Source organism: Miniopterus natalensis, chromosome 19, assembly GCF_054644295.1.
Source record: "Miniopterus natalensis isolate mMinNat1 chromosome 19, mMinNat1.hap1, whole genome shotgun sequence".
In the NCBI taxonomy this organism is placed as follows: Eukaryota; Metazoa; Chordata; class Mammalia; order Chiroptera; family Miniopteridae; genus Miniopterus; species Miniopterus natalensis.
Genome location: NC_142099.1, coordinates 37,064,800 through 37,205,489, shown reverse-complemented (window position 1 = coordinate 37,205,489; position 140,690 = coordinate 37,064,800). Strand labels below are relative to the sequence as shown.

Sequence of the window (140,690 nt, the reverse complement as noted above, 5' to 3'; positions counted from 1 at the left end):
ATTCTTCCCTCAGCGCAGAAATGCAGGCTGCAGGCAGAGCCTTTCCGGAGATTAGCAGTCCCGAGCTCACTCCGTCAGACTTGGAAAAGAATCCTGCTTCGGCTGAGGAGACGGGGCGAGAAGCTGCAGGTGTGGGGATGTTCTCACACGCAGACATTTCCATGATGTTTCCCACACGAGTCAGATGGGCCCTGAGGTTTGGAATGCGCCTCGCTCAGGCTGCCCCCATCCCTTGCCAAAGCAAAGATCAGCAAACCTTCCAAGGTGGTGGCCGGAGAAGGTCCTGGGCCTACTGGCTCCTGGATTTGTCTTGTCCCCATCGTCCACTTCAGATTTCTCGCCGTCCAGAGAGATGTCCCCAACAAACATCAAACCACCAGGGACATCCTGGTTGGAAAGTCATTCTGGAGAAGGGCAGAGAGAACCCAACGTGAGACCACACACTGGACAGACCCCGCCCGCACCCCAGCACAACAGGTACCCGGGTCTGTGGGCAGAGTCCACAGCCTGGCCCTCGCTCCCTGAAGCCGCCCGCCGCCAGCTGCTCTGCACCCCTCCTCCGGCTCACCGGCTTCTTGGGGGGCTCCTTCTTCCGCCGCTTCTCCGGGGCGCCCGGGGCGGACAGGTCGCGGCCGCGGAGGGACGGCGCCCGGCCCAGCTCGCGCTCGCTGTAGGGCGGCAGCGCGTCGTCGGGCGCGTCCCCCTCGCCGCCCGGGGCCGCGCGCGCCCGGCAGGCGGCCTGCGGCGACCAGGCGTAGTAGGCGGCCCCGCGGCGCGCCGGCGTCTCCAGGCTGCCCCCGCGGCCCGGGCGCTCGCAGGCGGCCGGCAGGCTCACCAGCCGGGGCAGCGGGCTGTCCTCGGGCGCCCAGGCGCGCTCGGCGTCGGGCGGCTCGCGCCCGCGGCTCCTGGCCGCGAAGAGCCGCTCGGGCGAGTAGCCCTCGGGGGGGCCGTCCCCGAAGAGGCCCCCGCGCGCCCGCGGCTCCGCGCGCTCGAAGCGGCCCCCGGCCCGCGCGTCCAGGCTGCCGTCGGGCCGGCGGGAGCGCGCGCCGTAGGAGTCGGCGAAGGCGGCCAGCTCGTCCATGGACACGGCCGGCACCCCGGGGGCGAAGCTCTTCCGCGACAGCATCTCGGACTTGGAGCGCTGCTGGCTGCGGGACCGGGGACAGGGTCAGGTGCCGGGAATGTGAAGGGCCAGGTCGGCTGGGTCTGCAGACCTGGTCCGTGGCCTGCGCCTCGCCTCCCCGGCGGGCCTCCCACGGGGAAGGGGAGGCTCCCGCGCCTGTCTCGGGTCAGCGCGAAGCCTCACGGTGGCGAGGAGTTGATGAAAACGCTGTGATCCACAGGGCGGGGCCTCATTATTACCTGACAGCCACCTGTCTGTGCTCACCCCCTCAAGCCCCCGTGGGCGCTGTGGATCCTTGGTGATAGACAGGCCCTGTCCTGCCTCAAACTGACCACCAAGTTACCTCTTGGGCACAGGCCAGAGGGACCCCTGCACCGGCGTGGGAGAGAAAGGCACCCTCTGCTGTCCTTCAAGGCAGAGGAGGCGGGTGAGGAAGGTGCTCTTCAGCGGGAAGCAGCCACACAACACTGGCCACAATCTCGGCCTCCCACGCGCGGCTGTGTGGCCCTGGGTGAGTCCCCCAGCCTCCCTGGAGCTTTCAGTGTCCCCAAGTTAAAATGGGGACATTAACAGTACCTGCCTTGTAGAGTGAGACAATCAAATGCAGCCAAATCACGTGTAGCGTGTCTGGCATTTCACCTTTCACGTAACAAATGATCAAAGAAGATGGGGCTGGTCAGTGGGGTTTTCTAGAGGCCGTAGGGTCAAGTGGAGAAGGGCAGGGAAGTGTGGACAGATGGGGGTCTAGAGTACCACCTGAGGCCCGCAGTGACTTCTACAGTGTCCTCGCTTAGCAAGTGTGGGAAGGGGTTTCTCACTGAAAGAGAACGTGGCAGGGTAACCTAGGACGGCGGACAGCGGTGCGACCTGGTAAAACAGCCTGGGACCCACCCCGCCTGCTGCGCCTGCCCCGAGCCCGGCCCTGCCCGTTCACCTGAGCCTGAAGCTGTCGCGGTCCTCCCTGTTGTACTCCACGGCGGAGGGCCCCCGGCTTGCCCCGCTGCCGCCTCCCATGACACCTGACCAGTAGTCGGCATTGCTCTCCAAGTCCCGGGACACAGGGAACTGCTTGCTTCGCATCTGATGGTAAGACTGGCGGAAACTGCCATCGTCCTCGTGTAGGGAGCTGAGTTCTGAGATGGTGTTGTTATCTGCAGGGACAAAACGAGGCACGACAGAGCTTTCTACCTGCTGGACAGGACGCGAACTCTGGTAAGAGCGAGACCAGGAGCCTCTGGGAACTCCCACCCCAGGGCCTCAGCCCCGTTCTGTCCAGGGTGGGTGGAGACCTGAACTAGCGGTGTCTGTGCTCTCAGCTCAGCAGGCGCGGGCTCCAGCTCGAAGCTCACTTGCCTACAGAGTGGGAGGCTCCCTCCGTGCTCTGTTCTTGGCCTCGGAAAACAATCATTATTGCTCCACCTAAGGCAGGCTTCCCAGAGCTTGGGCTCTCGCGGCTGTCTCCTCCTAGGACGGCATCATCTTGTTCAGATGTTTGTCGTCTTGCATGATTCTGTGATGATCCAGGCACATCAAGCCAAAAGGGGGAAAGTAAAAGCCCCAGATCACAGTATCTTCCCTGCTGTTGGCTGAGTCCCGAGATGGGGCCTTCAGGGCCAGTGCCACCCCAGGCTGCAGAAGCACCCATGCCAGCCACCTGCAGCTGGGCCCATCCACAGAGCTAGGCATCCACAGGGCCAAGGGGACATGCACATCTTGTGTCTGACCATCTACTCCCTGCTGGAAGCTCATCCAGGAACCTGGAGTATCCTCTCCAAATGGCTCCAAGTCCATTTCCAGGGCTGAGGTAGACCTCTTCCCCCTCAACCTTACCCCGCCCCCCCCAAAGAGTGTTCCTGGTGTATGTGGCCATGGTGGCCTGGACAGCTGTTTGGAGGTGTGGGAAGGAAGGGGACTGGCTGCACTATGGCCTGGGGCCTCAACTTGTGTCTAGCCCCAGCCCCACATTGTGAAAAGGGGGAGGGGACTGGTCACAGCTTTCCCATTTCCTAAGGTGCCTAGGGAGCTATTTGCAACAGCACTTGTGAAAAGTACCAGAATTGCAGTCTGGAAAGAAAAAAACAAAAAACACACCTATTTATTTATAGAACTTTGAAATGGATTGAATTTCATTTTACTTTAAAAAAAAAAAAAAGTCTAGTGAATCTATTTGTAATGTAATTTAAGCCATTTGTTTTCTAAAATTCTTTGGTTAGAACTTCAAAAATATTATCAAAATCAACATTTACAACATGTAAGATCACTGCTGAGCACAAGGTAAACCAAGACAGGATGTGGAGGCACAAGGTGGGCCTGGGGGTCCCTCTGCGTCTTTTCCTCTGTGTCCCCAACAGTCCTCACAGGAGCTGAGAACTGCTGCTGGCTCCCACTCAGGCAGGGGAAGGAGGTCCTCCCCCAGGGCACGAACATGCCTCTTCTCCATCTCTCCAGGACACAGGGCCGTCCAGGAACGCCATGCAGTTTGGTCATCAGTTGGTTCTGGTCATCAGCTGGTTTTGAATCATAACCTAATTTTAAACCTTTCTTCTAAGGAGAGTGGAGTAGTTAATGTGTATTTTCAAGGAAAATAACCCAGATACTCTTGATGAATAAAATCCAGAACCTTTCCTTTCTCGTGAGCCCAGTGAAGTCATCTCCCGGGAAGCATACAGAAGAGAACCTTAAAATGCACCAAGTGTGAGGACTGTCAGTAGTTACGTGTGACTATTAAAAAATCACATTGTTGGCTCAGAGCTGTCCTCAGACTTCAGGGAACAATGGAGGTTTCTTGTATCTTCAGGTAGTGAGGCTATTTCCCCAGTTACCTGGTGGGTTGTCCAGGTTGCATGTTCTAATTTCTGTCCCACTGAACAGTGACCCTCCTCCGCTGGGCAGGTACCTAATACTGTAACTCGAGGACAGGACAGGCAAACGCTTTCTGTAAAGGGCCACACAGTAAATACTTTAGGATTTGCAAGCCATATTGTCACAACTATTCAGCTCTGCCACTGCAGCATGAACGGAGTCCTAGACAATATACGTGAATTGGCGTGGCTGTGCTCTAATAAAATTTACTTACCAAAACAGGAGGCGGGACATGGGTGCCCTGGGAGCTGTAGTTTGCTGACCCCTGCACTGGGATTTCAGACTAAAAGCATCCCAAGGGCAACTCCCCATTATAAGGGGCAAGGTCAGCAAGGGTCATATGGCTGGTGGACCCTGAACACCCAATGCTTGTGTAATGGATCCCTCCCTGTTGCAACCTGGAACCATGAGGTCCACTCTGTGAGATCTTCAAGACGGTGCCACTTCCCTGATCCACCCCAGGGTTACTTTGCTCTCAGGAATAGAGCCACTCCAAGCCCGGGGAACTATATTCCTGCCTCATCTCTCTGTGCCTTTATTGTAACGTCAACTGGCAGGTTCCAGGGGATTGGGTTCCGGCCCTGGCATCGGCGCCAAGTCCCAGCACTGGTGACTTCCTTCCACCTCCCTTCCCTCCTCTGTAAAACGAGGGAGGGAGATTTAGCAACCTCAGTCTCTTCCAGCCCCAACACCCTGAAGTCCTACGAGCTAGAAGGCTGTGCTCTCTGAGCAGCACATGCCATGGCAGCCACAGAGCCACCCAGTCTGCTCACAAGTTCTCCTCCCACAGGATGGGAGTCAGGAGTGCTGGGTTCTAGTCTGATTCTGTCACTTCAACCCTCGGGCTTCTGTGTCCGTATCTTTACACTGCAAGGTGGATCCAGGCCATCTCCAGGGTCCCCTTGGGCACTAATATTCCATGACCTTGTGAGCTGCCAGACCCTGGGGACCATTTTCATCCAGGTAGCCAGGAGACACCACCTAAACCAGTTTAACTTTTCTCCGAGCTGTGAGATTCACAGGGCTCCCCCGTAGGCCCCTTCTCCTTGATCATGAACAGTCTTCCTGTCCCCTTCCAGGGATCCATGACAACACGGTTACAACTAGCTCGTCAAGTGCGGTGACATCTGCATCCCTGACATTCCAATCTGGAGCCGGTCTGTTTATAGCCCAGGCGGTGGGAGGACCCGCGACAACTGCAGCTCAGATGGGATGAATTTAGCACCTCGGGCCGGGAGGAACCTGTCGTCCTTCGACTGCACAAAGCTCCCGTGGGCTGCATTCAGGGTGGCCCCAACAGTCCCATCACGCCCCTCGCTGGTTCCAGGATGAGGGGGGTTCAAGGACAGGAGCGTGGTGCCCTCGCTGGCCCGCCTGCCGGCGCCGCCTCTCCCCACGGCTGCTCGTTTGAAGCCCACCCCAGAGAGTCGGCTGTGTCAGTGGCAAAGTCTCCAAGGGCCAGGGGTGAGTGAAGTCGAGGGCCCTGCCCCCTACAGACTCAGTAATTAAAAAGTTCCTTGACAAGCCGGGCAGCCTCCGGGCTTGCCTATCAGTCTCTGCTGCGGGCATCTCAGAGGAACGGAGGCCTCTTTTTTACCAAATGCAGTTGGCACAGTTCCTTTGCACTCACAGGGCCCCCACACAGCCAGTGCCCAGCTGGACCTATCATGTTGGAATAACTGCAACCTAAGCTTCCACATGTGAGTCATCCAGAATATACTTTAAAGGAGGCACTGGGGAAAGGCTGTTTTAGTAAGACATTTCCAACCCCAGGAATGCTGGCCCCAGCAACACTGACTGCCCCACGGACACACCCAACACAAACCCCACAGGACCCGTGTGCTCTGTTCACGCCAGGAGCCCGTGTCCCTCCCTCCTGCATACTTGAAACTGCTTGCTTCAGGGTGGTGTTACCAGCACCCCTGCTAGTGCTGACCCTGAAGGTCAAAAGCTGCCAAGTTCAGTGACCACCCCAGGGCCCCTTTAGCTGTGAATTCCTGCACAAGGCACAGATCACACAAAACACGGGCTCACAGCGGCCTCTCAGCCTTCGGGCTGGATCGAACTGGGCCAGCTCCTTCTCGACGTAGTACAGGACCTTCATGGAGTCCCGCTCCTTGTCCGCTTGGATCCGGTAACCTTTCCGAACTGTTGAGAAAAAGACAAGGTGAGCTGAAAACCAGGAGGCCAGGCCGCCGTGTCTTACCAGCAGCTCTCTCTGAACCCGCCGGACCAGACATCTGTATGTAAACGCCTGAGGTCCTTTCTCACAAGGTGCCCCGGGGCGGGGAAGCAGCAGGTCAATGACAGAACCCTATTACGGGGCATTTCCAGTCACTGTTACCCTTCCTGTCTCCCCACCTCCGATAGCTCCCCTTGGGGCTCATCTTCTCAAAGCTCAGGACTCTGTTACTTAAATACTCACCCTAGGAACAGACCACTTTCTAGATTGAGGACACAGACCGCTCTAAGTCTGAGGCTCACACCTTCCCTTGGTGGGGGTACCTGTGACTTTAAAACGGACACCTCAACATGAGGGACCTTGACAAGGGGGCCTGGCTGCCTCAGGTTGCCTGGGGGACGGTGCAAATCCCATAGCTGGGTGGTGCGTCGAGCTGATACGAGATTACAGGCTACATGCACATCAGTCCGACAGAGGATGCACAGGACATGGTGACCATTGTCATGTTTCCTTTATGGACAGGGAACACTGTAGACATGAGCAATCCAACCTGCTGCTGGCTGTGTGGTTACAAGCAGGTATTAGTTTCAGGGCTTAATGACAGAATTAAAGCAGCAGACACTCCTGTCCCTCACATTCCTATCACTCGTATTGTCAGGGCCAAAGGCTGCTGGCGGCCCGCATCCCTTCAGCATCAGTCTAGCCCAGGGCCAGCCCCGGGGAGGTCTAATCGGCACAGAGGACAGAGCAAGGGCAAAAGAAAGGAGCAAACAAAGGGGGAACAGCACTCATGGCAACAGACACGACGGGCAGAGCATGCGCCGGGCGCTCGCCAAGCCCCTGGCATGGCCATTGCTCCTCACGGCAGCCGAAGGAGGTGGTTCTCAGCCACAGCGGATGGTGGAGAAAACTGGCTCAGAGGGCTTCCCAGCTCGCTCGGATCCCCGGCAGCGCCAGGGCAGGGACCGTGCCGTGTGACTGGTCCACCCCGACTGGCCATCTTGCCTGTCCTGGCGTCTAGGATCACAGCAGGAAGGAGACGGGACAGGAAAGAGCCCAGAGTAGGCAGTGCCCGCGGGTGGCGAGGGCACTGTGCTCTGGGGCACGGTCCTGTCTTCCAGCCCCTCAGGACTAGACCATGAGACGGAAGCAGGTGGCCCACCTCCAGCATCCCGGTCCCGCAGCGAGGCGGGCGCATAAAGCAGCCGCGCCAGCACGTGCCTCTGGCTCTCTGGCCGTGTTCCCTGGCCGTGCGCGTGGGAGGCTAAAGTGTACTATTCCGCAGCCCCAGGCACAGCCCTGGCCCTGCGGAGGCCACACGCCCCTGGCAGGGGGGCTGGCGCCATGTGAGAGCGTGCTGGGCAGTCCTCCCTCACCTCCAATGTGGCGTTAAAAAAGCAACGAATCCCAGCACAGGCTACTTAGCGGCTCCTTCTCCTGGAGGTTAGATCCATAATCTTTTCGCAGAAGCAATTATTAGCAGAAAGATTTTACGTATCAGGCTGCACAGGCTCCCGTCTCTGCAGAGGCGTTTGCAGAGTAGTACAGACAGTTCAATTAAAACGCAATTATCCCACCAGCCTGCTCTGTCTGTTCTGAGGCAGTTACATCTGATGGGGAGACACAGGGCCGGGAGGTGGGGAGCTGGGCCCTGTGGACATCCACTGGTTTATCGAGGGACCTCAAATAAACGGTGACCTCTCTGGGACTCAGTTTCCATGTCTGCAGAAGGCAACTAATACTTCCCACCCTTTAAATAATTTCTTAAAGAAGAGAAGATATAGCCTGGCCGGGTGTGGCTCAGCGGTTGAGCGTTGACCTAGGATTCAGGCGATCGGGGTTCGATTCCCAGTCAGGGCACATGCCCAGTTGTGGGCTTGATCAGTGACTCTCTCATCATTGATGTTTCTGTCTCTCTCTTTCCCTCTTCTTTCCTCTCTCTGAAATCAATAAAGATATATTTAAAAAAAAAAAAAAAAAGATATAAAAGACCAAAATCTGAGGAACCGGGCAAGTTCTCTAGTTATTAGGGGCAGCTCAAATGTCATCACCTCTAAAAGACTCTGATTCTCGTTGCTAGAGAAGTTCTAGCTCTTCTCTGTCGCACTCCTAACTTACAAATGATTGTCTGAACTTTCATCACAGCCCTTCATATATTCTAGTGTGTTTCAAGTTATTTGTAGAAGTGGGTAATCTTCCCAAAGATTCTGGAGGGACAGGAATCCTTATCACTCTGCGTAAAAAACACACAACCCTAACACATAGTAGGCACTTAATAAGTGTTTGTTGAGCTCAATAGCTGCCAGCCTGGGATGGAGTGGGGTTCATGGTTTCTTTAGAAGTATTTTCAGTAGAATTTCCCTCTCTAGACTGTCAATCTCCTGAGGACAGGACCAGTTCTCTGTTTATCTCTCATCCCCAGCACCTAGCACAGTGCCTGGCACACTGCAGACATTCAGAACATGTGTGTTTGAGTGAATGAGTGAATGAATGAATGAATGAATGAATGGGAAGGAAATCAGGAACAGAAGCTATATTACAAGGGATTACAGATTAAGGCAGGAAAGGCCATGCAGGTGGTTTGCTGGAGAATTTTGACCAGGAAGGAGAAGGCTTGAATGGTAGCTTGAGGGAGCAGCAAGGTTTAGGTAAGTTTTTATTATTATTGATGATTTCCTAAGTAAAGAAAATAAGAATGTTTGTAGGCACTAGGGAAGGGAACTACTCTACCTGTGGCTGTGGCTTTATCTGGGTGTTCTTAATTCGCGAAGCACCGTTATGGTCAACCTTCAGTAACAAATCCTGAGATGGGGGTGTTGTTCTGTGGAACAATGTCTATGTGCTGCCCCTGGCACGAGAGACGGCTACCACCCAGAGAAACAGCTGGAAGCCTCTCCCTTAGCTGCAGCTTGGGCTGGAGCTTAGACTGTTTTGTGTCATTATGACGCAGATTTGATACGTATGCCAGGTTCTCAGGTCCCTGAAACGTTACACTAGCCATTCCCAGCTCCAATGAAGCCGCAGTTTTGCCTTTCGATCCTGGCTGTGTAAAGACTCCCTGCACTGGATACTTTCAGCTTTGACCTCCCAGTCCCACAGGCCCAGGACTTCAGAAATCTAAATCCCTCTCATTTGTCAAAAAGGACAGAGGCAAAGTATTGATCTTGAGACTTTAGAGGCATCATGCATTTGGTCCCAGTAGCTGAAAAGCTAGGCAATTCTCCCTCGAGAGGTGCTGGGTTTTTTCATCGCATGCTCTCAATTCCATCACATGGGCACTGTAACCGATTCTCTCATGCTGGTCGGAGCTGGCCGGTCCCCAACATGCTCAGGAGAATAAAGCACCGCAAGGCCTTTCCTGACCCTCTAAGCGGGTGGGACCTTTCTCTGAGGCGGCACGAGAGAACAGCCTATCCAATGCTGCAGTAGTTCCATTTATTAGGCCCCCAGCCACTCTGCCAGACCACACGTTTCTTGAGGGGAAATTTATAAGCATGTATGAAAATTTTCTTTTAATCTGAAAAATAAATAGAATGGTATCTGGTTGATTTTTGTCTGTACTTTGTCTGAAGATCAGAGAACTCTGATAGGTGGTGATATTTTAATAAGAAAGGTCCTAGACCAAAGTCCAGCATTTTTTTGGAAAATGACTTTTTTTCCCCATGATGTTTCAGTTTAGGGTGGATGGATGATTTTTCTCTTTTCAAGTTCAGACCGCTCCACGTCCTTTGGTTGGTGTGGCTTCCTACGTCAGCTTCTCTAATTTATTAGCCTTGCCGACTTTGCTTTCACCAGAGAGGAAATATTAGGATGTTCATTTTCATGCCACACTCTAATTTTTAAAAATTCTTATTTGAGCTAATACTTTTGACTCCATTAAGGCTCAACTATTTTTCAGTTAATTTCCCCATTGCAGCCAAATGAAACTTATCGAACCTGCACATGACGTCCCTAAGGCAGGTACCCATGGCTATAGCCTTCTCTGAGTCCTGGCACAGCAAGCTAAGCGAGGCTGTTTGTGGGTGACGGAACAGCTGCCAGGTTCCACCCCCGGGGGACAGCAGCGCAGCTGTGGGGGAAGTGATGCTGGAATTTGCATGCTCCCTGTATGCATACAGTAGGCATATATATAGACACATCCTTATTAGTTTTCAAAATGACATTTCCAAACCCTACCTGCCTACTCAGTTCTTTTGTGAGAAGGCTGAGTGAGGGCCAGGGGGATGTGATGAATGGGTCAGAGCCAGGAAGAGTGGATGCGGAAAGAGCCGGAGATTATTCCATTCATCCAGGCGGGAGGTGGCGGCACTGGAGGCGGGGAGTGAGGGAGGGACGAGAGGAGGGTGAGGTCCCCGCTTCTGGTTGGGGCTAGTGGGTGGGCAGTGGTGCCAGCCACTGAAATAAGAAGCGGCGAGTTGAAGCTGACAAACAGCAGATTAATTCCGCTTTCGGGGGGGGGGGGGGGGGCTCAGTTTGAAATGCAGGGTAGAGACTGCGAGGCGGGTGGACGTGGGGGACCGAGGGTCAGAGGAGAGGGCAGAGTCGTCGGCATACACAATGGCCAGAGCCTGGGAGCAGGTACGACTTCCCAGGGAGGGGACACGGTCAAAACAGGGGCACCAACCTCTGGGCGCGCAGAGGAGCAGGTGGCGCAAGAGGCAGGAGATACCAGAGCGCAGCGCAGCGCGGGGAGGCAGGGCAAAGGGCCGCGGCGGGTGGGGGACTCGAGGGGCAGGCTGAGGGTCCGTGGGCGCAGCAAGGAGGCGAGCCCGGCAGGCGCCCGTCTGCAGCCACGGCGGGAGCAGACGCGGTCTGGGGAGCTGACGCGAGCCCACGTGAACCGTGCAACAGTCTTGCAGGGCTTTTGGCGGTGGAGAGGGAAGGGAGGTGGGGACGTACCCGCAGCGGCCTAGAGGGTTTTGCAGATTGTTGTGTTCTGAAGGCTGATAGGAAAGAGTCCCTAAAGGAAGGCTGGAGATATGGGGTGGGAACGGGGTACAGTGGGGATATCCAAGAAAGAGAGCTCAGGGGGTGGATCCGGAGCCTGGGAAGAGGTGGGCGTCTTCCAGTGTGAGAGGTCCCAGCCAGCCTCAACGACGAACGGGAGCGGGAACCGCTGCCTCTCAGCCCCCCACTCGGTAACCCACTGGCTGTACTATGCACAGCTCGTCCAAGATGCCTTTCCAGCCACCCAGGGTTCCAAAGAGAGTTGTGTACAAATGGAATCTGAAAAATTACTGTTGCTAGGTGACTACCCCAAAATTGAGGTAGCATATAAATATAGGCTAAATGTGCATCTTTATAAACCAGCATTTCTTCACGTTTCTAACATGCTTTAGAGAATAATCCACATGGAACGTTGGCGCCATCAGTCATTCTGGCCATGGGACCATGAGGACAGAGGTGTGCTCGGCGGGATGAGCACACAGGCTGGCTGGGGTTGACACTGGTTGTGTGACGGCCCCTTTTCCTTGCTAACTAAGAGCCCTGATTTTGTTCATTTCCAGGGTCAATAGGTGTTTTGGCCTAAAGATGAGTCTCGACTAGTCCACGCCAATCTGGTTTAGGAAGGGACATGGGGCACAATTCTCGAGAATAAGACTGTGAGACGTCTGCGAGAAGGAGGGGGGCTTCTGGCCAAGTCCCCTCACTCCTGAGAAAAGCAGCATATGGAAGAAGCGTATGTTTCCTGCCTCTGGATGCATGCAGTCCCTGAACTGTGGCAGGCGCTGCGGGAGAACCAGGGAGTGCTCGGGAGGAGCGCGCAAGAATGGGGTCCTTTAGTGATGTCCCCCGAACTGCTCCATTAGCCAACCCCAGGGCCACCTCACCCTGGGTTTCTTGCTGTGTGAAATAATACATTTTCCTACTTCCAGGCCTCTTCTAGTTACATTGGTTAGTAAGGCAGGATGGGCCAAAATGACAGAAGTGCAACAAAGAGGAGCTGAGAAAACACTGGAAACAGGAGAGAGGAAGGACCTGCCATTCTAGAAATATGAATAATTTCATCCTGAGGCTCCTGAACTGCAGTGTGGGGGGAGAGGGAGGGTTCTGGTGGGAAGGCGGGAGAGAGACTGGAGAAAAGCTCCATGAATGGCTAACCCTGGTCCTGGCCCTGGCCCTGGCCCATTCCATCCCCGGGACCCAGCTGCACTCTCTCCCCCATTCCCTGTGTGTCCTTGATCGTTGACTTCTACTTCTCAGTCTGTGACTCATTTCCGGTCTCAGCAGGATTCTATGGATAATTCCAGGGAAAGGAAAAGCAGATACGATGACTCACTGGGGACCCGCTCCCTCCATGGTCAGTCAGCACTGATGGCTCACTAAGTGGGCGAGGTCCTCAGCCCACTCCCCCCTGAAGGCGGCCAGATGCTTCCAGGGCAGAAGTGTCTGCTCTCCCCTCCCTAGTGGCTCATCCACGTCTCGTCTTGGGATTTATAAATCACCCCCCAAGTCTCTTGCACACACAGCTCCAACCCTACCGCTCCGTAACCCTGGTCTGACGCCTCCAGGAAAGCACCACCTCAACACCCCCTGCCTTCCACCCGGCCCAGCCTGTACCGCAGTTCATCACCTAAGTGCAGCCGATCTCCTCTAGGTAGGTCTCCTCGCCAAGAGTCCACTTCTGTCCGTGGTATGCACCACTGGACACCGAGGTGCCTCTTGAATGTTCCCTCGTTCCCTCAAGTCTGATCATTTCCTCTCTCCAAGCATCTAACTGCCCACTCTTTTCAGCTCCCATCGTCTCCATCCAGATGCTCCATGTCCCCCCCGAACAACTTCAGTCACATCTCAGCCCCGGGGGTCTGACTCCACTCTCCCACACCTACCATTTTCCCTGAGAGCATGTCACCTCTCCGCTCAGGAGTCTGCCTGTCTTGACTCTCATCAAGCCCCAGCTCTCCTGGGGGGAGGGGTTCAAGGCTCCACAATATTAGGGAGTCAGACCAGTAAGCTGGACACCATCAAACACACACAGCATGTTCTCCCAGCTCTGGCTTCCACCCTCCTGCCTCCTGAGGGTGCACAGTGACACCCCCCCCTCCCCGCTCTGCTCTCCCAATCCTCTTATTCCTCCAGGCCCAGCTCAGGGCTCACCTCTTCTGAAGACTTGGCAGCCACTCCAGCTCTCTCTGCTTTACTCTCCCAGTCCCACACTCTTTAGCATCTAATTGCCTTCATAAAGGTCCATCCTTCTGCCCCGGCTGGACCACACTGCCTGGGCACACCCATGTCCTACACTTCTCGGTGCTCCTCACAGTACCAGCTAGCCCTGAGCACTAGGTAGGGATGAGAAAACTATTTCCTGACCTCTGGAGTGGAGATAACCATCTTCCAAAGAAGCATCCCCGAGCTAGTAGCCAGTGTGGAAGCCGGGGGGGGGGGGGGGCGTGGGGCAGGGCAGTCTGGAACCACATTTACCACTGCGGCTTCCTCCAGTGGAGTCGCTTGGAGCCAGGGGAGGTGGGTGCGGCTTGTCCATCAGCATGCCCGATGAGGGGGCGCCTCTCAGGGGGACAGAGGGGATGGAGTAGGGGCCAGGGACACAGGACACAGAGGGAGGGTACCCGGCCTTGGCTGCTTTCCCTGCTTCATACACTGTGGAGGGAGAGGAAGAGTGAGAGATTATATGGCCCCACCCTCCACAGCCCTCGCGCCACATGTCCCCAAGGATGCGCTTCAGGGAGCTCCTGGGTGTGTGCCTGTGCACGCGCGTGTGCCTCTGTGTGTGCCCATGTGCGCCCGTACGTGTGCTTATCACATGTATGCATGCTGTGTGTGCCTGTGCATGTGTGCTCATGTGTGCACCTATGTGTGTGCACCCATGTGTGCCTGTGTGTGCACCTGAGTGTGTGCCCGTGTGCCTGTGCATGTGCTTATCGTGTGCATGCATGCCGTGTGCCCATGTGTTCCTGTGTGTGTGCACCTATGTGTGTGTGCTCATGTGTGCCTGTGTGTGCACCTATGCATGTGCGCCCATGTGTGCCTGTGCATGCGCTTATCGTGTGCATGCATGCTGTGTGTGCATGTGTGCTCATGTGTGCCTGTGCATGTGCTTATCGTGTGCATGCATGCTGTGTGTGTGCATGTGTGCTCATGTGTGCCTGTGCATGTGCTTATCGTGTGCATGCATGCTGTGTGTGTGCATGTGTGCTCATGTGTGCCTGTGTGTGTGGTTATGTGTGTGTGTGCCCATGTGTGCCTGTGCATGCGCTTATCGTGTGCATGCATGCTGTGCGTGTGCATGTGTGCCCATGTGGGCATGTGTGTGTGGTTATGTGCGTGTGTGCCCATGTGTGCTTGTGCATGTGCTTATTGTGTGCATGCATGCTGTGTGTGTGCATGTGTGCTCATGTGTGCCTGTGTGTGTGGTTATGTGTGTGTGTGCCCATGTGTGCCTGTGCATGTGCTTATCGTGTGCATGCATGCTGTGCGTGTGCATGTGTGCCCATGTGCGCATGTGTGTGTGGTTATGTGTGTGTGTACACACAGCTTGCGCACCTGTGTTCTCCTACGCCTAAATTACTTCACCGGAACCACTCTCCCCACTCCCTTAGACTCCTCCAGCTCCGTCAGAGGACGACATCAAGAATTACAGTGTTTAGTACCTGGCAGCTGAGTAATTAAGTGGCACTGGAGCCGTCACAGCAGCCTATCCAGTGACAGCAGCAGCCCACCCTTAACAACACTGTCTGTAGGCGGCCCAGCCACAGGGCTGCCCAGGGCTGCTTCCAGGGGCGCCTGGGATGCTTCTAGAGGCAAAGCAAGCAATGGGCTTGCACATGGCCCTGCGCGTGAGCCCAAAAGCAGGGCAGGTAACCTGCTCTCCGGGAAAGTGCTTTATTCCTGAGGGTCCTAAACATACTCGCTGTGTCTCTCTCCTTCGAGATGTGGTTTATGGAGGGGCTCCAAACTTAATGCCTACCTGGGCTTGGCCAGGAAGGCGAACCTGTCAGTCCTCACGGGAGAACTAGTTCCTCTAGAGCCTTTTGTGGCGGGAGTCAGTAAGCCCACAGTGGCTGGGTGCTGCCCAGGCTGTGGTCCGCACACTCCGCTACCAAGAGGAGCCCTCCGGCTGTGAGAGGCGCGGCCAGAGGCCTGCCCGGGTCTGAATGCCCGGGAGAGGACAGGAGCCTGGCCCACGCCCTCACCGTCCTGAACCGGCCCTTCCTGCCATCAGAGCGCCGACGAGGACTCCAAATGCCGGGACAGGTGTGGACAAGCAGCATGGAGGGCGGATGGAGGCGAGATGGCAAACAAGGAGGGTGAGCTCTGGAAGCAGGGCTCGGGGGTCTGCCATGAGCGACATCTGGGCGGAAGGAAAGGAGGCAGAGAAGGACGCTGGGGCACAGGCCGTCCGCGGGGTCACAGGCAACTCTCCAGCTGCCCACTGGGCCCTTTACTCACAGGCCTGAGGGCAGCAGCAGGAGTCCGGGCAGCAGGGGCAGCGGACGTAGCAGCAGCAGCTGTGTGGGCAGCACTGGCACCAGCAGATGCCCACCAGGACGAAGAACAGGAAGGCTCCCAGGATCACCAGGCCGACAAACACCCACTCTGGAAGACGCGCAGAGAAGCCTGCGTCAGGGCCCTCCTCCGTGTCCCCCGGCGGGGAGCGGGAGCAGGAGGGACCCGGCGCCTTGCAACCGAGCCCAGGCCCCCAAACTCGGCAGGAGCTGGGACAGTGAGAAGAGCAGGCTCCCCCGGGGCTGGGGCGCTGAGGACAGGGCGGTCACCAGGGTCCCACCGAGGGCCAGAAGGACCAGCACAAGCGCGGGGCGGAGTTTCAGGCCGCCCTGGGGAACAGGCTTCCCGTGTTGGTTGTGGTGTCAGGACAAGCGTGGGGCAAGAGCAGAAAGACTCACGCCTGGGGCAGGGGATTTGGTTTGCTGAGCTATCAAGGGGTGGGTTCTGTGATTACGTATCTTGGGGAGTCAAGTTAGTCTTGCTGCTAAAAGTGTAAGTCCTGAGAAAAACTTCTCCATGTCCGCCTGGTCTGAATCAGAACATGTTATATGGTCCGGGTCCGCAGGTATTAATCCATTTCCCTGCCCATCGCCCCGGAACACCTTTCCTGAACCCAGCACAGGGCTTCTACCTGTCCAACAAACCATGACTAGAGAGGAGACAGAGCCTGGGATACAGCAGACACTGTCCCCCCTCTCACTTCTGAGACTTGCTATAGGGCCCAGCTTCCCACTGGAGGCCTGGGAGACAGGGGGGAAGCTGTGATTTCCCTTAAAAGCTAAAAGATTAAAGTAATTCATTTTGATTGAAGGTCATCTACCAAAAACCCCTTTACAGTGAACTTTAAGTATGTTTTTCCCCTTAAATTTTGGTTATTAAATATTCCTTCGGTTAAATGGACATTCAGGTAGAGCTTGAAAATATGGCATGTTCATCATGTAAAAGCCTTTGTGATGATGGTAAAGGTATTTGACCTTTGCTTAGAACATAACTTCCTCAGAGAGACAACCTGCTTCCTGAACGGCCCTCCTCGCTCATCCACCGGAAATACGTTCAAATGAACCATTTCGGAGAAGAGATGAGAAGCGCTGTGGCCAGTGTGGTCTGGAGGGCATCCCTGCTGAGGACGGGAGACGGCCGAGGGCTTTGGCCTGGGCTCTAGGAATAACATCACATCACGTGCCGAGACAGCCATGACCCTGGGGACTCGGTGAGGTGCGTGGCGTGACGGTGGCTACAGTGTGGGTCAGGCGGTGCAGGAGAAAAGGCTGCCGGGTGACCTTGCAGAACAATGTTATCCGTGAAAGGATTCTTTGCAGTCAAAGGGAGGGAAAGTCAGGCATCCAGGGCGAGATATGAAAAATACAGTAACTCTTTCTTGGAAGCGGGGCACATAACATCTAATTTGGGGAAGGGATGCAATGGAACATTGTTTCTTTTGTGTACAAGCTGACGCAATTCTGGATAAGGGGGATCACAAAGCACAGCTCTGTCCTTGGCATCATCATCAGTGAGAAGAATGTCTACTTTTGGGTTTGGTCAGCTGATGGGAAAAGACCAGGGGAATTCACGGGTGAACAGTGAGTGAAGTTCAACTGGGGAGACTCTGGATGTTTCTTAAACCTTGACCCAAGTCAAAACCAGTGGCCAGAAATATTTAGTATCTCTCTGTTGCTCTTAACTATTAGGCAGCTCTTCAGCCTTGGGCAGAAACCCTCCAAAGCAAGACGGAAGCCTTTCCTATGTCCGAGTCTGGACACTCCCTCCCGTGGCCCGTTCCTGTCTCCGCCCAAGCCTTCCTCCTTTATGGGCCACAGGGCCGCACCAAACTGATGCTGCCTCGTCTGGGCTGCTGCAGTCAACTTAAGCTACATAAGAGGACAGGTGTGCATTTAGGACCGCTGTCCTTGACGTACGGTCCAGAACCCCAGGACTTAGGGGCCTCAGAAGGCCCTGGAGTTGAGTACATAGCAGAGCAGGTGCACAGAAGTGTGCTCTTCAAGGGAGAAGGGGTGCTAGCATTCATTACGTTTGAAAAGAGTTTTGATACAGTTATAAAAGGCCAGGGTGACATGGCTGCACACTCATGAATGGGTAAACATATAACAGGGCAAAAGGAACGCAGAAAAGTCATGATCTGTCAAGGACACTTATAGCTATTTGGGTGCGGCTAGGACACGGACAAGATGGGCATGGAGATAGCCAAAGAGCCCACAAGCCTGGCACGGAAGGACTGGGTCTCCATCTCAGCCCATTTTTACTAATCATTTTTCTTTTAGCATCTAATAATAGAAGAAATACAACTTAAAGGCTCTCCCAGTGGGCTTATTAGTTCATCCCAGAAAAGACCACAGACATGTACAGACAAATATTCTAATAAATTAAAGGAGCAATTAGTGACACATGCAGAAGCCAGACAGATGGAGTGACAGCAAATTAAGCAAATAAAGAGTTAAATGACTGAGTACCTGGCATAATCTCCACAGCAAAACTGGGCAAGAGATCAGCAAGCAGCCCTGTCCTGCCTAGAAGAGGTAGAAAGGAAAGAAGGAAAGCGGTTACTCCAAAGGAACACAGCCTGGCGCCTGGCTGTGGTCAGCACCATCCCCGCACAGGGCGCTGGCCACGCTCTTTGGGGGGGGGCCTCGGTCAAGACAGTGACCTTCCCTGTCACCCTGCGGCAGCCTCTACGTGAACGCCACACCTGCATCAGGTGGGGGCAGAAACAGAACTGTCTCCACGTATTTACAGGAGGAAAGGTCTGCTTCAACTGCGAGAGCCCCATGGAGCAGAACGCCGCACACCTCACAGCCTCCTCAGCACATTTTACTGGAAAGTCTGGCCCGTCTGTATCCGATGTTCAACCTACATTTCCACACACATCCCCGTGTCCATATAAAAACAAAAGTACATACGTGGTTTTAATTCAGAATAATCTCACTACATGATTCTGTTTATAGCCCCGAGATAGTTCAGTGGTTGCAGTTTTCATAGGCAGGGGAGAGAGGCGCTGGGCTGGCTACGAACCCCTCCTCGCTCCGGCCGGCTTCGGAAATGGCCTGCACGCCGCACGCGGTCTGGCTTCCCCATATGGCACCCACAGCTGGCGCTGCGTGCGGCAGGTGCCTCTGCGTGGTGCGGCAGAGCAGCCTGGGGCTGGAGTGGGAACAGGTGCCCCTCGAGGCCCCGGGGCCCACGGAGCTGCGGGGGGGGGGGGGGCGCGTGACCGGAGGGCGAGCGCGAGGTCAGTCCTTGGTGACTGGCCTCACGTGCAGGAAGCAGCACCCAGAGCTCGCACCATGTTCCCGCATCAGAGTCACTGCCAAGGCCCCGCTGGGACTTCTGCCCCGCACCCGACATCCCGACCACATGGGGTCTGCGGACCGAGGGGCACCAGCCAACAGCTCGCCAGCTGCCTCCATTCAGACGTGGGTGCGGGGGGTCACTGGTACCCGAGTGCTACTTCACTATGCGCGACATCGCGTCCGAACAGCTCTGTCCGGGAGACACAGTGTGAGCAATGGGCCGCTTTAGCTTTTCTAGTATCACATTAAAAGAGCTAAAAAGAGGCTCTTGTCAGGTAGCTCAGTTGGTTAAAGCGTCATCCTGACACACCAAGGTTGCGGGTTCGACCTCCAGTCAGGGCACATACAAGCAGCAGCCAATGATGCATAAATAAGTGGAAGAGCACACATGTTTTTCTCTCTCTCAAAAAGTAATGAAAAATTTAAAAAGAATGAAATTAATGATTTTTTCACTTATACCAGTATAGGCAAAATGTGAACACTTCAGAGGCTCAGCAGATCCCCTCAACACTACAGGGGTGTTTCAGGGACGTGAATTTGGTTCATTTGGAAAACAACCCTCCCTGCTGAAGTCTGTAGAGGTGGGGTAGAGGAAAATCACCCACGCGTGTGGTTTATATTTTGACTCAAAAAGTCACAGCTGTCCTCCTCTCTCGGGCTCCCCACAGAACAGCAGCTCTGAGGGAGCGCGTCCAGGCAGCCGGGGAGGGTGCCACACCGATCACACTGTCAGGGAGGCGGGGAAGAGGGATCTTGGCTCACTTTGCTTCTCCTTGGACTTCCTCAACTCTGCAAGGCCAGTGTGGTAACAGTGTCCTGGTCATGTCTCCTGCGTAATGGTCCCACATCTGAAAAGTTCACCGGGACCAGAGTACATTTCAAGGGATAGGAAGCATGGAGTGGGTGCCCTAGTCCAGCTCTGGTTTGCTTTTGGGCAAAAAGAGCTTCCTTCTATCTGTATTTCATCTTGTGCAGCTGATGTGTTCGGAATGGCCTGCTGCTTGCAAGGCCTCTCGGAGGGACATGTGAGAGCCACACAAGGTACTGGAAAGGCATCCTCAGGGAGAGTCCTCAGGCCAGTCTTCAGCCTAAGCCTTCATGAGAGAGTAGGAGGTGCCTCTATGGCTCCCATGTGCTCCAGTCCAGTTTTCTAGGACGGGAGGCCAGGCTGGGGCTTGGGACCATGGTCTGAGCATGTGGTTAAGAGCATGCACTGTTCTCATCTGGAGTAGCCTCTGCACAAATATCTCTTGGAAACTCAACAAGGCAATAGACAGCTGGCTAAGGATTTGGGAACTCGGGATCTTGGACATCTCTTAAAGACATAATTAATATTAATTACTAGCCAGTAGCCAATGATCAAGAAATCAGTATACAGTGTTGTCAGCAAGCCAGTTACCTGAGACTTACTTTTTTAAAAAATTGGAACAATCATCACTTCTAAATATATCTTCTTGTATCTAGTAAAATGAGAAGCTTTTCTTGCATTTACTCTCTTTCTCAAGACTACCACTGTTTTAAACATCTCTAGACATGTCATTAATTGCATTCATAATGGAAATACTATTGGTGATATAAGCTGCAAGTGTGTATGCTCTCACGGGAATCGGCTACGTGATAACTATGAACTGTAAAAAGCCCAGACATTCATGGTGCACACGCGTCATACAGAGCCTGCCCTATGGAGAAGCAGTGGACGGGGAGCCGGTGCCCCGGCAGCTCTGCCACGGGCTCCTTGGCGATGGCTACGGGCAAATCACTTCCTCCTCCTCGGTCTCAGTTTTCTCATTAGTCAGGGAAGTGGTCTGTAAGTAGAAGACCATGGCTGGTTTGTCTGGGACAGTCCCGGTTTACGCCTACTGTCCTGGGGCACCCCTTTTTACTCTCAAAGTGCCCCGGTCCGGACAGTTCACTGGAGGTCGCCCTGTCTATACCATTCCTAGTTCTCAAATCTGATACTCAGTGAACGGAGCTGTAAAAGCAACTATTTGCCTATAGGGACCAGCAGGGAATGCAAGTTTAAGTGAAGCTGGGCGAATTTGGGGGTGTAGCAAACAGCATATTATGTGTCCAGTGGGGCTGCTACTGTTATCCCATTGTTATCCCAGAAAAATGTGCCTTTGTGTTTGCAGGTCTTCCTGTTTCTCAAGATTAGCCAGACCTCAGATTTTTTATGTGAAATATCCTGATGTTTGAATGTTGGCAGCTGACTCATAGAATGTTAAAGACCAGATGAGCCACACAGAGTATGGCTGGCCGTCTACAGCCCAGAGATCACACGCACAACCACCACGGGTATGTGCACACAGATATACTTATGGGCACATGAAACACAAAAGCCGAGCTCTCCATAGGCTCTTGGGTGACCTTGGTGTGGTCTGATCTTGCTTTTCTACACAGAACATTAGTGAATGTAAGCTCTGGGCACCTAGGTTCAAATCTGAAAGCATCACACACCAAACTGTTAGCTCTTCCTACTTCTGGGGAGCTGGGGGCGGGGGGCACTGGGGAAGAACACTGAAGGGCCTTTCATTTTTTAGATTTTTTTACATTTATAATTGAGAAAACTAAAGTAAGGACAGATGCTGTCAGAAACACAGACGGAGCTCCACAGAGCCTGTTGCTCCAACAGGAAGACGGAGGTCAGCCTCTCGTTCCCCTCAAGGCCACAGCCGACAGCTGGGGCTTCCGAGGAGGGGACAGCTTCCCACAGTGCACGCCATGGCCTAGGTGATAACCTCTCGCATCCAGAGGGCAGCGTGAAAGGTCTTTCGAGTTCAGGAGAGTCAGAGTTGGGGATGGTGGACAGAACCACGCCATCATGTCAACAGTTGAGAGCGCTAGGCCCTGGCTTATATTCTATTGGATTAAGGGAATTTTGAAAAGTAGGTTTATGCTGGGATCCTATATTCCTGAAAAGCACCCTGCTCCCATCTTCCTGCCTAGCGATTCCTGGGAAAAGCCGCTGCCAGTTGGAAATGCTCTTTCCTCCCTAGTCTAAGCGTCACGTCCAACGATCCCGCAGATCCACACTGCGGCAGCCAACGCGCCCCTGCTTCCCGCAGCACTGTCCCAGCACGCCAGTCCCGGGCCTCCTCCCAGGTTCCTCTCAGCGGCAGTTACGCGTCACCGCATGTCTGGGAAAATGATGAAGAGATGACACTGCAAATAGAAGGCCCTGCGTTCTCTTTCCAAGCACAGTTCAACCATTAGTAGAAAAGTGTCCATGGAAGCACTCAGTTTTCCCCAAACTCTGCAGAATCCGTTACCTTAAAGAAGTGTCCACAGGAATCAGCCAAAGACCTCGGGCACACGGACTGTCTGCACCAGCACATGCAGGAGCGCCGGTTTCAGGCCAGAGCGTCACCAACCCCAGCTCCAACACTCACCCACCTGGGCTGAGTGATAAGGGCAGACACGTGCCCTGTGGGTAAAACAACTTGCATCCTGTCCCTACGTGGTTCCCTATGGCAGCCGGGGTCTGCCACAGACCCCGAATCGTCCCCCACTGAACTCTTCACCCGTGTTCCTCAGACCCAATACTTTTGGAGTGACTCCAATTCATTCATTCACCCCTCATTCATTCACTCGATCAACAAAGAAATGTCCATTGTGCCAGGTGGAGACGCAGAGGGGAACAGGACATGGTCCCTGCACTTGCGAGGCTCACAGTCTAGCCGCGCAGCTCGTCGGACGGCAGGAGTGTGAGAAAGCGCGGGCCATCCGCTTCTGCGCCGCAGGACTAAAGGTGGCCAAGGACGTCCCTGCTGCCACGTGCAAAGGTTTCATCAGCCTCTCCTTCATTTTTGACGCCGGGATCCGCCTAGTCTGAGGGCCTCTCCCCAGAGGCGTGGCGTTACTGCTGCACACGTCACAACCAACCCTGCCCTGGTGACATTTCCCTGAGATTCAAACGCTCCTTCCATGGTAGGCCAGGCGTCTCGGGGCAGGACTCACGTCCCTTCTTCCTTAAGGTAACAGCTCGCCACTCCACACTGCCCTGCTCTGCTCCCACCCTCACCCTCACCCACAGCCTCCCGGCCCTGATGTGGGCCCCGAGAGCCCCGTAAGGACGCTGCGCTGGGAGGTGTGTCCACGGGCTCGAGGACCACCGGGCACACCCACATCCAGGCACTCGTCTCACGGCTGCCAGGAGTCCTGCACACGAGGCAGAAACCCAGGGCAGGGTCTGCGGTCTGTGCTTGGCGTCCCCAGCAGCCCTGCAAGAAGAGACGCCTCACCCCCAGGGCCCTGAAGTGTTTCCAGCAGCAAATTCCCACTGTGCCGTGTGCTGGCTTCTGCTTCGATCCTCGTGACGGTGCCCCTTCCCATCCCAGGTGGAAGAGGGCTCCTCATAAGCACAGGAAGGGACCATCATTCATCCGGCACTCCACGTGCTGGGGAGGGGTGAGCACCCCTGGCTCGGCGCTCGCTGCCAAGAGCACCCTCAAGGCACTGAAACATCCCAAAATGCCATCTTACCATCTAGGGGGACTGAAGTGCCACCCCACCCCACAAGTTGTAAGCGGCCAGGCAGGGGTATTTTTAAGGCAGCCTTGATAGAGAAACAATGTGCTTACAAACTTTAGCCAAAAAGATTATTTTTTGTCTCTACTCTCAAAACTTAAACCCAAGCCCTGATTATTAGTCCAAGCCTTCAGAATGAAAGGGTAACCATGTGTCCTCTGTCCTCACAAGGTCGCCACTGCTGACAGCGTGGTTATGTCCATTCACCTCGTTGAGTTAACCTGGAGTCCTCCTGGGCTTTGCCGATACACTATTCAGATAACCGCTGGTTCAGGATGACCTGGGATGCTTTTCTTCCCCTGCCCCTTGAGGTTCCCTCTTCTCCTGTGTGCCCTCCCCCCACTGCCAGGCTTTCTTAAGACACCCGAGATCTATTTTCAGGGATGCACTGGGCCCACCCCATTCTCTCAGCTCCTAACCCTCTAAATGTTCCTTTTCTAAGTCCTTGAGGAGAATGGATGCCCTTCTCTGGTCCTTTTAAGTGTGAACTTGTTTCTATGGCTATTTGGAATCCCAAATAGACGGGAAATTTCCCAAGGACACACACATCCCTGCTGTTATTCTGTATTCCCACGGCAACCGGGCATTCAACAGGAGTTCACGATTGCCCCCCATGAAAGTGGAACTAGCCTCCCTCTTTTACATATATTTATAAACTACGTGTGCAAGCCTTTCATATGTGTGCTCTTTCTTCTGGTGTCTTTTCCATTTTAGTTCACTTTAAATCATATTGAGTAATCCTGACACTGAATTCTCTCCATCAAATGACTAGTATCAGACCATCTGCAATTAGCTGTTCATAAATGCTGTGGGCGTTCTGGCAGATTATAAGGTTGGTCCAAATCACTGACTTCTCACACAGAATTCCAGAATCAGACTGGATAGCTAGAAAAGATCTCCGAGGTCATCCAATCTGTAACCCACCCATGTTTTTAGGAACCGGAGGCTCAGAGAGGTTACAAATTTTACCAAAGTCACACAGCTGACGAACCATCAAACCAAGAGTAGAACCTAGGTCTACTCACCCCATTCTGGTATTTTGTTTATTTTCTTGCCAAATCCTCACTCCTCCTCAAGATTTTCTTGTCCTCAACTTAACTGCTTCCATGTCTCCTAGTATTTGCAGTGAGCGACCCTCAGATGTGTCTGTGGCATCATCACCCTTACAGAATCAAAGTGTAATTTTTGGCTGTAGGAAATGTTAGCCATGGTTAAAAATGTCAGCACCTTTTAAAACTGCAACCAGAAAATGATTACTGAGGGCGTCATGACACAGTGTGATGTAAGGAAACGGTGTTCAGCGTGCTGCTACACACCAATAAAAATGATAAGCTGACGGCGACGTACTCGGCCTTCGCACAGCGCTACAGTGATCCAAGCCCCTGCCCACAGAGAGAACTGGTGTAAATATTATCGGTAAATGCCATGCTCGAGTTGGCCTGTGGAGAGGTGCAGAGGACAGCCACATCTGCCTCCAAAATGAGACGAGGAGGGCAGGGTTAATGGACGAAGGAAACCGAGTTTCTTGGTGTGATTCCAGGTGATTTCCTGAGATGCTGGGCTCCATGCGTCAGGCTGGCACAGGCACCTTAGCTACAAAGATATCAAGAATGGCTACTTTCCTTAACCAAAGCACCAGGGGTGGGGGCAGGCAGGGAGGCACGCCCATTGCAGCCTTGGCTGGTCCAGAGTCCCGCCCTCTCCTCGGGGCCAGCCCCCTCCCCGTGTGAACGCAAACCTGCACACTTGAATAGCGGCAGCTGGCTTTGGAGAAAAATGGAATGACTGTCTCCCGACCGGCTTCCAAGGGCTACCATTCTTTCTGTGCAGGGCTGAGCCGATTTCCCGGTGACACCCCCTCTCCTGCTCACAGGCCTCACACTACAGCAGCCCAATCCACCGACAACAATGAGGCTAGGCTGACCCAGCTGCACCCCCCTCCCCAGCCCGTCACCACAGCAACCCGGGCTGCAGGAATGCGCACTAATTGAAGGCCAGTTTCCTCCCACCCAGATGAGCAACAAGTGAGGTGGGAGGAGGCAGGGGAGCAGGGGAGGCAGGGAGCAGGGGAGGCAGGGGGAGCACTACCCTCGGCCTGGAGGCTGGGAATCAGGGCGGGGTGAACCGGGCCTCTAAGACTCTGTTCTTTTAACAACCCAGGGCTGGGAAAGCCTAAATGGACATCCTGTACCCTGCAGAAATCTTAGCACCATTTTTCAGTAAGCAGATATTATGCAAACCACCATCTGTTGGCTGGGCCCTGTACTTGGAGATATGCACATAGTAGGTCCTCATGAATAAAACGCCAGCTACAGCAAGGGCTCTACAGGTGCAGCTGAGCTGACACCAAGTTGCCCCCAGCTCCTCTGGAACTTCAAAAGTTCTTGTCAGTAAAGAGGAGGACCTTCAAGGTGGTCATCCCTAAAGTTGGGATGATTACCGTAACACTTTGCGTAGACATTTCCAGTTTATGTCCATTGTCCTGACATAAATTATTATTTCCATTGCTTTTCAGAGAGAGTGGGAGAGACAGACAGCGAGAAACAGCACTATGAGAGAGACACATCGATTGGTTGCCTCCCGCATGCGCCCTGACCAAGGCCGGGGATCGAGCCTGCAACCGAGGTGCGCACCCTTGGCTGGAATCCAACCTGGGGCCCTTCAGTCCATAGGCTCATGCTCTAACCACTGAGCCAAACTGGCCAGGGCTGACATAAATTATTTACAGTCTCTCCCTCTCACTCTCACAAGTCTCCTAGTTTTGACCATAAATTATAAAGTCGCCCTAGCTAGTTTTTCTGGACCATGCAGATCCTAATCTTTGGGTGCTCCCCAAAGCCCTCCAGACTTCAAGTGGCCTATGGGCTCTAATGCCTGCCTTTAGGTAGGTTCGGTAGTAAACACCCTGTAATTAGCTAAGGGCTGTCCACTGAGCCATCAACTGAGAATTGGGGGCAACCAAAACAGAGCAACCAAAAGACAGCATGCTGGGACAGAATGTCCTGAAATCCACTAGCGGGAAGGTTCCTACAGGATGAGGGTCACCACTGGCAAGGTGCTGCACAGATGTCACCGAGAAAACATGACTCTTAATAATAGGATTGCCAAGCCACAGGTGGCTCAAGGCCTCTGTTTGTGGAACAAGCTAAAGGAAAATCAGCTCCCTAGCAGGAGTCCCGGAGTGCAGAACTCCCTACAGAGGCTCCTGTAGACTAGAGATCACATGCGGGCACAGAGATGTGGGGATGGGAAGGGTGGGAGAAGGGAACTCATACTACTGAGTTCTGATCATGTGCCATTTAATCCTCACAATAGGTCTTCCACAGAACTCACATTACTCCTCCCTCATTTTCACAGATAAGGAAACCAGGCTCATCAACACTAGCCTATCCGAGTTATGTTGGTCCACGGAGCCCAGGAGTATCTGACCCCAAAGCCATGCTCTTCACAGTGGACCTTATCCAGTACCCAGACTGACCTTTGGTCAGGAGCAGGATTTTGCAACCTGGCACTACTGACATTTTGGGCCAGATACTTTTTTGGGTGTAGGAGGCTGTCTGTCCAACAGCCTCCTTGGACTCTAGCACCCCACACCTGTGCCAACCCACAATGTTTCCAGACACTGCCAATGTCTCCTGGGGCAAAACAGCCCCCTCCTGAGAACCAACAGCCTGGATACCTAATATCAAATATAGTTTTAATCTTTTCGTGTGTTGTTCTTTAATTGCTTCAAAAATAAGATTTTTATCTCTACCAAAAGACAGTGATTTTTATAGGGACAAAACAGTGTCATTTATTGATTTTGAATCCTCGCCATGCTAAGCACATAGTATGTGAAAGTAGTGGTTACATTTAAATCATAATTTTGATATAAACCACACTGGAAGCAAAGCTGACTGCACTCCATGGCACCTGTCAAAGAGCAGGGTGGCAGGTATGCTGTGGAGAGATCTGCAGCCCCAGGGGCCTCCTGCGAAGAGTAAGGCCTGGTCCCAGGCTTGGGAGGCACCCCAGCCCCGCCGCGCTCCGGTGATGATGGAGGCTTGTTACTGAGCCACTAGCCCGAGTCAGGCCTTGGTGATGCCTGGCTTTCTCAGCTCTTCCTTCTCCTCCATCCCTTCAACACATTTTTCTGGTTCTTCTCAAAACCAAGACCAACAGAGGCATCTAGGTAAGCTCCGGACAGAGAAGGCCGGGACGAGGACAGGGGACTGGGAGAAAAGCATGGGACTGAGGCCTAAGCGGTCTCTCCTCCTTAGTCTCCTCTCTCTCTCGTCCCGGGAGCCAGAAGGGTTATCTCAGCTCTCCTAGAAACCTGAAAGCGCAGGTGTCTACTGAGGACAGAAAGTATCAACTCCGCTTTCAGTCTTTCATGTGGGGCTGCTGCTGAAGGATAGTGGAGTCTACAAATGAAAATGGGGGTTCAGCCCAAATCCAAAGGTGTTCTGCAGGCGTCACCCCCAGATTTGCAGCTAGAGTGTGGCTCTGTAATTAATGCCTTCTCTCCCTTCTGCCAGGAGTGAACTTCTTCTTTCTTCCCTCCAATTCTCTTTAACCCTCTGCCTCTGTTTGTAAATCTTCCAGAGCAGCAGCAGCAGCCACTCTGAGAGATCAAAGTTTGAGCAGGCAACAAAGACCTCCAAGGAGGCTGTTGCCATGGGAACTCTGGGAGCTGCATCCCTTTTAATTGGCAAATCTCCTTGGTTAGCAAGCGCTGGGCTTGGCTGGCAGAGAGGACAAGAAGGGGGAGGGGAGCCCTGGCAACAAGGAGCCTTCTAAACAGCCAGAACTAATGTCCTGGGGCAGGGGGCAGTGGGACTCAAGTGGAGGCGCTGACACCCAGGGTGAGTGCAGGAGCCCTTCTGCACAGCCCGAGAAACCCTTCCAGTCAAAAATCTCTCAAGCAGATGTGGTCGATAATATTGTAATAATTTAATAATGACATATGGAGTCAGATGAGTACTAGACTCATCGGGGTGATCACTTCGTAAGTTACAGAAATGCTTAATCACTATGTTGTACACCTGAAACTAATTTTGTATGTTAGTGATCACTGAAAAACAAAAACAAAATAAATTTTAATCCCTAAAACCAGTTCTGAGATGTCCCCTCCAAGAATTCCCTGATTTCTTATGTTTTTAAATGGCTCTTAATACTAATGGGCAGAAAGGTTTATTTTAAACTGGAATAACAATTCCAGGCACAGTAACTTGAATAGCTTGACAAAAAAATTCATGCACACCTGTTCCTAGGTACCATATGCTGTGCTCCTGGGAAAGTCACGGAGAAGGAAGGAAAGGGAAGCAGGACGGAAACCTGGCAACTCTGGGACAGGACCTTCCCGGGGAAGAACCAAGCCCAACTGAGCGCCTCCCTCCTCACGGGGACCTCGGGAGCAGGCCTCGTCCTGGCCTCCTGGGCAGCACTGCATTTGGCCAGTAAAGAAGCAAAAATCGATGAATCCACAAAACTTTGACCATGTTTGCTTTTGCCGGCCTGGCCTTCTTTTCTTCCGTTGGAAACAGTGACCCTCTGCCCACCCACAACAACAGGACTTTTGCCGAAACTGTGGAGAAAGGCTCTTTACCCGCCCAGGTGGAAGGTGTTGAAGACCCTGGCTGCCTGGGCTGCTGGAGAGCCTGCATGGGAGTGCAGCCGACACGGGCAGGGCAGGGCAGGGCAGGGCCCAGGGCAGGGCAACGCAGGGAGCAGAGCAGGGCAGGGCAGGGAGCAGGGCAGGGCAGGGCAGGGCCCAGGGCAGGGCAGGGCAGGGCAGAGAGGGGCTCTTCAGACCAGTCTGCACACGGGCACTCGCCAGGCCTGCAGCCAGGAACACCCCTGGACTTCTCGCTCCCTAAGCCAGAAAGTGTCCCCAACCAGGTGTACTCCTGCCATGGAGCATTCTAGAGACGCACCCGCAGCTCCGGATGGCGGGATTTTAGGAGATACCTTCTTCTTTTGTACTCTTCTGTTTTATTTGAAATTTTTACAAGAAACATTTTTTTCCTACAACAAACAATATTAAAGCAAACAAGACAGAAGGTTTTGAGGCATACATAGCCCTAGGTGGAGTTAATTCTGCAGACTGTGGGCTTTTAAGTAAATTCCAAACCACAGACGGGGCTCCAGGAGCCGGCTGGGTCATCCCCCCAATGCATCCTGGACGGGACGCCTGTCGGCAGCTCGCCGGGGGCTTCTATCCTCTCCCACAGCGACCACCGTTCCCAGTCATGGCTGCTTCCCTCTTCCCTCAGGAAAGTCTCCTGAGCTTCAATGTGAACGCGCTTTGGCTCCTGGCCTCCTGGTCTATCCTGGGGCCAGAGGCAGGACCGTGCACCCGGCCTCTTCCTTCCCGGCCTCCTCCTCCTTCCTCCCCAGCCTCCTCCTCCTCCCTCCCTGGCCTCCTCCTCCTCCTCGGCCTCCTCCTCCCCAGCCTCCTCATCCTTCCTGGCCTCCTCCTTCCTCCTCCCCAGCCTCCTCTTCCTCCCCAGCCTCCTCCTGTCCATTTGCCGCCTGAAGGTCCCGGCGGGACGTGAACGGGAAGTGGTCAGGCCCGCGGATTGTGCATAGAAGGGGAAGAGCAAAGCGAGCTGCTTTTAGATTTTAAAATAACAGCCTCCCTGCTTGAGCCTTCCTGACCAGCAAAGTCCTCTCCTGCCAGCTGGGGCTGCGGGGGACCTTGTCCCTGCCCAGCAGTGGCAGGGTTCCAGGTTATAAACAGCCTGTCCTTGCCACCCATCCTAGACCCACCTCTAATCTCAGGGTGGCGGGTTTCTGGACACTCCCACCTTCCAGGACGGTGCTGGTTGGGTCCTACAACCCCAAACGTCTGTCTAAATATTTCTAAGGTACTTGCCAGTGTCATCGCAACGCACCCGCAACGGCATGTGCGTGTCCCACTTCAGAATGGCCTTACCTTCTGAGTCATCAGAGGTGAGAGAGGGGCTCGGTGCACTTTGTGTTTAACTAACAGTGAGTCAGCGGCGCCCCATTTACCGGAATCGCTGGTCTGGGTGTTTCTGAACCCTCTGAAAGGAGCATCCAGAGCGATTTGTAGCTGGTTCGGATGTCTGGGGCAGGGAGGCCATGCTCAGTGGGCAGGGAGCCATCTAGACAGGAGCAACTGCGCCTCTGAGGGGAGGGCCTCGGTCACTGGTTATAGGCAGATTTACTAAGAAATAGAGGGAAACACTAAAGCCGATCTGAGGCAAGTAAAGATCGTTTCCTGTGATCTCAAGCAGCAGCCATAGTTTACAGATTCTTAATACAGACAGGTCGTGTGGTCACGTGAGAAGAGATGGGGCTGGGAGTCAAAACACTTGGGTGTGGCCACGACACTGTGCACTGTTTATAATATTCAGCTCTAAGACCTGAACATTAAATTCTTCATCTGGACAATAAGGAAAATAATGCCTTACAAGGTTATAATAGGAAAGTTTGGGGAACTACAGTGATCAGTGTACACGTAGTAATGACAGCACTTTGGGGGACACATGTTGCTCTGGGGGACATCTCACGTCCTGTCTCCTTTTTTGTAACATTGCCCCAGTTTACTTTGGGAAATCAATTCTCTTCCCTATCTTGAGAGACTAGCCACCAAGAGCTCCTGGTCTCCCAAGGCTAAGCAATGGGTACCTGTCCAAACTGGGCCAACTAGACTCTGTAGCCTGAGACTGATACTTGAGTAGGAAAATGCAAGAGCAGAAACAACACACACAACTGAATTTATTTTTTCTGGCTATGGAGCCCTAAACACACTGCCCATCAATACTTGCTGTACAGACCCTGGGGCACCTCTGGCAGGGCAGGGACTGGGCTGTGTCCATCGAAGCATTCTTACTGTCTTCCTGGGCATATATACAAATAGCAGAAGTGACCCATGTCACTGCCACACCTGGCCTCTAAAAAGTCCTACATGGCCTATCCCACTCTCTCTTTCTGTGCAGCTGGGAGCAAAGGTCTCCAACACAGCAGAGCCAAACAGAGCAGCCCCGACCCCTATCCCACCACTTGGGAGGGAGTGACTGGGTGAGCCTCCTACCCACATCTATGACCAGATGAAGTAACCAACTTCCATGGTGTAAGTCACTGGGATTTGGGCGCTGCTTTTACAGAAGTTAACAAGTGTTACCCTAACATAATACCATCTTTTTCAGAGACTGATTTTCCAGTCTTCCTTGCAGTTTTAATTTCCTTCCAATGAATTCCTTTCTGCTCCAGTTAGCCAGTATCTAATTCTGTTGCTTTCGACCATAGTCCCTGATGAATCTACCACTAGTAATAATGTAAATACCCAGACGATTAGGACCAATGAGATTAAAGCATGTTCTCTCTCGAGACTGTAGATGTTTATTGTACTGATACTTTATCAGTACAAATATATGCTCAGCATTGACTAACATTTAAGAGGCACAGTTTTAGTTACGGATTCTGCCTATTTTAAAAAACATGTCCTCAAGGTTCTTTATTGTAGACACTCTGCTAGGAAGTGCAGGTGAAAAGGCAGATGAGAGTTGGTCTCGCCTATGAAGACTCATGGTCAATGCTGTTGATAAGCTTCCAATGTTGTGGGGAAATCAAGAGAAGTACACGTGCAGTGGCCACGTTACCATTCCTGTGAAGTGAAACCGGAACATAGAGCCAATAGGTTCTGTCTTTGGCCCTCTTCACTTTATATAATCTTCCTGGGTGACTCACCTACTCTTTCATGGTTCTGACTATCACTCATGGCTCTCAAATCCATTCTCTCTCATCCTCACTTTTCCACCGAGTTCCAGACCCACATTTCTAACTGGGACACCACCTCGGTGCCCCACAGGCGTCTCACATTCAACACATCAAGAACCAAACCTCTAATTCATGCCTTCAACTCACTTTTCCTTACTAATTGGTCTACTGAAATTCCAACCAGTTTCCTGCTCCCTATTTTGTGATCACATCCAGGAGGAGCTAACGTTTCATTCAGCTCCTTCAAGCACCATCAACAGTGAGCATCTCCTCATTCTGGTGCGATCTCCCCTTTTAGCCCTGACTTCTTTGCAAAAGACCACGGTTTATTCTGCTTGGCTTCCCCATGGATGAGCATCACCCTGCATGTCCTTGGAACCAACCTGTAACTTTTATCTCCTCCACAAATTCCGGAAGGTCATTTTATCATTTATCAAGGTAGTTGCATCACTCACATTCATCTATGTTTCAATGCGAGAATTTTAGTACTGAAATAAAGCTCAGGAATAACTTACTCAAACACCCTTTCCTATGCGTAAAAGCCTGATGTAACTTATAAGAAAGCTTCCAGCCTCTTAAAGACATAGAAATCACTACTCCTGAGAAGACCGTCCATCTCTGATGTCTCCAGTTGTCAACAGTTTCTGCTCTACACTGAAATGGACTCCCACTCCCCTGTAATGTCCATTCCTGGTTCTGGTTTATCCAGCTACACATAACAAGCTTCCAATCCCTCTTCTATGTGACTTCATTTCTGGAGACACTTCCCATGCTCCCTGTTCCAAGTTTTCTTCCACTGGACCAGATCCTCCAGCCACTCCTCATATAAAATCCAATGGCTGAGCCAGCGGCTCGTGGAGGCTGAAACTAGCAAACTGTGGACTCAGTCACCTTCCCACTGAGATCTTCATCTCCTTGAGGCTGACCTCACAAATCAGGATGCTCTCCTGGCCTCACCTGAAAAGAACACCTAACAAACAGGCCTGCAGGATACAACAACCAAAGAATTCGAATTTTAAAAATTGTGACAATATTTTTGAAAAACTCTATAAAGGGAGTCAAGACAACAAACACTCAGAATTTTGCATTTGGAAAGTAAATATAGTCCTTCAAGGCACCCAGAACATTCTCGTAGATTTCAAACTACTTCTTTTATTTAATAATTTTCTTATTTATCCTTACCCTAGGAGGGTATTTTTCCCACTGATTTTCAGAGAGAGTGGAAGGGAGGGGCAAAGTGGGGGAGACAGAGAGAAACATTGGTGTGACGGAGACACAATGACTGGTTGCTCCCGAATGAGCCCCAACAGGGGGTGGGGGGTGGGCATCAGGCCTGCAACCTAGGTACGTGCCCTTTACCGGGTATTGAACCCAAGACCCTTCGGTGTGCAGGCCGATGCTCTAACCACTGAGCAACACCAGCCAGAGCTAACCGCTTTAAATAACTAAGACAACTAGCATTGCCCTAAAAGTTTGCATGGCAAATAGATTGGGCTTTGCATGTTTCTAATTCATGTGGAACCCGGCGGAACCGTGTGAGTCTCCTGCCCACAGCCCTAGCACGTCTCTCTCACAGGCATCCTGCTCTTGCTGGGATGGGCTGGTTGGCGGCCTCCCCGGTTTTCCTTCCCCATTCACTTTAAGTAACACTGATTTCTCCTCTCCATCTTTTCGCCCATCACTGGGGACCTTCTCCACCTGAGCCTTCCTTCTCTGCCTTTTTTGTCCTGAGGATAGCATCTTTGCCCAAGTTACTCTGTATGTTTGATCCAGAGGAGTGCCCTTCAGACATACAGCACATCCTCAAAAGACAAGGTCACTGACTCTTCCTTTCCCCACATTTGCAGAACTGGGGCCAAATTATTTAATGTGGTTTTCACCTGGCCTCCTCTCCCCCACAGGCAATTACTTCCCCACCGATGACTGCACTGGCCAAATAACTGAGTCCACAATCAGCTAATTGCAGGCTCAATGAGCCGCTTGTTTCTAACCTGGCCATTAGTGATGTGTGATCAGGCAGAAATTTCTTTTTTATCCCTTCTGAGTTAGAGACACAGCAGATCCCATATCTGAGTTCCCTGGATTCTTTTACAACAGTGACAGAAGCTGTTTACCCCTTTATTTCCTTTTCAGTATCTGCCACAGTCCCCATTTCTTTCCAGATCACAGCAGGTGTGGCCATACGATACACTAGACCCAACGTACATGACTCTGAATTAAGTCAACCTTCTAATAAGGGTTGATTATTCATAATTAAAGAGTTAATTATTAACAAATAATTATTACCTTAATCCACTGTGTAAGTTATAAAACTGAAGCAGCAGAAACACTGATTTGCCAAAATCACTGTCACGGGAGAGTAAAACGAAAAGCCCTAAGTAGCCAAGTCCACTTTTCGCCTGGGCACTGAGTTTCTCTCAGAGGATAAAAATTAACCTTCAACCTCATTTGTCTTTAAACCTTAAATATCCCCCCAAACTGTTATCACGTGGTTTCTTGAAAGCTACAAAAACTAATTTTTAAAAAGTGGTTTCAAGTATTTACTGTTTCTCCTACAATTCATGTAGTTTCTCTTTTTCATTCTTATCTTTTATTCTATTTTCCTTGTTCAGCCAACATTTATACAGCACAAAATACGTGCTCAATTTTCATAGGAGGAGGTTAGCTCCCACTGACACCACTCCAATCCATGAAAGAGAAATTCATTTCTCTTACGGAGAAATTACTATTAATAAGGGTTCGATATATTTGCTTTGAGAATAACTCAGACACTTCCAGGTTTCAAGAAGTTTGCCTTTAATTAAACACTGCGTATTCCCTGGAAGCCTTTTCCACTGGCACCGTTTATCATTAAACTCTCCAGTTCGCAGCCATCGTTCCCGTAATTATCTTAAGTGGAGATAACAAATGGGGCAGAGATTCCTGATGTCTCAGGAGGTCCTGACTCACCAGGATTTTCTAGCTCCCCTTGGTCTCTATGCTGCTTCAGAGGCCTCTGGCGTTTTCTTCACAATTAGCTTAGCGTAGAAAAAGATAAGCAAAGCTTAGAGCCGAGAGAGATCAGGGTTAGTGGTGCAAATGGAAGGATAACAACCACCTAAGAAAGCAGAAGAAACATTCAGGGCCTTGTAAGTGGAGGGCCACAGCTTTCAGGAAACAAGACAGGAGAAATACAGCCACGCTCTTCAGGAGCATTTTTCTAAAACCGGCCTGTCAGTGCCCGGAAGGCAGACTGTGCAACCTGCTGACACTCGCGGGGGCGAGAAACGAGAAGGGCAACGTCGCAAGCCGTCTGAGAACGGTGCTGACGGTCTCCACTTACCCAACACCAGCAGCTCCACCGAGTCCTCATTTTTGCCCTCCAGGTCATCGGGGGTGGTGATAATACAGTAATAGAGTCCGCTGTCTCCCCACATGAGTTTTCCAATTTGGAGATCTGCATCTGTTATCACAAAAAGAACCCAGTCCTAAACTGGCCTCTGAAAGAACAGTGAACACTGCGGGGTGGGAGGGGGCCTTGGGTGTGTCCGCAGTCTGGGTTTACCAGGTGGTTGACAAGATGTTTCCCTTACCCAAAACAAACCTACAAAACACAAAACTTAGCATCCTTGAGGTGAGAGACTTAAGAGGCCCAGCAGAATCAGTCTTGTTCCAGGCCCAGTCCAGGAACAGAAGGCCACTGGCAACCATGCAGGCTGGCAGGGACCTGGAGAGCCAGGTACATTCTAGAATTGCCTGGACTCCTGCAAGGGAGCTGGCTTCACAGCAGTTCTTCAAATTTCAAATAATCCAATAGGTCATATTAAGATTCTTAGGACTTTTTCCTGCCCAAAGCTTTAGGGAGCAGGAGAAAGGGTGGAATCGAGACAAAACCACCTGGGGTGGGGGCCATGGCACCACCTGGCTCAGGAACCCACCTGTGCACACCTCTTCTCCCTGGGAGGAGTCTGCTTTCTGAGTTTGGGAAAGGGTCCAACCTGCTGTCAGGTGTAAGGTATCTGACCAAGGAGGTCCTTTCACCAGAACCTACTTCATTTCAGTTCTGACAACAAGCCCCTCAGACTGGAGGTCAGGCTCAGGAAAGGCAGTTTCCCAAGCCCAGTGCTGCCTTCTGTAGACACTACACCTACACCCTTTCTCCCCACTCCATCCCATTAAAGCAGTTCCCTAGGCTTCCTGATGCTCCCACGTCCCATAAAATCAGTCTTGAGGGGACAAAATCCCCCTGTGTCTGGGAAGAATGGAACTAAGGTCCCTCCCACTGCCTGGCCTCAAAGCAAAGGCACCATTACCATGGACGATCGTGACCTCTCTTCCCCTGTAGAAATCTCCCAGGGTGACAGTCGAGCCCTGTTTGGAGGCGACCACTCGGACAGTCCTCCTGCTGTCCAGGCAGTCCAAGTAGGGGTCCCATTCCAGGTTTCTCTTGCTGAGAGGCTGGGCCCGGGGCGAGGACATGCCCAAGGACTCCCCCATGCGATCCTGGCAGTAGGACTTGAACTTCCACTGCACGACAGCGGGCTGGCGGGAGGACGTGGAGAAGTGGCAGCGGAGCAGCGTGGGCTGGAAGAGCATGGCCACCTTCTTCTTGTCGGGCACTGTGACCTGGAGACCATGCGCCAGGCCTGCAACACAGAAGGAGCGTGACCAAACGGCACCCGTATCCTGGACGTCCGCACGCCACGTGGTCACGCCTTCCTGCCTCAGCTCGCTCACCTGTCCCTCCCGCTTTCTCCATCCCACTAACGGCTGCCTTGTCCAGAAACGTGCCATCGCTCCCAATATCCAACCAGTCACTAAGTCAAGTCAGTGCGATCTCTTAACATCGTTACTGTGTGTTCCCTCCCTAACTCACTTCTTAAATGCCCTTCTCAGGGTTTTTTTTAAAAAACAATATCTTTATTGATTTCAGAGAAAGGAAGGGAGAGGGGGAGAGAGAAAGAAACATCAATGATGAGAGAGTCATTGATCGGCTGCTTCCTGCACGTCCCCTGCTGGGGATTGAGCCTGCAACCCGGGCATGTGCCCTGACCGGGAATCGAACCTCGATCTCCTGGATCCTAGGTCGATGCTCAACCGCTGGGCCACACCGGCCGGGAGCCCTCCTCACTTCTTGCAAGACTATTGCAATAGTCTTGTCTGGTCCACTGCCTACAGCTGCTCACAGGCAGGACCTTCTCTTCAGCTCAGGTGATCTTTCTAAATCTAACTATTACAGTTCTCTGTAAAGCCCTTCCCTCCTCCTCCATGGCCTTCAAAGTCCTTGGCAAGGCATTTAAGGATCTCCATCATCTAGTCCCTCTCACCTTCTCAGCCTCACTTCCCACAACATATCTGAGCTCCAATCCCGGGAATACCTGTTCCCCAGGTGCGATTTCACACCTGCAGCGCCTGGCATGTGCTGCTCCTGGTTTCTGGAATGCTTCTGCCTCACTCCTTTCTCTGGGAAACTTCCTTCCGCTTTTCAAAACCCAGTTCAAAGGCTGTGGAAAAGCCGCCTCTGACCGGTCATTCGGCGCATTGGCCACTTCCTCCCGGTACCCATCAGACTTGTCAGGCAAGGGATGCGTCTCACCCTGCTGTCCGGGCCTGTGAAGCCCACAGGGCTCAACACATATTTGATAAATAAGGACAGTGAAGTCAGGAAGTGTGACTTCGGGAGGAAGTGACTTCCCTTCCAGCCGGTGACCAAGCAAGGGGGACAGAGATGAAGGGAAATGGAGGCTTTGAGAGAAACGGAGAATCTGAGATCAGAAGCAGGAGACTAAGTATAAAAGCTCCGAGGGATAACCCAAAGCGGGGAGGGGGGAGAAAGCAGGTGAGAAGTTTAAGGGGAAAAGATGCAGCCTGAGGTTTCGTGGGTGTCCAAGGAGGGAAATTTCAGTGAGTGAAAGACCAGGGGAGCATTTGAGAGGCAGGGACTTCTATGAACTACATGGAAAGATCTAGAAATTCCAAGCAAAGAGGACCCCACTTCCTCAGGGGAATGGTAGGAAAATTAAGAGTTTCCAGCTGAGCAGATACAGAATTATGATGAGAAGCAGAAAAGAGGAAAATGGATAGAAAGAGGGTCATAAATAAAGCCAGGAGCCTGCCACTCAGCTTCAGGTCACGCGGGGCAGTTTCACCCGAGAATTACAGGTGGGCCTGAGCCACGTGGGAAAGGCCTAGTTTCACGCACAGGAGCCTCCTGTCCCTTCTCGCTGCCACTGCCACAGCTCCACCGCACCCTGCTGAGCGACGTCTTCATAGGAGCACCTCTGCCAAGGGAAGACGCGCATCCGGACCCGCGTCTCTGACTCCCAGGCCAGGGCCTGTCCTCAGCGAGAGCACGGGGAGAACCCGGGTTCCAGTTCTGGGAGGACACGGGCACCTGCTCTCCAAGGAACTGGGAGCGAACCCAACAGTACTTGAGGCTCAGGAAATCTTAAAGCGCCCTCCACCTACCAAGCGCTCAGCAGCCACCTATGGGCTGGATCAGCAAGTGAGTGACTTCATGTGGGAATGTCGGGCCTCTGCAGGGGAAACCGGCTGAATGGGTCGTGAATGGCGTGGGAGAGCAAAACGGCCCCTCACGCAACCCCCACCGGTAAAGCGAGCCTCATAATTCTTACTCACTGGGTCGCCTCACAGGTCCCCTGTGGCCAGCGGGCTCCAGAGCAGAGCCCTGTGACTACAACCCATTCAGGTGCAAACAGGTCCCATCCCGAAGCTCACGGGAGAGCCCCGCTCGCTCCCACGGCTGCCCTGCCCCGTGTGGACGCGGCTAACGCCACCCTCCCTGACTCACAGCTGGACTAGGAAAAGAAATTCTTCCCAGTTCCTCCTCCAATTCACACTGCATGTGATTCTTCTTCCAACCCTAGTCACCTCCCAATTTTCCAGGTAACAAGAATGGGACAGAGAGGTGAAGTGACTTCAGTTAGCAGTGGCTAAGGCTGAGTGACCAATGACAGGCACGGTTCCCAGCACAGTGCCGTGTACTCAACCTCACCGCCTGGCTTCCGCTACCTGTTCAGGCGAACCTGGGCAATCACACGTCCCAGCCTTTCTCCGATATAAAACTAGCAAAGGAGGCAGGTGCAGCCTCGGCGCGTCAGGGCTGCTTTTTCAGAGTTAAGTATGGCATTTTGCTCATCACATGATGACTAAGAATAACCTCCTTCCCAGCTCGGTTCTCTGGATGAGAGGTCAGCCACTTGACCAACCCATTGGACTCCTTCAATTATTAATAGAGGTTACTCAGCTTCTTCCATGTCATGGACATAAACTGCTCCAGAGGAGAGAATCCGTTCTCAGAATCATCTGCCTCAGGACAGTGTGATAACTGAAGGCCTGGACTGTAGAGTCCGTCCTAAACTATAATCCGAGCTCTACCCATTCCCAGCTTCACGACCTAAGGCGAATTACTCACCTCTGATGAGTTTCCGTTTGCTTACTGATAGAAGCAGAATAATAGTAACTACCCCGTGGAGTTTCCGAGGCTGAAATGAGATTTTATCCTGAGTACTTAGGATTATGTGGTATACTGTAAGCACTCAATACATGCTGTGCTGCTTGCTGTCAAGGTCAGTCTTGACTTCTGGGCAGCCCTGCAACTAGAACCGGGTGAGCACCGGTATCAGGGTGAGACACTGAGCTTCGACAGGCGGGATGGCCAGCACTGAAGGAATGTAGACTAGGAGGCCAGGAGCTCAGCAGCAACACTGCCTGTGGGTGCCCAGCGCCGCACAGCCACACATGCACCCCTGGGAGTCAGAAACGGAGGGGGACCCTGCATGTGTGCACACAGGCACAGGGGCAGGTGTGGGTCTAGTGTGTGCCTTGGGACTCTAAGCTAAGGATGGATCTGGACAGCTGGAGAGGATGGGACTAGGAACTCCAAGGAAACACCAGCTTATTGGATCTTTGAGGGATGGACGTGAAGAGTTAGAGCGAACTGAAAATGCCAGCCCCTGCTTTTGCTCTGTGAGCTTCAAACTGTAGGATGAGTGCCACCAACTCCCATGCCTGCCTGACCAGGTCTACTAGGAACCCCCTTCCCACCGGAGGGTGGGCCTAACCTGGATCCCAGGTAAGCCTTGGGTTCCCTCCACCCTCAGAGCAGCATCTCTTTCCTGTGTTTATCTTTTACTTGGCCTGTTTCCACCCAATCGGTCATCCACTTGCCCACTGGGACCAAAACCTTGCTCTGAGCTCCAGCCAGCTCGCCTGTCCTGAGGCTTGGGGATTGCTCCCTCTACCCTTCATGCGTGACTGACCCAAATCTGAACCTGTGATACCGTTGCCCACCCAACTCCGAAAAACCCCTCTCAGGGGACCCTACTCCTACCCCCAGACCAGGGCCCTCGGAGACAGGTGCTCAGGGGGTGAGGACTGAGACTGACAGCCCAAGGACAAGGCGATCTGGCCTATGGCCAGCTTAGGCCTGAGCTTGGCCCTACCTCTTACACGTTCTTTGATTTTCTATTTCACCACTTGTCAGATGCCAACAGCCTGGTACTAGTTATGCTGGAGTGTCTACGGGCTAAGCAGCCCGTCTCTGAACACCAGGTAAATCACTGAAGCCTCTTCATAGCATTTAGTCACCTGGGCACGCACGCTAAAAGCACTCTCCATGGTTCCGACTACCAGCTGTGTCCCAGGCCCTCAGCTCCCTTAAGCCTCATCTGCATGTTTAACAGATACCCCAAGTTAAACAAGTCTGAACCTCACTTATCTCCTCTCTTGCAGCCTCTTGCTGGTTCTTCCGCAGTCCCAGCTCTCTGCCCGTCCACCCCCAACCTGCTGCCTCCGAGAGAAAGCATAACTTCGGTCATTTCCTCTCTGGCCCTGACCACGCTCGGCTGGTCACTAAGTCTGAACTCTCAGATTCGACCCTTCTGTATTCCCACTGTCAATCCCTTAAATCAGACCTCTATCCCTGCTACGAGGTAACCATTAAAAAATGCTTCCTATGTGTCAGAAACTGTGTTAAGTACTATCTGTGCAGTATCGTAGTAAATTCTCTCAAAAATCCTATAAAGCAGGTATTACTATTATTATACCTATTTTATAGATGAAGAAACTGATTTTTAGAGAATGTAGGTATCGTCCCAGCATCTCAGCATTAGCCACTGGCAGGGGGCTGTGAACCCAGGCTGACTGGCTCCGAAGCTCCTAAGCATCACCTTCCACAAGAACTCACTACAGCCTTGGCTTTACAGCAGCCTCTTCTGTGCCACCCTGCATCCAACCTAATACACTCTCCATATTCCTTCTATCAAGAGCATTTTTAAAGACATCTCTAGTTATCTGTTCCCTGCTTTAAGGTTTCCGTTCATTCCCCATTCCTTCAGGATAAAACCCAAATGCCTGGACATGGCACATAAGGTCTTCACCATCTGGCTCCAAGCATGCACAAGACATACGAAAATGTTTCTCACTCTTTAACTATAAATACGTTATTCCCTCCACCTGGGGAAACATTGGGTGTGTAACTGAAGGAGTTCCTGGGAGCAGATGGAAAGAAGCGTGGAGCGTGGGTCGTGCGAGCACACGAGCACGTGTGGGCACGTGTGAAGGCTCTGAGTCCAGGCACCGTGACCCTGTAAGGGACTCTGCGCTGAAGTCTTATGAAGAAACTTACAGAGGTGCAGAAAGAACCTGTTTCATCCCACAAGCTAAAGCCCATACACTGGAAAACTGGAGAGAGACAACTAGGGAAGACAGATCACTAAGTGAAGCGAGGTGGGGGCCATACTGTCTAGAACACACTGTAGCGTTAGGACTCCCGACAGAAGCAGCAGCAGATGGTACAGTGAAGGCTACAGGTGGTTTTCTACCTTCACAGAGGAGGGAATCATCATTCTTAGACCACCGGCCCACTCTCCCTTCACCTGCAGGAAAACTGCCCTTGACCAACTAATTCAAATGCAATCAAAAACATATTTTTAAAACCCTATGTTCTCAGAAGACAGGTTTAAAAGACCAGATCTTGATCTTGAGAAATTCAATATAAACTTGGCTTCTAACTCTAAGGTCCCCGAGGACAGGGAGCAGGGTTTGGTTGACTAGTACCCCAGTACACAGCACAGCCCTGCAATGTAGCTGAAACTCACAGTGTGGGATGCGTCAGTGAATGTGTGCACCAGTGAGGGGTGAGTCCGAAGGGCCTTTCTTCGTAGGTGGTCCCCAGTGCAGAGAATGGATTCTGGCCAGTATCTAGGAAAGCTGCCTAGAAGGAAAGGAGTGAGTGACAGCTCTGAGCAGCAGCCCAGGTACCTAGTCACCAGGCCAGGGAAGATCAGCTCCAAGTGCAGACAGTGCCTCCCTGGATGGCAAAATAAGGCCCTGGCCCAATTCTCCTGTACAGAAAAAGGATTCTATACATCAGAACTGTGTTCTTCAGAGATTAACAAAAGCAGTGTCTGAAGCAAGGCTGTTCTTATTTTAGCGCTTTCATTTTGTTCAAAGCAAGTTCCTTTTCCCCGCGAGTAGTAAGCTATTCCTGGCAGCATCTCTGTGAGGCAGATCTATGAGCCCAGTCCCACTGTGGAGAGCCACAGCTTGCTGGGGAAGGGCCTGGGAAATCAGCACTGTTAGAGAAGGGCATCTTTAGAAACTGTCTACAGCTCACCCACTCCGAACTCCCCCAGTCCCTGAAGTGGGACCTGACCTTAGAATTGCCCATTCCCTAGCACGTCTCGGCCTTCAGACGGCGAAGGTTTTCCTCCATTCGCTATGACCCCACAAACCTTCCTTTTCCTGCCTCCAAGTTTGATCTTCTTTAAGAAATTCATCTTCCGTCACATGTCCCAATTTCCTAAGACATTGTTTTAGGGGCAATTGATGGGCAGGTTTTCTAAGTGTAAGAGGATTAAGGTGTGTCCAAGCATTTGCTCGAGGTCTAGTCACTAGTCCAGGCAAGGAGAGAAAGCTTGTCCCTCCCTTAGTAGCATTGTGCAGGGTAGGAGCAAAGGGGATGCTGACCTATAGGCTCAAGATTTAAAGGCGAACAAAATGCAGCTTGAGTCACCCTCCCAAAAGAGGAATCATTCATCTCCTGGTCTACATGGGTTAAAAAAATAAAATAAAAAAGGGTTGACAAAGAAGAGTATACATTCCCTTGGTGTTTGCCGAATATCCAAGCCTGGTTCTCCAGCTGTCCCATTGGTTCTGTAAGTTCATCAACTGTCCAGAATCAGTTTCTCTTGTTTGCTACCCTGATACCTGATTGTTTGATCCATTTCAGGGTGAAGGTGACCAAATGTGCCATGTTGAGATTTAGGAAACTATGACAGCCTTCTTGTACATCTTCTCCCCAAGAGTCCCCAAAGGCTGCAGTCTCTCCCCCTTCCACAGGGCTATGGCAAACGCCAGTGCTGACCTTGCCACGCAGGCTTGGCTCACGGCCGACTCATAATTTGCTGCCAACACTCTGGCACTTTGCACACAGAGCGTGCCATTCCTTAAGCATGTGTTCCTTGTGTCCAGTGGAGCCATGCTGCCCCATTCTCGGTCGCCGCTGTGCAGATGAGAGGTAGGAGCCTGTCTCCTTCCTGTCTGATTCGCCTCACCTCCAGAGATCTGAAGTGAGCTCATGTCTGGCTGGCTTATCTGCTGTTCCAATGGGACCAAAGCCGTGCTAAAGAGGTCAGCCTTGACCCTGCAGGGCAGAGCTACTTTGGAAACTGTTCTGATTCATTAGGGTGGGTCAGCTTTCTAGGGTGGACCAGCCACTTGCACAGAGAAAACTCCTGGAAGAAAGTTCTTGTCGACCTTTATCAACTTCCCCGTGTTTCCGGTCTCACTGTCTCTCCTGAGCTCCAGACCCCACTACACAGCTTCCTTTTATTCTCCATCTGGGTGTTACACAAGCACCTCAAACGCACCGCTCTATAGGTGGAGATGCTAACTGTCCTCTTCTGTTAGTAACAGAGCTTCCCTGGTTTAATCTGGCCAGCCAAGGACTAGCCTCTCTTGCAGCTAATTGTGGCCACATGACTCGGTAAGGATAAAGGTATGTGAGGAGACAGGTATGTGTGCGACTTCTGGGCCCCCTCTCTAAGGATGAGCTGCTTGCCTGGCCCTCTGTGTCACTTGCTCCTGCTGGCTGGGAAATGCTCTCGGGAGCCATGTGTTTGGAATGGTAGACTCCCGCACACTGGGTCTGGACTGTTATAGGAGAGAGAAGGGAATTATTTTGCGTAAGTTACTGTCTTTTAGGGTCTCTTTGTAACAGTAGTGTAAACTGCACTTTAATATAACGCAAACCCTGAAGTTTGACCCCTTTACGTTCCTCCCTCTGTACTCATTCCCTTGGGGTTCCTAAGAAGTAGGAGGGCCTGCTATGTGCCAAAGGTGGTGCTAGGAGTTTCACATAATTTCACTTTAATTATTACAATAACCCTATAAGGTAAGTTACTGTCCCATTTTTTGTTTGTTTGTTTGTTTTGTTAATCTTCACCCAAGGATATTTTTTCCATTGATTTTTTTAGAGGGAGCGGAAGAGAGGGGCTGTGGGGGAGAGGGAAGGGGAGAGAAAGAGAGATGTGAGAGAGACACATCAATTGGTTGCCTCCCACAATCACCCTAACCAGGGCTGGGGATCGAAACTCCAACCCAAGTACATGCCCTTGATCAGGAATCAAACCTGAGACCCTCTGGTGCTCTGGGAGATGCTCTAACCACTGAGCAACGCTGCCAGGGTGTGTCCCATTTTAAAGCCAAAGAAATGAAGGTAAAATATTAAGCTAGTACTCAAAGGTCAGTTGGAGCCTAATCCCTGGCCCCACTGCCTCTGAGTCGGCCTCCCGACGAGCCAAGGGCATGAAGGGTGAGGGGCAGGGTCCCAGCGAACGCGGGCCCTGCTCCTCACGGAGCACCACTGCGCGCAGGCTCCCGCGCTGCCGGGCAGCAGTGAGGCATCCTGTTCTGAGTTCTTCCTTGGCTCCTGGCCGATGAAGAGCCCTAGCCATCCAAAACGTCTTTTCTTTTCAAAGAGCCAGAAACTATCTTGAAGACCAAGATCTCAAGTATACAGATGCCACAGCTACATCCTGTGCGGCTCCTGGATGCGCAGCACCAGCCCCTGGTCCCCGATGGGCTCTGGCGTGCAGCGGCACTCGGGCCACGGGCCATCGCCACGGGTCATCTCCTGGGCTCCCCGCGCCTCATCCACTCCTTCCTGTAGCTCCCAGGAGCTAACTCGAAATGCTAACTGCTGTTCTTTCTCAGTTCCTGGTAGTATTTCCCTGGGTTCTGTGAACTCTGAGCCCCACTACCCAAGGTGCCATAAGAGACACCAGGTCTGCCTGAAAAAATGTTTCCTTTGGATTCAGGCACTTGAAAAACAAGCCACATTAGGTCAGTGACACTATTTCATTCTTCTCATCAGTAAGATACTATGGCTGTAGGCAGTCCCCTCGGAGCCTTGGTCTTCTCCAGCATGGGGACATGGGATCAGCCACGCTCTCTCAGAAGGGTCAGAAGGGAGAATGTGTACGAAAGCCGCTAAACACACCGAAAAGCACTGGGGCAAGAACCGCCACCCCGGGCCTCCTTGACCGTCCTGACTGGGGAAAGACGCCTAGGAGCTACCGTAGCTGGAAGGACTGAAGGGGTGAGCGAGCCCAGGAGGGAAATACGGGGCACTGCTCGCCAGAGCAGAATTCCTCCTGCCCGGTCCAAAGCTTCCCCATTACCAGTCCTGAAGGTGACCACATTTAACTGTTCCAAGTGGGCCCTGTCCTGTCCGGCAAGCGCTGGGTGCTACACCACTTGTTCCTCTGAGCATCCTAATAAGAGCTCTCCCTTCCCAGGGCTGTTTCTCACACCAATCATTCCTGGTCAGGGAAAGGCTGCAGGAAAGTGAGCTCTGAAGGCTCTTCGCAGGGTGAATTATAAAAGGAAGACTGAACCTCTGGCTCTTCAGTTCCGATTTCTAACTCACCAAAATTGGAGAACAGTTCAGAACCACAGACTCGTAGGCTGAAGGTGACCTTAGAGGTCATCTCATTCAACAGATCCTAAGACCCAGATCTACAGATGGTCTATCTGCAGAGGAGATGGGCGAAGGCCCACTCCTCGGCTCCGAGGCCAGGTTTCCTTCCACCAATCAAGTCCTAGTACTAATACAACAAACACTATATGGAGCATGATGTACATGCACCAGGATGCTCAGAGTACTCACAGAGGTCTGCATAAGACAACTGTCGACTGACACGGGGTCTGTGCAGTAAGGCCAGCCTGCGGATCGTGCGCCTGAAAACTAAGGGGTAGTGGGGATACTGGAGGAAGCCCCCTCTCCTGGTCTGGAGAGAAGCGTCCGGCTGGGGGAGGGTGGGGAGTGGGGAGAGCTGTGAGGCAGTGTGGAGAGAAGATGCTCTGGGGTAAATAAGGTCTCTTCCAGGGGTCAGGAGAACAGAGGGGGAGGGAAATGGAAAGGCACGCAGGACAGGACAGGAGACCATGAAACTGAGGTGTCAGCAGTCTCAAAATGACGCCTCCTTTTCCAGGGCTCCTAACATTTTTTGTTGTTGTAAATCCTCACCCAAGGGTATTTTTTCCATGGATTTTTAGAGGGAGGGAGGGAAGCATTGATGTGAGAGAGACACAATGATTGATCAATTGGTTGCCTTCTGCACATCCCCTGACTGGGACCAGGGAATGAACCTGCAACCCTTGACTAGGAATCAAACCCAAGACCCTTCGGTGGGCAAGCTGACGCTCTAACCACTGAGCATACCGGCCAGGGCCAGCTCATTTCAACTCTCCATACCCAAGCCTGTCTTCACATGGTCACCAGGCATCTACCTGAATGCAAACCAGAGCAGGTAACAACTTGGATATCTCCCTTCCCACTGCAGGCTGGTCAGAAGCCCAGGGAGGCCCCCACAACACTCAGTGCAGTTCCCCATTACTGCTTTTGCACAGGCTGCTCCATGATTGTTCAGTTTTATCACTAGCGTGTCTGCCACGATCACTGTGAGCTCCTTGAAGGCAGGGACTGTGTCTTTGTCTATTAACCCTACACAGTGCCTGGACATGCAGGAACTCAGGAGCTGACCGTGCATGAATAAATGTCTCACCTGGGCCATCACCTCTTCTGGGGCCATCTCAGAGCCACTCCATCTGACCCCAGGTTTGAGCTGGACATGCCTCCCCCATGCTCTGTCGCACCTGTGTGGCTCTCTGGCTCTCATGACAAGACCTTTCCCTCCATATCCAAATTATCTGAAGACTCACGGAGTTGACTGACAACTCTGTGAGGGCAAGGACTGTCTATCTCTTCACCCTCACACCCATCACAATACTTAAACACCCTGGGAATTTAACACACACTTGTAGAATGTATGAACGAATGAAGGAAGGAACCCAAAGGGGCACCAAGAGAAATACTACTAGGGTAAGCAGTCTTCATCGCAGAAACCCAAGACTCTCCAGAGTGTGTCCCCCCATACCCCCCCCCCCAGTGTCACACAGCTCCAGCCTTCCTCACAGCCCCGCTGTTAGGAGAGGACCACATGACACACCATCCACATTGGGAACAAAGATAGGGCGAAGCCTCCTCCCATCTTCCTGCTCTGTGGCACCTGTTGCTGCACCAGCAGCTGGTGAGCATTTTGTTTTGTTCAAAACAACAACAGGACACAATCTATGACAGGAAGCGACATTCCAACGACAATAAGAAAACTTCAGGCTCAATCTACAGCAGCCGTAAACCCAGAACATTAGCTGAGAGAGATGTGGAAGGAGCTGCTGGGGCCCCAAGAAAACACTGAAGTGTTGATTAGAAATTGCTCAGCCTGCGTTAAAAGAGAGAAGGGGGGAGGGAGAAAAAGAGCGGGGAGAAAGGGGGGAGAGGAGAGTGAACGTGTTTTTTCCTGGCGCTCTGACTCATTTTTAATCTGTCCTTTCCCTCCTCCCTCCCTCCCGCCACCCCTCCAGAGAACTCGTTGTGGGGGCTGCACTAACCGGCCTGCCTCCTCCCACGGCCTCCGTGAGGGGCGAGTCTGAGCCCTTGTCCTCCCTGAGCTCCTCGCTTCCCTCCCCCTCCCCCACCGCCACTGTCGCCTCCACTCTGCCCAGGGTGACCGCAGCTGGTTGGGGCCCGGGAAGCAGAGCTGGGATCGGGGAGCCAGCAGGTGCGGTGGGACCCCGGCGCCAGCCTCACCTGCGGAGCACAGAAGCCCGGCCATCTGACAGCTGACGCCCGCTCGCTAACCTGTTGCCTGCTCCGGGCGGGCAGCCTCTCGGGGCGCGGGGAAGGCGGCGGGGAAGGAACAGACAAAACCAAACCCCTCCAGCGGAAACCTCAGAGGGCGGCTCAGGAGAGAGCCAGCAGCCCTGGCTCCGGGTCTGAGAGCACTGGGCTCTCGGCTCTGCTCCATCAGATATCTGCCCGCTTGTCCTGCGGGCCTCCATTGCTATAAAGTCCGAGGGCTGAACTGATGGCTGGGTCCCTGCCAGCGACACGATTCCACTGCAACAGAAGCCGCCAGCCATCCAGCCAGGGCTAAATGTTTCCCTTCTGCTCCCACTCCCTGCAAGTCCCTAGAGCGCCTCTGACTCAGGGACCCCTCCCCAGATGCCTGGCTGACTTCAGGGAGGGTGTGATACAGGCTCCAGGCCAAAGTTCCCGGGAACAAGATAACAGAGAAGAGGCAAACTGAGGACGTGAGAGTCAGTGGGGGGAAGGGGCAGGCCCTGGGAGGCCAGGGGAGGGGGAGGCAGGATCAGCCAAACCCTGAAATTACGGATGATTCATATTTGAACAGTGTGGGAGGGAGACAGTCAGAGCAGCCAGAAGAGGCTAACTCAGTGCAGGGTGCCCCCCAAACCCAAGAGAGCGCAGGAGCCAGTCAGGGCCCTTCATTTGGAACAGAAAAAGCCGAGGCAGCCAGAAACCTTCTTCTGAAGCTCAGGGAACCAGGTCTGCCTTTCCTAAGTGTATTTACCCTCTTTCACTGACTTGCTCGGATGTGCTAAATGTGTTCCCCTTTGCCACCGACTTGATTTTCCCAAGCTTCTGGTTGGTGCCCCCAGAAGGGACAAGACTTCATTTTGGGGTGATATTTTGCGTTTTCTCTCCTGCCCTTCACTGCCCTCATCCTGTCCTCACAACCTTTCTGATCCCTTGTTCTTTTCCTCCATCACTCCGTCTCCAAGGTCATTGTCTCAGACCCACCCAAACTACCCAAGCCTTCTGAACACCCTGCCCCAAGCAGGGCTACTTTGTGTCTCTCGGGGCTGGCCACCCTGCCTGGCCACCCGGTCCCGAAACACACAGAATCATGGAGGGGGTTAGGGACACCATGTCAGGAACAAGGGCCTTTGACAACCCCAGGGGGGTGGGAGAAAGTTCAGGAAAAGGAAGGGAAACCCGGAGGGCCCACCTGGAGGAAGTGGCGGCTGGGAGAAGCCCTACCTTCTGAGCATCTGGGGGTTATCTTTACTGGGAGGATGAGACCTGTTTACTGGGGAGAGGAAGGGTCCTCTCTAACTGTGGCATCACTCCCCACGGGTGCAAGTAAGAGGCAGCAGGGCCCTAAACCCCACAACCAGTGGAGCCTCCCGCCACCGCCCTCCTCACCGTCCTGCCTGAGTGCCCCTGGGTGCCAGCTTCTCCAGGGAAGGAATTAAGGAGACACTCTCCACCCCCACCCCACCCCCAGAAAACCAGCTTCCTTAATTAATCAGTTTCCCCGAGCTTCCGTTTTGTCCAGCCAGGCTTTCCCCAGCCTTGAAACTAAGGAAGAGCCCTTGTCGGGAGGGAAATGCAGGTTCCCAAGAACAATCTCGCGCCTTCGGGGCCGGCCGTCTGCCTCCCGCCGTCTCCTCGTTTTCCCGGCTCCGCACCACCCCGCCGGCCCCCCATCACCCTAAGGCTCGGCCGTCCCGCTCGCCGCCAGCCTGCCCCGCAGCTTTACGCGCCGTGGGGGGAGGGGACCCCCGCGAGCATATGCGTGGAGTTCCCGGTCGGTGGGAAATGCCCGTTACCTGTCAGCCACAGGAGAGCGATCCACGCCAGCGAGACCCTGTCCATCTTCCCCAACTTCCCATCCACGCGAACGAGCACGCAAAGTGGGAGCGGCACGGACGGGGGCAGGGGCGGCGGCGGGCGCGAGCGGTGGCCGCGGCCCCGGGCGCCGCCCGGGGGGCCGCGCGGATGGGCCCAGGCGCGCCGCCGCCGGGCTCCCGCACCCGCTCGGCTCCCGCTCGGGCTCCCGCACCCGCTCGGCTCCGGCTCCGGCTCCCGCACGCCAGGCTTTCGGCGCCGATTCCCCGCCCCGCAGCGCCACCCGCCAACGGCGAGGCGGCCGCCAAAGTTTCTGGGTCACGTGCCGGCCCCGGGGCCAGCGCCGAGTCGCCAAGTGCCCCGGGGGCGCGGGGGCCGGGGGAGGGCGCGGGGGCCGGGGGAGGGCGCGGGGGCCGGGGGAGGGCGCGGGGGCCGGGGGAGGGCGCGGGGGCCGGGGGAGGGCGCGCCGTCCGCGCCCAGCGGAGCCAGAACCGGCTGCGGACCCGGCGGGGGCGCTCTGCGTGCGCTGGGCTCTGGCCAGCCTGGGCTGCGGGAGAGGGACCGGAGGCGGGTCAGGGACCCGCCTGGACTAGAGTAACTTATCGGCAAGTCCCCTAGGCAAGGGGGTTTTCTTGGGCTGGACCCTGCCCCTCCGTCTGGGAACCAAGGTGCTCCGCTGAATTGGAAAAGGCGGACGGGCATCCCGCGTCCTAACTTCCCGTTAAAGCAAGGCTAGGGCACGCAGCTCTTTAACAGGAAACGTGTAAAACCAGAATGAAACGTGTTGGCTTCCAGTGGTCCAGCATTTACCGCTTCCCAGCCTTTCGGCTACGATCGAGCGCGTGCGCCCCACACCTTACAGTGCGCAGGCACATTCCCACGGCCACTGCCGGGCACAGGGGTCACACGGCCACTGCCGGGCACAGGGGTCACACGGCGCATTTACGGGTACAGGGGTCACACGGCCACTGCCGGGCACAGGGGTCACACGGCCACTGCCGGGCACAGGGGTCACACGGCCACTGCCGGGCACAGGGGTCGGAGTCCAGCGTGTAGGAACGGAGCCTGCGCGGGGAGAGACAACTCGGAAATGTATGCCCCCAAACCTAGCTAATCATCTAGGAGCTAAGAAGCAGGGCTGCAAAGATGACTGAGAGACTTGCTGCCCTAAAACAGGGCAGACACGACCGTGGAGATAGAAAGTGCCCTGGGAACTTAAGAATGACGGTGTAGCCCTGACGCGTGCGGGCCAGTGGTTAGAGCGCCCTCCCCGTGCACCAAAGGGTCGCGGGTTCGATTCCGGTCAAGGGCAGGTAGCTGGGTTGCCGGTTCCATCCCTGGCCCTGGCTGGGGTGCGTGGGAGAGGCAACCAATGGATGTGTCTCTCTCTCTGTCTCTCTCCTCCCTTCCTCCCACTCTATCTAAAAGCAATGGGGAAAAAATATCCTCTGGTGAGGACTGAAAAAAAAAAAAGAATGACCATGTAGGTGAAATAGGGATGAGATGTGAACATCAGGTGCAGGCGAGAATCAACTCTGGACAGTGGTCTTATATGGCCACCTGACCTCTGAATGCCCTTATTTTTGAGGAATACCAACTAGGGAAGCCAAAAAGTCTAGAGCCATCCCTGACCACTGTAGTGGGTACAGGTCAAGGCCCTGTATGGCCACGGACCCTCTCTCTCTGAGTTTTTTGAGTCCTGGAGCAAGTGGTGCAAGAGGCAGAGCCAGCAGAGAATCGGTTTTGCCCCTGAGGGGGCAGTGGCGTCCAGGGCTCAGGGTCAGCAGTGGGGAGGTCAGGCCATGGTCTTGGTTGTGAGCCTCTCTGGGTTCCAGCCCACTTTGTGCATCAGGCTCTTCAGCCTCCCAGCACTCTGCAAGCTCCCAACAGCCTCTCATCAATTCCCTCTTCACTTGTTTTGGCTAGAGATGATTTCTGATGCTTGCAATTAAGAACCCTAATACTGGGTGTGAGAGACATTTGGAGGACGATTTCCTTCCAGCTACAAAAAATTAAATAAAAGAAAATAAAGAAAACTAAAAGAGTTTATCTGACACTTGTGAGTTTCCTATGAGGTTCTAGACACAGTCCTAGATGCTTCACCAGCATTCTTATTTCATCCTAATGAGAAAACTCGGGCCCAGAGAATTTAATTCACTTCCCTAAGATCAGGTCGCTAGGAAGGCAAGAGTTAGGATTTGAACTGAGGTTTTTAAACTCCAAAGCATATGCCCTTTGCATCATAAAAGGCACATTCAGACCAGAGGGTTGATATGAGGATGTGTTGGTATTGTTCTCTGCCATTTCCTGTGTGTGTGCACACGGGCAGGGCTGCACAATAGATTTTGAACAGTCTTTAGGATCTAAGCATACATAACAATGGTATTTTAATCAAAACTTGGTCATAAGAGCTGAAAAGTGGGAAACAAACTGAGCCAAGGGGAACTGGCTGTGCAGGGAAGTGGGCAGTGATGCCCACAGAAATGAGCTGTGACAGTGTGCTTGGAGTGTGCGCCTATGTGTGTCAGTAGGAGTCAGGGGACTGGAGAAGAGCCTGTGCCAGAGTGAGGCCCAGGACATGGGCCCTTGTCCACCATCAGGGTTTTGCTTTCTGCAAAGTACCCTGCATGTTTTTCTTCTAGCCGGGAGGTGCGCTTGGTCTAGCCTGCCACCTCCAGAGTGGGCGGTCCCCAAGGAGAGGCTAAGCTGGACCAAGTCACAGTGTGTGTCCCTCCATGACACACACGTTGTTGCCAAGGTGGCGGAGGGTTAAGAGGAGCTTTAAGATTACACCTGATGATTCGGAACATGAAGCCTAAGGAGTGCAGGTAGGAGGAGGGGGACAGGGGTATTATTTTGCTGCATTGGTGGCGATGGCAGGGTGACACCAGAATCAGGGTGCTCTTCCAAGTGTGGTTTTTGAACTTTTAGCATCAAAATCACATCAGTGGTTGCCCAAAATGCAGATCCCCAGGCTCTGCTAGAAACTATGAGATCAGGAGCTCTGGCTGTGCCCCTGGAAATGGACATTTTACTTGCCTCCCTCAAGTGCTTCTGAAGCACACTGATGAGGGAGAAGCACAACGTCTGTGTTTGCCTGGGAAGCTGTTCGCGAATGAGCCTCAGAGTCAGATCCACTTGTCCATTTATCCGGGAATGTAGAACCGGACCTCCAGGTAGAGATTAATGTTCATGGCCAAGGGAGGGTCTGGATCCCCAGCCCTTCAGACTCTGTGCTGCAACCAGAGGCACATAGGTCAGAGCACAGGCCTGAGTGGACCAGAGCAGGACCCAGGAACCCCCCGTGTGACAGTGGGTGTGTGGACTCACAGGCTTCTCCAGCAAAGCGGCATTTTAGAACAGAATTAGGACACAGAGAAAAGAGAAGTGAACCACCACAAGGAGACCTGCTGGTAGCTGGTAGCAACCACATGGTTATAAATATAAAGCAGCTGAACCCTCCCCAAACATGACTTCACTGCAGGCACCCAGGCGTGCAGGCTCAGAATCCTGATCACCCTCGGTGATCTTAAAGCACACAAATAACTCGCGTTTCCTCTCCTCTCTGACCTTGACTTCCAGGAGTCTATGTGGTGTGACTTCAACACAGATACCATGTTTCTTCTCACTTCTTTTTGTACCATTAAAAAAAGGTTCATCCAGGCCCTGGCTGGGTAGCTCAGTTGGTTAGACTGGTCCTGATCCGCCGAGGTTTCGGGTTAGATCCCAGAAAGGGTGCACACAAGCAGCAGCCAATGAAACACGAACAAGTGAAGCAACAGACTGAAGTCTCTCTCTCCCTTCCTCTCTCCAAAAATCAATTTTAAAAAGTTTATAGATATATAATTTACATATTAATCTATTCACCCCTGTAAAGTGTACAATTCAATGGTTCTAAGTATATTCAGAGTTTCTGTACCATTTTGTTTTATTTTTCATTTTCATTTTATTTTTTAATCCTCACACGAGGATATTTTTTCTGCTGCTTTTGAGAGACTGGAAGGGAGAGAGAGAGAAAAAAACACACACACGGATGTGAGAGACACACACTGATTTGTTGCCTCCTGCATGCACCCCAACCAGGGCCAGGAATCGAGCCTGCAACTGAGGTACATGCCCTTGGCTGGAATCGAACCTGGGACCCTTCAGTCCAGGCGCTGATGCTCTAAAGACTGAGCAAAACTGGCCAGGGCTTTTTATTTTTTTAGGGTTCTCATCTAAGTTTTTTTCATCTTTCCTTCCCTTGTGCTACCTGTTACGTTTGTTATCCTCAAACATCCCCCCCTCCTCAAAACCACCTTCAGTGAATTATAAGTTTTAAGAAAATCTAAATGAAAGCAAGGAACTAAACAACAACAGAAATACCGAGACTCTGGGCTCCCTGTATTGGAAACTGGAAACATTTTCAACCTGGAAGGCTTTTCCTGTGGAGGAATAAGTGGCTTCATTAAGAAAATGCCTTCCCTGCCAGGCATGGCTCAGCAGTTGAGTATCACCTAGGACCCAGGAGATCGCAATTTGATTCCCTGCCAGGGCACATGCCCTGGTTTCAGGCTCGATCCCCAGCAGGGGGTGTGCAGGAGCCAGCCGATCAATGACTCTCATCACTGATGTTCCTATCTCTCCCTCTCTCTCTCCCTCCCTCTCTCTCTCCCGTCCTCTCTCGGAAATCAATAAAGATATATATATTTTTAAAAATGCCTTAAAGGAAGGAAATGTGAATGGAAAGTATAGGATGCCAAAACATTTTAAAAGCTGTTCTGCCAAGAACAGTGGTAAGTGCATAGTAACTAAGAGACCGGGAGAACCTGCTGAAAATTCCACGTTCTCGAAGCAGACTTAATCCAAGCACCTGCTGTCTCGGGCTTTAGATGGAACCGCAGTGGCACTGGGTGCTGAATTAGGTGATATCAGCTTGCCCCACCCTAAGGCCAGACCCCAGTCATGGGCTACCACCCCCTTTGTGAACTCTCTGATCGTGCTGTCCCCACAGTGGTGCAGCTGAGGAGAATGGCAGAAAAAGAGCATAACATTGTAGAGGAACAAAAAACTTTATTTAGAGCACGATTTCAATGATGGGAAATGCATTTCAAAGGAACAATGGAGCCCTGGCTGGTGTGGCTCTGTGGTTAGAGCATCGGCCCTCGCACCGAGGGGTTGCAGGTGCGATTCCCGGTCGAGGGCACGTACCAGGGTTGCAGGTTTGATCCCCAGCTCTGATCAGGGTGCATGCGGGCGGCAACCAATTGATGTGTCTCTCTCACATCAATGTCTTTCTTTCTCTCCCCCCTCCCTCCTTCCCTCCTTCCCACACTCTCTCTAAAAAGCAATGGAAAAATATCCTCAGGTGAGGATTTACAACAAAAAGTGACAATAGAAACAACAGAAGAGGGAATGGTTACCACCGGGTAGGACTGTCGTTCATTTGTTTTCTTCTTTATAATTGTCTACCGGCGCTGATATTTCTACTATGTAGGGAAAGGTGCTGGACAGAAGCTGTGTCACGATGTGCTCAGCCTCTGGGACACCCCTGGAGGAAGGAGAGAGGGTGACGAGTGTTTTGTCAGTCCTGGATCTTTAACCAGATAGAGCCTCCAAAGGTACACCTGCTCTCCCGCCAAAGTCATCAGCAGTCAGTCAAGTTCCTTAGCAGCAGATGCAGCCCTGGGCGTCCTGACTGATGGATGGGTCAGCCTATCATTTCTCTGTGAGTTACAGAGCCAGAGATAGAGCAAGCCTGCCTCTCTTTTAGGAGCCCTGTCTCCAGTTTTTGCTTTTGTTTATGTTTTTGTTTCATTGTTAGCACCCTTTGGAGGCCAGAACAGCATTGACAGCCTCCAAATGAGCAAGAGAGCAGATTCCAAGGCTCAGCCCAAAGGGGAAAGGGAAAGGCAGCCGGTCTTCCCGTATGTCATCAAGGCCTTGGGCACTAGTGATTCAGCCAGAAGATCACATCTCAGCCCAAGCAATTTCCTAGAGGTCTTCTGCCTGGCACAGGTCAGACAGGACCTAGGGGAGGGAAGTGAGCCAGAGCAAGTATGTCATCTGATGATTTCACCCCCAGAAAACGGGCCAGAACAGAGCATCAGAAAGGAAGCAGCTCTAACGGGAGAAGGGTCTTGTGGGCTCTCAAAGCTAGAGGTAGAGAAAAGCAGCCTTGACCTTTGTGCGGGAGCCTAGGGGCGAGGCTCTCTCACCAAAGCGTTAACCAGCACCCCTACCCCAGTTCTGAGTGGCTGCTGCCACACAGGTTTGTCTAACTAGCTGCAATCTGCCCAGGGCATTCTTCTTGCTTTTCCTCATTGTCTCTTCTTCCTTCTTCCCTGAATTCACTATTCTGTTCACATTTCGTGAGCACCTACTATGTCCTAGAAACTATGCTGTCCAGAGACTCAAGAAAAACAGGAATTTAATGATGAGTAACTCACAGCCCCTCAGGTCACTGCGCCCATGGCTGAGTTGTGGCCGCGTGTGTTACGGTGGAGGAGTGGCAGACACTTGGTCTTCGAATGTGATCGTGGAGCGGGGCCTACATTAGGACATGTACCAGGAGTGGTGGGGAGCAAAGGGATGGGCCAGTTACCCATCAGGAGTGCTGGTCAGAGATGTCTTCATGAAAGGGGACCGCTGAGCTAAGTCTTGAACGTGGTCTGGCAGAATTTCTAAACGCAGAAGTGGGTCAGGAGGTGGTGCAGATGCGTGGGCAGCAGGTAGCAGGCAGAGGTGAGGGCGAGTCTCTGCAGGAATATGGCTCCACGACGGGCAGAGTCAGCAATAAGGCCAGAAAGGGAGGCTGACGTCAGGCCGCGGGGAGCCAGGTTCTCCAGGCAACGGACCACCATCTGCACATCTAAGCATCAGAACAAGATCAGACCTGCATTTCCGCCGAGTTACCCCGGCCACAGGGGGACGATGGGTTGGTGGGAAGGGAGGCAAGAGGAGGCCTTTTCCAGGCGAGAGCTCATGACAAGAGCACAAGAAGGAACAAGCATGCAGAGTAGATTATGGGGCAGCAGGAAAGGAAGGCAGACAGCTAGTGAGACACTGCGGGAGACACAGACCTGCACCACCTGGCGCGAGGCCACAGGTGCGTAGACGGCGCACCCAGGCGGAATCAGCGGGGTTCAGGCTGTCACTCAGGAGTGTGGTCATGCATTCAGGCCACATTTAGAGATGGTGGGGGACTTGGAAACGCCTCTTTTTGCTTTGGCAAAGCACCATGGAATAAACACCCTTGAGCGTTTCTAACAAACAGTTGGAATGAGTGGAAAGGAAGCCCACATCTCATAAAGGTCAGAGCCACTCACAGGCTGCATGGCCCAGGAAGTCACTTTACCACTGTAAGCCTCAACATTCTATTCTGCATAGTGGGGGTGATCATGAATCTATTTCATAGGGTTGTTGTGAAGAGGAGAGATGACAACCCTGGTGCTGTGTTTAGCATACAGTCTGACACTGGCGTTCAATGACTGTCAGCTATTGTTGCTATATTAGCACATGTTGGAGGGTACATTCTGAACAATGTCAGGGCCTTCATTTAAACAAGCATCAGGAAAAAACTAGCATTAGAAAAAACGTTTTCCTAATATGCTGGGTCTTCTTGGGTGCTTTTCACAGCACTCATTCAGCTGAAAATCATACCTTCATATAAAAAAAAAAAAAATAGAAGTCATCCCAATCTCCAATGGGTTGTCACTCATTTAGATTCAAGTCCAAAGCCCTTACAGTGGCCTTGTAAACCCGACATGATTTGGCCCTAGCTACCTCTCCAATATCCTATCTACCTCCCCGTCACTTACTTTACTCCAGCCACAGATGTACTTTGCTGTTCCCAAAACACGCCCGACACGAGCCCACCATGGTCTTTGCATGCGCTCTTCCCTCCACCTGGCATGTTCTTTGCCAGACATCTTCCTGGTTTGCTTCCTCACTTTCTTTGGGTGTTTGCTCAAATTTCATTTCCTCAAATAGGTCCTTTTCTGACCACCCTAAAATTGCACCTTCCATTGGTACCTGTTCCCTTATTTGCACCATATTTCTCTACTGGACTTATTGTCCAATAAGATGTTGAGATGTCTTATATACATAATTACTTATCTCTTTATTGCCTTCCTTCCACACTACAACTTTTGTTCTATTCAAATTATTGTGCCTAAAAAAGAGTCTGGTGCTCAGTAGACTCTTAATAAATACTTATTGAATGAATGAAGTGCTTCTTCCTGGAAAACCCTGTTCTCTTGTTTTCCTGGTTCTCCTCTGCTTCTTTCATTTTTTTAATCCTCACAGGAGGACATGCTGCGGGGTGGGGGGGGGGGTGACACATTGATGTGAGAGAGAAACATCAACTGGCTGCCTTCTGCATGTGCCCTGACTGGGGATCGAACCCACAACCCAGGTATGTGCCCTGACTGGGAACTGAATCAGCAACCTTTCAGTGCACAGGATGGATGCTCTACCAAGCCACACCAGGCAGCCACATCTGTCCCTGCTTCTTCAGACATTCCTTCGTGGTCACCTTTACTGGGTGTCCCTTTTCTAGCTGGCTTCTCAATGCTGATGTTCCTCAGGGCTCCATCCCGGATCCTTTTTCCCCCCTCTCTTCACTCTCACCCTACATGATCTCATCCATTTCAATGACTTTACCGTCTTTATGTGGCTTACTTCCAAAATCCATCTCTAGCCCAGAACTCGACTTGGATAGCCAATTGTCTACCCGACATCTCCATTTGAATGTGCAGAAGGTATTTCAAAATTAACATGTTCATAACTTAATTCTGCATCCCCTCCCCCTGCCCTTGCCACACACACCGAACCAAAACCTGAGACTGTCTAGAATTCCTGAATAGGAACATTGATTTGGAATGAGGGGAAAACTGTTCTGTTTATGCAGGACTTTAAGACTGAAAAAGTTTTGTTAAAGAAGAGGAGAACATAGATATTACGGGGAGTGTTGGACCCTCTTTGTCTTTAGAACTGTCCTCCCTCCCCGAGTCCTCGATGTTTTAGACAAAGGTACCACTTGCCACCGGATTGCTCACACAAAAACCCTAGGATTCCTACTTTCTCTCACTTCCGCATCCGATCCATCAGCTACTTGTTTTTCCACAAAGTACAATTAGAAGCCACCCTCTTCTCTCCATGCCTACTGCTGCTTCTCTGTTCTAGGTCACCGTCATCTCTCAGTGGACTCCTGAAGGAGCCTCCTAGCTGTCTCCCCGTGGCCATTCATGCTGCCTGGAACCTATTTTCCAAGTAGCATCACGACTGATCTTCTTAAACTATGAACCATATGAAACGACCACCCGCATACTTAAAGTAATACTTAAGCCCCTGACCCAGGCCATGCCCAAAGCCCTCCATCCTCAGCATGTACCATTCTCCACCTGACTGGACGCACCACAGCAACACCGACCAGTCTTCCGTCTGTTCTCAGGATACTCCAAGCTCTTTATCATCTGAGGCCTTTACATATGCTGTTCCCTCTGTCTGGAATGCTCTTCTTTCAATTCTTTACATGACTAGCTCTGTTTCGAATGAATTAATCCAGCAGCCTAAAACAACTAAAAAACTGATCAAAATAGATGAAACAATGTTTCCAGACCCTGGATATGAGGGAGCAGAGGTGAGGAATCCCTGAAAGAACAGAAACAAACAAAGGTGAGCCCTATGATTGCCCCAGGTTTCCGCCTGGAGAAAGTATCCAGAAAGCAGCATCAACCTAGGTAACCTCGGCAGAGCTCCTAGGTCTCGCTGGGATGAGGAAGCGGAGCAGGGTGGGTGGGGAGGCCACAGTGGCAGGGTTTGCAGGGCAGAGTGCCAGAAGGGAGAGAGAGCAGCACAAAGAGCGAGCTCTGGAAATCAGCTGAGGCTCTTCCTTGAACCTCCAACTGAATACTGATCAGTGCATGTGTGGGAGGAAACCACACAGTGCCAGCAGAAAAAACAACCTGAAAGGATTAGCAGGAACAATCCTTGAAATCCAAGCAGGCCTAGAAATAGTTTGTGTTTCCATCAGCCAAAGCGGGAAAACCTCTCTAACTCATGGGTTGTCAGGTGGAGTACTCAGAAGGGTGCTGTGTCAGCAGAGGAGAAAGCTAATTCTAAAGGTTGCTCTGATTCCAAACAACAAGCATAAAAGCTAGCCACCAAAGAGGGAAAAAGCGGACTCAGATGTTTCCAAATGACGTAACTCTGTCCCAGAACAAAGCACAGGAATATTTGGGAGAGTACAAAAATATGCAGCATTCAACACAGTAAAATTTACTTTGGTCATCCAATCAAATATTGCCAAGCCTGTAAAGAAGCAGGATAATACAACCCATAATAAGTAGAAAAATCAATCAGTAGAAACAGACCCAGAAATGACACAATGGTGAAATGAGAAGACAAGGACATTAAATAATTGTAACTATACTCTGTATTATAACTATGTTATATAACATTCTAACCATATTAAAGCAGAGGAAATACAGACCATGTTAAGTAGAAATACGGAAAATACAAAAGGCTCAAATGAAATTCTAGAGATGAAAATGAAATGATCTGATACAGACAAAATACACTACATGGGATTAATAGCAGGTTATATACGGCAGAAAAAAATTCAGTAAACAGGAAGAAACAGCAAAAGAAACTGCAAAATGAAACAGACTGAAGGGAAAAAAATGAACAGAACATCAGTGAACTGTGGGCAGCTTCAAGCAGGTTAAGGGGGTGCTGAGGGAACGCTGGTGGGTGGATACATTCCTTATCTTGATGGCGGTGAGTTTCACAGTTGCACACGAATGTTAAACCTCATCAAATTGTATGCTTTAAATATATTCAATTTATTGTACTTCAGTTATGTCTCAACACAGATATAAAACAGCAACGTGGAACTAAAATCCCGTATATAATCAACATGGGAAATGGAAGCGGGTGGTGGCCCAGTGGGTCTGTCACCGGGAAAAACAGCAGGTGTTGGACCTGGTGGAGTGAGACCTGACCTGGTTTCAGCAACCTCAGTACTGGACTCGAGTCCTGGCTAAGAAAGAATTTAGAGACAAGACGAAACTATAAGAGAAAGTTTATTTAGAAAGTCAGAGAGAGAAGTGATCCGCAGAAGAAACGGACTCGGGTAACACGTTACAGAGGCAAAAGAAAGGCCGTTGGAGCTGAAGAGAAAGAGGGAGGCAAGGACAGGGCCGCGGGGCCGGGGTGGGGGTGGGGGTGGGGGGCCGTGTACCCCAGGGAGCGCCGCCCCGCGCCCCTGTGCCAAGGGCTGTTGTCAGGGGGCCCGGGGGGCTCCCCGCAGGGACTCGCGAGCTCTCCAGCTGGGCCGCCCTTGTCGCACCCGGGGCATCAGCCACGCAGCTGCCCTGACGCTGGCCCTGGCGTCTGCTCCCTCGGGTTTTGCTGCTTCTCTGGGCCTGAAGCTGGACACAGCTGAAGCCTAGGTGTCCTCTCCAGGGGTTAATCCTCAGGGGCTGGTCCTGCGGGGCGCGGTTTGCTGGTTGCTGGACGCCCAGGTCCCCTCTGACCCCCGCGCCGGCCCCCCGGCCCCCCTCGGCTCTGCCCCGCTGCCCGCCCCCCGGCCTGCGCCCCCCCCCCGGCTCTGCCCGGCTGCCCGCCCCCCGGCCTGCGCCCCCCCCCCGGCTCTGCCCCGCTGCCCCCCGGCCTGCGGCCCCCCCCCCGGCTCTGCCCCGCTGCCCGCCCCCGGCCCCCCCCCTTGGCTCTGCCCCGCTGCCCGCCCCCCCCTCTTGGCTCTGCCCCCATGCCCGCCCCCGGCCCCCCCCCCGGCTCTGCCCCGCTGCCCGCCCCCGGCCCCCCCCCGGCCCCCCCTCTGGCTCTGCCCCGCTGCCCGCCCCCCCCGGACCCCCGGCTCTGCCCCGCTGCCCGCCCCCCCGGCCCCCCCCGGCTCTGCCCCGCTGCCCGCCCCCCCGGCCCCCCCCGGCTCTGCCCCGCTGCCCGCCCCCGGCCCCCCCGGCTCTGCCCGCTGCCCGCCTGCGGCCGGAGCCCAGCCCGAGGCCGCCGCTGTCCGCGCCGTCCGAGGTCCGTTAGCTGGACCTCGCTATAAAAGTCTTAAAACAGGCACCGTAACAGCTTGCGGGGGGCCGCTGGCGCGGAAAATAGAGCGTACTCCTCGAAAGCAAGGAACGGGAAGATTCACAGTAAAATCAAATCCTTCCCTACACACCAGCCCCGACCGATGAGAAAACATGACGGAAACGAAGCTTTCATGGCAGTGCCAATGAACACTGGGGACAAAAGTGACAAAAAGTGAACGGGCTTTTATGAGGAAATCTGTAAAACTTTATTCACGGACAGTACTTTAAATCTCAGCCTCTTACTGTGCGTTCCCTCCCTAACACTCACTAAAACTGCATTTTAGAAAAGCACATCCTTTGCAACCATGACGTTACTTGATTAAGGCAAAAAAACCAAAACCAACAATATTGCGTGAGTCACTTTTTTCGGTCACCTTCCTCATTAGACTGTAAATTTTTGAGGGAAAACATCTTGTTTCTAACATTCCTCACGCCGGCTCCGCGGGCACCTTTCATGGGGCTTGGCGTGGGCGGCTTCACAGTCGCAAAACACGCGGGGCCCTGAGCCCGCGGCGTCCGCTCCCCTCCCCGCTCCGCCCGACGCAACAATGCGCGGGGCGCTCCACGCCGGCCACGTGGCCACACGGCGCCCGCTCCGCGCCCACGGCACGCGCGGAGGGATCTTACGTCTCAGACTCGTTTCCGGCCAACGTGGGCCGTGCGGCTGCGCGCCATGCCCTGATTGGCCGAGAGCCGCGGCGCTGCGCGCGCAGGCACCGCCTCGGTTACTAAGGGCGGCAGCCCGGCGAGGGCGCCGGCGGCTGGTGCTGTGGGAGGCCCGTCGAAGCCTGGCCGCGTTCGCCATGCCGAACCGCAAGGCCACCCGGAATGCCTACTATTTCTTCGTGCAGGAGAAGATCCCCGAACTGCGGCGGCGAGGCCTGCCTGTGGCTCGCGTGGCAGACGCCATCCCCTACTGCTCTGCTGATTGGGCGGTAAGGCCGAAGGGGTCAGCGCGCAGGACAGTTGGGCGGCGGGAGGGCGAGGCCAGGGCGAGGCCCGAGGGAACAGGCCTCGAAGGGGACAGCGACCCCGAGGCCCCTGCCTGGGGGAGGGGAGCCCCCCGCGTCCCGCCCGCCCGGGAAAAACGGACGCCTGAGCCGCAGCCCCGCGACGTCCAGGCATCGGCGGGAGAGTCTGGGGCGCTCAGGCCTCACCGCTGCTGCTCTTCCTGTCGCCCCTGCAACGTCCGCCAGCTCCTGAGCCAGGACGAGAAGGAGAAGTACGCAGACATGGCTCGAGCGTGGAGAGCCGCCCAGGGGAAGGACTGTGCGCCTTCAGAGAAGCAGGTAAAAGCGGCCCGGGCCGAGCAGCTACCGGCCTGGCCCCGGCCTGTTCGCAGGTGCTGGATGAGTGAACGCGGGGGGCAGGGGCACGCCGGGGCGGCCGGCTGGCGGTTTGGGTTAGGGAGGGCAAAGGTTTTCATTTTCCTCCCTGGTGTCAGAGTGCCTGTTACTAACCCAGCAGGCTCCCCTTCTAGGTGCACCTTGGTGTCGTTTGGCGGAGCAGGCGGGGGAAGTTCCATTAGGGAACCTGCCAGTGAACCCTGATGCGGTGGGAGGGTGGCATTTAGGGCCTGTACCGAAGGACCTCTGAGGGTCCCTTTCCACTCTTTGGTGATGAAAGAACCTTTTTTCGGATATTTAAAAGCAGTTTGGACCAGTGTGTCTTTTTAAATGACACCCGGAACCAGGCCAGCTGCCATAGGTAAAATATTGGTGTAATCAGGCTTGCAGATATTGGCGAGTGTTCGCGTGCCTTACAGGTAAGTGTTGAAGACAGTGTATTTGGGAAATTTCTGTATGGGTAGAACATGAAAGTACTAAATAAGGTGGTTTTCTTGATTTGTATCAAGTAAGTGCAGGGTAATTGCGTTTCTCCCCCTCTTGTGTTCTTTCCATTCTGACATAGTGAAATTCCATTCTTCCTTTCAACTGCCAGTGTTGGATTGAAAGTCCAGAGAGCTTTGCTCTGTTTTAGGTTTGAGAGATTTGTATTTTGGGGATCTGTGTTTGGGTAGGAACTCTAATGAGTTTAATTTGTACTTACTAATACTTGTGAGCCTTGATTTTTTTTTTCCCTGCCTACTACAATGTGTTGCAAGACGTTTCCCTGCAGAAAGTAAGCTGCATTGTTTAATACACCTCATTGACACTTGGAATCCTCATGATCTGGTTTTTACTTTAAGTGAAAAGAAAAGAGTGTTACAGTACTTTGCAAATGATGTCCTATTTGGCCACTAGACTGGCACATAATATATAACTCCATTGGAATAGTTTAGATTATCAGTAATGGGCAAGTGGCTTTCACCAATGGTTGAATTTGTTGTTTACCACTCACCTTTGTTTCAGGATATTTATAGATTTTGCCATTGTCTGCCTTTCCCACTGTGGTCATTGACTTGTGTGTATGTATTCACACATTGGGTTCATTGGCCTGGAGAGGTTATTGAAATAACCTGTGGGCTGTTTTCCAGCTATGTTGCTAAATTTAAGTATGTGGTATAAAGTGCCCAGCAAGAGTATAAGCATGTGGTCAATCATTCTCTTCCTCTTTAGAAACCTGTTTGCACCCCACTGAGGAAGCCAGGCATGCTTGCACCAAAGCAGAATGTTTCACCCCCGGATATGTCGAGCTTGTCTCTAAAAAACGATCAAGGTAGAGTAATCCTAACATGTTTTGCTTAGATAAATTTAGGTGCTCAAGATACTGTGATGTATCAGTATATCGATCAGTGAATGCATGTTCTGTTAATTTTGAACCTGCATTTCAACATAATTGATTACAGGTGTTCAAAAACACTGGCGCCAAAGTAGAGATCAGTTAATTTGCATTTGTTAAAGTTAACACTGGAGATACATATTTTTTTAACTTTTTTTAACAAAAATCCATTTTGTTGGTTTCTACCACTTTGTGTATTTTTAAACATACTTTATGCATTTGTGTTGATAGTTAGACATTTAAATACATAGGGACTTACATTTGAGTTATAAAGGTAAAGGTGAATTATTGATCTAGCCCAAAAAAGAACATAACTAATAAGAGTTCTTGCCATTCCCTCCTGGCTGTTTTTATTCATTGTGATCTGACTCTGTTGAAGATTAATAAACTTTCAATAGTCTTAGAGGTGGCCAGTCCTGATAATAAGATCCTTGTCATATCCTCACGTTATTTTCTTCCCTAAGATAATTTATAGATAGTCTGTGTATATTGTTAAACAGGAAAGGGTGAACTAAACTGTCCATAGTTTATATCACAGAGTTTTTCTATACTCATTCTACCTGACTTTATTTCCCAAACCTTTATATACTTGTTGACTGTGGGTCATTCCCGAGATTCAGGCTTTATGTTCAGCTAAATTATACATTGTGGGCTGCAAGTTTGAATAATTTTGTTGTTTCTTGCAGAGTGGTTACTACTTTAACCCTTGCTAAGTGTCATTGGAAAGCTTTTAATTCATTTATTTCATACAGCTGATTAGTTCTTGTTTCCAGCTCATGTAGGGATATAGGAACAAAAGGAAAAGGGTTCTAGTTTTCTTTTGTAGGAGGGTGAATTTAAGATGCTCATCTGTTCGTGTTGTCTTATGATTTTTTTTTTAGCTCTCCTTGGAGGCATTTTTTATTTTTTGAACATTTTTAGCCATGGCGAGCTGCCTCCTCACTGTGAACAGCGCTTTCTCCCTTGTGAAATAGGCTGTGTGAAATATTCTCTCCAGGAAGGTATCATAGCGGACTTCCACAGCTTCATCAGTCCTGGTGAGTAGCCAGATGAGCAGATCTAGATTTTAAAAAGTATGGGTATTATCTTGACCTTATTTGATACACTGTTTGTTTTCTTAAGAGCTGATGTCCAGCTGAGTTCTTAAAATGTAACAGTATTTCATACTATGTGGTTGAAAAACTGTTAAGAATTAGGTGTTGACACAAGTTTTTGGTTTAGGCTTTTAACCTCAGGTAAGCATCAGAGTTGGGTGGATGGGATGCCTGAAAATGTGTAGCCTGCTCTTTGCTCACCTGTTGCTCTACACTTTGGAATTTTCTAAAAGCTTTCTATGCCGTGGCTCCCCTCAAGGACTTCTTTACCCCATCCTTCACTGCAGCCATCACTAGTTTTTAACTGGCTATTGCTTTGTAACCTTGAGCAAAGTCCTTAACCTTCCTGAACCTATTAGCTCGTCTGTAAAGTGGGGATTCTGCCTTTTGGAGAGCTGCTCTAAGGAATAGTGAGAAAGCATGGAAAGAGCCTCATAGTTAGTTACAGGCTCTCAGATGCTCTCAGTATCTTCCCACTACTCCATCTCTTCAAAGCAGTTCATGACAAAGACATGGAATTTGGTTCAGTTCCTGAGAGGGTAGACAGTAGTTAAGGGAATGCTGTGTCTTTCAAGGTAAGTAGGAGAAATATGTATGGAGAAGAGTAAAGAAGAGGAGGTCGAGGAAAGAACTTCCTTAGTTTTGTCAGTTGCTTTTAAGTTCATTAAGACGTCCTTGTTTCTAGATGACAGTGCTCACATTGTGACAGTTGCTGCTTAAGACAAGCCAAATAACTACTTTTTTATATGGTTGTAAAACATTAGAGAGATAGAATTTGGAGACTTTTTCCTTTGAGAACCTGTATACCTTGCTCAATCAAGGACCTCATGAACCCCTGAGACCCATTCCTGGAGCCTGAGCTAAGACTCCTTTAGCACAAGTGTTCTTTTTTTAAAATATGATTTTATTGATTTTAGAGGGAAGGAAGAAGTAGAGTGAGAGAGAAACATCTATTGGCTGCCTCCCGCACGCTCCCTGACTTGGGATTGAGCTTATAACCTGGGCATGCGCCCTCACTGTGAATCGAACCAGCCAACTTTCAGCCCATAGGATGATGCCCAACCAACTGAGCCACATTGGTCAGGGCACAAGTGCTCTTTACCTAGGATTTCTTTCTGTGTAAGGAACTTGCTTTTAAAACTAGCTTAGACAATATACCAAAATCTTTGGTAGTCATTACACTTTTGGTTACAAAACCTGCTATGAAATAGGTTTAATATCTTATATCTTCACATAGCAATAACAATTATCTGCTTATGTTATGATTTGGTCATTCTGTGGGATATTATTGCTATAGGATAACCACAGAGTTGCCAGATTTCTGTTTCTCTAAGCAAAATATTTTGTATTACAGGTGAAATTCCACGAGGATTTCGGTTCCATTGTCAGGCTGCAAGTAAGTATAAAGGAATGAGGTCAATTATAGGCATTGAATGAATGTGGGTACCTGGTTAAGACTTGCTGTTTTAACCAGACAAACAAAACATCAATTGAAGAATAACCCTGAGTTACTGGAGACTTCATAGAAGTGGTAGATGGTGTTATGATCCTTAAAAACTTTAAAATTATAGACTTGTAGGATAATACCTCTTTTGCTTTATGGGAGTTGTGGTTTTATTTTCTGCACCTGTCCTTCGGTCCCAAGATTGGCTGCTTTTACTGGCCAGGTACATAGGTAAGTCTTTTTTTTTTGTAAATATCTTTATTAATAGAGAGGAAGGGAGAGGGAGAGGGAGATAGGAACATCAGTGATGAGAGAGTCGTTGATTGGCTGCCACTACATGCCTCTGACTGGGGACCTAGCCTGCAACCCGGGCATGTGCCCTGACCGGGAATCGAACAGCGCTCTCCTGGATCCTAGATAGATGCTCAACCACTGAGCCATGCCTGGCCTGGCCATAGATAAGTCTTTTAGGAGGTATCAGATTATCTAGGTAGAGGGAATGTCCTTTTGGAATCAAGAACAAAAAATGATGCTTCAAAAATGACAGAATGACAGTGTTAAACAAAAGGGGCCGCCCTGAATTAATTTTTAGATGTGGAAATCAGGTTTTTGTTTTACATTTTTGGCAACCAACGGACATGACTCTGTATGCCTCAGCTCTTGAACTAGTTTTTAGAAACCAGATTTTAACCAATTTCCTGTTTGATCAGAATGAAAATTGTGATAACAGGTTTAATTTTAAATTTATATTTGGAAGTTTCACTGTCTGACTAAAAGTATTTTTACTTAAACATGTAGACAACTGGGTTATAGAAGTGTTTGAAAATAGAAATAAGTTTTTTAAACCTGTCGTAATCAGCTGTTTTGTAATACTTATAATGCCATTTTTTATGAATGAAGAGAGTATGTTAGATTCCTTTTTGGTTACGTCCTTTGAGTTTTTTCATAAATGATATGATACGAACACCAAAAACAAGAAGGCCAGTAGGGCAGAATGAGATGCCCAAAGGACACATGACAGAGGGGGTGCTGCGTGTTGGTGAGTAAAGTGACGATTCAGTGAGGCTGAGACGGCTGACTATCCACGCCGGGAGAAGAATAAGCCGAGTCTCTGCCTCATACCATATACGACTCAATTCCAGGTGGAGTAAGGGCTTGGATATAAAAATAAAACTTTAGCCCGGCCGGGCGTGGCTCAGCGGTTGAGCATCGACCTAGGATCCAGGCGATCAGGGTTCGATTCCCGGTCAGGGCACATGCCCGGGTTGCGGGCTAGGCAGCCGATCAATGACTCTCTCATCATTGATGTTTCTCTCTATCTCTCCCTCTCCTTTCCTCTCTCTGAGATCAATAAAGATATATTAAAAAAATAAATAAAAATAAATAAAACTTTAGTAGAAAATAAAGACTTTTTTCTTGACCTTTGTGCGTTCTCGTTAAAGACTGAGATTGATTAATTTACCTAATCTTGTTAAGGTTTTTCTGTTGACCTAAGGAATGTGTTTTCAGTCTTTGAATTCATATTTGGTTCTTTTTAATGGTTCTGCTGAAATTAATTTTTTTATTTCCCTGAACATAATAAGCCTTGTTATTTTAATGTCTTATAACCCTGAAATAGGGATTTTTTATTTTTGGGTCTATTTTTATAGTCTATTGGGTACCTTGATGTTAAATTATCAGATCTTGTCATGTGTCTGGTTATCTTTAATTGAGTGCTGAACAGTATGTATGAACTTATTCCTCCCCAGAGAAGATATTGCTTCTATCCCAAAGCTGGAGTCACTGGCCAGCTCAGATTGCCTTAATCCAATTTCAGAATTAAGCCAGGGTTCAGACCTGATGAGAGTCAGTCTATTTCTAGTTGATCTTTACTAAAAGGGGGGGGGGGGGGGAGGGATGGACAGATTGCCATCAAAAGATCAGTGAAATTTACAATGGACTTCACAGCATAAACAACGGAAGTCAGGAGACAATAGAATATTTTATTACAAATACTTTACGTACACAGTAATACGTGAGTATTAGTTTTAATTTTTACTAGCTCTGGGTCTTTTGAAAACTGCTCATTTTCTCAGCCTGTGAATCTCCTCTTCCAGAATCGGTAAATGCCCAAATTACCAGATTCAGCTCTAGGGTTTCTTCCTCCAAGATTTTGGGCCCGTATCTCCTTGCCACATTTGTGTGTCTCAGGGCTTTCAAGCAGGTGTCTCATTGGTTCAGCTTTCCCTAGTCTGCCCTTAACCGAGGTTGAACAACTGTATCCTTCTCATAGTCTCCAGTTTTATGTTGAATTTGTAATTTGATCTCGGTTATAAACATGATTGTTTAAAATCTTTGTCCAATAACTTCAGTATCTGGATATTCTTGGATCTCTTTCTACCAACTCTGTTTTGATTCTTGTTTCTTTGTGTACTTGATTATTTAAGTGGAGTGTTGAAAAAAGGATTTTAAAGTAATTTGAGGCTCACAGTGATGTTCCTCTTCCCTCACAGAGTGTATCTGTTGTGCTTTTTCTAGACACCTGGGGGCCTCACTAGCACACCAGGCCCCCAAAGCTGGTAAAAGTGCCACTTCTACCCAGTCCCCTTCCTCTTCTGGAATTGGCACATGACCCTAGGGTTTGGAAACTGCCCCCAAAGCTAGGCTCAGCTCTCTGGATTTTATATTCACTTCCATATGGATCTCATAATCCTCGCTACTGTATGTGCTCTTGATATACTCAAGCATTTACATTTTTGTGATAAGGTTGGTCTGAGTTTCTTGGTCCACTTTTTGCTGGAAGTGGAAATCTTCATCTTACAACCTTTAAAAAGCAATCATTGTTAAGTTCTGTGGCCTTAGTAACAAACAGATTCATGAAAGGCAGCTTGGGAATAGTGGAAACACTGGGACTCAGTCTCTTCACAAACCTGGTGTCAGTCCTGACTCCACTGTTCACCAATTATTAACTTAATACAGTTGTCCCCCCTTATCTGCAGGGCATCAGTTCCGGGCTCCCAGTGGATGCCTGAAACTGCAGAGAGTATTAAACCCTGTTTATACTGTGTTTTCTATACAGACAAACCTGTGATAAAGTGTAACATCAGTGAGACACACTAAGAGATTAGCAACAATAATAATAAAACAGAGCAATTACAATAACTTACTATAATAAAAGTTATGTGAGTATGATCTCAGAATATCTTATTGTATGGACCTTAGTGGCCTTCACAATTTTTTTCTTCTTTTAAATTTCATGGAAAGATTCATTCTTAGGATCTTTGCAAACTCAGCAAACAATTTTTTTTTTTTTTTTCTTACTAAGTCAGGGACTTTCACTTTTTCACATAAAGGAAGCACTTTCCAGCTTCCCTTTGGCATGTCTAAATTGCAGCATAACTACTTCTGTACTTTGGGGCCATTATTAAGTAAAATAAGGGCGACTTGAACACAAGCCCTGTGACAGTCGATTTGGTAACTTGGATTACTAAGTGACTGAGGGGCAGTTTATGTCTACAGCATGGAGATGCTGGACAGAGGGGGACATTGTGAGATTGTCTCTCAATTTAAAACTTAAGAATTATTTATTTGGGGAATTTTCCATTAAATATTTTCAGACCACAGTTGAAGCAAGTAACTGAAACTACAGAAAGCAAACTGCGGATAAGGGGGGACTGCTGTACTTACTTCTGCAACCTCAGCTGCCTTCTGTAAAATGTATATATCGCCTGCTTGATAAAGTCATAGATAAAATAGTTCAGGTACCTAACTGTAAGCAGGTTTGGTGCAAGTGCTCAAACGCAAGGCATCCACTACCATCTTCCTGTGCTGCTCCTCCCATACCTGCTCCATAATACTCGTCTTAGTCAAGTTTTGAACTCCTGCATTCTCTTTATTTCCTTCAGGTGATTCTAGTCACAAGATTCCTATTTCAAACTTTGAATCTGGGTGTGACCAAGCAACTGTGCTACAAAACCTTTATAGGTTCATTCATCCAAACCCAGGGAAGTGGCCACCTATCTACTGCAAGGTAATATCAGTGGAAGCATTTCTTTAAGGCATCTCCTTAGATGTTAAAGATCGACGAAAGGTACCCAAAGGAAGAACTTTGCCTGTGCATTAACTGTGTGTTAATAAAGCACGTTCACCGAGTCAGTTCCAGCGAAATTCTAAATTTCTGTGGTATTGGAGGGATTTTGAAGATGCAAAAGCTGAATGTGTTTCTGCTGTGGTAGATCTCGTTTTTAGCTCCTCCCAAAACCCCTTCAGTACCCTTTTCCCCTGAAGAGTGGGCGCTCTAGTCTGTAGACCCCTCCTTCTAAACAAGATTACCGTTTACTCAAGACTTCTGCAGCAATCCCTTGACTCTCTTTCTGTAGTCTTCAGAGTTTATTCTTTTTTTGGTCTAAATTCTTCTAGGCTTGGAGCTGAAGAATTGGGTTCTAACCTCACTATTAGCATAGCCATGAATAGATTATCTTTTTCTGAACATGGGGTTCTTCATTTGTCTATCCGTTAACATATCTTATGAATGTATTATAGTAGTAGTCTTCTCTGGTATATGTTGCTCTTTTTAATAGTTTTCATCTACTAGTCACAAACTCTGCAGTCTCCATTCCCACCACCCTCCTCTCCTGTTCCCCCCTCCCCCCCAGTTTGAGAAGAAGCATTAATTAAAAGTAATTTGGGGTAGGAGAAAATACAAGTCAGTTTGTTCTCTTCTGCAGTCTGATGATAGAGCCAGAGTTAACTGGTGTCTGAAGCACATGGAGAAAGGGTCAGGTGAGTAGCCCTGAGCCCCACTCAGGGTTCTAGCTGTGTTTGTTTCCAACTGGATGTATACACTCCACGTACCTAAATTCACTAATCATATTTGTTTTTCTGTTCACCAATGAAAGAAATCAGGCAAAATCTAGAACTTCTCACTGTTGAGGATCTTGTAGTGGGGATCTACCAGCAAAAATTCCTCAAGGAGCCCTCTAAGACCTGGGTCCGGAGCCTCCTGGACGTGGCCATGTGGGATTATTCTAGCAACACAAGGTATTAGTGATTTTGTGATAGAGTGATTTTGACCTCTTTTCTCAACTGAAAAAATCCAGTAGGATTAGTTTTTGCCTTTCTAGGCCATATTTTCCTGTGAAACCCTGGAATCATTGTATTTCCTTGAATGTAAGATTCCATTGATACATTGTTACTTTGTCTACTACTAACCACAACAAAACTACTAATTAAACTAACTACTTTATCACTTAGAATTTCCATACCGAAGGAAGAATTTTATGTTTATTTAGATGTTTTATTACATATAATTCTTGCACTTACATGTAAGAAATATGTAAGTGAAATAAATTGGCAGAAGTATTTTTTACTTTGAAATAATTTCAAGTTTAGAGAGAAGGTACTAGAATAGTGCAACGAAGTTCTGTATGCCATTTTATCAGATTCACTCATTGTTAACATTTTAATAGATTTCCTTTATAATTTGCCATATTTATATACAACTTGAGAGTAAGTTTTGGTCATGATGCCTTTTGTCCCCTAAGTATGGAAGTGTTTTTTGTAAAAACAATACCGTTTCTGCATTTACCACAATGTAATGATCAGGACAGGGTATTGCCATTGGTGCAATACTATCATCTAACACAAAGGCACGGTCACATTTTGTTGGTTGTTCCAACAACATCTTTTATAGCAAACAAAACAAAACAAACAAAAATCTAGTCTTGGGTTCATCCTAGGACTACATGTTGTGTCTAGTTGTGTTTTTAGGCCCTTTTCATCTGGAATGGTCTCTCTCTGTGACTTCCATGCCCTTGGCATTTAGAAGGGGGCAGGCTAGTCGGTGTAAGCCGCAGTTCTCAGCTGGAGTCACCTGCGATTCCTCATGGTTAGACTGAGGTAACACATTTCTGTGAGGAGTAGCATGAAGTGATGTGTCTTCTCATTGTGTCCTACCTGGAGGCATGTGCTGTCCAGTTCCTGATGATACCTGTGGTCACCTGCTAAGATGGTGTCTGCAGACTTCTCCACTGAAAAATTGATGCTTTTATGGTGGTGGTGCGGGGACGCTCAGATTTCTGTTTCTGAAACTTGAACGTGCTGGCTTTAGCATCCATTGGTGACTTGGCCTGAATCTGTTACTACTGTTTGTGAAGTGGTGACCTTCTAATCCCGTCGTTCACTTGACTGTAGGGAAGGGCTTTTCCCTTAGGAGTGTGGACCACGGCTTCCTGTTGTATTCAGTGGGCTGTAGTGTTGTCAGCTTATTCTCGTCACCAGTGGGGTCCCTTCAGAGCAGTGGTCTCTGCGCTCTGCCCTCTGCTGCCTTGTCCTTCATGCTGCTTGGCTTTCTGCCTGCGTGGGCCCGGCTCACCCTCGCTGGCCTTCACAGCTCAGGCTAGCGCTTTTCCAGGGCCCCGCTGTCTGCAGGTGAGGGCAGTATTTAGGAGACAGGCTGTAGGTGCCAGGGGTGCTCATTCTACCGGAGCATCACTGACCCTGGGTGTGTTCGGTGGAGAGAGCTGGGACGTGTCCGTGTACACACCCTCTGCCATGTTGTTATGTAGCCTGCTCATCTCTCACCATGAGGTTATGCTAAACCTGCAGTCCCTGTCCACCCCACGGGTGCAGGGCTCTCGTTTCCACACCTCTACTTTTGTATTTCCCTTCTCTGAGTGAGGAGCCTGGTGCTCAGAATGTCCGTGTTTGTTTAGTCCTAGAACACATTAGAAGTCGTTTCAGAATCATCCAGTGGCACCGCTGCAAGTAGACAGACGTTAACTACAGCTCGAGCTTTGCTTTCAGTTGTTTTTCAGCCTGAAGCTAAACAGTAAAATAGTTTGTTCAAAGTTATTTTGTTTTTTTTCTTCCCCTTCAGAGTGGTTAAATTACTCATGTGAAATACAGTTAAGTACATTTGATAGTTCTATTCCATTTCTGTTTTATCCCATCCTTGCTTTTATTTTTTGAAAGTGTAGTCTGCTAACATGGTTCAAACTAAAAGTATATTCAATAGAAGCATCACTCGCTTCAGTCTAGGTCCATAATAAAGCTCCTTGGATTACATTAAATGTATAAATTAACTTGAGAGAACTGAAATCTTTATAAGGTTAACTTTTGGCCAAAGAACAAGAGATATCTTTTTATGAAGTTTTGTTGAAATCTATTTTTGGGGTCTTTCAAGTCAGTTTTACAATTTTCCTCATGCAGGTCGTGCATTTCTGGGACTGGTGAACTTTTGTGGGCAGGTCCCTGCTTTGGCTAGAGAAATCAACTTTATTGAGCTTTCTGACTCTAATGGGATCAGTGTTGGTCATGTGTACTCTCTAGGAAATGACACATTGTATAGAGGTTTCTAAATTTATTTGAAAGTCTGCCAAGTGGTAGTCTCTTAGAATTTTTAAAGCAGTTTGCACTCAGCAAGTGTTTGCTGAGTGCGTGTTAACCACGGTCACTGATGTGTCTCTGGAACACTCGTTTCATTTCAAGGTAAAATTTGCCTGTTGTGCCCTGGCCGGTGTGGCTCAGTGGTTAGAGCCTCAGCCCATGCACAAAAGAGTCTCAGGTTTGATTCCTACTCAAGGGCACATAACTCGGTTGCAGTTCATTCCTTTCCCCCACTGGGGTGTGGCATGCAGGAGGCAACCAGACCATATGTGTCTCTCACGTTTCTCCCTCCCTCCTACCCTCTCTGAAAAGCAATGGGAAAAAAATATCCTCAGGTAAGATTAACAGCAACAACAAAATTTGCCTGTTGTGGTTATGTGTGGCTTGCATAGCATCATGAATTTGCATCAGAGGAGGTAACATAAAAATCTGTTTTTGAAATAATCTATTTTCTCTGTGTTAAATTAGAAATCTTAATCCTTAAGTAATAGTGTCAGTTTTTCTTTAATGATTTCAACTAGGTAAATTACAAGTCTGGCATATAAAAGCCCTTAAGTGGTGCAGTTTCATAAGGTCAGGAGATTAAAGTTCTCTTTTATACAGGTGCAAGTGGCATGAAGAAAACGATATTCTCTTCTGCGCTTTAGCTGTTTGCAAGAAAATTGCGTAAGTTGGAGAAAGTCTCTTACGTACTTTCATCAAGTCTTTGCTGGCTTGCTTGCTGTTTGTGTTACTTTGGCATTTGGGGACAGTCACTGTTCACCTCTATTTCCACAGCTCTCTTTTAAAGGAAAGTGGGTTTTTCTTTCCTGTTTTATTATTCTGCCCATTGTCACTACTGGTCTAGCACAGTTACCACTTGAGCGATTGGGGCAAACCTTCACCAGCGGAGGAAGATTACTGGAATCTTCCTCCTAGGCTCCTGTGGGGGGGAGAGTCCTGCTGTCATGAGGACAGTGTTTCCTTGTGAAGGTGCTGGGAACACGGACCCTCTTCCCGCTCTGCCGTGCGCACCTGGAGCCTCAGCTCTCCGCTCTGGTGGTCCCTTCCACGTTGGGATAATTGGATCTGAGCATAGGTGGGGGTTTAAGTGGTAGCTTATTGCTGGTGCTGCCCTCTCCCTGCCTTAATGCCTTAAACATTAGCGAATGCTAGTAATCTCTGTCCTCATTCATGTTCCCTTACAGCGAACCTGAAGTTTTATCTGGGAAGCAGAGTATTGAGGGTTAAAAATAGGTGAAAATACTTTAAAATAATTACCAGTGGCTAGTTTTATATGTATTGCTTCCATTCCTCTTCTCTCAGAATCTCTGAATTTCCACACACCGCCCCCCCAGTCTAGAACAGTGTCTCAGCTTTTTCTGTTAAATTGTTTAAAGGGGGAGAGCTCATAACATGAACTGGTTGCAGTCCAGTGGTGAGCCTTTCCTTCCCTCTGAAGGTACTGCATCAGTAATTCTCTGGCCACACTCTTTGGAATCCAGCTCACAGAGGCCCACGTGCCCTTGCAGGACTATGAGGCCAGCAACAGGGTGACACCCAAAATGGTCATACTGGATGCAGGGCGGTACCAGGTAAGGGCTGACTTTGGGAGCTACTGTCTTTTCTTATGTCCTACTCATTGTGGTCCTGGCTAGCAGCAGCAAAAGGTCAGACCTTTGGTTCTCTCTCCCATTAAAGGTTTTAAAATCTTCATGGAGTGTCAAACAGTTCTTAATCCAGGTGGCTCCTGCATAAACCCCTTTCCTTCCTGGTACTTTTTCCCACTCTCATTAACAAAGTGTTAAGAAAATTACAGTTGTCAATTAGTTTTTATACAAAACACATCCAAATATTTATTCCAAAACATATATCTGAATGTAGATAATGTAACTATTTAAAATGTCTACTTCCAAGATGTATAATGCTGGATTCAGGATTTGATTAAAACCTATCTAATCTCCCACCTGCCTTCCTCCTTGTTCATGAGGCCCCACAACACCAGGAGCACAGCTGTCAGGACTGTAGCTGGAGTTCCCGGGCTTCATTCCCAGGCTCTGCTCTGTCTAGGCCCTGGCCCCGGCCCCTCCAAACACTGCCCTCTGCTCCTCCACAGCATAGTTTACAAAAGTTGGTCAGACATTGAAAAAATGGCTATTTGTTGTATTTTTTAAATAGTAGTTTGAAATTTTAGTAGATGATCCAATATTTGATAAGAAACGAGTGTTTTTCCCCCATGGTATATATTTTTTTTCCTGTTTTTATAGAAGCTAAGATTTGAGAGTTCAGGATTCTCTCATTTCAACTATTCTAATCAGGAAGCAAGATCAAACACACCCACTGGTAAGCATCTTATATTCTATAAGAATGTCCATCAGAGGGTTTGGGGCCCCAAAGCTTGTTAAGACCCCAGGGTGTGGTACTTAAACAGGGGCTCTGCATCAGCTTTAGGATCGAAGGATCTCGCTGAATTGGGAGTTTTATTTGCCATTGGCACCTTAACAATTGGGAGAGGTACATTTTGTAACCCTTTGATACACTTGAACTCATCCTTCAGACTTGTTCAGGGCGTTTAAAATAAAACCTGTTCTTGTGGCAGCTATCATTTTATAGTTTTTATATGATGATGGCTTTGGGGAGATGGGAAAGTTCAAAACCCACTGACATGTGAAATTCAGGTGGTGCTCAAAGAGCTTCCATCATTTCCCGGGCTGAAAACTGTTGAGTTCTTGTTCAGCCTTTTGTCTTGTCATCTCCAGCTCACCAGGGCCCAGGGGAGCCTGCAATGCAATGCGAGTCAATTGAGGGATCTCTTTATGATAAAACTATAAAGTGGCTTTTCTTTCTTGCATTTTCAATGTCTTAGGTGACTACCCTTCTGGGGTGAAGATTTCAGGCCCAAACAGCAGTGTTCGGGGAAGAGGGATCACGCGCCTGCTAGAGCGCATCTCGGGTTCCTCCAGCAGCATCCCCAGGTTCTCCAGCTGTGAGACCACACTCTCACCTTCCATGTCACCGAAGGATGGGTACAAACCCTTCTCTTCCCTGTCTTAATGATGGCACTTCAACAATTTCTGGAAAAATAACAGGCCCAACTTCCCTTCTGACTATAGTCATATGAACAAGCAGAGCACATCAATGGTAAATGTCACTACTCTGAAAACGGCTCACTTTGTAAGGAGATTCTGTTTCGTAGATTAAAAGTAATTGTGGTTAGAGAAGATTTTGGCATTTTTGCTTTTTTCTCGAGGGCTAGTTCTGCTTCCTGTGTAAAGGGAATGCCTTTGAAGGTTGAGTCTCTTAAAGACAAAACTGGCGTTTTCAGAGTTGTGCTTTTGCGAATGTTATATTTTGATAATCTTTTCCTCCGCATTAAAGGTATTGAATATCTGTTATGAAAGGTTTTAAAATAGTGTTGATGTATTTCTTCCCATTACGACGTGTAGAACCTTTCTCTTGAGACCTGCTCGCTATTTTCATTGCAAATATCTAAGAAAATTAGCACTTAACAAAAATAAAGTTTTGTTACTTTAAGTCTTTGCTTTTGCCAAAGTCAGCATATTTCAATCACTTGAAGGATAAGAAGCCAAAATGTGATGATGTAATTTCCTCCAAAGCCCAAGTCTAGATAGTGACTGACTCCAGGTCCACTTGAGCACAGAGCTGTCCTCATACCCAGGCTGGTGCCACAGTGAGTCAGGTGTTTGCCCTGTGGGCAGCTGACACACACTGGCTCCTGTTCTCTGTTAGACTTTTGCATATTTCCTAGGTAAAGCAATGAGTTTTTTCTTTAGTACACCTAATAGAATAGTTTTAAAAAATGCAAAGTAAAAAGTGATAGAGCTTAAGGAGAAACAATGAGGGAAATAATACTATGAACATTCATACCAATAAATTTGAAAAGTTAGTGAACTAGAAACAAATTCCTAGGAACATAGAATTTACTAGAAGTGCCTCGAGAAGTAGAAAGCCTATAGCCTCTGTAACAGATAAATGGAGCATTAGTTTTAACACGCCGGACACTTGGTTTAACAGGTGAATTTACTAAACTTTTCAAAGAATATATAATTCCAATATATAAAAATACATAATAGGTTGCGTCCAAACTGGGCTATTGAGAACAAGAGTGATTCGGCATCAGAAAAACCTATAAATGTCATTTGTCACAATAGATTTGAGGCAGAAAAGCATGTTGTCATTAGAATGGGTGGAGAAAGAAGCCTTTGATAAAATTTAAAATCCATTCATGATAAAACCCAACTAGAAATAGAATATGAGCTTTTTTTGCTTGATGAAAGCATCTACAAAAATTCTACAGCAAATACTGTTCTCTGTGGGGAAACTTGAAAAGCATTTCCTTTAAAATCAGGAACAAGACAGAATGCCCTCTGTGACTGCTTTTGTGCAGCATTGTACTGGGGCTCCAGCAAGTAGAGCATAGGAAGGAAGTATTTAAAAAAGCAAAGATTTGTAAAGGAATAAAATTGTGGTTCTTCACAGATACTGTTGTCTACACAAAAACTCAAAATCTACAGATAAGTAGAAATAAGAGTTTGGCTGTAAGATCAATGTAAAATCAAATGCATTTCTATACATTGGCGATAAATGGTTTAGAAAACAATTTTTTAAAAAATAACCCAGAATTTACAGTAGCAAAAAACTTCAGGTACCCAGGAATAAGCTGAAAAAAACCTGTAAGATCTTTCTGCAGAAAATTATAAAACTTAGTGAAAAAACAACAAAGACCTAAATAGATTCCTGTAATATTGTAAAGCTGTATTAAAAATATTTCCGTTCTCCCTGGACTGATCTGTAGCTTGAATGCAATTTCAATTAAAATCCCAAGTTTTTGTGGGACTTGACAAGCTAATTCTAGGAAGAGGACAGGCACAGAATAGGACAGGCCTATGGAAGAAGGTGTTGGGGATGGGGCTTGCCCCCCAAGGTCTTCACTTTAGTATAAAGCCTATAATAATGACAGTGGTGGGATTCTGAAGTGAGGATAGACAAACTAACAAATGGAACAGTCCAGAGACCTGTGTGTTATGGAAACTGATGTATGACAGACCAATGGGACAATTTAGAAAACTGTCTTAAGAACAGTTTGTAAATGCATCAAGGGGAAGAGTTGAAATTGGACCCCTTCCAGCCCGGCTGGGCGTGGCTCAGCGGTTGAGCATTGACCTGGGATCCAGGTGATCAGGGTTTGATTCCCGGTCAGGGCACATGCCCAGGTTGCGGGCTCGATCAATGACTTTCTCATCATTGATGTTTCCATCTCTCTCTCCCTCTCCTTCCCTCTCTCTAAAATCAATAAAGATATATTTAAAAAAAAAAAAAAAATTGGACCCCTTCCCCACCTTATTCACAAAGCCGTTCCACTTGGTTTAAGGATTTAAATATGAAAAAGAAGCTGCTTAAAATTTTTAGAAGACAGTGTATAATATCTTTCTGACTGAGATCATAAGGATTTTTTGAACACCTAATACAGAAAATTCACTACCAAAGAAACTCTTGACACATGTGACTGTTAATTTCAGAACTTGTGTTCATTAAACAAAGACTACAGAGAATGTGATAAAATGAGCCACAACCAGGAGACTCGACTGCAGACTCAGATGGCCATTGCCTCTGGGAAATGGGAGTAAGAACACAGGAATCGATGTGTCAGATGTTATATTTAAAGGGACAATAAACAGCAAATATTAATAGGGCCTTTTTGGTGAGTCAGGCAATAGTGAAAGTTTCTTTAGCACAGATGATATTTTAATCTGAGTTTCTACCAGTTGATATGGGAAGGCCAGAGTTAAGAGCTACCTGAGATGTTTTTTGTATTTCAGAAAATAAAAGCAAGGAGAGTTCTGCATGCTGTTCAGTAAATTAGATGTCTTATTAGCTGTGGAGCTGAAATGTGTCCTTACCTTTAAGGAAAATAAAACTCCAAACTTTTAGTCCACAGCTGGATGGCCCCTGGGCACTGGTTCACCTACCACATCACGGTTTGAACAGTCTACGAAGCCCATCTCTGTGTTTGAGATGACAGACAAGGATGGCAGTTTAAATACACTTGGCTTTCCAGGAGCTGAGAGGCAAGTCTGCCAGCAGGGCCCAAAGAGCATCTAGCATTGGTACTGGCATTGGCTAAAAATAACGTACACTTTACGTCTCCAGCTACTTTACCAGGGGGACAGGTCACAAAGGAGAGGGATGAGCCCTTAAAAAGCCTTCAGGAGCATTAGGCCCTTGACTTTCACCAGAGCCTCTCGGTGCCCTTTGGAACTCTTCAGGCGCCTGCTTTCTACCCAGAAAAAGAAAATTTGTTCCAGGCCAAAGTGCTGCTGAACGTGACCTGAACTCGATTTGCGCACTCGTTGCAATTCCATGTAAGTATATTGGAATAAAATAGAAGCACACTCCTGCCTAAGTATCTGCCAGCCCCATCTTTCAGGCCAAACCAGAGCGTAATCTCACCCATCTCTGCCTCTCTGGACGCCTCACATGTCCATCTGGTAGTGAAACTTCTCTCCCCCTGACTGGAGTACAGAAGCCCTTTTTATCACTATTATTTGGAGTAGGTGCTGTACTCCATAAAAATTCAAAAGATATGATGGGTACTGGGTAGTCCCCACACATGACATGTATGGCACCCCTGTTCCCCAGGCCCTCAACTCTCTCCTGCAGAGGGAAGGTGGTGCCCGTTTCTTGGGTATCCTCCCAAGGTGTTTACACGTGTAGAACCATGCAGACGTGCATCCATGCACACGCTCCTTAGCCTCCGGACCAGGATGGGAGCATGCTGCTCGGCGTCTGGAGGACAGGAGGGCGCTCGAGCATTCCCTAGAGCTCCTGCTGTCAGGTGCTTGTGGTCACAGGCGGCAGCCCAGGCTGTGCGGGTGTGGCCTATCCCTGTGTTTAGACGGGGAAGTTGCTGCTTTAGCTGTTACAGAAGCGGCAGTGAATGTCCTTGAAAACGTGTAATTTTGCACCCGAAGTACGGAAGCACCTGGTCCTCACTCTTACCACACAGCGTGTTACCAGATGGCCTGGGTTTTGCCAGTGTGCTAGGTGAATGCAGTCTTCACTGTCATTTAGATTCCATTTCTGTCACGAGTGAGTCTGGGGCTACTTTACATGCTTAAGAGCAATTTATATTTTTTTGTTAACTCACTGTTCCTGTCCTTGATCCACTAAGCTACTAAGCTGTTCAATTTTATCTTGATTTGTAGAAGCTTTTCATCTGATAGAAGTTGCAAACATCTTATCCCAGCTGGTTGTGTATCTTTTATCTTTTATTACATGTGGTTTTTGCCATGCTGAAATTATTGTTTTTAAATTGGTTGGGTTTATCTATCTTTTATGTTTGGGGGCTTTATATTCCATTTAAAAATGCCTTCCCTATATGAGATGAAAAAAATGTTCCCAGCTCACTTCTTAGACATCTAGGATTTCACTGCTTAATATTTTCATTTGTGATCCATCTGAACTGTACCCTGGTGACAGTGTGAGGTGGGGAGTCACTGTATTTTTTCCAGATGGTTAGCCAGCTCCCCCACATCACTTGTTAAATAATCCTCATTCCACAGGCACCTCAGATGCTGACTTTCCTGCATGTAGTCAGTTCCTGTGTGTATTTAGGTCTAATTCCTGACTTTCTGTGCCACTCTATTCCTGCGTTCTCATGCCCCTGCTTTCCTTGGTACAGCTTTCCAACAAGTTGTCATCCTTGTGTGCGGAACATTTCACTTGTAACGCAACCTCCACCCTTCCCAAGGTCGAATGTGTGTATATCTTTCATTTGTTTATTAATTCAATCCATGCACTCATTCACTTATTCCAACATTTATGAAGCACCTAAATACCTGGCATGACGTCAGGTGCAGGAGAGAGGAGGGTGAATGCAGTCCCAGAGAAGTGGGCACAGAGGTGGCACCCAGTCGACGTAGGGAGAGTGCCGGATATTGCAGTTCATGGTCAACAGCGGGGGTGGGGCCAGAGCCTCTCCATCCAGATCTGGGCTCCACCACATATTGCCTATGTGGCCTTGGGAAAATTGCTTAACCTCTCTGTGCTGCTCATTGAAGAGTGGTGGTGATAACACCCTGTAGTCATGAGGATTAAACGATGGATGCACTCAGACTATTCCTGGCACCAGGTAAATTCTAGGAAAGACAGGCTCACCCTGACCCCCAGCCAGCAGGGATCTCTGACGGCTCCGATGAGATGTCCTCACCTCATCCCTGATTGGCAGGAGTGTCACCCGGCTCAGGACCCTGCAGCATCCTCACACCCAATGAGATGGTCCAGACCTGTTTCCATCCTACCCTCACCCCGAACACCAGGCTCAGGTCGCCCTCTTTTCCACCTTGGAGCCCCATAAAGCTCTGTACACTTTTCGGGCCCCATCTCCAGCCCTCCCCACCCCATGAAACCCCCTGGGCCGGCCGGAGCTCCGCCTGCGCGCACCGCCCCTCCAGTGTTCCACTCATGCCCAGGCCTCGCCACTGCTGCTCCTTCCCCTTCTCCCCTGCCCCACAGGTGACATGGGCACCCCTGGCTCCGCAGTGCCCTTTAAACACTGTTGGCCCGCCCTACTCCCTAAAAACCTACAGGTTTGAGTGCCTGTTGATGGACCGTGTCACCCACTGCCCCACCAGAGCATGCCCACGCGCTCTGGTGGTTGGAGCCCTGGGCTCACCGTCACACTCCCAGTGCCACCTCTGCCGTGGTTCTTGGTGAGGTCAGCCTCCATGGAGACGAGCTGTTCACCTCGCAGGGTCAGTTCTCCGTCTTCCTGGCCTCAGTGAGCCGCCCTTCACCCCGTGACTGCCCGCTCTCCGAGTCACCCCAGTTCTCCTGACCACCACCGCCACCCACCACACCTTCCACTTCAAGCTCCTACATCCACTCGCCGTCTCCGGTGTTTGGCTCGTGCCTCTGGCACCCCAAGTTCAACGCTGCTACTGTGCTGGGCCCACGGCCCCCGTTGCCACTTCCGCCTCCTACCGCCGTCCCCCCTCCGCTCCTACCAGGTCCCGAGTCTGTGACTGAGCTGCCATCGCTCCCTCGCCTGCGCTGTCGCCGCAGCTCATTCCCTCCCTCCGGCACACCGGTCCTGGCCACACCTAGCCCCGCCTCGCCCGTGTCAACATGCCCGCCCGCGCCCGTCTTCTCGTGGGCCTGGCCTCACCAGCTCGCTGGCCCCAGCGGGCTCCGGGGCCTGCAGGGTGTTTTTATTTCGGGAGGGAGGCAGCGGGAGGCCGTCGAGGCCGTGGAGGTGAGCGCTGGAGGGGCCGCTCTGAGCGCGGCCGGGCTCTCCCGAGGGCAGGGCCGCGCTGGGCGTGGGGAACTGTGCTCACGCCGCGAACGGTCACTTGGGGGCCCGGGTCTCCCTCGGAAACAAAAGGCACCAATATGAAGCCCAGCGCTTAAGCAGCGGGGCCTGACTGGGCTTCAGCTCCGCCAGTTCGCCAGCTGCCCGCAGCCTTGACAGGTCCCTTCCGTCCCTGAGCCTGGTTCCCTGGTCTGTCGCCGAGCCCGCGGCCAGCTGGCTGGGGGAGGCTGTGAGGGCTCCAGCGGGCGCCTGAACGTGCTCCCGGAGCGCCCTGCCTCCGTTCCTGAGCCCCGAGACCTCGAGCACGTGGGGCCAGACTCGAGGCCTCTCGCGAGGAGCCCTGCTGGCTGTGAGTCGTCAGGGCTGATTTTTCTAGAACGTTGCTCCATCGGCGTTTCAGCCGGTTCTTTGAAGCCTCCTCCTGGACCTGGGCGAGATGAGGCACTGAATGCACCGCTCGGGGCTCCTGCTCCCAGGCAGCTGCGGAGAAGTATTTCATTTTGGAGCAAAATGAAAGAATTGCCTTTGGCACAGCGAGCCCATCTCCCCGCTGGGCAGCACAAAGGGAGGCGCAGGAGCATCTCTGGCCTCACCGCCAGGTGGGGGAGGGAGTGACAGGGGCCACTCCGAGCCCAGGTGTCTCTGCAGGAACCCACTTCCCCCTTCTCCATGCTGATGTCACTTTCTTGCCACTTTCTGCCCCACGTGCCTCCTGAGCTCTGGCTCCTGCTACCTGGAGGTCCGCATGCGTCCCCTCTGCTCTCAGCCCGAGTCTCGGGAGGTCCTTCACCTGGCGGGGGACCAGGTGATGGGTGTCTGTCCAGGCCGCTGGGAATGTGGGGGGTGACCTCGAAACAGACAAGCTTGTCTCTCTTCACTCGGGGAAAAAAAAGACGATTGTCACGCTGAGTAAGCTACGCTCCATTAAGACTTTCCACTGGGGAATACTGCTGCTGATTTTGTGAGGAAATGGCTCACCTGAAGTCCCCAGACAGGGAAGACTTGGGCGCTGTGGCCCCTGTCCCGGGCTCACCCGCAGCTCCTCACACCCAATGTCAGCCTCCTGCAGGCGCTGGAGCAGACCAGGCCCTCGGGCTGTTGCTACGATTCTTATTTACTGCTAATCAAGCCCATTTTGTTTTCAGTAGGATGAGGTGGACCCCAGTGCATAAAAGATGAAAGCCAAATACAGCAGTCCCCCCACGCCCAGTTCCACTTCCAGTGGTCTGCCACCCACGGCCACCGAGGCCCGAAAACACGGACGGAAGGATCCCAGAAACAAACGGACACGTGCTAAGTTGCCCTCACTGAGCAGCAGTGAAATCCCGGGAGGCCCGCTCCCAGCCGAGACGTGGCTCCTCCCTCCCGCCTCAACTCCAGCTCCACACGCTCCGCCCGGGGGCACCGAGGGGCCTCCTGGCATCAGCTGGCCGCTGGCAGCGTCGCAGGGCTTGTGCTCACGTCACCCCGACTTTTCCTCACAATGGCCCCAAAGCCCTGGAGCAGTGATGCTGGCAGTTCCCATGCATCCAGTAGAAGCCGGAAAGTGCTGTCACTGGAGGTCAGGTCCGCAGCAGCCTGAGGTCACCAGGCCCATGTCACTCACCTGCCTTCATGTCCTCCCCTGGGCCTGGTGTCATCTCAGAGCATCCCCAGCAGAAGGCGGGTGCAGCACAGAGAGCTCCTCCCCCAGCTTTGCAGTCAGGCCAACTGCCTGGGTCATTTCTTAATTTTGATAAGTGGTTTTCTACAGAAATGATCACCCACAGCGAGTAAGGATTTGAGGGTAATACTTGGTGTTAACAGCATAGATTTAACATCACTCAGATTCTCACTAGGATTTTTAATGTTTTTCAAGTGATATAGTTGCCAAGTTCCATTGGTTTTACATGGTCTGCCTCTAACCCCCTTTTCCCCGAAAGTCCTATTATTTTTAGCTTGTGTTTGCAGAATGCAGGAGAAATGTACATATAGTGTTTTATCTGAAATGCCTATGGTGGGTAATAACAGCCACATACAAATTTAAAATAAACCAACAAAAAATCCTTAACTCTGTCTCCACTCCTGCCTTCCCCCCATTCAGCCTCCGGTGCAAACACACAGGGTCAAGAGGGAGTGTGGTCAATAGCATAAGACAAAACTGAGTCACCTTCTTATTCTGATACGGACCAGCTATGTTAACTCAGGTGACGTCACCTCCCTGAGCCTCAGTTTCCTTGTCTGTGAAACAAGGTGGGTAGAAAGGCCTTTCTGGAAACTAACTAGAGGCCAGGCAATCTTGGTGAGCAAACCCAATAACCAGTAGCTGAGGGTCCCTGAAGCGGCCTTCACTGAGGACAGCACTTTCTCATAGGGACCAGGCATCACCTGTGCCGGTGCCCAGGGCCTGAACCAGAACCTCCCGGGTGGGGCCAAGGCCAGAAAACCTTCAGAATGCCCACAGGTGACGCCCGGTTGTACTGCTTCAGAGGATGAGCGCTCCTTGAAGACAGCTAACTTCCCTCGTTCTGACTCCACAGCCAGTAAGCAGGTGAGGGCCCTGGGGTGAGAAAGCCTGGGTCAGGGGGCAGGAAGTCTAGCCTACTTGACAGCCGGAAACAGCCAATTGAAATTCTGTGTCTATTCAGCATGCTTAAATTCACTGAGCCTCAGCTTCCTCGTCTGTAAAATGGGCATAGGAATAGCCCCTGTGTCACAGAGTTTCAGCGAGAATTATGAGTATCACATGAAGCGTGCTCAGAACAGCGGCTGGCACAGAGCAGCTGTCAGAGTGACTGCTGTTGGTATTGTACATCAGGCTCTGTTAGGCTGGGTCCTGTGACTTGTCTTCAAAAGCCAATGCCGGTCAGTGTGCACTGAAGCAGCTGGAGGACAAGACCCGAAGAGTGGCTAGTTTAGCATATTACTTAAGGATTGTAGGAATGACTGTGTCTGTGCCTGACCAGTCCTAGTACACAGTGTTCCCTCAATCAGCATAGTCCCTCTAACACCGCAAGTCTAGGAACTGTCAGCTGGAAACCACGCATTGGGAAGGACTGCCTGGCCGCCCGTCCAGGAAGCCCATTGCTGGGCTAACTGTGACTGTAAGAGAACCTGTAGCCATCTCATTCCCATTGAGTTTCTGGATTCAAATAAACACAGCAGAAGACTGTGGTCTTACCAACTGATAATGTGATTTGAAATCAAGTACCAGACCCACTCTGGGGGGCCAGGAGTGTCGACACCAACCCTTTTCACTTGTAAAACGCCTCGTTTTTCTTCAAGATGCATCCAAATCCCACCTCCTCTATGAAGCTTTCCCCAACTGCCTCAGGCTGAGCCGCTCCGCCAGCTACATGCCTGTGGCCGCGTCTCCATCTCAGTAAACAGGTTTCTGTGTGTCACCTCCATGCGACTGCAGCTCCTCCTGTGGAACAGGGCCTCAGCGACCTTTGTACACCTGCAGCCAGAACCGTGCTCACGTAGCAGGTGCTCACGGAATTGTTGAATCAATGCAATTCGTTCCCCCTTTTTTAACCTAAGCCTGGATATAAGGCAGGTAAACCTTCAGAGCCCTTCCAGAGGCAGAGAGGAGTCAGCCAGCCTGACACCTCGCCTCGCCTCCTGGAGGAAGCAGAAGCCTGCCGGAGGTAGACACCGACGCATGAGACACAAGTTCCACCCCGATGGGAGCAAAACCCACATCAAAGGAGAAAGAAGAATTTTTACTGACAACTTTACTATTATTGACAGCATTTTGAATGAAGCAAAGAATTAAAAAATATAAAAGATAAATATTTTTAAAATCACAAACGGACAGCAAATTTTAAAAATTACTTTTCTGATCATCCAGAAAAGACAATGTTTATTTAATAGTAAACAGCATTTGGGCGAGTCTGGTCACCGGGCCGCGAGGCCTATGCAGCCACTCTGCCTGGGCCCTCAAAGGAGAAGGAACAGCCAGGAACGGGGAGAGGCTTGGGGGGCAGCAGGGCCCCAACCAGCACAGCAGAGCCAGCAGCTGCCAGGAGTGGGCTGGGCCGGGCACGGCTTAGGGATCAGGGGCAGGTGGGCATGTCAGCTCCTCTGGCCTTTAGAGGCATCACCAAGATGTGAGAATCCAGGCAGCTGCAAACAGGCTCCTGTGAGTGTTCACTTAAATCAACTCATCCTGATTCTCCAAACGAGCAGACGGGTTTGGGTGGGCACCATCTTTGTCCGCAATCACACCAGGGGGACCAGAGACGAAGGCCCAAAGCAGGGGCGAGGTGCAGGCCCTGCTCCGAGGGGCTCCGGCTCTAATGGGGAGAGACATGTGCTCAGGTACCTGTGCCCTTGACTGGTGATGGGGGTGGGACACCAGGACAGTTATAAAATTCACAGGGGCTTGAGATGGGCCGGGGGCAGCTGGGTGTTGACAGGCGGAGACGGGCGCTGCGTGGGCAGCCCTGCGGGCAGGTGCAGGCGGCTGGAGGGGGCCCTCGCCGGGGTGTCTGAATGTGCACGGAATCTGTGGGTGATGAGCCTGGAAGGAGAACTCAAGGCCAGGCCAGGTGGGCCCCAGAGCAAGGAGTTCACACTGAAGCTGGATAAATAATAGGGAGCCCTTCTTACGCTCCCTTATTCTTTCATTCATTCGACAAAAATGTATTGCGTGGGACCCCTCCGCCTGGCGCTGGCCTGGCGCTGGGCTCGCTGTGAGCCGGCAGCCCCTGCTGTCCCGCTGGCTCTGAGAAAGCTGGAGGCTGCAGCCTGGTCGCGGGAGCAGGAGCTGGGGACTTGGAGGCAGGCGGGGGTAGGGGTCACTTGCATCAGCTCATCAGGCTAAGCTGCGCCTCTGCCTCCGACACGGCGGGGGGTGGGGTGCAGCGTCAGTGCTGGAGGGGATCAGGAAAACTGCTGGAGCAGAGAGGAGGCGGGGAGGCTGGGAAGGACGCCCTGGCCCTCCCCGATCCTGCAGCAGGCCCTGGTCACCCGTGGGCAGCATGGTCAGGGCACTGGCGGCTGTTGCTCCCCTGGTTTCTGTGCCTGGAGTCCTACACCTCTTCCTGCCTCCTGGAAAGCTCCCTCAGCTGCTCCCGAGGCTCCTGGTAGATGGACCGACTCCTGAGGCAGTGAGGACAGAGGGAAGTTTTGGCTCAGGGACCTGGGCCCAGTGCTCCTCACGACCTGCCATCCCCACCCAGCCAGCTGCACCCTGGGCTGAAGGGTGGGCTCAGGGAGGGCAGGGAGTGGCCCAGAATTGTTCCACTCCTGAACTGAGGGCATTAGGGGAGCAGGCTGGCTCCACAGGACAGGAGGGACCGGCCGGTGACAAAGCCTCCAGCCACACTTGGCCCTGGCACCCACAGGGAGCCCTGCCCCGGGACCCACGGGCCTTGGGTCAAGTCTGGGACTGCAACGCCGCTTCAGGGCGTGCTCATGAAAGTGACATCTATCCCCTGATGTGAGGAGCTGGGACGAGTCTTCCCAGTCTGCCCAGACCCAGTCTGCCCAAACGCCTTCTGATTAGGTGCCACCCGGAGGCCCCAACACTCACGGCCTGGCCTCCTGGTCCTCGTCCTTCTCCCGGCAGCAGCAGCAGTAGACAAGGACCCCGATGAGGATGAGGGCCGCCACCACGCCACCAGCGATGCCCGCATACAGGGCCACGTTCATGGAGGCTGCGAGGGACAGAGCAGCTGCACCCCCAGCCCAAGGAGCCCTGGCCTGAGCCCAGGCTGGAGAGCCGAGCGTGCTGGGAGGGCCCCCGCGGCAGCCAGGGCCCCAGGCAGTCCCTTCCAGTCCCCAGGGCTCCCGTCCTCTGAGCCCAGAGAGCCAGCCTCTGGGAGCCCTGCATGAAAGGCGGCCTGGTAGGAGCGTGACAGGGGTCTGCGGATACTCTTCTGCATGGAGATGCAGACAGGGGCAGATGGCCCTGGCTTTGTGTCCCTACACTCCCTGGGCTCCCTGGGCTCCCTGGGCTCCAGAGGATCCTCGGCTGTCAACCAGGCAGTTCCTACTTCCACTTATCCCTGAGCTGGTCAGTGTCCCACCCAAAGGGCTGTGGCGGTGGCTCTGGGCACTGCTTCCAAAGAAGCAAGGGAGCCAGACTGGCCCCCAGGCAGCAGGAGCCGAGCACAGGGTGCCCGTCTGGCCTGGTCACCCCAGCTGCCGGCCAGTGGGCACCCGAAGGAGGCTGCGATTCCTCCCCACCGCTCCTTGCCTCTGTCCCTCCATCCACACTCAGCAGCTCTTACGAGGCCTGACGGTCACGGTGATGTTGCAGGACTCGGTCCCCACCTCGTTGCTGGCGGTGCAGACGTAGTAGCCCGACGTGTCTGTGGAGATGTTCCTCAGAGACAAGGTCTGCCCCTCGCCTGGGGAGGAAGGCCTTTGGGTGAGGAGAGGGGCGGGGAGGGGAGCCACAGCGGAGTGGAAACAGCCCGGAGCTCGGCCCGGCTGCACTGGGCTGGCCTCACCTGCGGTCTGGAGCAGACCCACCTCCAGGCTGCAGGACGGGGGACCAGGCAGGTGCGCGACTCGGGGGGCGTATGGTACAGGCAGGCGCCCTGAGCTTGACACTTGCTACTTATCAACCCTGTGCCTCTGGGCAGGCAACAGCCTCACTAAGCCTTAGTTTCCTTATTTCTGAAAGGAAGCAGTGCTGGTGCCTGCCTCGCAGGGCACTGTGAGCATGAGACGAGGCACTGACCACTCCAGGCCCACAACAGGAGGCCCGGCCCGTGGCGAGTGCTCTGTACGTGTGGTGTACAGCATGTGCCGCGTGAAAACGCCTTCTGTTAGGTGCCACTGTGACCCCCTTTGTGATCTCCAGAAACCAAATCCCTTAGCTGGGACTCAAGTGGAAGAACGCATTAGAAATCAAGAACTCTGATCTCTGGGTTTTCTGCCATGAGTAGTGTGTGTGTGTGTGTGTGTGTGTGTGTGTGTGTGTGTGTGTGTGTGAGAGAATGAGTATATATGTATATGTGAGTGTGTGTGGTATGTTGTGAATGTGTATACGTGAGTGTGTGGTGTATGTCTCTGTGCTGTATTTATGTGTATATGTGTGAATATATGGTGTGTGTGAATGTATATATGTGAGTGTATGGTGTGTGTGTGTATAGTGAGCGTGAACGTGAGTGTATGTGCGTATATGTGTGGTGTGTGAGTGTGTATATGTGAGTATGGGAGTATGTGTGTGCGTATGTGAGTGTGTGTGTGTCTGAGTGTGCATATGTGAGTGTGTGTGAGTGTGCATATGTGTGTTTGAATGTGCATGTGTGTGTGTCTGAGTGTGCCTATGTGAGTGTGTGTGTCTGAGTGTGCGTATTTGAGTGTGTGTCTGAGTGTGTATGTGGTGTGTGTGTCTGAGTGTGCGTATTTGAGTGTGTGTCTGAGTGTGTGTATGTGAGTGTGCGTCTGAGTGTGTGTATGAGTGTGTGTGTCTGAGTGTGCGTATGTGAGTGTGTGAGTGTGCATATGTGAGTGTGTGTGTCTGAGTGTGCATATGTGAGTGTGTGTCTGAGTGTGCGTATGTGAGTGTGTGAGTGCATATGTGAGTGTGTGTATGAGTGTGTGAGTGTGCATATGTGAGTGTGTGTCTGAGTGTGCGTATGTGAGTGTGTGAGTGTGCATATGTGAGTGTGTGTATGTGAGTGTGTGAGTGTGCATATGTGAGTGTGTGTCTGAGTGTGCATATGTGAGTGTGTGTACCTGGGGGTCGGGGAGGCAGCTGTCTGTCTGGACTCTTCATCGTCTGCCACCCACGTGGGCCATTTAACTTGTGGGAGCCACAGCCCGTGTCTGCGGCGGGAGTGCTAACCCTGACCCTCCTGAGTTCAGGGGAGGGTCCGAATGTCTTCGCGAGTGACCTTCCTGCGGACTCTCTGACCCTGTTATCTCCTCACCTCGAAAGGGAGAGCTTGGTGCTCAGACATGTTTGCGTGTCCTGTCCTCAGAGAAGCTTTGTTGTAACTGCAGCTTTGAGAGGGGTTAAGAGGCCTTTGCACTCTCATTTGCCACAGAAAGAGCCCCCTGTGGTCCCTGCTGCCACCAGGTGGCTGCACACCATCCAGAGATGTCCCACATTGCAGGTAGGATCCAGCCATGTTTCAGAGGCAGCCGTAATCTTTAGTAACAAGGCCAGGCTCTGCATCATGGTCCCAGGGGCACGGACCGGCCCTGCCATCACCCCAGCTTCACCTCTCGCAGGACTCATTTCCCCTGTCTGGACGAGCCAGTCAATACGCTTCCTCAGGTACCAGGCCCCTGATTCTCCCAACAATCTCGGATGGTAGACGGAGCCAATATTTCCGTCTCCAGCGTCCCAGAGGTAACTGACTTGCCCAAGGTTACAAAATTAAAAAATGGTAAGTCATTAACAAAAATCCCGTTTTAGGTCCAGAACTTTCTGAAGCAGCTGACAAATTTCTTTGAAGGAATTATAAAACCAAAGTAAGCTCATTATAAAACTCGTACAGGACATAAAAGGACTATTTCAATTCAGTCTGATCCAGAACAGACACTCTGGTCCCATTAGCTCTAAACAAGGTGAAAGGCCCCGGTCTGGGAGGGCGACAGACATGGCACTGCGGCGACTGCGACGGGCTCCAAGTGGAGCGCATGGGAGGGGAATGTGACCACCGCCACAGGGCACGGGAAACCTCTGTAAAGAACGGGCTAAAATTAAAACCATCCACTCCCTCCCCAGCTGGAAATAACAGCTGGTGATCACGGTTATTTTCTTCCCCTCTTTCCTGGAAGCCCAGGGCAGTGTTCTCTGGGTGCTCGATCTCCCTAAAATCCTGGCATCCCTCACCTCGGGGTACTCTCTGGCATGTTGCTCACCTGGGTTATTAACATACTGAAAAGAGTCCATGTCCAGAATGGGTTTAGAAATTAGAGTTAAGGGTTAAATATGTAGTGTCTGGGTGGGATTTTTTAAGACACACCTTGAAGGAACCCACTTTGGGAAATGCTCTCTGGCCCTGGACATATTCGCGGGCAAACAGCCCTTACCCGATTCCCACTGCTTTAGAGCGTGAACCCTGGCCTGCGGAGCTGCGCACCGCACCCTGGCGGAGGGAAGGCTTGCTTAAGGAACGGGACGTGGGGCTTCCTACTCAAGTTAGCACCATCCTTCCCTGGCTCCTCAAGAAAGCAGCGGGCATCGGGGGCTGCCCAGTGCGTACCCGGTATCCCAGGAGCCGCTTTTATCCTAAGTTGGGGTTCCCAAACCCCCTTTCTTGGGAAGGACCCAATAGTTCAGAAATCAGGCTAAAACTAACGTTTCTGCTGCAATGGTGACATCTTGTGGCCAAACAGGAAATGCACAGAAGGGCGCCTCCCGCTCCCCCTGCTCCAGCTGGGGAGAGATTTCCCTGCAGGGGGGCCCTGGTCTCCCCTGGGCACTGCTGTCAGTTGACAGGGTTTAACTTTCCTGTCCCCCGCCCCATGGTAGTCAACTAGTTCTTCAAAGTGCCCCAGCCCCCAGAACTACCCCTCCCTCCCTCCCCGATACCCAAATCCCTACTCCTTTCCTGCATGATGCCCTGGTTTACGGAGGATGTTCAGAGATACCACACACGGATCTCCTCTTACCCTCCTCACAGCCTCCGGGGGGGGGGGCAGGGTAATGATCTTCCCAGCGTTTCAGATGAAGATACTAAGGGTCAGAGGCTAGTGGAGGAGTCAGCCCTCAATCCCTGTGCGCTGATTCAGATTCCCTGTCCTCTCTGCTGGCTTGTTCCCACTGACTGCTGGGTCAGAGGGGGCATCTCCAATGTGGGGGTTCTGCCCCCCGGTGCAGGAGGAGCCCTGCTCTCCAAGTCGCCCACTGTGGCCTGAGATGCTTTAAAAGTGAGGAATGGGTTCCCCATGACCCCAGAGGAAGCAGACACAACGGGCTCCTAGGGCTCTGTGAGGCAGGGTGGAGCCCCGCCCGCACCCTCGTGCCAGGGTAGCCCACTCTGCCCGTCACTCCCCGATGCCCAGGCCGACTGAGCAAGTCTTAACTCAGGCAGGATGAAGCTTTTCCGAAGTAGGTGAGTGGATTTCCTTTAACTCCTTCTGTGTCCTCAGGTGTCTCCCCTTTTGGATTACTGAAAAAATGAGGTTTTGGGCTCTGACAACAGCTGAGTCTTTCCTGTTGGAGGCGGGGGAACCACGAATGGAGTGCTGGCCACAAGGAGCCCGTGGCCTCTAGGCCCAGGCCAGCCTCCCCACCCAGGGCACAGGCTCCTGGCCTTCTCAGGGCTTCCTGGTCCTTCCTTGGGCACACGTTCCCCACTCCCCCTCCCCCTCGCGCACACGCTCCCCACTCCCCTCCTCCGTGGGCACGTTTCTTCTCCTCAGCCACTCCCAATGCTCTGGACCCCTGTGCTGTCCACATGCCTGGATCCAGCTCACAGAACATCCTCAGGATCCTCAGGGTCCAGCTCACAGAACAGCACTGACCGAGTGCTTACTATCTGCCAGGCACTGGCCTCAGTGCGTCCCGTGTGCTTTTGTTTAATCTTCACAACAACCCTATGAAGTAAGTACCAGTTTTATGCCCATGTTTTCTGGAGAAACTACAGCACAGAGAGGCTGAGTCACCTGCCAAGGTCACATAGCAGACAAGGGGCTGAGCCCAGATTAGAGCCCATGCCACGCACCATGCTGTGCGGCCTGCTCCAGTCCCCCCTCAGAGACACGATCTTTGATCCCCTGCGTCCTCTGGGCTACAGCGCCACTGGGTGTAAACTGTTGTAGCATTGGACCCCGCTGTGCACACTTGGCTGCAGGAAGGGCAGACCGACCAGTGCCCATGGCAGGCTGTGGTGACCACCGCCCGAGGCACTGTTCACGGGCCAGAGGGGGGCTGCCAGGTGGTGTCAGCCGAGCTCCAGGCACACTCAGTACAAAGCTGCCAACCGGAAATATGGACCCAAACTGGAAGCTTGTTGAAATCCACACGTCTTCTGTTTTTCATTAGATCGAGTGGGTTCCAGCAATTCTTTTTTTTTTTTCCTTTTAAGAAGTTCTTGTTTAGCCCCCAAACGAGGGAAGGGTACAATGGCAAACTCACCCTGGTCTGATGGAAGCCCCAGCTAGCGGTCACTCACGGGGCTCCTGGGGACCTGACCAGGCCCCTCCCGGCCTTCCGCACCCCTCCCCTCTCCTTCTTCCCACCCCACTGAGCTGGAGACCCCCCACCACTTAGACCAAGGGCGCCTCTCAGCCTTGCCTTCTTAACCTCCGGAACTCTGGGTGCAGCTGGCCAGGCAGCCGTGGGCACGGGGGCCAGGGCTCCCGGCGGGGTGAGCCCACACCAGTGGGCTCCACAGTAACAGGAGGATATTTATATGGTTTCTGGTTTTTTTTTGTTTTTTCAGTTTGTTTCCTGACCAAAAGGTCAAATACCAAGCTGCCCAGGACACAATCAGTCTCCTGGCAACCAAAAGTGAAACTCGCATCCTGTCCCTGAGTCCCTGAGAACAGGTCCCCACCGCAGCCCTCGTCTGGAGGTGTGTGGCCATAAAAGGGGGCATGTTTGGGGAGGTAGGGTTCAGGGGAGTCTGAGTAGAGCCAGAGTTGGACTTGGGGCCTCAAATATGTCCTTTAGGACATAATCGTAATCAAAGCTGAGGTCCCAGGGCTTTCACACAGAGTGACGATGATAGATGCTTATTCCAGAGAACTGAGTCCCCGGGCACCGGGACACCCAGGAAGCTCACAGTATGTGCTTCCACTAAGTGCTTCGCGTGAAATCACTGTTGTCGCTCACAGCAACCTGTGGGGTAGGCAGGTGCTGTTATGAGAGATCGGTGCTCAGAGAGATGACTGGAGCATAGCAGTGCCAGCTGCAGGCGGGAGCGAGACAGTCTCCCCTGGCAGCCTGCCAATCAGCTGCCCCTTGATGTGGTTACCTGGTGGGACTTTCCGCTCCTGGTTCAGCAGGTTGTAGCTCTTCCAACTGTACTGAGGGGCCGGGGAGCCCTCCTTTGACTCGCAGGTCAGCTGGATGTCGTTCCCAATCACCGTCTCGCCCTTGATGCCGCAGTCTGGTTTGGAGGGCGGCACTGAAGGGGAGGGGTCAAAGAGAGGACATGAGTCAGGTGGGGCGTGGTGACAGCCAGCTCGCACCCCAAACACACACATCTGCCTTGTTTGTTCTCAGGCAGAGAAATTCACAGCCTATACGTGAGATTTAACACTAGAAGGTCAGTCCCCCTGAAACGCCTCCCCACGGCCTGTCCCCATCAGAGAGGCAGCTCTCGCAGTGGGAAGCATCCCCATGGCCGGCGTAGAGCCGTCATCCTTATCAAGACCGGGATACGGAGGCCCAGAGAGGGGGCTGGGCACCGTCTCACAGGGCTGGGGCTGGAACCTGGCCTTCGGACCCAGGTCCAGGGGGCTCCCCACCAGCCATCCCTCCAGTGACTCAGCTGTGCCATTTTAGGTTCTTCTCAGCCTGTCACATGAGGAGACAGCAGACTTCTTCTGTGAAGGGCCACATCACCGTCTCTGTCACTGCTTCGTAAATCACCCTTCAGAAATGTAGAAACTGTTCTTAGCCCACAGGCCACATAAGACAGGCTGCGCTGGCCTGGGCACGGTTTGCCTACCCCTGGGGCGAACGGAAGCCCTGCTCTCTCCAGCCCTTCACCTCGGCGCCCCTGCCTCGGGAGTGCTCACTTTGGGTTAGGCGCTGCCCTCCTCCCCGGCTTTGCTGATAAAACACAGTTGTCCAGAGTAGCCAGGGGATAGGAGAGACCCCCAGCAGCAGCGCGAGTGCTGGGCAGGAAATGAGGACCAGAGGGCTGGGAGGGGACAGAGGGACAGAGGTCAGGACAGGGGAGCCCACAGAAAGGAGGGTACAGAAACCGTCAGCCCGCAGCTCATACCTAACCTGGAATTCCTGCAGACCTCCAGCCAGGCCCCCCATTCAGCACCATCCGCACAATCGTATAGTGCGGTTCATTCTACAGACCTTATTAGGCACCTACTGTACGCATGACACTGCTGGGGACTGGGGTGACACAGCGAGTGAGTCCCTGTGTTCAAGGAGTCCAGTGGGCACAACACAAGTGATTGGACAGTGAGCGGGCAGGGGACAGGCAGTCACAGCACAGGCTGCCACTGGAAGGGGGCAGTGAAGGAGGCCACAGTGCAGGCGGTGGTGGTCAGGGAGAGGTGGGCCCTCCCAGCAAAGGGACAGGTGTGCCTGAGACTTCAGGTGGTGTCCTTGGGGCTGGGCAGGGAGGTCCCACAGGGGACAGGGCTATACTGGAAGCCGTGGGTGGCAGGCCAGTCCCCTCTGCTTCTTTCTTTACATGCCCCAGTAGAGTGCGGCCCATCGCAGTCCAGACCCCACAGGTGCGGGGTCACTGCACATGCAGAGTGAACTCCGGTCTCTGCCGACCCCCAGCCCGCCCCACAGTTCTGGGGGAGCTGTTCAGGACCGGCCTGTCCCCTCTAGCCCAGCAGCCCTTACACCTGCTGTGGGGAGCCCCCAAGACCTCAGACCTCGGTGGGCTGGGCCTCCCTCCCAGACGGGAGGTAGGTGGGCTCCAGGCCACGGCAGAGCCTGCGATTCCGTATTTGGACACCAGGGGGCGCTAGAGGCCGGAGGCGGCTGGTCCTGAGGGCGCAGGGCAGGTGTCCCAGGGCCAGGCGGCCTCCGGGCAGTGACCAGGACCCGTGCCCCGCCTCGCCCAGGGCGGCGCCGCATAATTAAAGCTTTTATGCATAAAAGTCCCGCAGGAGAACCTTTTGGAAAGAAAACTTTATTTTTTTTTAAGTGAATTTGCAGGATTTCTTAACACATAGCACAGAATGATCTCTGTCCCTCTTTTTTAAAGCAAAGCTTGGTTTTCACCGAGGTCCATAACCTCAGATTAAGCAAGGCCCCCTCACTCTTCAAGTTAACTAAAATGCAGTGGCTCTGGGGGGTGGGATCCGCTGCCTTCCCCAACCAGCTCCTTGCAGGAAGACAGGAGTAGTTAAAAGGGAGCCAGAAGGAGCGAGAATTAGGCAGAGAAAGATCAGGTGGGAAGTGAGGGACTCAGCTGGGGGAACATGGGCACTGAGAGAATGTGGGGAGGGGAGCAGAAGAGAAACTGGAGGAAAACGCTCCTTTTCTTGGCTGGGTAACCTCTCTCCAAAGAGCTAATGCAAATATAAAATTAAGTGCTATGCAAGCACAATGCCTTGTGACGTTATTTGTAATAGGTCTGGTTGGAGACTGCCCGAGCAGTCCAGGGACATGGCACTCCCATCAGCAGGAGGTGCTGGGTGCCACGGGATGAAAAAGGAAAGTACGGGCCGGTTAGGCCACAAGCTCAGGTGGGCGCTGAGTAGGCACATGCACAGGGCTGGGAGAGGTGAACACATGCCTAGGCACATAGGTGGGTGCTTGTCTTTTTCAGTTTCTTATTTTTTAAAAGCAGTATTTTTAAAGGGGTGAGAATCACCAACACGGCTGCTTGTTTGTGTTTGGACTGACGCTGCCATAGTGGATGAACGGGAAAGCCGAACAGAAATAAGCTCCATGCTAACAACCTTCCCTGCGCTCGGGGTCCTCCAGAGAGAGGCAGCCCCCCATTCCATGGAGCCAGGGAGGAAAACACAGTGGGCACGTCCAGGCGGGCCTGCTCTGTCCCCCACCTTCTGTGGCTGGTGTGGGTGCAAGAGGGACAGAGCACAGGTTAATGCCATGGGGGATCCAACATAACAGGCGAGCTGACGTCTGCTCTAGAGTGCAGGGGAGGGTGCACTGAAGGTTAGGTAAATATGGAGAGATGGCGACTCTGTTGGCCAAGAGAGTGCAGGGGCCTGTGCCTCCCCCTTAACACCCCCTCGGGTCCTTACCTCAGAAGATCCAGAAATGGGGGGAGGAGGGGGGCTAAGGAGAGTGAGGACAGCGAGCCACGCCCCCCATTTCCCAGCCTCAGGGAGTCAGGCTCTAGCTTGGGAAGGAGGGAAGGGGAAGGAGGTAGGGGAAGGAGGTGGGTGCAGCTTACTGATGTCAGATTAAAATGCGATGTAGACTGAACTGAATTTTTTCACCTAGCAAATTAACAACATTTACACAAATTAAACAGGCTGACAACATTCAGTACTGGCAAGGCTGTGGGAAGACGGGCCTGCTCAGAGCACGCCAATGGTGGTTTAAGTTGCTTTGGGGAAACTAGCTGGTGTGGTTAACACTGATCCTACTTTTAATAATCTAGCCAAAAGAAATAAAAACAACACTGTGAAAGAATATCTATTTTTATGTCAGTATTGTTCGTACAGAACAATATGGAGATAGCCTGAGGCTGGCTGTGAGCATGGACCGCTTGGATAAATCAGTGCATCCACGCAACGGGACCCCTGCTGTTACCAGGGAGTCATACGTAAATCTGGAGAAATGTGCATGAAGCATCGAGAAAAGAACATCGCAGAGTGGTCTTTGTAATGTGATCTCTCTCTTTTTAAAGGAACAGAAAGAAAGGAAAAGGAAAAGTGTGTGTGTATGCACACTCACGTGTGTGGTGTGTGTGCGCACGTGTGTTGAGAGGACATGGGGAGAAGTGTGGAGGACACCCAGCTCTACCACTGGCCGCCTTGTTGGGAGGTGCGTGGAAAGGGGAGACAGTCACTCTTCATTCAGGGTTCTGTTTAACTCACTACAATGCTTCGAAAAGCCAGGCAGCCGCCTTATGTAATGAAAAATTAAACCCCACTAAGTAGTGTAAAGGGGAAAAACAAAGGCACAAGGAGGCATCGTTTCGGTTGAAAGGGCTGCTCCCTTGCAGGGTGCAGGCCGTTCCCCAGGCTGGTGGGAGGGCAGGTGCTCACCGAAGCTCTCAGTCACTTTGACTTTGAGCCGGGTGCTTGCGTTCTCTGGGCCTCACCTACAGGATGAAGGTATCCATGCAGACAGTCATTCAGGTGCTTTCAGAACTGTAACCTCCAATAAGAAGTTATTTGTATGAAAAGAATGGTCTCTTGGGACGTATTTCAAAGGCAGTAGACCTGACCGACCGTGTGTTGTTGGGGTGCAGGGGTGGGAGCTGGTGTGAGGGTTGCTGCTGGTTAGCTGGATTTATGACAGGGAAGGACAGTCTCGACGGGCCCTCAGTAGGGGAGTAGGGCACAGCGAGTGCCTTTATAACAGGACCTTGGGCTCCCTTTTCTTCTCCTTAGAAAGTTTGGCATGAAAAACAGGAAAGGTGCTGCCCTGGCCGGGTGGCTCAGTTGGGTGGAGCATTGTCCCGTGCACCGGGAAGGTGGCAGGTTTGACTGGGGCATGTGTGGGAGGCAACCCGCCAATGTTTCTCTCTCCCTCTCCCTTTCTCGCTCTCTCTGAAAATCGATGAACATATCCTTGGGTTATGTTTAAAGAAGATTTAAAAAGAAAAAAAGAGGAGAGGTGTCCAGGAAGGGCAGTGGGCAGAGCATGGACAGGATCTCCCAGGCAGACCCCCGGTTACACCCAAATGGGCCCTGCCCTCTGCCCCGAGGAGCTTCCCTCTCCTGGAGAGCTCAGGACTGCAGCTCCGGGGAGGCGCAGCCCCGCCCGAGACGGGGGTATGACCAAGGAGTCGTAGGTCCGGTCAGGCACTGCTGCGTCTGGCTCTGTCCTACCCCAGGACTCGTCCTCCGAGCCCTCCCGCCGCACCTGCTTCCTACCACCCGGAAGGAGGTGGGGACACTCACCCAGGACCAGGAGGCGGACGCGTGCCTTGGAGGTGCCCTCCAGGTCTGTGAGCAGCGAGACTGAGCACTCGTAGGTGCCATTGTCATCCATGGTCAGCTGGCCAATGGTGATGGAGGCGTCGGACTGCTCAGCATTGCCCGACACGTTGACACGGTTCTTATAAAGGTCACCGTAGACGTAGTCTTGGGTTGAAAATCTCCAGATGAGCACCTTTTCCTGGGAGGAAGGAGAAATGCCACTTGGTCTCCACCCTAAGGCCCCGGCACGGCCCTTCCTCCAGAAACAAACAGCCCCCAGAACAAACAGCTCTCCTGTGTGGCTCCTTCTTACAACGCCTACCCGTGTTTAACAACAATATGGAAAGACTGGGGCCGGTAGACAGTTCCCACCGCGGGAGCACATGCAAACAAATGGGGTTTCCTCAGACCCCCGCACAGTCACCTCCTGTCGCCTCTAGCATCTCTTACTCGTCCCGTTTCAGCCCATTGTCTGTTCTCACCCGTCTGGTCAGCCAGTATTTATTGAGCTCTTACTACATGCCAGGCATGGTGCTAGGCAGCCACCCTGAGCTCCCAAGCCACTTGGTTGACTTGAATCTTGCCTTTGGAGCTTATTTATTCACTGATTTACTCACCAGTTATCAAACAGAACATGGAGTCCACTGAGATCAGGCCTGCCCCAACGCAAACCCTAATCCTGCCCCCTCCTCCCTGTGCCGGTCCCCGTGGGGCTCCCTCTTGCTGAGGAGCCTTACCGTGTGGCTCCGCAGAAGCTTGTCCCATTGGATGAACCCATTCCGGTCATGGGCAGAAGTGCGGTACATGCAGGGAAGGGTGACGCTCCTGCCTCGGGCAGCCCGGATGAGTTCCGGCGGGGTTTCCACTGAGATGGCAGCGACAGTCACCCAGACTGGAAAGGAAGTGGGGGGGGAGAAGTGAGGGACATGGGCACACCCAGAGGACCTCTGCAGGAATGCCAGTGACATCCCCCACCCCCCGGGCCCCCCAAGCACAACCGCAGCTGACACAGGGCACCTGAGGGCCTGGGTGAGGACCAGCAGGGGACCTCGGCGCTCCCCACCCCTCCCTACAGCACCCAGACAAGCCTGGCTTCGAGCCTCAGCCCACCTCCTCCCACTGTCCTTTCCTCACCCCAACTCTCTTCCGATTCAGAAACGTCCCTTCGATACTTTCAGTCCCATTTCTGTGGGTCTCCACATTTATCACACAACTTCTCTCTTTTTTTTTTTAAACTTTTTTTTATATATATATCTTTATTGATTTCAGAGAGAGGAAAGGAGAGGAAGAGAGAGAGATAGAAACATCAATGATGAGAGAGTCATTGATCGGCTGCAGCCTGCAACCCGGGCACGTGCCCTGACCAGGAATCGAACCCCGGTCGCCTGGATCCTAGATCGATGCTCAACTGCTGAGCCACACCCGGCCGGGCCACACACCTTCTCTGTGGCCATTGGGGGAAGTAGCATCGCTCCTTTGTGTGCTGAGCACCGGGCCCTGAGCGCCGCGCCAAGCTCCCTGCCCGGTCCTCCCGGGCAGGGCTGTGAGGAGGCGGCCGACGCGGGAGGCACTGTGCTCAGTGCGGCTCCTTACCCGCAGCGCCCGGCAACTGCCAGCTGCACCATGTGCACCTTTGTCCTGCGGGCTCACTTCCGCCGCCCTACCCCGGGGCCCGTTCTGAGGCGCCTGCCTGGTTATGACAAAGCGAATCACACGGGGTAACCACCCACCAGCACCCCGGGAACTCCCAGGAAGCGGGAACAATCGCTAGAGGCTGGGACTCAAGAACCGACCCGTTTGGGAGGCCATTGCGACAGCGAGCTAAAGTCACTTCACGTGCCTAGAGTCGCGAGGGGAAAGCCGGAAAGGAGCGGCTGAGAAAGAGCTCGTAAGGAAAAGGGGAGCCCTGGGCAAAGGCGGAGCACTGTTCATCCCTCCTCGGTGGGGGGCCCCGGGTGGGACATTCAACCTGTGTTTAGAAAACTAGGAAGTGGAGAACTTCTAGAAATTTCTAGAGCCTTCCAATGACCCCCCTTCCCACTTCCTTGCACAGGTGCATCGGGCACCCTCCTCCCTATTGCCCGCCCCCCGGAGTTGGCCCGTTTCCCTCCCTAGAGCTTGCCCTCCCGCCCCAGAGCCTCCGCCCCCTCACTCCCAGGGGCTCCTTCTCTACCCGGGCTCCTCGCTGGCCCCCTGACGCTGATTCGCCAGGGGTGTCAAGGACTGATGGCTCAGTGACTGCCAGCCTTCCTGGGGGGCGGGGTACAGATGGAAGAGCAGGTGCTCCACCTGCAGGAAGGGTCAGCACCTCCCTGCACTGTGTCCTTGGCGGAGGAAGGTGCTTTGAGCTCAAACATTGCCCTGGAGAAAATGTCCAATTCCCCCAAGCAGAGCGGATGACTGTCCTTTGTGCCACCTACGACCCGTGAGCACCTGCCTCCTGAACTTCCCTCTCATGAAGGGTTATCACACCACACGGAGGGTGGCCCGGAGCCCAAATGCCGGAGCCCGGCTGCCCAGGGTGGCACCTCATTCTGACTCATCAGCTGTGTGACCTGGAGCAACTTAACTAACTTCTCTGTGCCTCAGTGTCCTCAACTATAAAATGAGGAGCCCTGGCCGGGTAGCTCAGTGGGCTAGAGCGTCGTCCTGACACACCAAGGTTGCAGGTTCAATCCCCAGTCAGGGTCCATACGAGAAGCAACCAATGACGTGTCAATAAATGGGACAACAGATCAATGTTTCTCTCCCTCTCAAAATCAATAAATAAACAAATTTATGATGCAGATAGCACCAACTCCAGGATGTTGTGGGGGCTGAATGACAATACGTTTAGTGTACACACCTTTCCCCGGACATAAGCAGGGCCCAGCCTCCCAAGTTCTCGCCTTCCTCCCCGACGGGCTGGGTTCCTTTCATCTTTACACCCTGGGCTTCGACCAACTGCCGCCCACATAGACTCTGCTCTAGCAAATGAATGAGTTACAGAGAATTCAAGCTCATGGCACGGGTGGGGTCCGTAGCCGGAGACACTTGGTTGAAGACCCTATCCCACAGATTGCTGGAAAATAAAAATAAAATGAAATAATCAAGTAAAGGAGCCCCAAGGAGCCCTGCTAGGGAAGCCAAGTCTTCAAAGTGTCCCAGATGGAACCGGGGAAGTTATTTAACCTCCCTAAGGGGGGGCCACGGAGACCCCGCCTGAAACCTGGACGACTGCTTGTAAATAATTAAGGTTTGTTAAGATGATAAACGGTCTCTTGAGAGCTCACGGAAAGCAATCCATCGAGGAGTATAATGAAATGCTTGATGGACTGGCTGCTGGAGGCACACAGCAGCGGGGGAACCCTAGGGACCCTGGCAGTAACGCCTCCGCTCAGGGAAAGCCATCTGCTCCGAGGAGCCGCCGTCTCAGTGAGGGAGGAGCTGGATGCTGGAGGCCGCGGGCCTGGACGCGTGTGCTGGCATTGAGAAAGGGCTGGTCTCTGAGCGGCACCTCACGCTCGCACGTGGGTTTTCCCTGCCCCCCCCAAGAATGGCCTCTGTAGCCCTCCAGCTGGCAACTGGGGGAGGAGGGGGTTAGAAATCAATGAATGTTTGTTGAACTTTTTGTTCAACATGGATCTTAGGAATCTGCAAATGCTGATCAATTCAACGATTTTTCCCTTCGGCCTAGTTTAGTGCAAGGCACTGGGAAAACGGTCACAGGCTTGTTCATGCCCCAGCTCCTCCAGGAACCCACAGGGAACATCCCAGCCCTTACTGCACTGGCTTTTATTTTATTTCTTTCTTTAAGTATAGCTGGCACATGACATTACATTAGTTTCAGGTACACAGGATAATGATTTGAAATTTATATGCCTTACAATGTGATGGCCACACTAAGTCTGGTAACCATCGGTCACCGTGCAGTTACCACAATATCACTGACTGTCACCTTTTCCACTCCCCCACACCCTCCCCCCTGGCAACCATCAGTTTAATTTCTGATTCTATGAGTCTGTTTTTGTTTTGTTTGGGGACGTTTTTGTTTGTTTTAGATTTCCCATGTAAGTGAAATCAGGCAGTAGTTGTCTTCCTCTGTCTGACATTTCACTTAGCGTAATGCCCTGGAGGTCCATTGTCACAAATGGCAGGTTTCCCCCCTTTTCATGGCTGAGTAATGTTCCGTTGCGCATGTGCACCACATCTTCTCTATCCAGCATCTGTCTGTGGACTCCTGTGCTGCCTCCACATCTTGGCTACTGTGAAGGATGCTGCGTTGATGGGGGTGCAGGTGTCTTTTTGAGGTAGTGTTTTCATTTTCTTTGCTGGCTTTTCGGAACCACCTCAGGCAGATGTCTATTCCCCACACACTATTCTCATGTTGATGAGGGTGGGTGGGTGCAGGCCCCCTCACCAGGTCTGTGCTCCTTCCCACCCTGAGCTCTCTACACAGAGCTGGGTGCTAATACGACCCTGTCGGCTGAGTGGTTAAGGCACAGTCCCTTCCCAGAAGCAGTCAGAGGTCACTGCCAGCCAGCCTCCTAATAGAGCCCGATTGTTCATTCAGTGCAGGTGCCAGGGAGTGAGGTGTGGGGAGAGGCAGGGGCTGTGTGGGTCCAGGATTGTCGGGGAAAGGCTGCCTGCGGGGCTGGGACCTGAAGGAGCTCCCAAGGGATTCAGTCCACAAGGCTGACGGTGTGTATACGAGGGACTGAATCAGGATGCGTGACCGTCTACACAGCCACCCCCTCTTCTCCATCACTGCAGAGAGAAAGCAGGTTCTAGAAGAAAGCAGACCCGAATGCAGGATGGTAACAGCTGTCGCTGGATTCTGGGGTCATGGGGCAATCAGGGGTTTCTTCTCTGTTCATTTTTAGTTTCTGAACTTCCTGCAACAAGCATGGGGTGCTCTGGGAACCACAACGGTTCCGGTAAGTCCGAGCTGGCCTGTCGCAGGGAGAGGAGCCAGCTGGAGCCAGAGGGCCACCAAGCGTGAGGTGTCTCTGGTCCCCACTGGGACAGAAGATAAAGACCCCAGCCTGGGTGGGAGGAGGGTCGGGGATCCTGGAGGATGAGTCTTGCTCAGGACCCCGTCACCTGTGCCCCTAGGGGCAGGTGCGGGCGGTGAGCTGGCGGGCCCCACCCCGCACTCCATGCTGTCCCGGTGGACTCTGTAACAGGCCTGGGTGGGTGCCTGTTGGTAGCCACGTCCTGCCCGCTGTTTATGGCACCCTGACTCACCAGGGCAGAAAACCAGAAAGCAGCTCAAAGGGCACTGGGTGGCCGAGGGGAGGGAGCACCACGGCTGTCTCCACACAGTCTGAAATCCGCACCCCTGGGCTGCGCTGATGTTCCTGCTAAGGTGCAGGTCTATCTGGGGCGGGGAGACCCTCGGGTCCTTTAACCCTCAGGACAAATCCACTGCCCTAACTGTCTTACCCATGGAGCCCCAGAAAGGGACTCGGGTGGGACATTCTGATGGGAGCAAGTGGGATTAGGAAATTGAGGCTTGGAAGGAGGCAGGGCTGCCTGGAGGACCAGGGAGGGGAGAGAGGCAGGAGGGGAGCCCTGAAAAGCAGCTGGCTGCCCGGAGGTTTGAGGGCAGGTGACAACCACGCAGTGGCCGCCGCTGGGCACCGGGCAGGGGCCAGCACTCACTCCTGAGTCACACGGTAGCAATAATCACGGGTCCGAGTAAACCAAACCTCCGTGGAAACTCACGCACTCGATGGCAGGAGGGAACAGAGGAAAGGGGGGGGCCTGTCCTGAGGACGCCCCAGGGCGAGGAGAAAAGGGGAGGAGAGGCGAGTGGGGGAGAGGGCAGCGCAGGGGAGAAGCAGGGCGGGTTCCAGAAACGACACAAGCCAGTGGTGGTTTGGGGGGTGTGGTCCCCTACGTGATATCCTTGAGCCTCCCACTATGGCCCCAAGCACACGTCCCGGCCAAGTACAAACAGCACACTGTCCCCTCGGGACGGTTTCCGACAGATCCCGCCATCAGCTCTCCCCCCGCCCAGACTCTCCCACAATGAAATTCTGTGGTCAGGCGCTGCCAGAGTGGCCAGGTGGGGGCCCCTGCCCTATCCCCACTTTATGGTCCCTGCAGCACTCTGACTCTGACCCAGCTCCAGTAACACAGGCGCCCGTGCAAACCTGAGCTGCAAGCCACCTGCAGAGGACCTGCCCCGGGAACAGGTGACTGCTCCTTCAACCCACTTTCCCTCAAGTTCCAGTCTGCACCCCTAAACCTGGACGGTACAGCCTGGGTGACTTTCAAAATCAAAGGGGTGCCCAGATTCCGTCCCTCAGGGTTCCAATTCATAAGGTCTGGGGCAGCCTGACCATCCACTCCCCGGGTGACCCTGGGCAGCCAGGGTCGCCAGCCACTGCCCCACACACCACTGTGCCCTCTGCACATGCCCCCCTCTCAGCCTGATCTTTCCTGGCACCCTTCCTCTAAAGCTGGGCCGGGGCAGGGATCTGAATCCTGACGGCACCGCTGCAGCTGTGTAGCCCCCAGGCCCCGGAGCCCTCCCTGTGAGCACTGGCTGACAGGCTCCGGCTTCGGCAGGCTCCAGGCGGAAGCAAGGCCCTGGGGACTAGAGTGGCTTCAGGGCTCACTGCCTTGGAGCAGATGGAAGCACACTTGTCACTGACACCAGCCTGGCTGTGGGCACGGGGTCACTCTCATAGGCGATTCTCAGATATCAGATGTGCATGGCTGAGGCTGAGCCCTGGAAGCCTCGCCACGTGGGCCAGGTGCCTGCACGGAGCCAAGGCATGGGGCTCAGATATGCCAACTTCCCGTTGGTCACACAGGCACTGAGAGTGGCCAAGTGGAAGGTATTTAGGGAAAGTTCCCCTGCTGGGGGTGTGGGGGATTGACTGGCCCTAACAGACCCCAAGGGAAGGATTCTAAAACAGCGGGACCAGCCTCAAAGGCCAGGAACTGGGGGACTTGGTTCCCATCAGCACCCATCATGGATTGGCATCCACTGGTTTACTGAATTTTTTTAGATGGGGGAGAAAAAATATATTTTCTTATCTGGAATATTTGGGGATGACGGGTTCCTTTATTTCTCTGTGTAAAGCAGTATTTTCCCAAATTTTTCTCATTTAGTCTTCAAGGAGGTTTCTTCTAGTTCTGGGGAGGTGGGGTGTGTGCGTGGTGTGTGTGTGTGTGTGTGATCATGTCTTCAAAGATTTGAGTGACTTGGGCACCACTGTTCAGGGACATTTTTCCTGGTGGTTCCTCTTTCTGAATCTCTTCCCCTACAGTTGAAACTTTCATCATGCCAAGTCTTTCATGGAGTCTGGTGGCTGAAACAGTTCCCAGAGTGGAGGAGCCTGGGTTCTGGGCACAGGTTGGAGCGTTTTCTCTAGTGGCCTCTGGGAGGGGTGATAACTCCAGGCTCACCCACAGCCACTCTGACTCTGGGCACACACAAGTGGCATTTGCTGAATGCTCCACGTGTGTCAGGCACTCTTCCAAGATCTTTACATCTACGAACTCACTGAATATCTATCACGACCTCTGGGGGACAATGTGCATTTTTACATGTCAGAGATTATCCTGCCCGTTTCACAGATTAGGAAATGGAGGCTTATCAGGGTGAACTACTTTGCCCCACGCAAAAGTCAGTTAAGGAAGAGAGATGGCTGGGGTGCCGCAGTGGGAGGCGTGGGAGCCCTAGGAGGGAGAAGTATTTGTCACTGACGTTTAGAATTATCAGGCCGACGGATAGCCACTGTTAGCCTTGTTTTTAAATTCTCTAATGCACTACCTTCTGTTTGTGTCCCCTCCATATTATTTTCTTATGTGGTATCTTCTCCCTCCCCAAAGTCTGAGGGGGCCCTAGGCCTGTTCTATCAGCTCAGTGATGCTATGCCCAGGACATAGCAAAATCTAAGTTATGACTGGGCAAGTTCAGGTGGAGAAAAGAAGAATGGCAAAGGTCAGTAGGTCCTCTGAAACCCAACTCAAGCTCTGCCTCCTCTAAGAAGCCCTCCCTAACTTCCCTGCTCCTTCCTCTGGTGTCCCCTCATGAGGTATGGTGGGGAGGGCCACGTGGTTGCTTTTAGGTTTGACCTTTGAAGGCCTTCACTGCTCACGTGCACATGGCAATGGCTATTTCTCCCCCAAACTTTTTTACTCAACAAACTGTCCGTAGGACCCGAGCTGGCCACTGAGCCTGAGCTCCTCTACCCCATCCTCTAGGCGCAGGGGTGGGGAATGTCCAGCCCAAGGGCCGTGTATGGTCCCACAAAATCATTGGGTCCGGCCCTCCCAAGGCCTCACCAAAGAGAAGCAGTTCCAGCCATCAAGTTAGAGACGAGTTAATTAAATATTTGACTAAATATAGCAGGCTAATTTTTAAGTTGATAATTTTGTATGGCCCATGAGTGATGTTATAAATAGCCAAATGGCCCTTGGCAGCAAAAAGGTTCCCCACCCCTGCTCTAGGGCAAAGCTGGTGGGCACGAGGTTCTGGCCTCCAGGTGAGGGGACGGGAGGAGGGGAGGCGCAGGGGACACACTTCATCTGAACACAGCCCAACAATTGGTTCCACTGACGAGTCACCCAGGGCCACGTGCCTTCTCAAAGGGGAGGCAAACGGACCCCTCTAGGCAACACAGCTAGGGCAGCTTTTCATTCTATGTTTTGGGTTTATTTCCTAAGCCAAACTCCTCTCTTTTTGTTCACTTGTGGGTTGCAGCGGGTGGGGAGGGGAAGGCAGGTGTCACTAGCCCAGCCCCAGCGGGACGGCAGGACGGCAGGACGGTAGCTTCCTTTCAGCCCCTCCCCATGCCCATCTGGACCTGCCGGGTTCTCTCATGATCTCATGACTGCGATTATTCCAGACCCTCATCTTCAGTTCCCGCACAAACTATGTGTTCAGTAGAGAGCTGTCTGGATGAAGGAATGGACCAGGCCCTGTCACCTGGTGAGCAGGCCCTTGGGTCCCAGTCAGATGGACCACCCGGTGGGCCCCGCTTGGGGCAGCCTGAGAGAATCAGTCTTTTCCAGATCCATTTCCAAGCCTCTACCTAGCCCTTCCCTAGCACCAGGCTGCCCTCCACCCAAGGGCCCCATGGCCAGGAGTTGAGAGATGGGGAAGGTGGGGGGCTAGGGGCCTGGGAGGACAACCTGGGGGGCAGGAGTCCAGCGGTCCTGGGGCTTGCCTCTGTGATGAGCCTCCTTGGTTCCACATGCTAAGGCTCGGGACTCCTATATTTCCCGCTATAACCCTTCACCTCCCTCCTTCCTTCCCAGCTCCCTGGAGCCTACAATAGCTTCTAAATTGCAGGCTGATGGGATTTCTCAGTGTTGCCAAATACACCGAATGAAATCTACTCATAAAATTCCCAACCCCCATCTCTCAACTTCCCTCCTCCATTCTCCTTCCCACCATGCCCAGGGCCCTAACGCCAAGCCTAACCCGAGAAACTGCACGGGTCCCACACAGCCATCTGGCTATGTAATGCTTGCCTTAGACTCAGCTGTGTATTGACAGCTGCCTGATTTCTATTTTGTGGGGCCCCCATCTTCTGCATTCTCAGTGAACAGAGTAGCAGAAGGCTTTGGAAAGGGCCTGTTTAGTTTTGTTGCTGTTGAAGGGTTGAGTCTTCTCTTGCTCTGGGAATGATATTGGGTCAGTTGAATTGTTTTTCTGCTCAGTTTCCATATATGTGATACAGATGTTAACACTCTTAACATTGCCCTTTTCTCTGGTTTTAAGGCAAAGGCAAAATCCCAAGTAGTGAGCAGGTCTAGATCTGCACATCCTGGCTTTTCCAGAACAAACTCAACTTCAAACATTTCTTCCCAATGGTCAGATCCTGCGTCCGACCCTCTGGTCTGATTTGGGATCAGAAAATATGATCTTTGAGATTTACAAATTCTTCATTCCAGAAATGGGCTGGAATTTTATTTACTGATATACGAATGAAAGCCATTCTGATTCTGGGTTCTGGACCAGAACCTGCCACCTTAGTGAAGGACTGGTCATTCTGCCCAGCAGGAGCACAGCTGTGTCCCTGGGGGCCTCCCCCACACCCTGGGAGACTTTCGGAGACTTTCCCCCACACCCTGGAGCACAGGACAGGGAAGAAGCCTACTCACCTGCACAGAGCACCCACAGCTCAGGCCGCCTCGTCCGCACCATGGTCCTGCTGCCTCAGTGCCTCAAGCCCTGCCGGGCACTGGGGGCACCCAGACAGGTCTGGGATGGCTCCTTAGAGCTACCACCTCTGGCCTGGCCCAGAGGTTTCCTGTGGTTTTCTCTTCCTGGCCGCCCCAGCTGAGCTGCCCGCATACCCCGCCCCTCACCTGGACTGGCAGGTGAACTCACCTATGGGACTGGACTTGTGCTCCACCGCCTCCACCAGAGGCCCAATGGGAACCTGCTCGCCTGCTCCTTGAACCAGCCTCTCTCCCTGCCTTTTCTCCACTTGACAGGTGTACAAAGTCCTGGGCTCCTCACCCATCTGTGGGCTTCTCCCACGATAAGCAGGAAATTGCTGCCTTGTAATAAAAAGGGAAATGATCTCAGAGAAGGGTCCAAAGCCAATAAAAGAGGGTGTTGCCCACAGTCTGAACCATGGTATGAGCCTCTAATTCCCTCTCTGTCTGCAGGCCCCAGCCCACACTAGAGACTTCATGAGGAGACAGGAAGCCTGTCCCCTCAGAGAGCTGACCATCCAGTAGAGGAGGTAGATAGTACACCAGTAATCAAAGAACACAACCTTAGAAAGCCTGGCCTCGGTGTGCTTGGAACTGTCCTGGTTTTAAATCAAAAGTCCCATGGCCCTGGAACCTCTCAGTCCCAAGCAAGCTAGGATGACTGGCCATCAACTTAATGAGCAAGAGTCCTGTGGGGAGCATAGCCTGGGAGATGGGAAGGAACAGGAGGTGGGCAGGGGAGGGGCTCTTCTTTAGATGGGGTGGTCAGAACCAACTGGGGAGATGGGCATTGTGAGTGTTATACACAGGTGTCCGTCTCAGAGAGGTTAAAGGAGTTCTCCAGGGGCATGTAGCTGGTGATTGTTTTCTGGTTTCTAGTCCACCTTAGTGGTCAGATGTCACCCTCCGCAAGTTCAAGGCGGTGCCGAGGGTACAGAGACAGCAAAGTCCTCTCTCCTCCTGAGGGGTCCCCTCCTTGTCAGTTGCCTCTCAGTGTGTTAGTGCTACGTCTGCCCTGCCCCCCTCCCCTCCACCCCCTTCCCCATGCTGGAGCTGTCACCATGAGCCCCACCCTGCCCGATGTCACCCTGCAGTCCCTCCCTGTCCCTGCTCTGCTCCCACTGTTAATAAAGATAATATCAACGGATCCACTTTAAATAGCGCCGAAGCTGCCCCCAAAGGAACTGCCGCGCACATCTCATGCCTTGGGGTGTCCAACAGGGCAAAAGCACCTTCGGCCTGGGCAACACTGTGACCCAAAGAACTGTTTGCAAAGAAAACAAGAAGGCAGTTATGACTACTGGGCTGAAAATTTAAAACACGTTTAGGTTAACATCACTGTATCATGTTATCTGCATCAGTAGCAAAGCCTTCCTCCTATTGATGTCATTGTCCCCTCCTTTTTCTCATCAATACTCATCGCCTTTGTCTCTGCATCTGAACACTGTTGGGCTCCTGCCCGAATCAGTGCTTCCTGAATCGCTGTTCTTACTGATCTCAAATAAATGCTTGTTGCCTCTCACTTTGAAATGTCTTTTTATTTTTGAGTTAATATACCCATGCTTCACTTAATAATTCATCTTAGGAGGATTCCCTGGGGACTTCATTCATTAAAAAAAAATAATTGTTGAATCCTACCAAGCGCCGGGTGTGGTGAGGTTCTAGGCAGGGGATGTCACAGGGATTGTCCTCAGTGACAACACTGGGCTCTCCCTTCTGCCCAGTTCCGCTGCCAACAGACATTTCACTTAATTTGTTCATCTGGATACATACAAAATTCAAGCATTCAAACAGAAATGCAATGTGAAAGTCAGTCTTCCCCCGATTCTGCCTCCCAGGCACCTGGCTCCGCTCCGCAGGGGCAGCCTTGGGTATCCGTTTCTTCTACAGCCATTTTTGTGTCCATATAGTCTAGTATTTTTCTCAAACACAGCCTACCTCCCGGGGATTCTCTTCCAAAATATGTAACTTGTGCTCTGACCAAGTTGGACATGCTTTCCTACCCCAGGACTTTGTCCACACCATCCCCTCTGGGATTCCTTTCCCCACCGTATCTGCTGTTATAATCCAGCTTGTCCTTTAAAAGCCAGCTCAGGCATAACCTCTTCTTCTGTGAAGGCTTTCCTGCCTCCCTCCCGAACTCACACCGCGTTCTGGGGCTCTCTTAGGACACTAACTACACTCTGCCTTGTGCCTGAGTTATTTTTGACCCTGGTCTCATTCCTCCTAATAAACTGTGAGCTCATTCATGTATTCAGCCAATTGTTCATGATAGTGTGTGTCAGGCATTTGTCCACCTAGCCAGGAAGAAAGACCATTTTAAGCATGCAATTGTATAATTGCTAACTTCGGTCACGTACAGTATCTGACACATAGTAGGTAATCAGTAGGTACCTATGAATGGTAGACGGATGGATGGCTGGGTGGGTAGGTGGATGGGTGAGTGGGTGGGTGGATGGGTGGATGGATGTGTGGATGGGTGGGTAGGTGGATGGTGAATAGGTGATGGATGGGTGGATGGATGTGTGGATGGGTGGGTAGGTGGATGGGGGGTGGGGGGATGAATAGGTGGAAGGATGGATGGATTGGCAATCATGGAATGTCTGGGATCAGGGGGTGAATTACTGGGTTGCTGGTCTTTGCTTTGATCATGGTGATGACAGGAGGTGGTGTTGGTATGCAGGATGGCTTTATGGGCTTATTTGAAGTTTATGAATCTCATGGAATTTTTCATCACCCAGGTTGCCAGCTGATCATCACTGAGGGGTGTGAGTGTGAAGGAGGGATTTTGGGAGAGGAGCACAAATGCCCAGTTTGCTATCCAGAGTCAGCTGTGGTAAAAGGAATTTGACCCTGCTCACAAGCACTGGTTTCCCTGAGGAGAGGACCCGCCCACCCTACGCGTGGGGTAGCTTTTCCAGCTCCTCTAAGCTGACCTGGGGCTGAGGTGCTGTTTGTCTCTCTCTGCTAGATCCTTGACTTCAGACTGTCTTCTAGAGACTTGCCCAGGAAGCCCCAGGCGGGAGGGTATGGAGAGAGCCCTCCCCCCAAAAGCTTTCCTTCAGGCCTCTCCACCTACAAAGCATGGACCTCCCCCAACTCGGCTGCTCAGTGTCTGGAGAACCGGCCCAGAGGGAAAGGGTTAAGCGGGGCCTGCTTCCCTCTGGGGTCTGAGCCTGCATTCCTTCCAGAGATATGCCGCCGTGGGGCCGGAGGCTAAATTTAGAAGGTAGCTAAGGTTTCCTGTTAACAGCTGTCCTGCCCCTCAGAGAAGAGGCACTGGGGAGAAAGAGCCGGGCCCTCTCACCGTGGGGTTCCTGGCCGGTTCCTCTGGCGCCCCCAGTCCTTGGGAGACTGCCCCTCGGTGTGGAGACGCAGACAGACCCACGGTGAGTGTGCTGCTTTCTCCACTCGGTCCCAAGGGCAGCAGCTCTGTCCTGGGTGTCGGCTCCCGGTTTCTCCTTCCTGAGCAGGCTGGGGGATGGCACCTGGGCCAGAGGCAGTGACTCCAGTCGCCTTGGTTTGGGCGCTGAGAGGGCCAGTGCCCCTCCCCCAGCAGAGACAGAAAGTGTGTGTGTGTGTGTGTGTGTGTGTGTGTGTGTGTGTGCGCGCGCGCGCAGGTGGGTGTTTGTTTCAACAGAGAGACCTTTCTGGTCTGTGGAATTCACTGCTTTCAACTTCTGGTCCCCCCACCACTTCCTTGCTGACATCTCTGGAAGGACCCAAGTTGTCACTTCTTAAGTCTTGTGACTCTGAGGCTGGCTCCTTCCTCCGCCAGGGTGTGAGTCTTGATATCCTGGTGACAATGGCTGGGCCAAGCGTGACTTGGTTTCCCTCATGAGTCTTCTCACCGGGAGGGTATTAGCATGTGGGGACCCTTCTGTTCCCAGGTCCACTGAGGGGACATTGCTGACACACACCTCAACTGCCTTTTTCACGCCAAACTTACAGAGGCCGACTGGCTGCCATGGCGACCGGTGGGGACCGCGAGGAGGAGCAGGTCGTCCCACGTGAGGATGAAGCGGAGGTGAGGGCCGTGCAGGCCCGGTACCTCCTCCGGAGCCCCTCGCCCAGCCAGTGAGTGCGCATGCGGGTGGGCGAGGGAGCGTGATGGCAGGGGGCCCCAGGGAGCATATGGCCACCCCCGACAAGCGATGGCCACTCATCGACAAGCGTGTTGAGTGCTTTCTATGTGCCATCCTTTCTGGAAGAGGCAAACACCCCGGCAACTGGACTGCAGTGTCCCCAGTGAGCGTTAGAATCATGCCTGGGGTCTAGTGTATCCTAGTCTTGGGTGGGAACAACTAGACTTGGAAGGGGCATGGGAGGCTTCCTGGAGGAGGTGCTGCTGGACCTAAACTTGAAGGATGAGAGGAATCTGACAGGTGTACCTGGAGGATGGTGCCTGAATCACTAGGGCGACCACGGACTGTAAGAGAAGGCCGAGGACAGGGAGAGGCCCTGAGAACAGGCCCGGGTCCTAAGATAATTTGATCTGTGATCAGTCTGTGTCTTTCCAACTGGGACATCTGTATGCCTGGGGGTGAGGGGACATGTGCCCAGGGTACATCAACATGATGTAGCTTCCTGGACAGTCCTCTTTATTTTATGACAATTTAACACCTTCTTTTACATAAAACTGAGAGTATATTATGATGTACAGTGAAAAATGTTCATGAAGTTTTAAGAAAAACCATGAGACAGCAGAGAAATGTTCATTGCCTGCTGTAGCAACACTGTGTGTGCCCATCTATTTTCTTCTGCCATAAATAATAGCAGGGGCCTGGCTTAGCTCTGGCACCAAATTTATATGAAAAGTCACTCTGATTCTGGAGCCTCTGTCTTTTCTGTAAAGGGGGAAGGAAAGCCCCAATTAGAATACCTCCAGGTAACTTGACCTTGAATCCGTTTCCCTTTCCCTCAGTGCTCCTGGGTCTGTGTTCGCCTGCTTCTCGGGACTCGAAAGGCTTCCCACTGGAGGCAGATAGGAATAAAGGTGGGCGCCCACCCCCCTGGGCTTTTGCAGACTGTGCCCTGCTTATGGACATTTGGGGGCCCATGGACTGTTTTAAGGCTTCTAACACCCAAAGGCTTTTTAAGGCTCATGGTTTCTTTAGGAATACCCTCCCCTACTAGGTTTTGTATCCCCATGGACGCGCGAAGTCTTCCTGAAGTGTGAGTTCCGGTCCGGGTTCGTTTCTTTGCTTCCTGCCTGTGCCGCGCCTCTCAGCCGGGCCGCACTCTCTTGCGAGGTTTTCTGCAACACTGAGTTCCAGGGGAAGTCCAGCACCTGTGTTGTGGCTTCTAGCGTAATTGTTGAGTTTCACAACAGAATGTGGCACTAAAAGTCTAACGAGGGAAAGTTAGAGTAATAAAATCAATGCAAAAGGAGGCAAGAAAGAAAAGAAAAAATATACAGAAAATAATAACAAAAATAATGAGAAGAAAATAATAAAAACAGCATAACAATAAGAAAAGCATAAGAAATAAGAAAATGGTGACTTAAACCCAAATATAAGTAATTACATTAAACACAAATAGACTAAATACTGCAATTACAATACCACACTTGTCAGACTCAATGTTTGAAAAGCCTGTGTACTGCTTACAAGAGACACACCTTAAAAATAAAGATATACAAAGGTTAACAAGGGGTAGAGGTTTACACTACGCTGCTCCAGTTACTGTTGCTCACGACTTCAAGACTTAGCGACATAAAGCAACCATTTTATTACGTTCAGCATCAGGAACCTGGACAAGGGACAGTACTTGGCTGGCCTTTGCTCCAAGATGTCTGGGGCCTCAGCTGGAAAGACATGAAGGCTGGGGATGACCTGAAGGCCCGGGGTGACTCCACAGCTGGGGCCGGGATCGTAGAGGCATCTTCACTTGTTCGGCGCTTCCTGTTGGCCAGACACCTTACACGGTCTTTTCATATGATCCCTCCATGTGGGCCAGTTTGGGCTTTCTCATAGCTTGGTAGCTCTATTCCAAGAGCTAGCATCCAAAAAACAAAACAGGAGTGCATTGATTTTCAAGATGTAGCCTCAGAAGTCACATAAAGGACCATGAGGTTTGAAAGGAGGGGCACCGACTCCACCCCTGCTCTGGAGGAGTGTCAGGGTCCCGCTGTAAAGAGAGCAAGAGGGTGGGACATCCTGGAGCCATCTCTGGAAAATACCACAGACACTAACCGAAAGCAAGCCAGAGGAGCTGCTCATGAATATCAGGCCAGGAGACTTAGGGCTAGCATTGCTGGAGACCAAGAGGGAAGTTTTGTGACGATCCAAGTCCAGTTCACAGGGAGATGTAATCATTTTACATCTCTATGATCTAATAACATAGCCGCAAAATACAGAAAGCAAAAAATGCACAGAACTGAATAAAAAATGAAAATCCACACTCTTAGTCAAATGTATATTTTTACAAAACAATCTGAATAACTGATAGCATGAGGAAAAAAAAAATCTTTAAGACTATGGGAAGTTTTATAACTGCTAATTAATAGCACAAGATACAAGGTGCAGCACAGGGAATATAGTCAATAATATTGTGATAACTATGGATGGTGCCAGGTGGGTACTAGACTTATTGGGGTGGTCACTTTGTAAGGTACAAAAATGTCTAATCACTGTGTTGTACACCTGGAACTAACATAACATTGTATGTCAGCTGTAATTGAAAAATAAATTCAAAAATATATCTATAGGAAGTTGGAACAAAACAATAAACAAAATTAATCTAATTGGCATTTATAGACCATGTGCCCAATGATAACAGAATATATATTTTTATCATAGGCACATGGCACGTTCCCTGAAACAGATCATACACTGGGCATTACTACATTTATTAACACATTTTCAGTGCTTAAAATGATACAAAACATGTTTTCTGACCAGTTGAGACTTAAGCTAAAAATCAGTAAAAACAAAAATATATAATAGAAATACAAATTATAACTACAACTCAATACCATTACATGCTCACCACACTATCTAAAATTAAACCCCCGTGATAGCAAATATTAATGAGGACTGAAGCAATCAGACTCCCATCATTCCTGGTAAGCATGTAAATTAGTACAACGATTTGGAAAACTATTCCATAGTATCTACTAAAACTAAACATACATCTGTCCCATGACCCAGCAGGCTCGCTGCTGATCTGTACTTAACAGAAATAAGTCCCTGTGTGCACAGAAGACTATTTTAGCCGCTAATAGCAATAAAGGATATAGAATGTTTAAACAACGTGATGAACCGTCCAATTAGCAGTAGGCCGGCTAAGGAATGTCTGGGTATATAGTTTATTATTGCCCCACGGGACAGGCATTGTACTGAGTGCCCATCACCTTGGCGCGACTGAGCGTCTCAGATTGTTGGCTGGAAAAGGGAAGCAGTGACCCCGGAGTAAAGGAGGGAGGGTCACTTTTTTCTGTCTCCCTTTGTTTCTTGCCAAGTGGAAATGCATTTCCTGCATTGGCTTTCTTGACCTGAATTGTTCAGGCCTTTGCAGTTTTAGAATTCCTTGGCGATCTGGTCAGGCCGTCTCTCACGGTGGCTGTCCCGTCTACCGTCGTTTCTTAGCTGCGCTCTGCTGGCAGTGTCTACGGTGCGGTCCGCGTGGGCAGTGCCGCGGGTGGGCAGCTGGCAGGAGTGTCAGGCCTGGGTGTCCTCAGGAAGTGACTTCTCCTGTTTACCTTTCTCTTTCATATCTCTTTCTTGTGACAATTTTTCTGCCTCTGTTCTTTCTGGAAGCCTGCTGGACGCAGTTGACTGAAATCGATTTGCTTTAGTTTCCTGGCTCCTCTCCTTCCTCGGAGCCTGAACTTGACTGTGTGGTCGCTTTCTCTGAGGTGAATGAACATCAGAAGGAGCTCAGAAACCTGTTTCTTCTGCAAAAGCCAAATCAAGAAAGACAGCCCCCTGGGCCTCTGCCTCCATTTCATTTCCAAGGGGCTCCCCAGTTGTCAGGGATCTGGTTGAAGGACCCTAATTCCACTTCATCCTGTGTCTTGACAGGCTGTCAATGGGTTTGCAGTGCTGGCTTTTCCAGCGCTGCCAAGGGTCAGCCACAGTAGGACACGTCATCTCTGTCTCAGCTCAGAACACATGTACAGGTGTGCATGCATTTAAAAACAGGTTTCACAAAACTACATTCGTCCTCACCATGGATGGCGCAGCTCTGTTTCCCTTTCTTGTTTTTCTCCGATGCTGGGCATGACCCAGTGGGTTGATTTTAGGATGCACCAGGGGGCCACAGTCTGCAGTCTTGGCAAGCACGGGACAGCTGCACCGCTCTTTTGCTCTTGGTTAGGACGTCGGTCCGTCAACCTCTGCTCACTTTATGGTCCCTCTTTCAATCCACCCCCAAGGCTTTTTGGCTGCTTCTTCCTGACCCTGTGATGAGGTGTCTATTGATCCTAGATCCGCTCTGCCCCTGCCTGTCTGTGAAAAGCCGGCCCTGGCGGCTTCTGATCCAGGCGTGAGTGCGCCTCATACCATCTCGGATGCGGGTGATGTGGGTGGCGACCCAGATGTGGTCATAAATCAAAACCTCCAGGGCCACCGTCTCACTGACCTTGTAATAGACAAAGGGCCAGTGTTCAGGTCTCGCCTCTTTCCCCCTTTCTGGGCAGTTCTGTCTGCTCCTCGGTGCCCCCCCCAACCCGCCCCCGGGGCTTTCAGGTCCTCCTGCTACACCTTCCTTACAGGCTTGTAAACTGAGTTGATGGCGAACTGTTTTATGGCCACCAGGCTCCCATGTCCTCCTTCCCTAGCAGTTGTCTCGTAAAAGCGTTGTAACCCACACCCGACACGGACTGCGTCTCCTGATCTCACGTGTTTGCAGCAGCAGCCAGGACAGACGGATTGTGGGGCCGGGGAGGGGATCTGCTCAAGTGTCCTGGGTCTTCAGGTGTGATTCCCGGGATTTGCTGAGGAGTTAGTGGAACTTCCATCTGCACCTCCTGCCAGAAGGCAGGGTACTTCTCCATTGTTTCTCGTTTCAAGTTTTCTTTTCAAATGATCCCCATCAAGCCCCCAGCCTCTGAGCTTAGGTAGGTGTAGGACAGATGCTCAGTTCTTGGTGTTTGTCACTTAAAACTGAATCCACACTGCTGGAAGTCAACACTGTGAAGGGAAAATGGCCAGCTGAGGGCTCACAGGTGGACAGCCCCAGGCTGGGATCCAGATGATGCCACCTGCAGAGACCTCCCAGGGCCTCTCTGCACACCTGGCAGGTGAGGGCTCTTCCTGTCTCTTTCACTTTGTGCCCGAGCTTGGAGGACTGATTACAGTCTCAAGAAAGCCTCCTCAGAATGCAGAGCCCTGGAGGGTGGCAGAGGAAAAGATACCACCTTGTGGGAGCAAGGGGGGCTGCCTGGAAGAAGCACCTTGTCATCCCACAGGAACAAGAACTCCCAGCTCATTACCTACCAGGGTCCTGTTTTGCTCTTCCCCCCAAACCTCATCTTACATAATACTTACCCTTAACACACAAAACAATTATTTTGTTAACAGTAGTATGAATAATATTAATTATTACAAATGAAAGAATAGCTCTCTTTTAATAAATATTGTTGAAATGGAGATGGGACTCACATTTCTATAAAATTTGAGGCTCTGACTATAGTTTTACAAGATGTTGATATCTGAAAATCTGAGTGCCCTGAACCCTGGCCCAGACTGTCTGTCCCCATATGTGTCATTTGTTGTTTCTTTCCACTGCAGAAATGTGGGTGGGTGGCTGACACTTGCCAGGCTCTGTATCGGGGTGAGGAAGAAGGGGGCCTGGCATTTCCTCAGATTTCACCTCTCAGTCTCGGAATAGCTGTTCCTGCTATTCATTGCTGCTTGACAAGTTACCCCAAATTCAGTGACTTAGGGCCACAATTTTATGTTGCTCCCTTTTCTGTGGGTCAGGAATTTGGACGGGACTCGACTGGGCAGCTTGTCTGTGTTTCTTGTGGTGTCACCTGGGGGTGGGGGGTGGGACGTGTGCAGGTTCCACCTCTAAGAGGCTCGTCTGGGTGGCCAGCTGTTGGCTGGGGCCCGGCAGGGACTGCTGACCAAGAGCTTGGTGGCCTTGGGTAGTCAGGCCTCTTATATGGCAGTGCAGGACTTCCAGAGAGAGCGAGGGCCAGGAAGGGAAGCTGCCCTTTCGCCTGGGCCCCGATGCTGGCACAGTCACTTCCAGAATATTCTATTGGTGAAAGAAGTCAAGAGATCACCCAGATTCAAAGGAAGTGGATTTACCTCTCTAAGCGAGGAGGGTCACAGGGCTGGGGCCACCTTTAATCCACTATAAGAAAAACTTGCTAATTGCCAACACAACCTCCCAGGGCATGTGCCTTTTGGCCTCAGGAGGGCAGGGCAGAGCCAGGACCCTGCTGTTGTTCCCAGCATCCTGTGGAATGATGGGCCAGTGGTGAACACTTGATCGTTGCAACTGCCACAGTCCTTTAAATATGATGCTATTGAGGACAAATTCAGTCGGTGAGTCAAAAAATATCTATTTAGCTTTTACTCTGTGTCCAGTATTATGCAGATGCTGGGAAGCCAGCCATCATCAAAACACCCAGCCATGGTCCTGCCTCATGGAGGGTGTGGTCTAGTACCCGAGACGGGCACTCACCTGACGGTCTCACAGGTGAATGTCAGAGTGCACCTGACAGAGGGGCCTAAGGACAGGAGAATGGGGCAGCGTGAGGCGGAGGTCAGGGGAGACCTTGCCAGCGAAGTGATGGCTGACCTGGGGTGACAGATGGGTGAAGAGGGAAGGATGCAGTGTCCAGGCGGCAGAAACGGGCTTCAGCAGCGTCCCCGGGCGGAAAGAAGTGTGGCGAGGGAGTAAGCCTGAGCCCAGGCCCGTGGGGAGGGCCAGAGGGAACCTTCGGGAACCACCCGAGATGGCGTCATGTCCCGCTGTCCCTTGCGCCGCAGGGGCAGGTGTAGCTGCATCCTGGGTAGGGTCTCAGGCTACTGTCTTTTTCTGGCAAAGACATTTATTTCTTTATACCCTGCCTGGCCCCGGGCACACCATTCTGCCACAGCTGGACTCTGATGTGTCGACCATGAGACCATTACTCTGCTGATCCATTCAATGCGATTCAGCTCAACTCATCCCAGCTCACGTTAGCCCTTGCTCGGTTCAGCTGGACTCAGCTCGGTTCAACCGAATTCACCCAGCCAGCCATTCATGGCTCCAACATGTATCTTTCAGTACTTTCCTGTGTCGAAGCCTGTGTTGGGACAGGGGATCCAGCTGGGGCCGCTTCTGCCACGGACTCCCCTCCCCTTTCCAGTCTTCAAGGTGTGGGTGGGCGTATCGTGGGGAAGAGGAGGTTGCATTTAGAGCAAAGCTCCCCTGTGTTTGCAGCTCAGCCCTGCCACTTACAGCCTGGGGCAATTTTGGTAACCTCTCTGACCTACAGTTTTCTCACCTTAAAGTAGGAATAATAATACCTATTTTGTGGGAGTTTTGTCGGAATTAAATTCATAGAAGGCACTCAAGAAATTGTATCCATTCCCAACACAATGGATGAAAGCAGACCCGGGAAGGTCATTGGGAAATTTCTAAACACTGGGAACTGAAACAAGATCCTAGTGGCTTTCATGAAAATAAAATGGGTCAGTTATAAAGATCAGGAAACACATTCACATTTTTAAAAGGAAAAAGGCAACAGGCGGAGGTTCCGGTTCCAGGTGAGATGGGGGTGGCACCCTCCCCCTGCACCGTCCCGTGGGTGCCCTTCAGCACCTGGGCAGGGTGGGACAGCAGCTGAACGAGGGCTTGGAAGGAATAGTAGCAGGCAGGTCGGGGAAGAGACCAGGATCCGAAGTACCAGCCAGCCAGAGGCAGGCGTCGTTTTCTCCTCGGGATACTCAGCCGGGACTCAGGGCAGCGCAGCCTGAGGTGCCCAAATAGTGGAATATTATTAGGCAATAAAAAGAAACGAGTTATTGATTGATGCACTAGAATGGGCGACTCTTAGGTGCATTTTGCTAAGTGAAATAAGCCAGCTCCAGAAGATTCCATTTATATATGACTCCATTTATGTAACATTCTGGAAAAGGTCACACACTCTAGGGACAGAAAACAGAGCAGTGGTGGAAGGGGGTCAAAGGCAGGGAGGGGGTGACTATAAAGGGGAGGAATGAGGGAAGTTTTGTGATAGGAAAAAAATGGGGTCTATGAAATCCTCTTACTTTTTGTTAACCTCCCTGAACCTAGGAAAGACTAAGCAGAAAAAGACCCAAAGCTCACTCCACACTGGAGAAGAGGAGACCCACAGGGTGGGGGACACCGCCACTAGGGTGCGGTCCCACCTGCCTTGACACTTACCTCAGGCGCTTCATCTGTGGGTTCAGGCTGATCCCCGAGTTCCTGTGGTCAGAACGAGGACCGGGCCCTGGAACGCGTCCCCCGGCCCCCTGCGGTCCTCAGCCCACTCCCTCCGTGCAGGGACAAGGTGTGGGGCACGGAGGGAATGTGGCAGCCTATTGGGCCACCGGGCCAGCAGGACCCGGCAGGGGCACAGGGAGCCAGCCGGTCTCCACATTGACAACAGAGGAGCGGAGGGTAAGGAAGAGCGTGAGCAGCAGGACCCCCAAGGGTGGGAACACAGGAGAAAAAGCCAAGCGGCATGAGCGCGGGCTCCCCCAGTCACAGCCTGGCCGGCTGTGTCACAGACGCCACCGAGCCACGGGCCCCAGGTTCACACGCTCAGGCTCCGGGAACAGGACAGCAGGCCCTTCGCTGCTCACCGGTGCCCGCTTGTGGCTAAAATCAGATCCAGTTTCTCCTGGAAAAAGGTTCAGTAGTCTCACCTGTCTCCTCTCAGGTTCTCGGTGGTCTCCGAGGCGGAAACAGAAAGCATTTTCATGGAGCCCATTCACCTCTCCTCAGCCGTGGCTGCCAAACGGATCATTAACGAAGGTAAGACGGGAGTGGGGAGTCCTGGGGCACCTGGAGACCCTGGGACGGGGCCCCCAGAAGGTGTCAGTGTGTCTCAGCTGCTTCCCGTCACATTAAGAGGAGCAGATCCAAAGAAGGCAGCTCAGCCCTCCCCCCACCTCTGCGGGACAGAGGGGGGAATTGCCACGTGTCAGTGTGAGCAGTTCTCCATGGACACTGGGAGGCAGCTCCAATCTGCCCCTCCTGCCCCCATTCAGTTTTTCAGTTAGCCTCAGGGGTCCTGGGGTGGCTCGTGACAGAGACACAGACCCGAGAGCCCAAGAAATGGCAAGGAGCATCCAGAGAGTCCTAGAGGGCTGCCAGGTTGAGGCCTCATTGCCACTGGTGCTTAGAGATGGTTTTGAAACTGAGATATGTATGGGGAAGAGGTGGGGACGGTGGGCGGGGAGAGGCGTTAACATTTGCACAATAAATCCTGGAGCAGAAAACATACTGTATTTCATTCATGGATACCCATCCTGATTGGATGGAGTCATTCCCCCCGCCCCATCAATTTTGGGCAAATAATCTTTCAGGATTGTTTTCCTCCCCTTGCTCTTCTCTTTGCTCTGAGCATCTCTGCCAGTGCTGGAGGGCTCTGGGCTACAGGGGCATCCGCTGCTGGGGGCCATGACCCCACCCCTGGCCTGCGTCGTGAGAAACCCAGGTCTCTCTCAGGCCTCTGCCCTTTGGGTCCCCACCAGGATCCCAGGAGACATCTGGGTTTCCTGTATACCTCACGAGGAACCAGAAATTCTATGTGCAGTCCTTGTTATCTGGGCAGCTGGGGAGGCCCCGTCTTCTTGGGAGCTCCCTTCTGTTCTCCTGTTTGCTCTGACCACCCTGCCCGGGGCTCTGGCATCCGCTCCAGGCGAGGCTGGGGTGTCTCCACCCCGCCCTGGGTTTCTCCCCAGGGCTCCCAGCACTGTCCTGGCTCTGGAAGTTCCCTTTCGCTCTGGTGTGGCGGGGACTGTCCCTGACCTCCCACCCTGTGCCACCTTTGGACCACTCTCCAGGCTCTGGTCTTTTTTTTTTTTTTTAAATATGTCTTTATTGATTTCAGAGAGAGGAAAGGAGAGAGAGAGAGAGAGAGACAGAAACATCAATGATGAGAGAGTCATTGATCGAGGCCGCAACCCGGGCATGTGCCCTGACCGGGAATCGAACCCCCATCGCCTGGATCCCAGGTCGATGCTCAACCACTGAGCCAAGCCTGGCCGGGCCAGGCTCTAGTCTTGTTGGGTAGAAACACCGTTTTGGAGTTGGGGGGAAACTGCTTCGCCTCTTGGAGCATCACCTGCACGTCACTAGGACGCTGGGGACGCTGAACGATGAGACTGGAACCTAAAGCTGAGCGATGCGTGGCTTTATGCTGAACCTCGTTTACTCTCCTCTTCTCCGGGGTGCGAGGCCTGAGTTTCATTAGTCTTAGCTGCTGAAGAAGAAAAATACGGAGAAAGGAAAACGTCCCAGGTGATATTTCTAAACACGGCCCTGCCCCCGAGATCAGGGGTGAGAGTGAATGCCGAAGCCCCTCGGTTCAGGAGCCCGCGTGTGCTGGCCGCGGGCAGGGCGGAGGAGAAACGCGTGGGCCTCGCTTCCTTGTGAAGAAATCCTGGGGAGCTGGGGATGCAGGGAGGGGCCCACGGAGCCAGCGGGCGTGGGGAGGGTAGGAGGGAGTCAGCACAGCTGCTGGGAAACAGCTAGTAGAGGGAGACAGTGCCATGTACTTTAATGAGGTGTCAGGGAGTTTTATTTTACCTGCAGTGAAGGAGAGACCTCCAAGAGGGGAGGGAAGGAGAGGGGCCTCCACGTGCGCTAGGTAAGACCCCAGGAGAGCCAGGGAGAGCACATGTTTTTGGCAACAAAATAGAGCTCTGGGACCACACAGGTTTTCCTCTTCCTGCTTTGAATTGGAGATGAGAGAACTTTTTGTTTTTAATCCCCACCTGAGGATATTTTCCACTGCTTTTCAGAGAGAGTGGAGGGGGTGGGGGAGACATCGATGTGAGGGAGACACATTGATTGGTTGCCTCCTGCACATGTCCCAACTGGGGCTGGGGATGGAGCCTGCATCCGAGATACGTGCCCTTGGCTGGAATCGAACCCAGGACCCTTCAATCCACGGGCCGACGCTCTAACCACTGAGCAAACTGGCCAAGACGAGAGAACATTTAGAGCTGAGACCTGCTGCAGGGATGTGGGGCCCCTTGGGTGGTTTAGAGGAGGGGAGAGGAGAGAGGGGCTTTGGGAGATGGGGTCCTCAGCTCCAGCAAAACTAAGGACTTCCCTGAGGTTCGAGGGATGGACAGTGTAACAGTGAAAGGGGGACTTGCAACATCTGCGGACCTCAAGCAGCAGCCTGGCTCACAGAGGCCTGTTCCCCACTGCAGGGCTGGGCCAAGGGGCCAAGGGGACCTGTGCCTTCTTCACCCACCCGGGAACGAGATGTGCCGGCAGGAGGTCGTGGCCAACATAGAGAACATTCCCTTCCTACTAAGTCCTTTCTCCTTTCCAGATTCAGTGTTTTTTACTAAGTGGGAAGAGCACTTCTGCCCTCCCCTCCCCGTGTACCTCCTGCTCCCCTCCCCGTGTACCTTCTGCCCTCCCCTCCCCGTGTACCTCCTGCTCCCCTCCCCGTGTACCTCCTGCTCCCCTCCCCGTGTACCTCCTGCCCTCCCCTCCCCTGTACCTCCTCCCCTCCCCTCCCCTGTACCTCCTGCCCTCCCCTCCCCCTGTACCTCCTGCCCTCCCCTCCCCTGTACCTCCTGCCCTCCCCTCCCCGTGTACCTCCTGCCCTCCCCTCCCCTGTACCTCCTGCCCTCCCCTCCCCGTGTACCTCCTGCCCTCCCCTCCCCGTGTACCTCCTGCCCTCCCCTCCCCGTGTACCTCCTGCCCTCCCCTCCCCCTGTACCTCCTGCCCTCCCCTCCCCTGTACCTCCTGCCCTCCCCTCCCCCTGTACCTCCTGCCCTCCCCTCCGCCTGTACCTCCTGCCCTCCCCTCCCCTGTACCTCCTGCCCTCCCCTCCCCCTGTACCTCCTGCCCTCCCCTCCCCGTGTACCTCCTGCCCTCCCCTCCCCCTGTACCTCCTGCCCTCCCCTCCCCTGTACCTCCTGCCCTCCCCTCCCCCTGTACCTCCTGCCCTCCCCTCCGCCTGTACCTCCTGCCCTCCCCTCCCCTGTACCTCCTGCCCTCCCCTCCCCCTGTACCTCCTGCCCTCCCCTCCCCCTGTACCTCCTGCCCTCCCCTCCCCTGTACCTCCTGCCCTCCCCTCCCCCTGTACCTCCTGCCCTCCCCTCCGCCTGTACCTCCTGCCCTCCCCTCCCCTGTACCTCCTGCCCTCCCCTCCCCCTGTACCTCCTGCCCTCCCCTCCCCCTGTACCTCCTGCCCTCCCCTCCCCGTGTACCTCCTGCCCTCCCCTCCCCTCCCCGTGTACCTCCTGCCCTCCCCTCCCCGTGTACCTCCTGCTCCCCTCCCCGTGTACCTCCTGCTCCCCCCCATGTACCTCCTGCCCTCCCCTCCCCGTGTACCTCCTGCCCTCCCCTCCCCGTGTACCTCCTGCTCCCCCCTCCCCGTGTACCTCCTGCCCTCCCCTCCCCGTGTACCTCCTGCCCTCCCCTCCCCGTGTACCTCCTGCCCTCCCCTCCCCGTGTACCTCCTGCCCTCCCCTCCCCTGTACCTCCTGCCCTCCCCTCCCCTGTACCTCCTGCTCTCCCCTCCCCGTGTACCTCCTGCCCTCCCCTCCCCGTGTACCTCCTGCCCTCCCCTCCCCGTGTACCTCCTGCCCTCCCCTCCCCGTGTACCTCCTGCCCTCCCCTCCCCCTGTACCTCCTGCCCTCCCCTCCCCCTGTACCTCCTGCCCTCCCCTCCCCCTGTACCTCCTGCCCTCCCCTCCCCGTGTACCTCCTGCTCCCCTCCCCGTGTACCTCCTGCCCTCCCCTCCCCGTGTACCTCCTGCCCTCCCCTCCCCTGTACCTCCTGCTCTCCCCTCCCCGTGTACCTCCTGCCCTCCCCTCCCCGTGTACCTCCTGCCCTTCCCTCCCCGTGTACCTCCTGCCCTCCCCTCCCCGTGTACCTCCTGCCCTCCCCTCCCCGTGTACCTCCTGCCCTCCCCTCCCCTGTACCTCCTGCCCTCCCCTCCCCTGTACCTCCTGCTCTCCCCTCCCCGTGTACCTTCTTTCAGAAAGGAAGTATCTGACTTCCCCCTGGTTTGGCAAGTTGGGGACAAATGGATTAGGAGGAGGGGACACAGGTCCACTCTGGGGGGGGGTGAATAGGACTTGACTTTATTTGGAGCCTGAGCCTCTCTGGCCTGTTGTGGGGAAGGCCGGGTGCTGCCTTGAGACTGGCCCAGAGCTCAGGGCCAGCCCACCGCCTGTGGGCTGAGAGCTGGGAGCTGGGATCCAGCGGCACAGACGCTGACCCTCCAGGGCCGGGAAGCAGACAAAACCCGGAATAAACACGTCAACTAAATGTGATTGAGCAAAAATGACTGCTGAAGGCTTCACTTGCCCCAGGGCTGTCTGCATTTCATGTGTAAAGGAGTCAAACCAGCACCAGGGTGAAGTGTGGTAGAAGAATGCCATTTATTCATTCAGAAATGATTCTACTTTGTATGGCGCACTGTGGGAGATAAGGTATGATTCGGACATATACCAGGTACTTACGGACCTCGGTCTGAGAGGTTGTCAGCCAGCTTTAGAGAAATGTGGGGGGAACAGGGCAGCTGGGGTCCCTTCCCCTACCTGGCCGCTGGTCCTGACCACACCGTCCAGGGCAATGCAGGTCCCCCAGGCCCCCTAAGTCCTTCCTGGTAGACCTGTCAGCATTTCAGCCCATGCCCAGAGGCCCGGCTGCAAACTAGCCAAGAGCGGGCTCTCCCCAGGAGCAGGGAGACCGTGGTGTCCTAACTCAGCCTGTCCCCCTAGAACTCAGGCCGCGGGGGGTCAGGGCCGAGGCCGAGCGTCCGGGCATGCTGGAGTCCGCCGAGCAGCTGCTGGTGGAGGACCTGTACAACCGCGTCCGGGAGAAGATGGATGACACCAGCCTGTACAACACCCCCTGCGTCCTGGACCTGCAGCGGGCCCTGGTCCAAGACCGCCAAGAGACCCCCTGGAATGAGGTGGACGAGGTCTGGCCCAACGTCTTCATAGCAGAGAAGTGAGTCTGACTGCTGGGGTCATGCCCTCTGTCCTGCCTCTGTGGGTAGTGCCCAAGAGGATGAAATGCCTGCCTCCAACTTTACGAAAGGCCCCTATAGCTCCAGCCGGAAAACCTACGCTGCCTGACCACCCACCCCACCCCCGCCTGGGGAAAGGACCCAACCCACCTATCTGCATGCAGAGATCCCCTCACCTCTATAGGTCAGCAGGGCAAAGTGCTGGCGCAATTAACCCATGTCCCCTGCCAGGGCTCTGTCATAGCCTTGCCCCTCCAGGTGCCTTCTCAGGGCCGCCCTCCTGCCTAGAGCCTTCCCACCACGAGCCCCTCACCACTGTCCCACAACATCCATAAAACCATATAAGGGGCATTCGGAGCCGTTGAAGGCAGTGACTTTTACACGTATTTACCAACATATGGAAATGCTCACAACATAGTAAGAAGATAATTAGTTACATGACAATACAGATGCAGTAATGTAAGTAATACATGGATGTGTGTGTAGCTTTTGCGTAGACAACAAATTGCAACCAAACGTGGTCAAATGTTAACAGTGCTTCTCTCTAGGGGGTGGTTCTACAAGGGAGTTTTATTTTCTTCTTTAGGTTTCTTTTGAATTGAGCAGATTTCCTAGAGTAAACATTTATGGTTGTTATCATCAGAAAATAAATCTTATTTTAAAAAGTTTGTGAGTGGTTTCCGCACACAAACCCCAAAACAACTTGCTCCCGTCCTCTCGCCCTGGTCTCGCCTGGGCGTAGGTGGAACCACGGCGAGTGTGTGGGCCTAACTGTGCTGACCCGTCAACTCCTGGTGAGATGTCCTCCTTATGTAGTCACCCATCTATCCAGAAGCACAGGAGGGGACCTGGGGGTCCGGGGGGACAGCAAGGAAGTAGCTTTGGATGTTGGGCCTTCTCCAGAGTGGAGTCTTCAATTGCCTAGAACCTGATTCCCAGAGCTGGGCACTGAGTCCCGAGTGATCTCTAATTAGCTCTGTAGATCCAGAAACACTCCCATCATGGTCACCAGGGACGCCAGGCCTCTGCAGAGGTCCCCAGCTGAAGGCCTCGGCTCCTTGGGCAGCCCTGTCCTCAGGGCCCCTCAGACTCAGCGCCCCCCTTCATCGCAGCAGCAAAGAGAGCTCTGAGCTGGAAACTCAAACCGCCGGGCCTTGTGCGTCCTGCTTCTCCAGCCAGTCTTGGGAAGTCATAACAGCTCTCCAGTTCATTTTCACAATCTTCAAATGGGAATAAAAATAGTTTCTCTGTCTACCTCTGAGGTGTATTATTAGGATAAAATAAAATTATGTGCATAAGAGAACTTTGAAAAATACAGCATTCGGAATCAGCATGAGGCACACCACTCATGCAGACAGTATTTTCGTCTGCCTCCTCTGCATCTCACTGAGGGTTTGTTCCCAAGGCCTGGGGTTTTATTAATTTTTTTGTTAATCCTCACTGAGGATATTTTTTTTCATTGATTTTCAGAGAAAGTGGGAGGGAGGGAGGGAGGGAGGGAGGAGGGGGAGAGAGAGAAACATCGATGTGAGAGAGACACATCGATTAGTTGCCTTCCACACGTGCTCCGACCAGGTCTGGGGATCAAACTTGCAACCCAGGTTCATGCCCTTAACTAGTCGCTGCTCTGACCACTGGGCCACTCCAGCCAGGACTTAAGGCCTAAGACACAGCCCCTGTGTCTTCTCTCCTTTGCTGAGACCAAGTCACTGGCCCCTTTTTATAATGATATTTGCAGTGAGCCTGACATGTGGGGGAGCGAGGAGGCGGCACTGGCCACCGTGGCCCCTGACCCCCGGGCAGACTCCACTCTCCGGGTGACACACCTTTCCTGCCCCGACCCTGGCGCTAACGCGTCCCTGCCTCTTCGTCCTAGGAGCGTGGCCGTGAACAAGGGCAGGCTGAAGAGGCTGGGGATTACCCACATCCTGAATGCCGCTCACGGCACCGGCGTCTACACGGGGCCCGAGTTCTACAGCGGCCTGGACATCCAGTACCTGGGGGTGGAGGTGGACGACTTTCCCGAGGTGGACATCTCCCGGCACTTCCGGAAGGCCGCCGAGTTCCTGGACGAGGCCCTGCTCACCTGCCGAGGTGAGGGCGCCGCGCCTGCCCTGGCCGCTAGGTCAGCCCGAAGGGGAACATCGTGCAAACCTCCGACCCCCTGCCATATCTGGGGTGATCTGCCTTAAGGAGGTGGTTGTCTCATTATAAGAAGAGGGGGAAGGAAAGGACCATCATTCGTCCAGTAAGTCATGATTGAGGGCTGACAGGTGCTGGCTGCTGTTTGGGGCCCTGGGGTGAGAGATGCACCCAGAGCTAGTGAAGGCAGAAAAATTAAAAAGAAAAGAAAAAGAAGAATGTGAGATACTGGTAGGTATGAGGCAGAGAGCAGGCCGGGGATGATGTATTAGAGTGATGGGCCAGTGCCTTGGAGTGGGAGGCTGACAGGGGACATGTGAGCTGCGTGACAAGAGGGAGCTAGCCATGGAAAAATGGGGAGAGCACATACCTGGCCGAGGAAAGCGCCGAAGCAAAGGTCCAGGCAATAAGCTTGTTCAAGAGCCGCGGGCTGGTGTGGATGAGCCCTTCAGGGGAGGGGGAGGCTGCGGGAGCCTCGTCCTGCAGGAAGGCCGGGGCCGAGGGGCTGAAAAGACACCTTGACAAAAACTCACCCCTTCAGCTTTGGAGATTCCACCAGGTGGGGAGGTGAGAGTAGAGGAGAGCAGCGCTGAGGCTGTGCTGTAGCCCAAACAGGAGCCCGCAGGAAACTGTCTGCAGAGCTGCCAGGATGGCCCGTGCACTGGGTGCCAGGAGAGCTCAGGGTTCGTGCGCAGAATTCTGGGGACTCAGGACCTGCTGCGCTCTCTGTGTTCCATGGGACTGCGGCCGAGGGCCATTTCCTGTATCCCAGGGACCCTAGCTTCCTTATCTAGAGACCAAAGATAAAGAGATCAAATCCTCCTAAAATTGCTGTGAGGATTAAAATGTTAAAAACGCATACAGGAACATGAAAAGACATTTGAATACTGATCAAAAGACCCAGAGTAGCCAGGAAAATAAAAATAAGGTTTAACTAAGAACATGATAGTAATCTTCTTAAAGATTTCGTATGAAGGGCCTGGTTCATACAAATGTGTTCATTATCGACCCCAGAACCTCAGAGAGGGAGCCCTGAGTGCCTGTTGCAGAGAGGGATGCTCTGCCCTCACACATGAAGGAATTTTAAAAAAATTAGATCTAAATATGGAGCGAGGTGAGTGTGTATGATGTGTGTGAGTGTGTGTGTGTGAGGTACTGAGCTCCCTGATCCAGCTTCAAGGATCAAATATGGAGTGAGGTGAGCGTGTATGATGTGTGTGAGTGTGTGTGTGTGAGGTACTGAGCTCCCTGATCCAGCTTCAAGGACGCTGTAAAGGGAATTCTTGGCTGTGACTGTTGAGGCTTTCAGACATCAAGATTCCACATCTCTGTGATTCATTCCTCTGAGCCTCAGTTTTTTCTTCTTTCTTGCCCCTTCCCCCTATTTTATCTCTCCTCCCCCTGAGCCCAGTTTGGTGGGAGAAACAAGAAACACTCTAGTGTTTTAGCCATGGGGACCGTGGTTAATCCCTTACCCCCTCTCTCCCAACGCCCTGCCCGGGTTCAGACAATGCGGAAAATGTGTGCTTGGGCTCAGGCGGCCTCGCTACTCTGTGTGACATCTGTATCATGGAGACAGAAAGGACTCGAGCATGGACGGAGACCAGAGGCCCAGTAAACATAAAACCCAGCACATCAAAGTAGAGCTTAAAACCCCCAAACAAAACAAGGATGTCCTGTGGTTGCAGCTTTATGACTCGCGTTTTCTTCTCAGGGAAGGTGCTGGTCAGCAGCGAGATGGGCGTCAGCCGGTCGGCGGTGCTGGTGGTGGCCTACCTGATGATCTTCCACCACATGGCCGTCCTGGAGGCCTTGATGACCGTGCGGAGGAGGCGGGCCATCTACCCCAACGACGGCTTCCTGAGGCAGCTCCGGGAGCTCAACGAGAGGCTGATGCAGGAGAGAGACGAGGAGGGCTCTGTGCTCGGGGCCGAGGTCGGCAAGGCCCCAGGGAGCGCCGGGGCCAGGGCGCACAGCCTCAGCCTCACGGTGGAGGAGGAGGACACCGCCAGCCGCCTGAGCAGCTCCTGGGGGACGGCCAGCCAGGCCCCCCGGCCCCTCGCCCTCATCGACGACCAGGAGCAGTGGGAGGAGCAGGGCCTCCCCCCAGGCAAGGCCCCCCAGGGGGGACACGGCAGGCGTTCTGCACCCCCTGCCCCGGGCGTGGAGGAGCCCGAGGAGGAGGGTGTGGGGAGGCTGGTCCGGGAGTGGCAGAGCCGAAATGAGAGGTACCAGGCCGAAGGGCACCGGGAGTGGGGGCTGGAGGAGGAGGAGGGGGGCGCTGGCGCCTTCGCAGGGAGATGGCACAGGTGCGCCCTGAGCGAGAGCAGCACCTCGGAGAGCACGAGCAGTCGTGACATTTGGGTCCTGAAGCAGCAACTGGAGATGAGCCGCCAGAGCCCGGCGGGGAGGCCGCGTTCCGACTCTGTGTCCACGGAGAGCACCTGGGACGCGTGGAACCAGAGGCTGCTGGAGATTGAGCAGGAAGCCTCCCAGAAGTACCGCTCCAGGAGCGGGAGGGAAGAGGGCAGGAGCTCAGAGGCGGGGGGCAGCGCGCGAGACGCCGACGAGGAGAGTGTGCTGTCCGAGGCCAGCTCCTTCTACAACTTCTGCAGCAGGAACAAGGACAAGCTCACCGCCCTCGAGAGGTGGAAGATCAAGAGGATCCAATTTGGATTTCACAAGAGGGACTCGGAGGCCGGAGACAGCAGCTGTGAGCCAGGTGCAGAAGAGGCCGAGCTGAAGAAGAAAGGCGTCCCCGATGTCAGCCTGACAGCCTACCAGGCCTGGAAGCTGAAACACCAGAAGAAGGTGGGCAGTGAGAACAAGGAGGAGGTGGCGGGACTCAGCAAGGGGGAGGCATCAACCTTGGCCAAGAAGAGGCAGCGGAGGCTGGAGCTGCTGGAGAGAAGCAGGCAGACGCTGGGGGAGAGCCAGTCCATGAGCAGCTGGGAGGCCGACAGCTCGGCGGCCAGCCGGAGCATCCCCCTGTCTGCCTTCTGGCCTGCAGCCCCCTCTGTCAGTGCTGATGGGGACACAGCATCAGTACTCAGCACCCAGAGCCTCAGCTCCCACCCGTCTCAGGCTGTAAACAACACAGGGGGATGTTCGGCCTCCGGCCCCACCACACCGCTGCCTAACCTGCCAGTGGGGCCCGGAGACACCATTTCCATTGCCAGTATCCAGAACTGGATCGCGAATGTAGTCAGCGAAACTCTCGCCCAGAAGCAAAATGAGATGCTGCTTCTGTCCTGCCCCCCGAAGGCGGCGCCGGCAGCCGGCTGCCTGGGGGATGACCAGGTCTCCATGCTCAGCGCACAGAGCGCCTCCTCCCTGGGCCTCGCCCCTCGGGGCCAGGCCGGACCCAGTTCCGACACGCGGTCCCTGCTGTCGGGCCACAGCACGCCGAGCTCCTGGGCGGAAGGCGTGGGGGGCCGAGCGAGGGGGACCAGCAAGCCCACCTACAGCCTCTTTGCTGAGCACGTCAACCTGAAGGAGCTTGGCCAGAAGGAGAAGGAGAAGCAGGTGGAGCTGAGGGAGAAGATGTCTGAGTACACGATGGAGAAGCTGGCCTCCGACCACAAGCGCAGCAACCTTTTCAAGAAGAAGAAGGTCACGGAGGGGGAGGGTGGGGACGGGGCCGAGGGAGAGGAGGAGGCCGACAGTGCCATAGGCAGCTTCCGCTATTCCTCCCGAGGCGGCTCCCAAAAACCTGACACGGAGGCCAGCCCCTCGCTGGATGTCTCGGGCCTCTGCGGCAGTGGCGGCGGGGCGAGCCGCGAGGCGGACAGCACTATTAACAAGTGGCTCCGTGGCCTCGCGACAGAGGAAAGATCTCCTCCCCAAAGCGACTGGTCTGGAAGCTCCAGGGGCCGGTACACCAGGTCTTCCCTGCTCCGGGAGACGGAGTCCACGTCGTCCAGTTACAAGTTCTCCAAGTCGCGGTCGGAGGAGCGGGACACCTCCTGCTACCACGCGGCCGACGGCAGCTCTGTGAGAAGCTCTTCTCGTTTCTCTTCCTCCGCCACCCGGGAGGGCAGCGAGACACACAGGTTCTCCAGGGCCCTGTTCAGCGAGACCTCGAGCTCCCGGGAGGCCAGCCCCGAGCCCTCGGCAGGGGAAGACTCCCCGGAGCCCCCGAGCCCCGACGGGGCCAGGCCCAGGGGCTGGGGGGACGCGCAGGCGTCGTCCAGGGCGGACTTCTCTGAGTTCGGAGCCAAGAGGAAATTCACGCAGAGCTTCGTGAGGTCTGAAGAGGAGGGAGAGAAGGAGAGGACCGAAAGCAGTGAAGAAGGGAGGTTTGCCTCCGGGCGGCGCGCCCGCTGCCGGCGAAGCACTGCCGACGGCGAGGAGGAGGAAATGGACGACGACGCGGTCATCGCGGCCTGGAGGCGCCGGCAGGAGGAGACCAGGACCAAGCTGCAGAGGAGGAGGGAGGACTAGCGGGCGGTGCTCCTGGGAGGGAGCGAGGGCACAGGACGAGGCCGGGCAGCTTGGCGCAGGGCTCGGGCAACGCTGCCACTGCCGTCAGGGGACAAGGGTGACAAGGGTGCTCGGGAGGCAGCGCGGCGGGGCGGGGAGAGCCCTGCGTGGGGGCCCAACGCGGACGGCTCACGGTTCCCCGCCGCCCAGTGTCCTCTGAGCCTCGGGGCTTCGCTGTTCCCTGGTGTTCACGCGGCTGAGCCCGAGCTGGCGAGGGGCCAGGGCCCGTGGGCGACTCCAGCTCTGGCCCAGGAGGCTGTGGGGCAGGACCTGCTTCTGCCTGGGGGTTTCCTAATGAGGCCGAGGAACTGCCCTCCCTCGACGATGCTGAGTTCTTGTTCCTTTTTAATGTATTGGATCTGCATTAAATTGGTGTATTGTCCAACATTTCTTCTTCCTTCTGGTCACTTTTAGTTCTTTGGATATTAGGGCAAACTTGTTTTTTAATCATCACCCAAGGATATGTTTAGAGAGAGGAAAAGACAGAGAGAGAGATCCACTGAGAACCTTTTTTCCCCTCAAAGATGTGATCCTGGAGGAAACATTTAAATGTGCCAGCAGTAAAGAAACGAGGTGATGGTCCTGGCAGGAAGCCGAGAGCACACCCAAGTTAGGGTAATTCAAAGGGGCTTTTCCTGAAGGAGCAGTTGACAAAGGTGTGGGAAGCATAGAACTGAGTGCGCGCCCAGGGTGAGGGGATCCCTCCCTCTGCTGGAGAGGTGAGAGCAAGAGCTGATCCTGGAGCCCTGGGGACAGAGGCAGCTTGTGGACAGGCTCGACCTACAGGGGGCAGACGTCCGGTCTGGGGGCCAGTCTAACGTGAGCCCACAGGGAAGGGCCCAGAGGATACCTGTCTCTCAGATGCTTGTCTCCTGTCCACCTCCCACAGGGACAACCCAGAGGGAGGGAGTTGGTGCACAGTCCCTGGGTGGGTCTCATGGGCACTGGAAAATGCAGACAGGGGCCATGTGGCTCTGCAAGGGCAGATGGGAGACATCCCACAGCAAGGCCCAAATCTCAGGCCAGCATTTCAGGGAGTCTGTGACATACCATTGTTGACACTGGGTTTTGGAGACTCCTGGTGTTGGGAATCCTACCAGAAGAGGGGCTATGAATGTCTCTGGACACCCTGAAACTTTTATCTCTGCTGTGTATTTGGGAGAATTATTAACCAATGACAAGTAACAGTCTGCTACCACCTGCCTTAAAACCTTCTACACAAAGTTGCTCTTGTGAGCAAAATCTTGAATACAAATGTATACCTATGCTTGGGAGCATCTACTTTGGGGAGTTTTGCTCAGGTTCACGTTTCAAAGCATCGCCTGTTTTCTGTGTCTGTTTTTTGAAGCGAGTCTTTCCTCAGCTCTGGTCTGGAGGTCTGTGTGTGCAAACCAGAAACCACTCCCTCCCTCTCTCTCTCTCTCTCTCTCTCTCTCTCACATGCACACACCACTCACAAGTGAATTTCATGTAAAATCTAAATTTTAAGTCAGACCACCCCAAAAAAATGCCTGCCAAATTTAGTGTAACTCCATCTACCCAGGTTTGCAATGTCAGTTTATCTGTGTAGGTTCTGAGCATCGCAGCAGCCTCCTGTGGCTCCACTGGGTTCTGTGGGCAGGTGTACACGCCAAGCAGCCATGCCACCTGCTGCCCACCATTCAGTCACCTGGATCCTGGGTGGACACGGCCCCTCGGGCAGGAGCACATAAGCTTGGTTTAACTACCTCTGTCTCCAGGCTCCTGGAGGCAGAAGCTGGATTCAGCTTTGGTAGCAACCAAGACAGAGGCCTCGACCGCTAATCAATTTAATTGAGCTCAGTTTGATCAACATTTCTTGTGCCAGCACTGCCTGGAAAAAGAACATGCTGTGTGAATAGTGGGAGACAGAGACCATCTCCAGTAAGAGAAAGTTCCAGTCTCTCTTGAGAAAGGACTGTGAAGAATTGTCTGAGTTAGGGAACTGTCAAGCTGTCTGGGTCTAGCTTACTAGGGTGCCAAGCATATCAGAAGGGCATCGGCTCCTGAGGCTGGGGACCTCACAGCCACCTCCCTTCCCCTCTCCCCACACCTGGGCCAGGAAACTGCCCACTGCATTTGCTCCCCTCACTGCGTTTTCCCCACCCCTCCCCCAACCAGGCCTCTTCCCTGCACCCCCTGGCTACTGCAATAGGCTTCTTAACTGTCCCAGCCTCATGGCATTCCTGTCTAGTCTGGAACCACATTAATCTCCTCAAAGTTCTCAGTTCTGGATCTTTTTATTCCTCTCTTAAGCTTTCAGTGGCTTCCTACTGCCTATGAAATGAAGCTTACATTTCTTTGCTGACATTCAAGGGCCACCCTACCCTCCATTTCCATCCCCATCACTTCTTGTACCACAGGGTCACCCTCGTGTGAACGGAGCACCATTCTCAACACTCTGTGCCCTTCCTCAGGCTCTCCCCTCCACCTCTCTCCCCTTCCCCACAACACCCCTCTCCCCCTGCCCAGGTCCCTCTGCCTCCGACGTTTTCCTCCATGAAAGCTCTCCCCCCCTCCCCTCCCATAGGCGTCCTGCCTCTTCTGAGGTCTGACGGTGCTTCGTTTGCACCTGCCTTTGACTCTCACCACGTCTGTCTTTTATATAGGAATTGGGCCCCTAAGGGTAAAAATGTCTACCTTTCAAGATTATCGTGGGGTTATAATTAAATATTGTTTTTTTGAATTGATTCTAGAGAGAGGAAGGAGAGGGAGGGGGAGAGAGGGGGGGGAGAGAGAAACATCGATGTAAGAAAGAGGCATGGATTGGTTGCCTCCTGCCTGCTCCCTGACCAGGGATCAACCCTGAGGCTGGGCGTGTGCCCTGAGCGGAATTGAACCGGACACCTTTTGGTGTATAAGATGGTGCTCCAACCACCCGAGCCCCTCTGGCCTGGATGAGAAGATGTTGCTTTAATATGACTCGACAGCTCGTGGAATACAGTAGAATTAAGCAAGTTGTACCTTGTTGTACATAATTCTATAAAAATAATAACAACAATAATAATATTGTTGTTATAGTTATTATTATAGACACAAGGTGGTTAAGAACACAGCCTTGGAATCTAACTGAAAAGCAACTAACACTTGGCTCCGTGTCTGCCACGCTCCAGGACTGCGCTAAGGGCTCTGGCAGACTGTCTGCTTGTTCTCGCTAGAGCCCTATTGTGTACTTGTTGACTTCATTTTCTGAAGTGTATGCTAGGTACTGGGAATTCAGAAGAAATCAAGACAGATGAGGCTGGGGACCTCACAGCCACCTCCCTTCCCCTCCACTGGGGAGCTAATAATTTTATTGATGGAGATAGGCAGTGGACAAGGAATTTAGAATATTTAGAATACTACTTATGTATTATCCACCTGCCTGCTTGCCCCTGCTAGAATGTAAGCTCCTGCCCGGCCAGGCGTGGCTCAGCAGCTGAGCTTCGACCTAGGATCCAGGCGGTCGGGGTTCGATTCCCGGTCAGGGCACATGCCCAGGTTGCGGGCTCGATCCCCAGTGGGAGGAGTGCAGGAGGCAGCTGATCGGTGACTCTCTCATCACTGATGTTTCTATCTCTCTCTCTCCCTCTCCCTTCCTCTCTCTGAAATCAATAAAGATATATTTTTTAAAAAAATAGAATGTAAGCTCCATTCTAGAATGTTGTATTGCATTGCTGTGTCCCCAGCACCTAGAAGCCCGCCCAGCATAAAGGGCACTGTCAACAGATGCTGGCTGTGGCTGAAGATGCAGGGCTCTGAGATAAGTGGGGTGAAGATGGGAAACAGTGGGGGGGATGGGGAAGCATCTCTCAGAGGAGATCGTATTTAAGCTGAACCTGACTGATGAGAGGGGCCCGCTTGGCAAGGACCCACAAAAAAACTGATGGGGACACCAAGGTTTAGAGAGGTTAAATAAGGAATTATCCACGGCCACTCTATGTCAAAGCCAAAATTTAGACAGTCTGATTTCAGAACCTACACAGCTTACAGGTGTGTGACATCTGTAAAGTGCTTAGGACAATGCCTGGCACGTAATAATTGCTCAGTAAGCAGCTTTGACATCTCCTGGGTTGTAAGTTTTTAAACCAATCTTGCTTTGAAAGCGTGGAATGACAGATCAGCTGCTTAATGACTCCGCAGGGATAATTTTTACAACCCAAAGACATCCGTTTGTTTCAGTTTAGTTTCAGAGTGGTCTTTTTCTCTTTTTTCTGTGATGAGTGAGGAAGGTGTTTAGAGTGTGATGGGAGAGAGGATGTCAAAGATGCTCTTGGTGGGGGAGTCCCAAGCACCTCCGGGGGCCCAGCCGTCCAGCCCACCACGGAGGTGCTGAGAGCACTCCTCTCCCAGCCACAGTGACAGCAAGAGCTGCAGAGACTCGGTCTCTAGAACTGTCCACGCAGCCTGCCCCCCGAGGTGGAGCAGAGGCTGGGGCGGAGGGGATGGAGGGGAGACGAGAGTGGCTCCAAAGGCTATCGTAGCAGGAAGTGGCCCTGGCCCTGCTCTGAGCCGCTCCAGCAGCCTGCTCTGTCCTTGTGTTTGGGGGGCAGCTAAGAGCTGGTTTCGAGGCCAGGCATTCCCCAAAGGAACACAGAGCTACCAAAGGGCAGACAGCAGGTGTGGCTCACTGCCCTTTGAAGGACATCGAGAGCTGTGGCTTCAGTGACAGCGGTTCTCAAACAGGAAGACAAGGCAGTGGCTTCCCGGGCCTGGCCCTGGGGGCCTGGAGAAGGTGTAGCAAGAAGGCCCCCGAGTTCTCTCCTTCTTTCTGGAATTCCATCTGGAAAGGTGCTCACCCACCTCTCTGCTATGCTCCATGTAGCCCTGCTGACCGACGCAATTCCACAAAGCCAGTGTTCAGGTCCCCATTCTACAGAT

At 52.3% G+C, this 140,690-nt stretch overlaps 4 protein-coding genes across 5 annotated transcripts in view; 2 read left to right on the top strand and 2 right to left on the bottom strand.

The window, feature by feature from the left end:
• ILDR2 (immunoglobulin like domain containing receptor 2) overlaps positions 1-50,254 on the bottom strand; it is a 50,757-nt gene extending 503 nt beyond the window's left edge. The window contains exons 1-10 of the mRNA XM_087828241.1: positions 50,174-50,254; positions 36,484-36,816; positions 35,514-35,633; positions 18,101-18,157; positions 15,576-15,722; positions 13,590-13,766; positions 6,020-6,133; positions 2,058-2,274; positions 569-1,148; positions 1-404 (exon numbers count right to left, since the gene is read on the bottom strand). The exon at positions 1-404 is cut by the window's left edge and continues 503 nt beyond it. Coding sequence (XP_087684367.1) covers positions 369-404; positions 569-1,148; positions 2,058-2,274; positions 6,020-6,133; positions 13,590-13,766; positions 15,576-15,722; positions 18,101-18,157; positions 35,514-35,633; positions 36,484-36,816; positions 50,174-50,219 — 1,827 coding nt within the window. The 5' untranslated portion in view covers positions 50,220-50,254 and the 3' untranslated portion in view covers positions 1-368. The remainder of the gene's footprint in view (positions 405-568; positions 1,149-2,057; positions 2,275-6,019; positions 6,134-13,589; positions 13,767-15,575; positions 15,723-18,100; positions 18,158-35,513; positions 35,634-36,483; positions 36,817-50,173) is intronic.
• Positions 50,255-63,081: 12,827 nt separating this feature from the next.
• Positions 63,082-77,935, top strand: MAEL (maelstrom spermatogenic transposon silencer). Of its 2 annotated transcripts, XM_016202346.2 has the most exons (12): positions 63,082-63,213; positions 63,475-63,567; positions 64,837-64,936; positions 65,881-66,036; positions 67,448-67,489; positions 71,422-71,546; positions 72,244-72,298; positions 72,415-72,556; positions 75,506-75,568; positions 76,344-76,476; positions 77,149-77,224; positions 77,748-77,935. In XM_016202346.2, exons 1-12 carry the CDS (start codon positions 63,082-63,084, stop codon positions 77,933-77,935), a joined length of 1,305 nt encoding a protein of 434 aa, XP_016057832.2. The 2 variants fall into 2 exon arrangements, with proteins under 2 accessions (XP_016057832.2, XP_087683851.1); XM_087827725.1 differs by lacking the exon at positions 63,475-63,567.
• Positions 77,936-89,161: 11,226 nt separating this feature from the next.
• Positions 89,162-111,036, bottom strand: GPA33 (glycoprotein A33). Its single transcript, XM_016202332.2, is given in 7 exon segments — positions 89,162-89,297; positions 89,731-89,854; positions 90,431-90,550; positions 96,086-96,238; positions 100,863-101,079; positions 101,618-101,772; positions 110,988-111,036. Coding segments are annotated over 7 exon segments (948 nt in total). The 5' UTR covers positions 111,031-111,036.
• Positions 111,037-114,215: 3,179 nt separating this feature from the next.
• On the top strand, positions 114,216-135,773 carry STYXL2 (serine/threonine/tyrosine interacting like 2). The gene is made up of 6 exons (XM_016202358.2): positions 114,216-114,436; positions 114,999-115,124; positions 123,895-123,989; positions 128,938-129,169; positions 131,065-131,282; positions 133,045-135,773. Exons 2-6 carry the CDS (start codon positions 115,015-115,017, stop codon positions 135,771-135,773), a joined length of 3,384 nt encoding a protein of 1,127 aa, XP_016057844.2. The 5' UTR covers positions 114,216-114,436; positions 114,999-115,014.
• Positions 135,774-140,690: the final 4,917 nt, after the last annotated feature.

Bases quoted from the DNA above. Each gene is read 5' to 3' on its own strand.
- MAEL (XM_016202346.2), top strand. From the start codon at position 63,082: ATGCCGAACCGCAAGGCCACCCGGAATGCCTACTATTTCTTCGTGCAG. The intron at 64,937-65,880 runs GTAGAGTAATCC...TTTTTTTTTTAG, and splicing joins GTCTCTAAAAAACGATCAAG to CTCTCCTTGGAGGCATTTTT. The intron at 75,569-76,343 runs GTAAGTTGGAGA...TTCCCTCTGAAG, and splicing joins GCTGTTTGCAAGAAAATTGC to GTACTGCATCAGTAATTCTC.
- STYXL2 (XM_016202358.2), top strand. From the start codon at position 115,015: ATGGCGACCGGTGGGGACCGCGAGGAGGAGCAGGTCGTCCCACGTGAG. The intron at 123,990-128,937 runs GTAAGACGGGAG...CTGTCCCCCTAG, and splicing joins CAAACGGATCATTAACGAAG to AACTCAGGCCGCGGGGGGTC. The intron at 131,283-133,044 runs GTGAGGGCGCCG...TTTTCTTCTCAG, and splicing joins GGCCCTGCTCACCTGCCGAG to GGAAGGTGCTGGTCAGCAGC.